Source organism: Pangasianodon hypophthalmus, chromosome 12, assembly GCF_027358585.1.
Source record: "Pangasianodon hypophthalmus isolate fPanHyp1 chromosome 12, fPanHyp1.pri, whole genome shotgun sequence".
Lineage (NCBI taxonomy): Eukaryota > Metazoa > Chordata > Actinopteri > Siluriformes > Pangasiidae > Pangasianodon > Pangasianodon hypophthalmus.
The window spans coordinates 4,668,341-4,812,519 of NC_069721.1; the positions used below are offsets into that span (position 1 = coordinate 4,668,341).

Consider the following 144,179-nt stretch of genomic DNA (forward strand, 5'->3'; position numbering starts at 1 on the left):
AAGGAGGCCATCATTAGGCTGAAAAAACAACATAAGTCTATAAGAGAGATAGCAAAAACCTTAGGTGTGGCCAAATCAACAGCTGGGTACATTCTTAAAAAGAAAGAAAGCACTGGTGAGCTCAACAACATCGAAAGGCCTGGAAGACCACGGAAGACAACTAAAGTGGATGATCGCAGAATCCTTTCCTTGGTGAAGAAAAACCCTTCACAACATCAACATAAGTCAAGAATACTCTGGAGAAGGTAGGCGTATCTTTGTCAAAATCTGCAAACCACTGGTAACATTCAAGAACAGGAAAGCCACAAAAACTCTGTCATTGTCCAAATACTTCCAGACCTGACTGTAATTTGCATAGATTACTGCACTTTTATATCTGGAATACACTGTCACGTTTAAATTGCTTATTTTTTTTATGTTTACAGCATTTAACAGATGCCCTTATACAGAGCGACTTATAGAAAATCTTTGGCATCTATCAAACACACATCTTCATGCTAGTTCACTAGGTCAGGGACTAAGAGTACTGTCAAGAACATTTTGTAACAATTAGTTGTTTTATATTACTGACATTAATTAAAGAATACATTTTAAAAACATAAAGCAAACCAACACAAACCCATAAATTAAGACAAATAAAACTAATCATTCAATTATGACAAAAGAAATGGTGATGTATAAACGGAGGATGGCCGGTCTGTCTGCACATAGCCGTAAACAAATGAGGATTTAGTGCTCACTTATAATTATTATTATTATTATTATTATATCATTATTATTATTATTATTAATGGCATAGAAGTGAATCAAGAATGATTTCCACCTCTGCCTTTCAGCCTTTACCCTGATCGTTCATTTCGTGCCCCCAGCTGTCTGTACACTTGAACTTATATGGACTTTTATGGGCGTCACTACATGCAAATGAGCTGTGTCGGGAATGTGGTTTGCAGGTAACCAACATACGCACATGAGTATGAAGAAACTCAGCATTTCTGAAACTTTTGTAAATGCGGCAGAAAATTTTGCATTCCAAGCAAGGAGGTTTCACTGTTTGTATCACTCCACTTGTCTGTTCACCACATAAAATTCCAATTCTAGCAAGAGTCCCACTGTAACGCTACTACGTAGTGTTATCATCACATATGGCAAATGATACATTTTTCATGAATATAACTTCTAACCTAAAATATAAAATCCCACCAGGTGAAGATAAAAAGAAGAAGAGAAGCCAATTTCACCGGATGCACCTTTAACAGGATTGTACAAATCAATGTGAGATAGCTAGCCAGCTAGCCAATGCGCTTTCAGGGAGTGTGGCTTCCTGGCAATCTACAGTACTTTAGTTAAAAAATAAACAAATTATTTGCCATATTGTGTCCAAAATGTCAGTTACTCAATATTAATTTTTTATTTATAAAACTGTTGTATAAAAGCAATATTGCACTCGCAATTACACGGCTATACTGAATATCAGCACAGCTGTGATTACCTGCAGCACTGCAGCCTTGTGGCTGAATCACAGCAGTGCTGATATTCAGTATAATTGCACTATTGCTTTCTGGATATTGCTTAACTGTATCATAACAATTGTAGGACATTTTGAATTTTCCATGATAGTAATATTCCCTGATTAAAAAAAAAATCTGGCTTGGTCTGACCAGCTGCCGTCTGTCAAAAGGAGACACGACAGGAAGTCACTAGAGCAGGGGATCAGGATAGTCCAGAAAACTGCGAGGGCTGATCTCACATCACTGCAGGTTATCCCCCAGAGGAGAGTCCGTAGACAGGCTAGTACAGCAGGCAGCACTGCTGTCTCACAGCTCCAGGCTCGGGTTACTGTCTGCGTGAAGTTTCTCCAGATTCCTCTCACATCACAAAAACAGGCAGGTCAATTGGTTACACTAAATTGCTCGTAGGTGTCAATGTGTGTGGGCTTTGTGGCCTGTGGTTTTCTGGCGTCCCATTCTCACCCTGCATCCAGTGTTCTCAGGACTCACCAGTGTTCTCCAGATAGACCCGACCCTGACCAAGATAAAGCAGTTACTGAAGATGAATGAATGGATGGATGGATGAATGAATGAATAGTTTTCTCCTTTTTAATTTCTATATCTACTTATATTTATCCATGAAAAGAATCAAATTAGAAATTTCACTGAACTACATGTGCATTTGACAATAAAGAATTCATAAATAGAAGTTTATGAATTACCACTATTAATATCAAATAACCAAGTAGTTTCACAAAAATAAAAATAAGTCAGAAAATCTCAAATATTTTATTAACCAATTAAATTAATTATTAAAGTTGCAAAATACTGGCAAGGTTTATAGCCTCAATGTCCGTGTTCAAATCGAGATCTATAATATATAATATATATAAAAAATAAAAAATATATTAAAAGCTAATGTAATCACACATAATTTAACCAACCAACTCTATCTCGGCCTAGTCAGGTTAAGCAATATTAAGTGAAGATGCTCTTGTCTGATCATCTTGACTTAGTATTCCTTAATTTTGTTTTGTAAAATTGTATATTCATGAGCATCACTCTATCAGTAAATGTTCTGTTCATGGTTAAAGATTTTTAAATATGAGTATGAGCATTTAAAGAACTTTAAATATGAGTATGATTAATGCAAGATTTGGATTAGTCCTGTTTGCTCTGAGAAAGCTATAGAAGACTGAATCTCCTACACTCTTGTAGATTCAATGTGATTTTAAATGATGAGGATACATTTGGGAGTATTGGTAAATCAAGCAAGCATCTGGGAAAGTTCACAAAAGAAAAGCAAAAACATCCCTCATGTCGCTGGAGAAATTGCTATTAACAACTATTAAATTCCATGGAACTATTAAAGAGTCATGGATATTAATAGAAACCTAGAGCAATTATTGTTCTAGAGCCAGCAGAAGTGGATATAAGCAATAAAACACAACAGGGCCTGCTGTTATAGGAAAATAATCAATAACAGGGTGGTGTGATGCGGCTGAACATGAAGCAGAGTTACTCTTACAACCCGAAAGCTGATTATTTTCCAATAACAGCACATCCCAAAGTGGTTGATTCCTCTTAAATGACAGCAATTTCCAACCGTCAGTTTATAGTTGCATTTAATGCTGTGGAATGTTCGCAAAACACGTTAGTTACTATTACCACTTATGTTAAAGTAGCTGTAAAGTCATTCCCTTACCACACTGCAAAAATGATTTCTTAGCAAGTAAAATATCTTGAATATGGGCAAATGTATCTAATATTTCTTAGTATGAGATTATTATAAAACAAAAATATGATTATTCAGCCTGTTCAGATGCTTTTACTCATTTCAAGTTTTCAGTTTTCTTATTCTACTGGCAAATAATTCTGCTTCTTTCTAGAAATAAATGCTAAAAAATGATCTGCCAATCTTATATTTGTATTAATGTTATATTAAGATTATAATAGGAAATAAAATGTGATAAATGTGACTATATTTAAGATAATTTCACTTCCTTTTTCTTGACGTTAATAAGACAAAAAAAAATGCAGCTTGCCACGTTACTGAGAAACTGGGAAACCGATCTGTCTGAACACTGAACACTCTGAACACTCTACCATGGCAGAAAACATACTGACTGTTACAAAGTGCTGAAACTGGAGTCTCCTTCCATAAATGTTAAATGAATATCTCGAGAGGCCTAGACTATGTTCAAGTTCAAGTGTTCAAGTGGAGTTTATTGTCATTTCACCCATATACAAGTACATAGTGAAACGAAACAACGTTTCCCCAGGACCAAGGTGCTACATAAGACAAACACAGAACAACATAGAACTACAAGGGACTACATAAATTATACAATAAAGTGCACAAGTGATGGTGCAATTCCCAAACCAGGCAGTGATGCAGCTGCACAAGATGCTCTCGACAGTCCCTCTGTAGAACATGGAGAGGATGGGGGGTGGGAGATGTGCTTTCCTCAGCCTTCGCAGAAAGTAGAGACGCTGCTGGGCTTTCTTCGTTATGGAGCTGGTGTTGAGCGACCAGGTGAGGTTCTCCGCCAGGTGAACACCAAGAAACTTGGTGCTCTTGACGATCTCCATGGAGGAGCTGCCGATGTTCAGCGGAGAGTGGTCTCTCTGTGCTCTTCTGAAGTCAACAACCATCTCTTTTGTTTTATCCAAGTTCAGAGACAAGTTGTTGGCTCTGCACCAGTCCGTTAGCCGCTGCACCTCATTTCTGTATGCTGACTTGTCGTTCTTGCTAATGAGACCCACCACGGTCGTGTCATCGGCGAACTTGATGATGTGATTTGAGCTGTGCATTGCTACACTTTTGTGAGTCAGCAGAGTGAACAGCAATGGACTGAGCACACAGCCCTGTGGGGCCCCGGTTCTCAGTGTGGTGGTGTTGGTCCCAGTCAGGAAGTCCAGGATCCAGTCACAGAGGGAGGTGTTCAGGCCCAGCAGGTTCAGCTTTCCAATCAGGTGCTGAGGAATGATTGTGTTGAATGCTGAGCTGAAGTCTATGAACAGCATTCGAACATAGGTGTCTTTATTGTCCAGGTGGGTGAGGGCCAGATGGAGGGTGGCGGTAATGGCGTCATCTGTTGAATGGTTGGGACGGTAAGCGAATTGCAGGGGGTCCAGTGAGGGGGGCAGCAGGGTCTTATTGTGCCTCATGACAAGCCTGTCGAAGCACTTCATGATGATGGGTGTAAGTGCAACGGGACGGTAGTCATTGAGGCAGGACACTGAAGACTTCTTTGGCACGGGGATGATGGTGGTGGCCTTGAAGCACGTCGAAACAACGGTGCTGCTCAGGGAGGTGTTGAAGATGTCAGTGAAAACATCTGCCAGCTTGGCTGCACATCCTCTGAGCACCCTGCCAGGAATGTTGTCAGGTCCAGCAGCCTTCCACGGATTGACTCCGTGTAGAGCCTTCCTCACATCGGCCATGGTTAGACACAGCACCTGGTCATTGGGAGGAGGGGTGGACTTCCTCGCCGTCACGCCATTCTGTGCCTCAAACCGAGCGTAGAAGTCGTTCAGTGCATCTGGGAGGGAGGCATCACTGTCACAGGCAGGTGATGTTGTCCTGTAGTTGGTGATGGCCTGGATGCCCTGCCACATGCGCCCCGTGTCTCTACTGGACTTGAAGTGGCTGTGGATTCTCTGAGCGTGTGTGCTCTTTGCCTCTCTGAAGGCCCGGGACAGTTTGGCCCTCGCTGTTCTTAGGGCCGCCTTGTCGAATGCTCACGATACAAGTACAAGCACAAGCACATGTTATAGAAAATGAATCAATAACTTCTGCCCAGCACTGTGATATAATGCAGACTAGTCCATGTAGGCACATCATTTCTATATATTATGTCTTCTTTATTAACTACTCAAGTGGAAATGTAATCTGTAAAATCAGTAAATTTTTTGGCACAAGTGAGGAACTTTCGATAGATTTTGAAGCACTGTATCTCATTTTGCTACCTTGAGGTTTGGCCTTTTTGTTTAGATGTTTTGTTTTTGCCTTTTGATAGAATCATAACCCTTTTAAGACAGGAAACCACCTTGGTCACAGTGAACTATGATAACGTAAATGCTGGAAACCAAGCGAGCTAATGTACCTAAATGACCAAATAAATAGATGTAATTAAGTGTGAAGTGCAGTGAAAATCACTGTTTGAAAGTCTTTTTTTTATATATGACTCAGATTAACTTTACCTTGCCCCACGATTCTACTGAAGAAAAATACGCTGAGTCAAGGAAGTCAGAAAATTTTTAGAAAATGTCGTCATCTCTTTTTTTCCTGTCTCTGACTGCTGAAAAAAGAAAGACATGGAAGCACTCCAACTCCAGGGTGAGAGCAAGATATGATCATGGATGACATTTTGGTTTTGCTTCTCCTCACCAAATACCATCACCTCCTCCACTTTCTTTGTAAATCACCAAACACAGCTGTAACATTTATAATAGAATTGAATTTTAAGTGACAAAGCTGGTATGTGGTTACAACATTACCAAAATAGAGACCTATTTCTGACAATAAGAACATAATTTGAAACTTCGAAGAAACTTCCCAAAATCTCCCTTATGTTTCAGATTACAGCCTTTTTGGTTCTTTCCTCATTTGCTGTGGTGGCACAAATAACCAGGGCTGTAAATTCCCCTATCCTTTGTTTATGCACTGCCCAAGACCATGTCCATGAGAAGTCGACAGTATTTCTTTCGTCTCTGTGAAAAACCCCAAGCCGTATGGAATGTGCTGATAGCTTTGGTTTTTCAGGCCGCTCTCACGTCTGAACTTCTCTGACCGAGTCATCTGTCCGCCATTCCCGCTTTCCCTTCTGTTTGGATGCCCTTGTCTCCAAGGTGACGTGCAAAAACACAGATGGTTCTCGAACATAGTCAAAGCATCGCGAGGACATGAAGAGCAGTGCTGATTTGAAGCTGCGGGGAGGGGGAGAGAGGCGTCTCACTATGCAGGATGCTTTGTCGTGTTAGTTGCGGTGCTTAGATTATTTTCCTTATGTTTGGGTGGCCCTCTGTGCAAGTAGGAAAATATTTTTACACACATCACTGCTCTGTCTGCACAAGAAAAACTTTAATGAAGATGTTGAACATTATCTATCTTATAAACCCTGTGAATGTTTGCAATCGAAACTTTTGCAATGTTTGCATAAAATCTATATCAGAAAAATTCCTTTTCCCTGATATGTAATATTTCAGTGTCAGGAAGCCTAAACCTGAATTCCAAGGATGTGACTGAAAAATTTCAGAGACTGAAAATTCTGCTGCATACTTGAGGGTGGAAAAATCTGGCCAGCGAGCAGGATAGTTCACTTACTTTTACTAAGTAAACGGGCCTTGCACTGAAGCAGACTTCTTTTCCTTAGCCGTGTGTGTGGGTGTGTGTGTGTGTGGGTGTGTGTAGGGCTGTTTGGCGGGTTGGGGGAATATTTCTTGAACCATACTTGCTTAGTGCTGTTGCAGTGCTCAAACAGATTTTTGCTCAGTCTTGATGCAAACGTGGCAACTGCCTCTTCCCCCCTCCTCTAACAACTCTTCCTCCTCCTTCCACCCCCAACCCTCCTTCCTCTCGTCTTCTCCCACTCCCTCTCTCATTCCCAGTGCCAGACCGCCTGGGCCTTGTGGGTAATATGTGTGGCAAAACTGGAAGAGAATACGCTGACAGGCGGGTTGTTGCATATGTTGAGCTTCTAGATGTGTCCTGCCCTGGTCTGCATTTAAGGTTGAGGTATTCTGCCCTTAATGTACTAGATCATGGAAAGTGCCAAGGGGAAATCTGATCTCAGATCAGCTGAGAGTTAAGGGGGATGGACTGTATAAATGAATTTATAGGGGTTAGAGTTACTGGAATCCTGGATGTGTTAATTAGACCTGTCAACAAAAGCTTGTGAAGATCTATAGCGTCTCTGCCTGGGCTGTGGTCAAGACTTTTCTTTATTTCTCTTTTCTGGGAGAAGGCAACTGCTGAAAGACTAAGATCTTAGAACAAGCTAGTTTTTTTTTTTTTTTTGGGTCATACTCCCTCCTGAGGCAGCTTATGGTGAGCTTCAACTGGTTAAAGTGCTGCTCATGTTGTCTCAAAAGATCAAGAGATAAAATGAAACTAAAATAAAATGTTAAACAAACAGTATGTAACACAACGATTCAGCAACTTCAATTCAAGTGGGCGGCGAGAGAATGTAGAGAAGGAACATGGAAATATTTCGTAATGTAGAACAGATGATGGTCATTGCATTAGAACCACAAAGGAAGTCTCAGTTGAATCCTACTGTGAGCCACACCTTGAAAACAAAGAGGTGTGGCTAAAAGAATGCTGCATTTAATACAAAACAAAGTAGACAACAGTTAAAAATAGTATGATGGTGTCTTTTTATAAAGCTAAAAAGAATCTGCATGTGAATTTGTATGCTCACTGTGATCTGGGATGATTAAAAAAACAGGCATTTTGTATACTTGTTGTCGGTAGAAATTCCACATTCTAACAAAAGCTCTGGCAATTTGTCGATCCACAATAATAATAAAAATAATAATAATAATAATTTTACACCATGTAAGGAAAGGATTGCAGTAATCAGATATCTCTGCTGAGGCTGCTCTGCATGAACCAGGGACATCCATTAGCAGATTAGTTCCTTTCATGTGTCGTTATCAGTAGCAAAGCCAAACAGCAGTGGGATCTTTTAAAGCTTCTGCTCAGCTTTGAAAGAAGCTTCTTATCGAAGGGAGGAGCATGAGATGGAGTGAGAAGGAGAGCAGACTTGGTCATCTTGAAACCAAGTTCAGATATTTTTCTCACTAAGCCAAAATATGTGCATCTAATGTACACTCTACACTGCACAAGCTGACCCATGTTTGGTAAAGATTGATCAGACAGAAAGTGTGTCACTGTGATCATACAAATCTACAAATTAAAGCCAATAAATTAGTGTGTTCATGCCAGGAAATTTCTTCATATCTCTTTAAACGAGGAAAGAAATCTTTCACACTTACCAGATTGTGTTATCTGAATTATCAGAATACATAAGAATAAAACACCATTTACTATAATACTACCCTGGACAGAATAGATAAGGCTTGCACTTGTAGAGTGCAGAAATTTTCAGCTTATGTTTGCAGAATGTTAATTGATGTTTACAACAGGCTCACACAAGCAGTTATCCAGTTCTGCTTGCCAAAGATTGCAGGGTGCATGAGTAAAAACATTTACAGACATTTGATGTTCTAAACAGCAACGGCATATACACAGGAAATGTCCATTTTACTCCATTTTAGAAAAACAAGTGTGTGTTTTCATGCAAATTTAGTGCAGATTTGATGCTGGTGCTTGATATTAGGTTGTGAAAGGTAGGTTATGAATGTTCATGTTCAGATGAGAGATCCTGGTCATAAGGACACAACAGAGGTGCTAAGAGGGTTTTTAACAAAAGCAGCTCATTTAACGTGTGAGGCTCAAGGCATAAAGCTTTCTGCTTTTCTTTCTCCCATGTTCTTACTCATCAACAGCTGTGACCTCAAAACCCATTTTTGTCCTTCTGCTTGGAACCGCCTGCTTTTACCGTAAATCCACTCAGACAAAAAGATCACTGCCACATGCAGTAATAGTGATGGGGGACCTGATGCATTTTTATAGGCTGGTGCTTCCTATCGAGCAAATGCATTCAGCACAGACGAAACAGACATGTTGGCTCACCAGCTCCAAGAAACGCAGAAGTTTGCAAGAGCAGGGGTGGAGAAGATGGTCAGAATTTCCAGAGAGGAAACTGAGCAATTCAGTCCGCGGGTGCAGAGGTTTTTATGAGCTGCCTTACTCCGCCACTGATTTGATCATCTTTGCTTACCATTCCAAACACATTTGTTATATATAACTGCTGATGTTTCATTCCCTAAACAATGTATCTACTACCAAGAAGCACAGATTACTATAATACATTGCACTGTGCCTCATTCATTTCCAGATATCTCATTTTTTCTCTCTTTCTCTTTCCATTGAGCTACTGTGCACAGGAAAGAGCACACTTAGCCCCTTGTTACAGTATATCAATAGATGCTTTTTACCTCCAGTTCCCAGACTGTTTGCTCAGAGCGTGGGAGCTGCATGAATTTGGCGCAGAGGCCAGCGAATGTGTTATTAAGGCTTATTTCACTTAGTGAACTTCTCACTTTTCTCTTTCTGACTTCTCAGTAGAGATATTCTCTTAGCCATCATCTTCTTCCTCACTTTTTGCCCTCTTCTGGCCCTGGCTGGACTGCCTAGTCAAGCAGATTCTAACCTCAGGCCTCCTTCCTCTTACCCAATGCTGAACCACACTGGCCCAAAAGCGAGCAAGTCTGCCATGTGAAGTGATGTTGGTTAAGTGATATTTAGTTTGGGACAGAACCATAACCTGCAATCACAGAGCACCAGGGTCCAGCACATTTTGGCATTTTCATACCTGATTCAATGACCAGGAGTGTAGTTACATAAAGTCTTATCTTACCACTAAGAGTTTTCCTAAGTAACAGTTTTTTCTTAAAACAGCTGAAAGGAACTTTTGCTCAGGGTCAGAGGAAGGGTGGGGTTGACCACTGTGGTATGGATGATGAAGTATTTAATAAATGAACTGGCTTTATACCATTCCTAAAATGTCATATTACAACAGCACAATGTTATATTATATTATATAAAAAATAAAAATGAATATGTGGCTCAGTTCATACATGAAAAAATCAAAATGCTAATATAAATAGGTCTGCGTACGTAATGCTGTGTGCTAATGAGAACATTTTAATTAAACTAGAGTATTGATTTATACAGCCCTCTTATCTAGCAGACTACAGCCTATGTGAACATGGCTTTGTGAACATTTAAAAATGTGTGTGGCCTAAGGAGGGTAATGATGTGTAATTTGAGTCCATATATGTAAGTCTTAAGAAGGAACTCACTGGCATTGATACATTCTGGTGTGTTTTCAAGAACACATGAACTGACCTATTACTGATTAGTGAGAGAGTTTTTCTTATATTGATAAATGTTCATTATACACAATGACAGCTGGTGGTGATATTAGATGGGAGGATATAATAACTGTCAATGGCTTGACAGTTCAACTAATAATTCAATTAAATTTTATTTGTATAGCAATTTTAACAATGGACATTGTCAAATATTTGCATACCGAATATAAATTAAGAGCAAGAGCAAGCCAAAGGCAGTGGTGGCAAGGAAGAACTCCCTGAGACGACATGGGGGGGAAACCTTGAGAGGAACCAGACTCCAGAGGAAACCCAGCCTCATCTGGGTGACACCGGATAGTGTGATTATAAATAATATTCTCTTCTATAAGCGTATACTATAGAGTCAAAAAGTGCAATTGTGTAAACAGGAACTTATGAGCTTATGAGTGTGGTACCTGACGCGCAGAATACCTACATGTACTTTACTGTCTGACTACGCCACCCCCTAAAATGGGCGGGGGAAACCCATTCTCTCTATAGTGTGGCTGATTCTAGACCCTGCCCGCAAAGAAACAGTTTACACAAGGCATGTACACAAGCTCAAATTTATTACAATTTTAAATAGGTACAATTGCTAATGTGAAAAAGAGACGAAGGGAAACTGGCTGGAGCTTCTCAAACTAATAAGGTCGGGTCGGCACGGCACCCACAGCTCCTCTCCTAGGAGGCCCTGGTGAGAGAGACAGACACAACAAACCCAACACCATACAAGCATGCAACATAGCAAACACTGCACACACAAGGTCAGTAATTACCACTACAAAATACCACACCATGTTGCATGTTACCAGTACACACCAAAATAGTGTCCCCTCAGTGCAGCCCCCAACTGAAAGGAGCAGTAGTGAGGTGCAGATCCGGCCTTGTACAGAGAACCTATACAGAGACAAAAAGAGGAGAACAGCCAGCTCCCAACACAATGACCACCGCGCTGGCTTGGTCAAGGCAGGGTTACACTAGGCCAAGGACCAAAAAAAAAGGACAAAGCCAAAGGCAAACAAAACAACCAACAAACAAACTAAAAAAAAAGACTTGTACACTGACAATAAAACAGTGGCTGGCCTGGTCCCTTTAAAAAGAAATAATGCACATTAATCCCCAATTTCATTCACCAGCACACATAAAACCAACATATACAAGAAGTATTGGCCTACTTTGCAAGAGTGTTCAATACTCCCCGCAGCACAATAACCCAGGAAGATAAAATGGGGCACTCCAGTGCTACAAATACAAGTACATAATCAACACATTTTAAATACCAATATAAAACAATTTAAAAAACTAAATCACATAAGACAAACTACCAGAGAGTCTGCAGCCCAGCAACTCAATAGGAGGCCACAAGTCCTTCAAATGCCACGCAGTCACCTGTGTCCTTCATGAAGAGTGGAACACATTGTTCTAGCAGTCACCCTGATAAAGTTAAAACAGAACATGAGAATTCAGTTCCTATATCAATTAAAACACAGTCTAGTCACTCCATTACCTGTATGACGGGAGTCTAGTTGCAATGGCAAATGGCAGCAGCAAGAGAGTGTGAACTCCACAAGCCAAACTTTATAATCTCCTAATGTGTCATGTGACATGCCTCATGTGACCCAAGACAAGCAGCCACACAATGCAGATCACATGATCCCCACACTGATTATCAGTGCAGGTAACCACCAACAAGAAAACACAGATCCCCACATGAGCATACTTATGAGTATGAGCATCAGTGTCATTTCTGAATTCATTATAGTTTTAACATAAAGTCAATTGTATCAACCTGAGGTTATTAACTGTTCAATGATGGAGACTTGAGTGCAAACGGTTCTTAGCCACTGCAGTCCTAAGGCTATCTAAGGAAGAACATCCACAGCCGTCCTTATAGTTTCTTTGTGGTACCATCCACAGTAAGCGAGTGATTTTCAGGTGCTGAGAAACCCTAGAGCAATGCATTATAACAGGAGGTCTCATGGGGCAAACTACCACACACACACACACACACACACACACACACACACACTGAAAGGCATATATAGGCAGCTGCATTAGTATTTTTTTTTTATTGTTTCACAATAAGTCCATCATGCTCTGTTGAGTTCATGGCATGTTTCTGATTAACTGAACATTTGTAACCATTTCATTCAAACAAAAAACTTACAGTCCGGTCATCTGTACATTTTTTTGTACTTTGTACTTTGATTGGACAATGTGTGGTTAGTCTATCTAGATATAGTTTCCAAAGTCATTTTTGGGGGAAATGGATTATAGAGTAAATTATCCACATTGTTTGCATCCATTACACCCACGACAGTATTTCACGATTTCACATGTGCCTTCTAAATCACCGCTGATATTACTGATGTGTCAGCAGTAAAAATATCAGCGCTAATGGAGCTCAAAATCTAGGGGCTGTTAGCCCTGCTAGCCCATATAAACCTGATACCTCTGATTACATACACTGCTAGCATCAGCCTCTAGGTAAGATGAGCTAACCTAACAGGATTTCTGAGAGAAATTTTAATATTATAATATATAAATGTTTATAATGTTCACCATGAATGCTAGCTATACATGGCTGACATAACCTAAATCTACAGGATATATCGAAAGACTGGACTGTAATCACAAAATTATGCCTAATTAGAAATATTTGAAGGATGTATGTTTGAATCATGCAACTATAGGGATTCTTAACTCCTTGGGACCCGCTGCTCTACAAAGTTATAAATGTATGTGAGGTGACTGTCTCCCTCACTAAGTCCACCATCGGTGCAATAACCTCACAGCTGAGACAGACTTTTTAGGTTGTTGCCATTAATTATTTCAAAAACATCAATTGTAACATTAATTCCCAGCAATAGCCATTTATATAGTGATGTAGGAATGTGCTGGAACATCTCAAGGTTTTCAGGTCACCTGATTTTCATGCTTAAAGGTGCAGTAGCTTATAAGTCTTTTTTTTTTTTTTTTTTAGGTCTTTAATGATTAGGTCGGTTCGAACAAATTAATTTGAATGATTACCGCCCATGTTCATGAAGCTCCGCTCCCAGGATCTTCAGTGGTCCATATAGTGTCTATAAAATGACTGACAGGAGGTGCATCCAAACACAAACAAGCATTCCAGACCAGAACTCCATTTTCCAAACGGGTTTTTCCCAATGACTTAATACACTTTTGCTAAGGCCACTACTTAATACATTGTTTGGGTTTTTTTTGATAATTTTCTACTTATCTTCCAGGTTATTTGTTCAGGGTATAAAAAAATCAACTATTGCAACAAATTGCTTTGTAAATTACTCTTGGACTGAAAAAAGGATAAATAGGCACATTTTTTGAGTAGGCCACTTTTTTTGTTTGTTTCTTATAATATGCCACTTAGGATCCACTTTTATTCTTAAGATTTTCCGTGAATACAACACCAGATATCATGTTTGTGTTAAGTGGGGGAAACAGGCTGTATTTGAGACCTACAAGGCTACATTTACTTTGTGTCCTTTTGCTGTTCCAAAAACAATCATTCTTTACCTTATTGGAGATGGCTTTGGACTGCGGTTCATATTGGCAGATGGACTGTGGTGGCTTCGGGGCTGCGGTTGCCGCGAGCAGTTCTGCACTCAAGTCTCCATCAGTGGACAGTGGATAGATTCAACAAAACAGACTTCAGGTGAAAACTGTAATAAATTTCCTGGTTACACTGTGTGCTACAACTGTAGTACACAGTTATAGAAGGGATTTATTTATAATCGCACTATCTGGTGTCACCCAGATGACGATGAGTTCCCTTTTGAGTCTGGTTCCTCTCAAGGTTTCTTCCTCACATAGTCTCAGGGAGTTTTTCCGTGCCTCTGGGTTGCTCATTAGGGATAAATTCATACATTTACATATATCCTGAATGTATTTATTCCTGTAAAGCTGCTTTGCAACATTGTTAAAAGTGCTATACAAATAAAATTGAACTGAACTGAAATGAATTATTGTCCATAGACATCTGGACTCACTGCAAGCAAAGTAATTTGATAGGAGTATTTTATAATCTACCTTTAAAAATAGGATTTAAAAAGCAGGAAATTACTTTCTCCAGGTGGGGCAATGAAGGTAGGATGATCATTTTAAAAAAATGTTATCTTACCACTAATAGTTTTCTTAAATGGCACTAGAAGTTCCAAACTAATTTAATTATTTTATTAGAACATACACTATATAGCCAATATATATATTTTTGTAGACACCTGACCATCACACCCATATGTGGTTCTTTCCCAAACTGTTGCCACAAAGTTGGAAGCACACAATTGTATAGAATGCCTTTGTTTGTTGTAGAATTACACTTTCCCTTCACTGGAACTAAGAGGCCCAGACCTGTTCCAGCATGACAATGCCCCTGTGCACAAGGCGAGCTCCATGAAGACATAGTTTGCCAGCGTCATTGTGGAAGAACTTGAGTGAGCCCTGATTTCAATTTCGACACCTTTGAGATGAATTGGAATGCCAGGCCTTGACATCAGTGCCTGATCTCACTAATGTTCTTGCGGCTGAATGAACACAAGTCCCCACAGCCATGCTCCAAAATCTAATGGAAAGCCTTCCCAGAAGAGTGGAGGTTATTATATGAGCAAAAGAGGAGTAAGTCTGGAATGGGATGTTCAAAAAGCATGCATATGGGTGTGATGGTCAGGTGTCCATAAACTTTTGGCCGTAGAATGTATTTATGAAACAGCTAAAAGGAACTTTTACTAAGGGATTCTTCGGCTCAGAGGAACGGTGGGGTTGACTCTGTTGCAGCAGTTGATAAATGAATAGGCTATATGCCAAATCTCTTAATGTCATTTTCACAATGTCATATTAGAATATCTCCCATGCAACCTGCTTTTACTGTTTAAATGCTTTGTAAATTGCTTTTAGATTTAAAAAAAAAAAATGAAGAAATGATAAATTGAGATAAATGTAGCCATTTTCTGAGCGTCTCATACTCTGCCAATTGGAAGCCCTTTTCAGTCTTAAGACTTTCCGTGATTAGAGCTCCAGGTTTCGTATGTGTTAAGCAGAAAATAATGTCAGTATTTGAGACTTACAGGGCTACATTTGCTTTAGAAAATAAATTCATTGGAGAACAGGAGTGCAGGAGTTATGGACTTGAACTCCTAATACAATTTACATCAACATGCTTTTACGTTTATTATAAAAATCCAGATCCAGCTGATCAAATTCCTTCATCAGAATGATGCATCACATCTTGCTGTTACAAGAACACAATAATTCCTTGCCTTATTGTCCATAGTCATCTGGACTTATTGCAAGCAAAGTAAATTGATAGGATTATTTCATAATCTACTTTTAAATATGGGATTTAAAATAAAAATGGCAGGAAATTACTTTCTCCACATGGGTCAAAGAACACAGCACAGTCATTTGGTAACCCAAGACAGCATATAAATTTGTATAATCTGGCTAAAAACAGTCATACAACAGTCATTGTATACAAAATGTGAATTTATATTAACAGTCCACAACTCTTCTGTGTCAATAACAAGGTATTAGACAATGACGTCAGGGAAACTTCCGCTGCACTTTTTTTGGCAACACTGCCACCTGGTGGTCTGTTGTGGATGGTCTTTGAATGAACATCCTGAGGGTCATCTGTAGACCTGGTTTGTGCTTACACTGCCATCTGGTGGTGATTTTTTGTTAAATTTGATTCTACTCATATCACCATCTGGTGGTTATTTTCAGATAGCTGATCTTTTTGCGTGAGAAAGAACTGAAGGCAGCTTTTTTGTTGCATTATGCTGGGAACATTTCTGAGGGGTGGACTGGTTTACCGTAAATCAGACCAAGAGCATTGCTTAATCGTGCGTTTAAAACGGAATTGTTTCTCAACACAAGATCGTTCCTTAGAAATGATATCTGCTTGTTTGTGTAAAACATTCCTCTGAAACAAGTCATGCAGATCTTCATTGTTAATTGTGTTTATCTTTGAGTAACCCTGATCTCAAGTCATGGATGCGATCCATGGTTTGTGGCTTAGGCTCTGTCTCTGTGTTTGGGAATGGGAGAGGTGTGGGGGAGGCGAGCTGGGACCATAACTCAGAGGCAGTGCATCAAAACCTGTTATTAACTCTGGGAGTTATAGGGTATAATAATTTATCATTCAAGTTCTGAGACAGGGAAGGGCTGAGTGGAGTGAGCTTGCAGGAAAAGTATGAACTTCACTGTCCTCCTGAATACCTCAGCTGAACTTGCTCTCTGAGCCCAACTTTTTTCTGGAGTTGAGAAGAGGAGCTGGAATTTGCAAAGAGAAAAAACTCTGTTCTGAACTCATAGCTTGGCACAGACTCGAGTGTCAAAAATCTGCATTTGGTTGAAATGTGTAGTCAAGCCAAGTGGGTTTTATTGTCGTTCTTCTGTATAACTCATACACTTACACTAAATGTATTGTGCAAGACATAACAAGGCAGTATCATGATACACAGGACTACACAAAATGCAAATACACAACAGTGTGGGACAAGTGCAAACGCATCAGGAGTACCTTTTTAATGGCTTTGGCAGATTTGTAATTTGTAATTTCCCTTCACTGGAACTAAGAGGCCCAAACCTCTTCCATCATGACAATGCCCCTGAGCTCCATGAAGACATGGTTTGACAAGGCTGGTGTGGAAGAACTCGAGCGTCCTGCACAGATCCTTGACCTCAACCCCACTGAACACATTTGGGATGAACTGGAAAGCAGACTGCATCTCAGTCCTTCTCACCAACATCAGCGCCTGACCACACTAATGTTCTTGTGGCTGAATGAACACAAATCCCCACAGCCGCGCTCCAACATCTAGTGGAAAGCCTTCCCAGAAGAGTGGAGGTTATTATAAGGGCAAAGGGAGGAATAACTCTGGAATGGAACGTTTAAAAACACACGTGTGTGATGGTCAGGTGTCCATTTTAAACCATGAGAACACTTTCGGTCTCAAATCAGTGTGCTTTCATCCTTTTGAACTTTAATCTGTTTGGTCTGAGGTGTGAACAGGTTTAAGTGTATATTTGCCTCTCGTCTGCTGTATGCAGAAGTACACAGGATCATTTCAAGAGCATTAACACCACGCTTCAATCTTATACCTGTATTTAAATGGGTCATTTCATGAGGTGCCATTTGTGTCCCACTGATATAACATTTCCAAAATGTAAAGGTAAAAGATATTTTAAATGTACATAAAGTGTGTTTCACAATAACATATGTACATGTTTCAGATAAGTAATTAAAACATCAAGAAAATATTTACAGCGCTTAAAGAGCATTTTTGCCTGTCCCAGCCCACTCTAACTACACTTTACCTTGAAATATACAGCTGGGGTCGTAGGTTTACACACACCTTGCTGTTCAAAAGTTTACATACCCCTGGCTCTTAATTTATTGTGTTGCCTTTGTGAGCATCAATGAATGTTTGCACCTTTTGTAATAGTTGTGTACGAGTCCCTCAGGAGTCACACATGCAGAAGATGCTGGAAAAGCAAGGAATGTGCCGGATCTGGAGGATTTTCTGAAGAACAGTGGGCAGTTTAACTTCTCAGAACTAACAAAGGTCTCATGACCAACTATCACAAAACATAAAAACAGTATTAAGAATAAAGCGTATGTAAAGTTTTGAACTGGTTCATTTGTGTAAATTCAGTTATTATTGTGTCTTGTGGACTATATGTAAACATCTGTTATGTAAAATAGCTTATTCAGGACAGTACTAAATAAAAAACAAAATGCAATTTTTATAAGCCCTTTTTTTTTTTTTTTACATTATTAACATTTTGCAAATTCTGCAAGGCGTATATAAACTTATGATCCCAACTGTAATCATTAAAATACTTCAAATCTTATTTTGCATTAATGTGTGAATTCATTTAACATCTCGTTCTTGGAGTCATCCATTATGGGTTATGAACAATGGGCTTATTAGTTGTGTCCCACATTATTCACTCAACCCTGTTAACTGAAAACATTCACTCCTATGAAATATTTGGGACACATGTTTAACAGGAAGTTACATCATTCCTGAAGATCATGGGATTTTCGTTTTGAGTTAAATTTTGGTACTGTGACAATGACTGACGAGGTTGCTTTGAAAATACAAGCTTGTTTGTATTTTCCAAATTCTACATATTAAATTATTACTAAAAAAAATAATAATTTGAAGTAAAATAGAATTTCCTTAATGTCCTCCTGCCATCAGCATGGATGCTAGTTAAGTTTAATTTCTTAGCAGTTACTAGGGCTAAATAGAATCACCCAAATTAGTTTAAAACTTTCTGAGTACTGGCATCAAGAATGTCAGAGAAAAATGTCTCCTGGTTCAACACAACACAATTCTCGCACTGCATCAGCAGCAGGCTGAAATGTAGACTGTAATTCTGTAGGGTGTTTCTGCTCGTTATCATATAAACATAATTTGTTAGTGTAATCATACATGCATTCATCAGATTGTGCGGCGTAAGCTCAAGCATTTCCAGCTTCCTCTCTTTTGCACTTATGATTCACTCCGCTGCTGTAACTGGTCCCACATGGATACTCTAAATAGACTTGCACTTCCCCAGAAACAGTTTTAGGTCTCACCCCTACTTCAGTGGATAATCTCACTTGGATACTGTAAACTGCTGTTGTAATCATAAAGACTATGATGCTCACACTGAACATAATTTCAACACACTTAGTACTGTTTGACTTTATAGTATACAGTTTTAGAAGAGTAATGATTTATAATCCCACTATCTGATGTCACTCAGAAAGGGAATGAGTTCCCTTTCGAATCTGGATCCTCTCAAGATTTCTTCCTTGTGTCATCTCAGGGAGTTTTCTGTCACTGTTACTTCTGGTGTGCTCAGAGATCTAAATCGACATCTACAGCCACACTTCTGTAAAGCTGCTTTGTGACAATGTCTACTGTTAAAAGCACTACAAATAAAACAGAACTTCTGTTAAATCTGAACATTTTTTGATCTGCATTAGCCTCCCTGAAAACCACAATTGCTCTCAGCTGCATGGTTTCTCAGATAACTCTAGATGGCAGTGAAATGTAACATGAGAAGAGGTAACTCAAGGTTTTGTCTCAAGGTCAAAGTTGAACTGGTATATAAGACTGCTTTCTTGCAGACCCAAAGCATGCCCAAGGAAAGACAGCAATAGCTCTTCTACCAATTAAAAAAATGACAAAATATATATTTTTCAGTGAATTTATTGATACTTAAAATATCTGTGAGGAAGAAAAGGCTTATGAATGATCACAAAGGGATGCTTACGTGTAAACATTCTATAGCACATACACGTTTAAATTCTCAATATACAGATATTTGTCTGAGATTTATAAAAGTCTTTAAAATTAACAGTTTCTCCCCTTCTCCTTCCCAAAACAACAGCAGGCTTCAGAAATGAATGATGGCTTATGGGTAGTTTTGGGTGCTTGTAAGGGGAAGGAGGCCTTCAAACTAGCTCTTCAGAAGCAGTCAGAAGAAAATGGAGAGGAGTATCCACGGCTTTATGAAGCAGCTCCTTCAGTTTTTCAGTCACAATGTGGAGCTTGTTCAACCTCGTACATGTTAGGAGATTTCAGAACAGTCTGAGAGCAGGAGAACAGATCCTCCCACAGGCCATACAATCATACGTCAACCACGAGCAGTATCTATGCAAGATGGAACATGTCCTTTTCTACTACAACATTCTTAAAAACAAAGTATGTGTGTGAGAAACCTCTAGCATAATGAACAGAATTCATTAAGGCTAAAAATATAATAAAAATACAGGTGTCCAACATACATCCTTCATGGACTGTTATAGACAGACATTCTCTGATTAGCTCACATCTTTCTACTGCATTTACACTTCATTTTTAACATGAACACCAACGTGGTACCACATATGATTATGAAACATTAATGTTAAACAATATCCAACCATCTTTTTCATGATCAGGTACTCTGAACCTTAGTAAAGACTAAAAGACGACACACACTGCTCAACAATGTACAACGCTGACTAGTTTAAAAAAGAAAAAAAGAAAAAAACAGAAGCTTTTAGGTCTGTTGTCATAACATGAGGGTTTTGGATTCTGTTTGCTGTGAGGAACCCATCAGACCTGTTTTAACAGCAAGCCAGAGGTCACAGTCAACACAGCGGTCTCAGGCAGCCAGATTCTCTGCTCCTTAAAGCTTAAAAAAAACACTGAGCATGAATAAGGACTAATGATGGCAGGTCAAGGATGAGGTGGTGATTCAGTAGGATAGGGCAGTGCCTTACTCATTAGGCAGTAACTGTACTGTCATAGTACAGTAGAGTTGTATTGCACATTCTGAGGTTATGTGTGGGGGGAAGTAAAGTTTTAAAAAAAAAAAAAAAAAACACCCTAACAATAAGAGAGTCCTGGCTTTATCCTGACATATTAGTCCTATCCAACTAATTATCTAGTGTAATCCTAATAAAAATCATCTAAAAGAGCACAGTTTTAGAGATGAAGACAAGTACAAAGTGTAATGGATAAGGTCTTTCCATGTGGAGGATCATATGGAGGCAGTGAGCTCCTAACATTGAGTCTTGCAAAGAGCTTAACAGGGTTTTAACACTAAATAAGATGCTCCAAAATCAGCCAAAAAACAAGCATATGCGTCATTTACATCATTTACAAAATTATGGCTTATTGTACTGTTTTTTTCTAAAGTTTAAAACTTACCCTAGACCAACGGCCTACTGGGGTAACTAGTCTGATAAGTAAAAAAGTTTCATTTTGTTTCATTTTGCCCTCAGATTCATCTGCAGGATGCTTCCACACCTAGGTGTTTCACTTTTGGCCAAATACTGGTGCTTTGTTTCTCCTAACCACCAGCACCTCTCTCATTTCTGCTCATTTACATTAGTATCTAATGACAACATCTATTAGAGATAAGGCCAAACCAGAGCTTCCCAAATGCACTCATTTTATTTTATCCTCCTGGCTGTACCAGTAAACAGATATGTCACATCAATGTATGTGCAGCTCAACAGTGCACATTTTTAAAAAGTAATAAATTTTAGTATGTTAGTAAAGCCTTTACTGTTCTTTTTTTCACAAAGCATACAATAAAATAGATCTATGTGGCAAGTAGAGACATACACACAGACTACAGAGATGGGCAACCTAGTGAACTGAAATAGTTATCTTTGTAGCTTTTACAAACAGAAATTGCATAGTACAATTGTGCCTTCGCTCCGAATTTCGAATGGGATACAAGTTTGAAATCACATTTGTGGGGCCAGCCACTATTTTAAAAAAAACAAAACAAAAAAAAAAACAAATTTTATATTGAAGATGTTGGCCTTAAAGCCAACACACACAGGCACACCTCAAGAACAATCAGCATTATAAGAATATTTTTTTCTCCTTTAAAAGGCGCACAATACACATAGACGCTTATACGTATAAGCACGTGTGCAAATGAAGCTCAAGTTTCTGTATTCTTAAAAAAAAAAAAAAAAAACAAGTATACCGAAAGAAGAAACAAAAGCCTTGAGATATCATCTGGAGCAGAAGCACTGAGGTATGGTTCAACACAATCCTCTGAATATTAGGCCTTTCCAGAATCACAGTCAAGAGATTATGTGCTTTATTTTTTAAAGCCCCACTTATATTGGCACTTTGCTCAAGCAAGCATAGACATTACTCTGTCAAATCAATACCCACTTTTCACTTTCTTTCAACAAGAACGTTTCACCAGGTGAGTTTCAAAGAGGCTCTCAAGTGGAGGTCACACACAAAGAAAAATTCACTTTTACTTTCACTGGGTTTCACTGTCAGAAAGTCTGTCCAAATGAAACAGAACCAGCGTATGGCTCCAGCAAGGTACAGTGATGGTCAGACTCTATACAATGACATTTTGTAGTAGAAGATTAAAGCAGCACATGATGGCCATCTTTCTTCTTTCTTTTTCGTCTTTCTTCTTAACTACCATTTTTGTGAGTAAAAACAAAAAGACAAAATAGGCAGAGAAAATATGCTTTTATGTTGTGGAGTGCACAGGAAGCATCACATGCTGGCTGTCTCTTTCTTCTTATTGTTGTGTTTCAGTGATTTTCTTTTCCTGAAAAAGAAAGCACGAAGACAGCCATCCACGCTTCCCGTGTTCTCTGCGCTATTCGGTCCTCTCTGGCTTTAATAATCGGCCTGGTTCACAATGACCTGGACGACGAAGTCTTTCTGGATCTTGGTGTCCTGAAGGCGTGTCTTGTCTGTGAGCAATTTGCCAGAGAAGAACCAGCGCTGACGTGCCACTTCGATGCCCTCCTGGGCCTGCAGCTGCTTCTTCAGCAGGCCCACAGGATCAGCCATGCTGGCACTGAGACGTACGTCCTTGCCTGTCGAGAGGCGCACCTTGAGCTGGAACTCCTTTTTGGGGGCCGTTTGAGCGTCTGCGTTTTCTGGCACAGATTCCTCTTCGCTCCTCTCAGTGATTAGATTGACAGGTGGTGCCAAGCAGTAGACAGGTAGCTGGTAGCGATTGCCAAGCTCATCGTAGCACTCCGTCAGGGATCCTAGGGGCAAAAGATGGAAACTGAAATCTATATTGCACAAAAAATGCTCCCATTCTCACAGATCATGGATATGGTACAGGCTGAACTCAAACAACTTAACTGAAAAGGATAATATTTTAGCCTTGTAGTACAATTCAGTTGCTTATAAGTGCTCTTTCGTCAGACATGTGCTGGAAGATTGTAACGCTGCATTCGGGGTGAGGTTGCAACTTGTAATTCCCTGCTGCCAACTGGTAAAGCTACAGAAAACGCCTCCTCAACTTGAAATTTCAACCTCGTCAACTTGGAGTAGTCTTCGAAACGACCAGTTTCTTCACCATTTACAGAGGGACGTCAAATCAACATGGCTGCTCACACGGTGAACAGTGTAAAGTGCCCCTTCTATACTTTTAAATTAGTTTATAGCAGTATTGGCTTTAATCAGTTAATACACAGAGACAGTATTTGGTTAAATCTAATACACACACACAGTATTTGGTTAAATCTATATCACTGACCATACTAATCACTGTTTTGAAAAGGTAATCATCAAATTATCACTATAATGTTAGCCAGCTAGCATGAAAGTGTCGAAAGTGCCAAAGTAGGAAAACACTTCATTACAACCTGCAAATTACCACTTACAAGGTACCACGAATGCAGCATAATTCAGTTCTTCAGTTTAGCTAACTGAATTATGCATAATTATAAATTCACTTATGAATCAACTTTCATGGTACAAACTTTCACAAACCGCATAAAGGCAATGGAAAAAGCAGATAGTCGCTGTAACTGGCTGGATTCTCTCACCGTGTGGTAGTGTGACACTGGCTCCATCCAGTATAGCCTGAGCTAGCTCATGGTCATTGCATTCCAGGGCCACAGCAGCCGCTTTTAAGGCATCCCAAATTTCCTTGCGGCCCTCAAAAGCCGGTGCGGTGTCCCAGAACTCATCCCTCTTACTGCGCAGCTGGCCTTCTGTCATGGGGTAGTCGCTCTTCCACCTGGGCTTATCCTTCTTCAGAGGTTCGTTACGGGCTGTGTGGGACAACACATGTATTAGAATGATATATCTGATGAACGCCACCACACAGAAGTAAATAATATCAAAATGCAAACTGTTAAATAAACTAATTCTATAGTTTGTTGTGTGTGTGTGTATGTGTATGTATGTATATACATACACACACATTTGAGTACCTTGTACAGAAGTGCTTAAGCACCACAGACACACACACAGACACACACACAGACACACACACAGACACACACACAGACACACACACAGACACACACACACTACATTTATACTGTGACTGTCTACTTAGTATTAGATAGCTAGATAGCTAAAATATAAGCTATGGTTGAAGGGAAAGGCTTGCTATCATTACTCAGCTGAGTGATGAAGATAACCATAGGCAGCTAGTAGATAACTAGATAAATATAACTAGTTATGTGATAGCTGCCTGTGGTTACCTTCATCACTCAACTGAGTAATGATATAAATTCCACAATAAGAATAACTAAGATGATTATTTACTAACTTTCCACTTTAACTTTCCAAGTTAAAGACCCTGTTTAGTAAAAACACCTAAAACTCCATCACACCTGAATTCATCTTCCTTCCTGACTAGTTTGGACTCGCTCACGCTTCTACTCTCTCTCCTGATTGGCTGCTGGCTCCTGTATAGACTGACTTCTTTCGTGCCTGGACTTTGAACCTTGAGGCAAATGTGCTCCTGTTCTTGGCTGACAGGGAGAGGAACCCTTTGTGGTCCTCTGCTGTTGTAGCCCATCTGCCTCAAGGTTCGATGTGTTGTACATTACGAGATGCTTTTCTGCTCACCACGTTTGCAAAGAGTGGTTATCTGAGTTACCATACATTCCTATCAGCTCAAACCAGGCTGGCGTTTCTCCTCTGACCTCTCTCAATGTTTCTGCCCACAGAACGGCCACTCAATGGATGTTTTTTTTTTGTTTGTTTGTTTTTTTGCACCATTCTGTGTAAACTCTAGAGATTGTGAAAATCCCAGGAGATCAGCAGTTCCTGAAAATCTCAATCTAGTCTATCTGGCACCAACAAAAATACCACAGTCAAAGTCACTGAGATCACATTTGTGTTTGTTTGATATGAAGATTAACTGCAGCTCTTGTCCTGTATGTGCATGATTATGTATTGTGCTGCTGCCACATGATTTTGTGATTTTATAAGTGCAAGAATATGCACATGTTCCTAAAAAGTGGATGGTGAGTGTCAAATTTCCAGTCAATTCCGATCCAACACCCCTAACACAACAATGACTGTGAGTATGTATGTGTGTGTGTGTATATATATGTGTATATATATATATATATATATATATATATATATATATATATATATATATATATATATATATATATATATATATATATATATATATATACACACACACACATACACACACATACACATATTAAATGTGCATCCAAGTGATCACAGTTGTAAATAACTTATCTTAACTTACATTAGAATTAAGATTATATGATTACATGCAAATACATTATTGTACTGCCTGGCCCTGCATGCAGATTCCCATATTACTATACACAACATTACAGTTATTACTAACGTTAGCCGACTAGCTTCTTGCTAACACTACTTGCTATTGTATGCTGGCTAGCTTGTCACTAGGCTACTATATACTGCTGCTGCTGCTGTACCGCAATTTCAGTCCAAAATGTTGCATGAATGCTTAAAGTTCACTATAGTTGAACGGTACCAATAGCCACTCAGGCCTGTTACTGTAAAAGTGCGGGTAAAGTAGCTTTTTAGGAGCTTCATGTGTCTGACAAAGCAAACAAAACACGCGCTTTCATGGAGGCATCCATGTTCTTTCCCCCACTTTGCATGCTGAATGTGCTGAGATGTGGGAAATGACATTATTACTCTCCCTATAAGGTTAGAAACGTTTTCCAAGAATTCAACAGACTGAATACAGAAAAATGCACTTAGACATTCAGTATAAACATAATCCCTATGACTATTTTAAAGATAGTGTTTTTTCCAGTTGCAGTGCAGGGTACAGTAATATTAAGCTTACACTGTGAGCTGAATTGACAAACAGGGTGAAGAGAGTAGGCTCGGAAAGCTTTAGGAGATCAAGTTACAACTTGAGAGACAAACTGTGAGGTAAAAAATCAAAGACTCAAGTCTCTATTAAAGAACCAAGAATACTGAACCTCCTAGACTATGAAATGTTTTGTCATGCACAAAGGATCCAAGGTGTCAATATCTCATTTAAATATTTTTGTATATGCAATATAACAAAGGGTTGAATGAAAACTGAAGAAGCACTAGATCTCCATCTGATCAGTCCACAGCACATAAAGATAATAACGCATTAGTGAATGGCATGAGTTCCAGTTGTTTATCTGAGCAAGTTATGGACCTCCCACTTTAACTGCACATTTAGGGTAAACACTGCCTGCAAAAGCCGTTACGCTCACAATAATGCATACACACAATAAGGCCGACATTCACAGCCAGCCACAAGAGAACCCCTATTTTGAGTGAACAATGGCACCATAACACACGTTAACTCCATCACAATAGTGAGTAAGATAATATAATCACTGAAAATCAGTCGCCTAGACAAAAACAGTCTTGCTTATGAGACATATGATCTGCTTACCCACAGAACGAGCTTTGCTTTTATAAACTAGGGGAAGCTGAGGGCAGTCAGGCACGTCAGAAAGACACTTTCCTAAAGTAAAAGAAAGATCATAGTTCTGCCTCAACTGTTAAATAAAACACCTCAAAGAGAAAGTGGAATGTGTATGCTGGGAAGGGGAATAAATGAGAACCTTTATCCTGGAGTTAGGCTGATTTATGGTTCTGACACTCATGAGTTCACATGAACAACATTTTCAATTAATGTCCTAGACATATAAACCCACACTGGTCTGATCTCCCTTCTCTGTAATTGTTTCTTGAGCAGTTTAAAAGCATAAACTTGTACTCAGCTGGTAGAACATGGGGCTCTCGATCTCAGGATTGTGGGTTCGAGCCCCACGCTGGGCGCCAACCTCAGCCATTAGGGGTGCTAGTGCGCTCTCAGCGCCGGTCCCAAGCCCAGATAAACAGGGAGGGTTGCGTCAGGAAGGGCATCCGGCGTGAAACCTGTCAAATCAATACGTGGACAATGGAAGGTGATCCGCTGTGGCGACCCCTAACGGGAGCAGCCGAAAGAACAAACTTTAGAACGTAAAACATGGTATTTTTTTGGGGGGAAAAATGGCTATCTACTGGGAATGGCTGATAAGCTATTCCCAAGAGTTTGGACAGTGACAGCTCCATGGAACAGAGCCTTATGGGAATTAAATCTATAAAAGATGACTGGACTTAAATATTACAGAAGAGTCTTACAAACATAGAGAGAATCAAAACTTCATATCGCTGGTCATACGGTTCTTGAATGTCAGTTTGAAGCAATCTGTAAATAATGTTTCACCACCAAACTTTTCAGTTTGTGAGTGCATCACTATGAATAAGCAGGCAGGGAGAAAAATAAAATAAATAAATTTTACCTATAATACTATGCCATGTTCCAACAGTTCCACCCTCCAACCCCATCGTCATCACATGAACAAGCCAGTTTCACTCTGATATAACACGATGCCCAATTTACGCTTCACAAACCTGCACTGGTGTCTGTCTGTGTGTGTGTGTGTGTGTGTAAAATTATGTTGTGCGAGCAGACGCACTGAAACCACAGTTTCCGACTGGCATGTTATTTTTGTGCACAGACTGTAACTGCTTTCTGTTCATGAAGCCCACACCATGTTGCTGTTTTGCTGCGGCAAATATACGATATTTGCTCAACCCCTGTGGAAAAAGTATTTGAAAACATCTATCAGTTCAACGCCCACCACTAGCCTCCACCATATTTCACCTGGTTCTCGTTAACAAAAACTCTTCTCCATATGCAGGGCAGCTGATAAGCAGCAGCACATCAAACCAGAACAACAAAAAGACCAAAGAAACTGCATCGATTTCAAGGAATAAAATATAAGAAAAAAAACACCTCTCTGTGTGCACGCGCGTGTGTGTGTGTGTGTGTGTATGGATGGATGGAGAGTTTCTGAAAAGATGCTATGATGCTTGGTGGCCAAAGAAGGAACAACCGGCTGTAAGAAACGGTTTTAAAAGGTCACCTTTCATCCAAACAAATTATTTATAGTGTGGGCGGCTTAGGTGCAGCCACGTAATCAGGATTTGCCCCGCTGCCTTGTTTCGCACTACTGCACAACAGGAGGTGAAAGACATTGTTAGCATGGAAGTGCCAAAACCACTAAGACCTCCAAAAGGAAACAAAGCTCAATGCAGGTCCCAGTGATATAGTATTAACCTTCCTCCAGTTGCTCAATATGGAATGACTCATTAATCATGAGAGAGGAAGAAAAGGTAGACAAGTGACCACATTACCATACACAGATCAGTGCAGGGGGTTGGTTAAACAAGGGAGGACAAAGAACTCTAAAGTGTCCTAAAAGACTCTCATAAGTGTAACATGATCATGAGCAGTGTTTAAATTTAACAGACCAGGTCCAATACTAAAAATGACCTTTCCTGAAAATTAATGTGCTCAGCTCAGCTCCTGTCATGAACGTGAACTTTACAAACACTATATTAGAGATTACAGTGGGATGGCAGGAGGGGGCATTTACAAGTTGCATGTATGTTCATAGATCCTGGTAGTTTTTAAGAAGAGTAAATATATAGAGGTGTTCCTGGCCCATTTGAATCGTTTTCAAAACATCACGCATTTTAACGATTTACAGTTAAATTCAACGTTGTGGAGCATCTAAAAGATAGGTTAGTTCCTGTTCTCACTTAAATTATAGCTGTATCATTCCCTCCCCAGTCTCTCTTGCTCTCTCTTTCTCTCAAAAATGAGCAGCTTGTCGATTTACCGAGAAACCGGAAAGCGTAATCTCCTCTTTCCTGAGCGGGGACTGTTACAAAGTGTTTACAACAGAGACTCGTTCCATAAATGTTAATTAAATATCTCAAAAAAAAAAATAGGTCACTTCAACAATTATACATTTTACTTTGCAAAGCACAATGCTTTTTTTTTTTACTATCCATTTATTATTAGTCTTAGATTATGTGGAGTCCCTGTATTTGAGCTGTTACTATAGAAACAATAAATTATTAGAATGAGTGCATTAATATGAACTTTCATGTAAAAATCATTCATGTTACAGCCGGAACTACCTGTGCTGTTATATGAAAATAATGCACACTTTCTGACCATATAAAAATATACTTCAAACTGCAAGAAAGCTATTGAAGGAAGACTGAATACATTTGACGTTGCTGTGACCTTGACCCTGTTTGGATCAATTCCAAAATCTAATCAGTACATCTGCTGGTTACAATCATAATTCAATAAAAAAATAAAATCCTACAAACATTCAACCACTCGTTCTTGAAATATCACGCTAACAAGAAACTCAGGAAAACACACGGACAACCCGAAAACATAATGTCTCCCCCACACAAGTCCTCCACTGCGCATAAAAAACCCAGCGCAGAAGTCAGAGCCGGAGAGCTTTATTTCTGAATTTCAAAGAGTGGTGATGAAGGAAGCAGAACAGTAATTTTCTATAATCATGGATCTTGGTCATAATAATCTGATATGGAGAGCATGTTATCACACAGTCCATTATAGAATTCATCTTATTGGTCATCTCAAACAGTCTGCTGAAATCGCGCAGTCTAAAACCGGCTTTAGAAGATTATGTCCACTGATTAAAAACCTTCAACATAATTGAGTCTGGTTTATTGAGAAGAAATCAATAAATTGTCAAGAAATCAAAAAGACGCCAAAAAAAAAAAAAAAAAAAAAAAAAGGCACGACAGGCTGGCTAAATGCTTGCAAATATCTGAACTGATCTCAGGTGACTCTTCCTGTAAAGCGTACTTCCATTTAACCTGCTCATTTAACCACCGTGCTACCAAACCATACACAGATCCTTCTTCTCAACTACACGCCATAGCACTTCTCCAGACTTCACGTCAGTCAAGGAGGGGAAGGAAGTAAGCATTATGAAGCTAGGTCATATCATCCCATTGTAATAGTCACATGACAAGTCTTTCAACATCGATTATCTTATCTTGTGTCCAAAACAGCACACACACACCATGCTGTAACTAAAGATAACCCACTGGGGGTTGGCTGTTAGCGGCTCGTGTATCACTACGTCCATGAGCATGTGTCGTGCCTGGGTGCACTGCTGAGGGTATATAGGATCATTCTATGGACTTACCGTCATTTGCTAATAGGCAGCACTAAATCTTCATTAGCTAGCTACGTATCCTAGTGTACCCAAGATACGTGCTGTATATATTCAGTAACTATTTAAATAGACAGATGTGTTTTCATGTTGCTTTGGCAGTGCTATCAATAACAACTGAAGGAGACCCAAAATTACAAACTGCTCCTTGAAAGGATCACCTACATTCTTTGTTGAACAGCACTCCAAACCTGCAATCAAGTTTTTAAATCCTTTACATGTACCATCATGTCATAAAATTTTGGCCTAATCCACGCAGGTAAATATGAAAAACACATCCTTTATCTGGTGTGCCTTTCCATCCACGCCAAATCAACCATCAAAAATGCATCTGTTTGAATCCACGCTCCACTTAATCCGATTTATTTTGTAATAAATCTGAAAACGTCATCTTCACGTTTTAATGTGGATGACGGAAAACGCACAAATCGCTCCCTACTTACTATACAGACCAGGGCTCGTCAGCTGGTGGACTGAGGCTCGGGAGTGGGACTGAACAGAGCACTAGACAGAATACTATACCTGAGCAGATCACCGAATGAAACCTGCCCAGAGATCAGAAACTCCAGATTTTTAAACAAGAACCAGTGCAGCTTCTGTAGCAGATACTCTGTTACCACCAATCACACACAAAGTTTCAAGTTTCAAGTTTAATTTATTTATATAGCACCATTTATAACAGCAGCAGCTGACCAATGTGCTTTACAGCATCAAATAAAATAAGGAGTAAATAAAACATCAAGTAAATAAATAAAATCAATAAAATCACAGCTAAAAACCAAAATACATCAACGACTCTAGTTTAAAATATAACAAAATATAAGAGATAGAACCAGGATTGCCATCAAGGCAAAAACAGAGATGAAACATCAAGTGACATTGAAAGCGATGGAGAAGTAATGCGTTTTGAGTAGAGATTTAAAAACCTGTAAAGTAGGAGCAGATCTAACACGAACTGGTAAGCTATTCGAGAGTTTAGGGCCTACAACAGCGAAGGCACGTTGTCCCCTTTTCTTTAGTTTAACTCTAGGAACAGTGAGCAATCACAAAAGGTATAAATAATTAAGCTCGTCCAGAAAGGAGAGAGTTTGTGTTCAGAATTTCATCGATTTTTTTTTAATCATTTACACTCTCTGGCCTCATTAGTGAAGTGACGATATTTCGCACTATAATATATATTTTTAATTTCAGGCTCAGGTTCAATGCAGATCATCTGTCTCTGGCGCGAGTCACACGTGATAACGTGACACCAGTGCAAAACAATCACTTCAGATTGTCTTATTTATAGCCATAAACCTATCAGACATGGTTAAGCATTAACAGGTAGGCTAACTGTTGTCACCATTCAGTCATGGTAGTTGTTTATGCCTCTGATGTAACTGGACATTCACAAGTTTTACTTGAATAACCTGCTATAGACTTTTACAGCGTATCACCATGACTCAACATTCGATAAACAATTCAAACATTACAAATGACCAAGCAACCAAAACCACAAAACAACTTAAAGCGATTTTCTGTATCAAATACACCACAACACATATACTTCACAGTATATTATTATATACATTATATACATCCTGATAAGTAAATTCCTATACATGTGGCATTGCAGAAGTCCTGTACATCAGTTGTACACTGATTTTACGGTGCAGTAACAATAACATAGTACACTATTCAGGGAGTATAATTTTGTCCACTGAGATGCCTGACACTTCAAAATGGCTGCAACCCGAAATAGTGCACTACATGGTGAATAAAGAACAAATTCAAGTATAGCTTTCTGAAAACACGAACATATGATTGTCATGTGATCTCCACAATTCTAAGATGGCAGAACTTTTCAGCATTAAGCATTTTAATTAGTGTTTGACTGCATGGTATTAATATACAAGGAACGCTGAGGCTTGCAAGAACGAGTGTTTTGTGTTCATGTGGTCCAAACAAACAAAACTGGCACACCAGCGTTAAAGCTGACACCCAGTGCACATGTCCAGGATGCCACATATCATTTTCACATTTCAGTCGGGACGGAAATGTTTTGGGAAAAAACCCTTGTTCCTGCAGACTACATCTTTAGCTCTACAAAGCACAATTCTCTACATAAATTTGTACCACAATCATTCATTCAACTTCCTGTACCAGGAACTGTTGCAATATATTTCCCCATACATCATGCAACACCCACATGCGTAAGAATAAGGCAAGTATTATTTAAAAAACAAACAGGAATGTTACATGTAATAAAATTAAGATGATGTCCTCTTTACACGGTGTTTATTAAATCAATGAAATCCTAACTCACTTTAATGTGGACTTGTTAACTAAAGCAGTCTCTGAATGTGAGTATGATGCCATCTTGGTACATACCAATAATACAAAATTCACCTTATTAAAGCTAATATATAAATATCCATGGCCACACATGTCTGGAGAAGAGAACTAACATCACTGAGCTACAAATAAGCATTAGCATGGACAAGACAATTTTACAGTAGAGCCGCAGTAACCTGGAGGTGAGCTGTGTGTCATTTGAAACCCAAAATAATTCTGCTGACATAGACGCAAATGAATGAACAGTCCCTTCCCTTCAGAAAAAAAAAAGGGGGGGGGGGGGGGGGGGGGGGGGTTATGACAATGTAAACGCAACACAAATTCTTCCAGTGTAATTGCGGCCTGAAATGATAAACAGCTTAAAGTGTTTTCTTCTCGTCTCATTTTCCAGGCTGCTGAGTGATCCTAAGTGAGATTGGATATCAAACACAGCTCTGGGATCTTACATGCCAGGAGCATACCATGGATATGAACAGTGGCATGTCTCTACGACTCCACATATCGCAACACTTCAGGAGAGATCACACAGTACGAGTGAATATTAATGACACTATTGTTTCAAAGACACTAAAACACTACAGCTCTGTCCAAGCAGACACGCTTCAGCAAAAGACAGAGTCTTTAGAGAAATGAGGCAGAAAGTAACGCTAATTCAGACCTAGCGAATGACTCAGTGGCTCATGGTAAAGGGGAATATCAGGTTCAGTATTATATAAACAGCATCGGTGGTATTTCTGTGTGTGAATTCAACTCCATATCAATAATATCTGCATTGCACTTTAAGTGGAACGCTGCAGTCCTGTTACTGACTCCCACACACTCTTGTTTTTATTATCAGGTCTATTGCTCTTAATGCTGGCTGAACTTAGGTTATTCTTCCAGTCTGGACCCGTGAAATTTGCATTCAGAACACAGCAGGATTTCACAAACTGACTTTTTACACTCAGTCCTGTGTGTGTATGCAAACACTGACATTATAAACAGGTAGTGAGTTAGAGCAGCATTTCCCATAGCTGCTGCTGGAGTAGAAATACACTTCACATGTCATCGACGTGTTTCTGTGCTTCAACAGATCCACTTTAACTTCATTTAGGGCTTTTTGATGAGACGAGGCGTGCTAGAGCAGAGAAACTCCATGAGACTCCACGTTAAATGCGGCTGGAAGGGTGTGGGTTCAAACCCCTGGCATGTCAGAGAGCTACTGCTAGGCTCCTGAACTATGCTCTTGATTTAAAAAACAAAACAAAAAAACAAAAAGAAAAAAAAAACACCACCCTGAACGAATCGCACATTCATTCAGTCATCATCTTCAGTAAGCACTAAATCCTGGTCAGGGTTGATGTGGATCTGAAGTCCATCCCAGGAAACTGCATATTAAATCTTTATGATTAACTTGAGCTCCCCAGTGACGTCCAAGATTTATACTGCAACGAAATCCTGAGGTAACTGTTTTTAGTTTTAAAGTTCTTTCATCACCATGTCGGTCTATTTTCACTTTAGTTAACAGTTACCTACATTGAATGAAAGCCTTTACTGTCATTGTACATCTCTGTATACAGCGAAATTAGGAGCACTGCTTCTGACTGGTGTTTTAAAAACAAACATACAACAGTAGACAATAAACAGACTATAAAGTGAGTACATCGTGTGGTATAAAACTATGTACAGCATGTATACAGTATAAAGTACATACAGCAAGTCATAATATTGCACATTGAACGGAATTACCCACAATGCTGTCTGACTACCAGCTGATAATAGTGCAGCGTGATTCAGCTTCATTCATCTCTACGTGAAAAGAGCGACACAGCTGCGCTTTAGTCCTTTAGTCTGTCCAACTCTCACTTTCATGCTAAATAAAAGTACTTCTCACCTCCATCACTAACTAGCTTAGCTGAGCCTTTCCTGTAATTTGGCAACTGCGTCATATAAACGCACTGCATTCTGGGACTTCGAGTCCAATGTTTACTGTCTCCTCTATTTCCCTCTTAGATTTCTCATTAGTACGATGATGAACGTCGCTGGAAAACAAGACACTCCCACTCTTTTGCTTTATGAGCGAACAGTGAAACCTGGCTGTTATCACTTATGTTTGAGATCGGTGATTTTTTTCCCTCCTGTTAAACAGCATTGTAACTGAAACAGCAATAACAACGTCCCCCGTGTGACATCAGAGCGGCACGCGACCTCTAACTTCTCAGGGGAATCACACAAATACAGCACCAACCAACAAATTAGCACCACAATCACTAAACACATCACAGATCGAATTCACTATGAACATATTTAATGTGTGTATTCTTTAACTGCTCAGTTACATGTCGCAATTATGTAAAATAATGTAACCATAAACTGTGTACTGACATTAAGATCGTTTCCTCTTTTGTAGCGCCAGATATTAGCTAGCTAATTTACCACGATAAACAGCTCTGAAAGGTGGCAGATCTCCTGTATTGTGCTTTAGCAGAGGTCTTAAAGGTGCAATAGGTAAGATTAGTCTCTTCCCCCTCCCCCAAGATTAGGTCTCTAAAGTTTAGATGGGTTCAACAGTTTGATTTGAATGATCCCCGCCCATTTTCACGAAGCCACGCCCTTAAGATCTTCGGCGCACGTAGAGTATAGTGTCTATAAAATATGATTGACAGAAAGTGCAGCCAAACACAAACAAGTATTCCGGGCCGGAAGCACATTTTCCAAATGAGTTTTCTCAGCGACTTAATACACTTTTTCTAAGGCCATGACTTAATCCATTGTTTTTTAAAATCATGTTCTGTTAGTCTTCCAGGTTATTTGTAAAAGTAAGGAATAAAAAAAATCGTCTATCGCACCTTTAAGTGAGCAGAAGTCTTACCTCCACGCTTCCTCTGGCCCCTTCCTCGGCCAGACGAGCCTCGGGACTCCGGCCGCTCTCTCCCCACACATCCTCCCATGGTGCTCAGTTGATCAGCAGCCACATTGCTCTCTGCTCACAGCTTAAAACTGCTAGAGATCTTCGTGTCGAGCTTCCTTTGTGTCTGCTGCATGTAGTGCAGTCGGTCAGGTGTCGGTGTCAGAAAGCAGCAGTGTTAATGGAGGACTTTCTCACCTATTAGAAAGCATCAGAGCGGTCAGTGGCTTCTCCTGCTGTTTACTCGTTCAGAGATCAACTTTAAAGAGCTGATTCCCTGCTAGCAGCCAGCCAGGCTTTTTAACACGAGCTTCTCAGAGAAGTAAAGTTACACGCCTGGCTCTTGCTCGCTTGCTTTGAGGAAATGAGTCGCGTTAAAATGATTTGTTATTGTTTCACAGATTCAGCTGTAAAACTCCGAGCTCCAGAGTCTCGCGCGCGGTTTCCGTTGGAGCAGCACACAGTAAAACCAGCACCAGCGCCTCTGGGCGCCTCGGTAACAGTCACTAAACAATATTCCGGTATAAAGTTACTGAAATTGGTTGGCCTACCTTGGACGGGGACTATTTTCGTCGAAGTTGGTTTCAATTTCTCAAGTTGTTTCGCGCGACACAGCTTGTTTCCTTAGCCGAGTAGTTAGTTAGCTACATAAACTACTCCAGTGAGGGGAATTATAAGTTCTGTAACTTAACAACGCTTCCTGACGAAATGAGAGAGTAAAAGACGACTACAGTTTATATCTCCGGGTAAAGACAGCGGGGTAGAAGGGGCAGAAGGGGTAGAAGGGGTAGTTCACCGACTCGCCGCTTCACTTGTGTGCGCGAGAACAGAGGCGAGTTATTTCTGGCTGAAAAACAAGCTCGCTTTAGCTAAACCTGCCCGTTTATAAGCTCTCAGCTGCCGTCTACACGCAAACTTACAGTTAACAGCGATATCACACTCCGAATTCACTTCTTAATTCGCCAAAAGGCCCAACATGGGCCAGTAAATCCGCGAATTCTGGCTCTGCTCCGACTCCCCTGCGCTCAGTCTCTATCCGTAATCGCGCTTTGGCCAGGTTCAGCTGCTCTTCACCAGCCTTGTGCGCATGCGCGTAGTCCGACCGCAGCCTCCTACGTCACACGGAAACCTTCAGCGATTGGACAAACTCCGTATCCCGTTCTAGGTAAGTTTTTATATTTTTAATAAATTACGCGAAATCGATACAAAAAAAACGTGACAAATAATATGTAAAATACTAAGAACTTACAGTGTAAGTTTTTTTTTTGTTTTTTTTTAAATAATCGTCTATAGTTATCAGGTAACTTACTTGCGCGAAACACCGTCTGCGCATGCGCAGGGGAGATGCGTGAATTTGTTCGCGATGGCTGCCGACAGTGCTCAACTGTTAGGGCTGGTGGAGGAATTTGTATCGGGACAAGCTGACAGTTCAGCTGCAGATATCGCGACAGGTTAGTAATCCGTCTCTGAGTCATGAATACTGTTGTTTTGAGCGAGTAGTTATTCCACATGTGCGCGTGATGCTGTGTGTGCAGCCTGTAACTTCCTACTAAACGAACACTGTTTATTCCACACGTATTCCGGATAATCCCGCCTCCTCTGCTGTGATTGGCTAATAATTCAACCTCAAGAATTCTTGCTGTTTAATTGGTGGGCTGCTTCTTTGTGAGAGCAACTGGCCAATCACAGCAGAGGAGGTGGGATTGTAGGAATACGGGTGAGGAAAAAAAAAAATCAACGTCTCTGTAGCGTGACCAGAATGTTGCTAGCTGTCTCACCACATCCTGTGTGCATTAGGAGCAGAAACTGCTTTCTCTGAGCAAAGCGAGAGTTGTCATAAAGCTGACAGAAAGTGGCCTGTGGAAGCCAGCAGTTTGGTGATGTGTGCTGGCTGATCAGCAGGCTTTTAAGTGAATCCTAAATGACTTCTTCCTTTGTGAATGAGTGTCCGAGTAAACAACCTGTTTACTGACTTCTACATCAGGCATGCATGTCCAGGGGTTCCAGTCGACCCTAGAGAACCAAAGTTATCCAGGACAAGAGGTCCAGCATTCATCCTGATGCCTCTGTCCTACACTCTACTGCATATAGTCAACTGGATGTTCAGAAAGATGCAATTTAGGATTCTGTTTACTTACCTAAACTTCATATTCATCTTTTTCTGAAGGAGTCAAGACTGGACAGTTCTCCATACTTCAGCTGGTTGAGGCACTAGGGTAAAGTATCACACTAAATCACACACACACAGTTTTAGCAGCACCTCAGATGAAAGTGTGTAGCTGTGCACCGTGGGTTCACCATCAGCAGAGTTTACACTGTACCACTTTCTGCCCGGTTTTAACAAAAATTGCACATCGTTAAAGAATCCTTTGATCATGAGTTGAGATTTGTGGTCTTAGAATGAAATGTAACATGCTCACCAACAGCCAAGAAAGTCAGACTGGCAAGATTTTATTACAATCTCGTGTGACTGCTGCTACAACACTCACCTAAAACCCACCAATAGGACGGCAGCGTAGTGGAAATGGTGAAACATAAACGAAACATAGGATTAAACGAAGAGTGGATTGTTGAATTGCAGAGCATATCTCCAGTGTCTCATCAGAGCTCTGTAATGACTGGGATTGCACCGAGACCTTGCACATACCCAGATCTCTCTGATTGATGATGGAAGCAGAATGTAGTCATTTCCCTTCCTCACAGGTCTATTGTTAGAAGATCATCATCATATAATCTGATATGGAGGACACGTCTCAGTCTCAGCTCAGTCTCTTATTAAATTCAGCCATCATCTTATTCGGATCATCTCATAGGGTACGACGAGTAATAATCTTAAAAGATGCTGATATACATGTGGATGTAGTGGGATGAAATATCAAGCCTTACAGTGGGTATAAAAAGTCTACACACCCCTGTGAGAATTGCAGGTTTTTGTGAGGTTAAAAAAAGGAACCAAGGTAAATCATGTCAGATCTTTTTCCACCTTTAGTGTAATATAGCAAGCAACAAAAATCCAAGTGAAAAACAAATAGAAACATTTTAGGGGGAAAAAATATACAATAACCTGGTTGCATAAGTGTGCACACCCCTTAACTAATACTTTTTTAAAGCAACTTTTGCTTATAATACGGCACTCAGTCTTTTTGGGTAAGACTCTACTCACTTCTAGCACATCTTGATTTGACAATTTTAATCCAGTCTTCCTGAAAATATTGCTCCAGGTCTGTAAGTTGTGAGGCGATGATCAATGCACAGTCTTCTTCAAGTCATTCCACAGGTTTTCGATAGGATTTAGACTTGGGCTCTGACTGAGCCATTGTGAAATATTAACATTCTTCTTCTGAAGCTGTTCTTTTGTCCAAGTGAGTTTGTGCTTTGGGTCGTTATTGTGCTGGAAGGTGAAATATTTCTTCATCTTCAGATGTCTAACAGAGGCCTGCAAGTTTTGTGCCAAAATAGAGTGGTATCCATGATTTCCTCTATCTTAACTAGAGCCCATAGCACAGTGCTGCCACCACCCTGCTTCACCCTGGGTATGGTGTTCTTTGGGTGATAAGCTGTCTTGTTTTTGTGCGGAAAACATATCTTTTAGTTTACACCCAGAAAGTTCTATCTTGGTCTCATTAGACCACACCCCATAGCCCAGACATGTGAAGAATACGAGAGAAAGTTGTTGCTTTCGTGGAGAGAACAGTACTTGCCAGATATTCTTGCAGCTCCTTAATGTTGCCGTTGGTCTCTTGGCAGCCTCCCTGATAAGATTTCTTTTTGTCCTTTTGTCAATTTTGGACGGACGTCCTGTTCTTGGTAATGTTACTGTGGTGTCCATTTTCTCCACTTGTTGTTCACAGTGTTCCATAGGACATCTAATATTTTGGAAATTCTTTTGTTCCCCTCTCCTGATGATATCTTTTGACAGTACATGCTTTTTAAGCTCTTTGTAGACCATGGCTTCAGCAGTTGGATGAATCCAAGAAAATCCTACAGAAACAGCTGATCTTTATTTGGGGTTAATCATAATCACTTCATTGATGACCGCTGTATTATAATTACTTTTGAACATGAGATTGATTGTGATTGGTTCATTCTGAGCACATGACCCATTACGCTTGTGCAACCAGGTTATTGTCATTTTTTCCTTTTTTTTCCCACATGCATTTTGTTGGTGGGAAAATATCTGATACATGATTTATCTTGGTTTCATTTTTACATCACCATAACTTTGGGGTGTGTAGACATTTTATGTCCACTGTATATTGTTTAAAGGATTATGGTACAACATAAAATGCAGTGTAGAATCTATAAACATGACTACAGGAGGTGCAAGTAGAATAAATAAGGAATCAGGTCACAGTGCAGCCCTTCAGTTTCGGTAAAACAAGTAACATGCAAATGATAAATGAATCCGACAATATGGTTAACCAAACAGGAGACACTTCTCTGTACACAAACCCTAGAGCAGCTTCAGACTAAACCACACAGTGTTATTCTTTAAAACCTGAGCAAACTGAATGACCATGTAAAATTGGCCTAATATTGTAACAGAAGAGACATTTTCTGCATCTAATCAAAGGCACGTAGCTTGACTGGCTGTTTTCTCGCTGCTTAGGTTAAGTTTAACAAGCTCTGAGACTCAGACACGTGGCCGAGGGGTGCAGCTCCTCTCTCAGGTTCTGCAGGAATGCTACAGCGGCCTTTCAGAGAGCGAAGGTAAGCCTTTGTCACACACTCTACACCCTGCTCCCGCTTGTAGAGCTTCAGCAATACTGCCGAGCCGAACTTGAAAAAAAGTGTTGTGAGCGAGTATCCATTCCCAGTGTGTTCTGAGGTTTAAATGTAACTTTAAATGGGTAAAAAAAAAAAAAAGTATAATGTGTCAATCTTTATGTTATGGTCAAATTGCTGTGCTATAGCAGCAATTGTGTTTTGTGTTTATTCCTTATATAATATATTTCATAATAACATAATAAGACACAATCACAATTACAAAATAATCAGAGTATAGCAGTAGAATATTGCTCATATCCATGTACATATATGTTTATATCTAATTTGGAGCTCGTCACAATATAAATTTTAGGTTTGATTTTTAAAGATCGGAATACACAGTACATAATGAACCTTGAGACAGATACAATCAATTATTAATTGTATACTCTGTCTTGTGCAGAAGCGGTGAGCGTTGTGATTAATTTCTGAACTCTCTCTGCAGTGAAGGTCCTGGTAACGTTCTACGAGAACAGGCTAAAGGATCACTATGCAATGACGCCACATGTTCTCCGCGGACTCACAGCTCTGGTAAGGACGAGCACGCACACCGGCACCAGAGTGAATCTGTTTTATGTTAACTAATTGATTCATTTAGAGACAGTAATTATCAGATTAGTGAGGAGATGCAGGGTAGAGTTTGGCTCAATAATGAGTCATGTGATTTAAAGGTAGTGGTTGTGTAATGATTAAAGTTCTGAACTAGTGACAGGAATGTTAAAAGTTCAAATGTCTGTCAGAGAGCTACATTTAGGTCTTCTTTATCCCTCAGCTGCTCTGCAATGTGCTTGGATTGTGATTAGCCTCATTTGTAAATGTATAAGTGTAAATGATATCAATCTTACAGGCGAAGTGCACAGTGCTGCCTCCTGGTTCAGCAGTATCTATTCTGAAAGCCCTCTTCCAGGATGTGCATGTACAGGTGAATTAACTCACAACACTGACATGGTTGAAATTCTCTCTGTGTTAAAGTGCTTTAGTTCTATTAATTCTCAGAAAGCACCACCAAATGCACACAGAGTTATACGTGAAGCATTAACAGCCTCATCTGCTAACTTTTTCAATGGTGTTTGTTGTTCATTTCGACAGTCCCTGATGTTGTCAGAACGGTCGTGTGTCTACAACATACTCATCAGCCTCATGAACTCAAGAGAAAAGGGTAAGGATTATTCACCGAGGTTGAGTTAGTGCTGATATGACCTGGCAATGCTGTTATTAACACCACTGACATAATGTCATCAGGGTGATGTGATATTAAACTACGTGAAATGTATCTATTTGAATACATATATTCTACATTTCTAGAGTTTATTTACAACACAACACTAAACTGAGGTGTTGAGGATCTTGACTATAAAGATAGCCGGAGGTCAAGTGGGCATTGAAAGATTTTGATTTGGTGACTACTAATGTTTGGGCTAAATTAATGTTTTCTCAGGTTGTTATTCAGGAATATTGAATATAACTTCGATCCATCCTGCTCTGACGAGCGCTCTCACATGCTTTGGCTCATGACTTTCACACCTGTTTTATAATTTTGTCAATTACCTTCCTACTTCTGCAGAGCTGAAGGGTTTGGGTCCAGACTTTGTGTTTGGATTTGTGCAGGCTGTAGACGGAGAAAGAGATCCTCGCAACCTACTGCTGGCCTTCCAGATAGCCAGAAACATCATCTACAGGGGTTATGACCTCAGTGAGTACAGATTTGGAGACACACACTTAGTCATGCCTAGTCTAATAGTCTCCAATTGTAATACAAATGTTTAGTCTGGAATCTCGGTCAGATAAGATGAAGGAATGCCTCATGAAGACTTTGTCTTTCGCTAGTTAGCATCAGTAGCTAAGCAGATGTCTCTGACTCATTCTTTCTTCCTTAGATCTGTTTACAGAGGAGCTCTTTGAAGTCACGTCCTGCTACTTCCCAATAGACTTCACGCCTGTACGTAGAATTCCAGCTTCTCCTTCAAGCACAGTAACAAATAATCTTGTAGGAATTTTTATGGCTTTGGACAGTCTGTTAATCTGCAGTCACTAACGTTTATAAAGTGTGATGTGATCTTATTGAATTAACCATTTTCAGTAATGTTAAGTGCAAAATGGTGATGCAGTTCTATAGACAGTTTTATACAGATGATATTTTGGATGCCTTGTGATAGACTATGATATAAATGACTCTGGTCATACAGATGTTACCTCCAGTTATTATTTTCCTTCAGGAGTGCTTATAAAAAAAATATGTAAAGTATTACTACATAATCCCGAATTGTATGCTAGTTAATTACTAGTCATTTTCTCCTGCTCTCCATGTTATGTTTAGCCACCCAATGACCCTCACGGCATCACGCAGGAGGACCTGATCCTGGCTCTACGGGCCGTTCTAACAGGCACGCCACGATTCGCAGAGGTTTGCCACAAAACTCTCATCTCATCAATCATTACACAAAAATTCTGAAATTGTACTCAGAGCAGAGAGAGACAAATGATAAATTCTTTAGCTAGCACATCCACAAAGTAAAAGCTCCAGTGTGCTGCTCAGCCCCATATTTTAGTTCCCCAGAAACCAAACTGACGAGGCTAAAAAGTGCTAGCTAAAGTAATGTAATAACGTTGCTGCTGCTGAGGATGGTGCCGTACGGATAGCCTAAATATCACCATGGGATTGCTGTGGATGCTACCACACGGACTTCCTAAAGATGGCTGTGGATGTTCTTACTTGGAAAGCCTAAAGAATGCAATTGTTAAGAGCAGTTTACACTCAAGTCTCCATCAGTGAACGGTTGATAACTTCAGTTTGATATGATAGACTTAAGTAAAACTCGAATGATGTTCATACTCATGTTCCTTTTAACAGATTTAGTACACAGTTATAGAAGAGAGATGATTTATAATAACACTATCCGGTGTCACCCAGAACAGGATTGGTTCCCTTTTGAGTCTGGTTCCTCTCAAGGTTTCTTCCTCTTGTCATCTCAGGGAGTTTTTCATTAGGGATAAATTTAAAAATATAAATTTAATTTAAGTTTTATATCCGGATTTCTGTGAAGCTGCTTTGTGACAATGTGACATTTTTAAAAGCGCTATATAAATAAAATATAATTATATCTAGTTAGATAGTTAAATGTATTGATACACACTAAGGGAAACAAACACATATATAAAAATAAATGTGTATGTAATATATATATAAAATGTGTGTGTGTTTGTGTGCGTGTAATGTATATAATTATCTTCGTCTTACAATGTTTCTGAGGTTGCACATTGTGTTTGGACCCTCAGCAAAAAGTCAGCAAGTTGTTGACCAACATAAAGCCTTGAAACGTAGTGCTCTAAAATTACCCATAAAATGATTTTATTCGAGTTTGGACAGCATCTTTATTTTCTCTCGATGTGTTTAACTGCCTGCAGTAAGTAGGAAAGTTATATCACAGCTTTCTTCTGCATTTTATTTGCTCGGTTTTCTTCGATGTTTCCACATACCTGTTTGTTCTGGATCTAAAAAATAGCTACTGATTTGTCCACTGCTGCAGCAGTTATTCTTCGTGCTTCAGATCCAATCAGGACACAGTACTGACATTCCCATGTTCAAGGATGATAACCTTGTTCCTTGTGATCTGTCTCATGTATTGAGGGAATGTCTTCAGGTATCATGACGTGATACTTCTGTCACATTTATATTACCCATTTATAATTTATAATGTTGAAAAAAAGGAGAGAAGGATGAACCCGGATATAAAACTATGGTACCTAAACAAGCTAAGTGCAATTAAAGCATGTAGAAATAAAACAGTGTTTATTTAGCTGGCTATGAATATGAGCTACTAAGGCATATACTGTACATTTACTTTACATTCTGTTTGTCGTCCTATTATGCAACCACAAAATCAGGATGATGGTATATATAGTCAAAACTAAAGCTGCTGGCAAAGTAAGTCAGCACAGATGAATGCCATCTTCAGATTTTAGATTTTCTTGTTGTAATTTGTTACACTGAACCTTTACTAAACTGGGCTTTAGAACGTTTACACCCAATGCATGTATTAAATTGTCCTAATTCGCTATGTGCAGGTATGCAAAAAGGAAGTAGCGCTCTTCCAAGTCCTTCTCTTTTACATTTTTTGGATACTGTACCAGTGACATCTCAGTTCCCTATTCAAATTAATTTAAGAATACAGTTGTTGGTTTGTTTTATTGATTTGCATTCTTCACACCAACAGTTCCTGGTACCGTTACTTATCGAGAAGCTCGACTCAGATGTCCAGAATGCCAAGGTGGACTCGCTGCTGACTCTGGTAAAACATCATTCGGACACAATTCCAGCATGACTGTGTTTTGAGTGGTAGGACAGACATGGGTTTTCATGCAAACCCTGTGAAGGTAACTAATGACTAGTTCCTTTTTGCTCTAGGCTGCTTGTGCACCTGTATATGGACACAAAGAGCTGGCTGAGTTCCTCCCAGGCCTCTGGTCCTCCATACGCAGAGAGGTGACATTTTATTGCAGCTTGTTTATATTGTTGCCAAATATTAAAATAGCTTTGCTCATAATATAATTTCCTGTTACTATTCAAATGGTTTAAGTCATGCTTGTCTTACCAGCATTTCAACCTTTAAGTTCCTCCCTGTAATTCTAATGTCAGTAAACTGACCTCAGGCCATAATATAAGTAAGGAATAAAACACAATGGTACGTTATAGAAAGTTAAATAATGTTAAATAATGACCAAGTGATCTATAACAGTTCTTCCCTGTTTCTCTGAGGAGATGTTTATTTAGCATTTTTGGAAGGAGGGTTAGAGCTTCAGAGGTAAACCTGCTCCTTTAAGTTTTCAGGATGGAGAGCTTTGTGTTTTTTTTTTATTATTATTATTATTTTAAAAAAGAGGGTGGTGAGGGAACAACTGTTTATAGCTGTAATAACTAAGTTATTTCGCAGACTTTCCACAACACTAAATGTAACTATAAATGGGTTTAAAAAGTATGATATGTCTTCGTTTAATAAATAAATAAATAAATAAATAAGTGTTAGTGTTGGCAAATTGCTATGTTGCAAGAGGAATAAAACAATTTGGAACATGCTGATATTGGAATAAGATCAACTTTGGGGTTGGAAACGGTAACTCTGATTCACATCATGCCACATCACACCTTTGCAATGTTGATTATATTCCTATAACAACATGCCGTGAAGTGTTTTAATCCTTACATAACAATATTTCTTAGGACACTGATTTTTGAGAATTATATCACTCCTTATTGTATTGAATCGAATACAATTTTTCAGAATTTACATTTGAATCGAAATGAAAACCAATGAATCATGAATCAAATTGATTCACTATCCGATTCACACACCTACTACGAACTGTTCAGGCACATCATCTATATATTGTAATTCCATAATATTTTGCTATGTAGCCTCCTGGTGCCTTAGGCCAACTTCTAAAACTAAGCTTGTGGACTCATGTTCGGTTTGCAGGTATTTCAGACGGCGAGTGAGAGAGTTGAGTCAGCAGGTCTCTCTGCTCTTACTGCTATCACATCCTGCCTGTCTCGCACTGTCCTTACGTCAGACTCGGGAGATGCTCTGCAAACATTCCTGGAGCTCGTCCTCAAAGGTACAGTGTATGGCAAGAGGTAATAATTCTCTCTCAATCCCAATGTGGTGCAAATTAGCTGCAAGATTGCAGATGATTGCCTAAAAACAAGTGTACTTTTCTTTCAGTGGTGTTAATTAGATTTACATTAAAGATAAGCATCCTTTTTAAAAATAATTTTTTTTTGAGCCTTTCCTAACCTCTAACCCATTGTTTTGCTATGCCAACTACCAAGCTTATAATTATTGCACACTTTCACCCTAAATTGTACTCTTCATACTCAGTATGAACTTTGGTTTGATCCAGAGAGCCATCTAAATGTTTAAAATGAAATTTGCCATCTGGTCAGTAAAAAACATCATTGCTTGTCACTCAAGTACGTTGCAATACACAGAGGTTTTACAAACCAGTTGACCAGTTTACCCACTCCATAATTTCACTCACTCTATCTCTCTCTCTCTCTCTCTCTCTCTCTTCGTTTCAGACTGTCAGCACCATCTGTGTGAGCCGGATCTGAAGCTGGTGTGGCCTAGTGCTAAGCTGCTGCAGGCTGCAAGTGGCGCCTCCTACAGGGCAAGCCTCATAGTGACAGCGGTGGTGCTGCCTGCACTGTTTGAGCAGTACAACTCCAGAGCTCAGGTCAGTGTCACATCCACTGAAAGATTACGCACTTGAACACGTATACATGAACTAATGCAGCTGTATCAGTATTTTTTTAGGTATTTTGTATATGATGGCAGCACAGTGTTCAAACCACTAGCTTCAAACTTCTTTTGCACTTTCTTAATACCATGTTAACGTTAATTTTATTCTAAAATAATGTGCAGGCTGTTTCAAAACGTGGAGCACTTGTCTGACCTTTACGTATAGTCCCTCAAGTAAGCATAAAAAAGTCAGAGTAATTGGCACTGTGTAATGTATTATTTTTAATTGTCATGGTGTGTGTGTGTGTGTGTGTAGTGCGCTCATCGACGCACTCTGTTGGAGGTCTTGCAGGGCTTCATCCAGCCCACTGTGAGCAGCCAGCCTGCAGAACGAGGTGTGTGTTAATTAAACATGCTTTGACTTCTCCTGCTTCTCCTGATCGCACCCTGAGGCTATTCAGAACGAACCAGTCTTTGCATATATACACATAAATGTGATTTATTTATTTTCAAGAAGCACTTTAATGATGCTGTGATCTTTTGCATGTTGGGCATGGCATTACTGAATGGAGTTCTTTATACTGCATATTCGTAGAGTATTTTGATCATTTTTACTGCACTTTAGTAGTGTTGGGTAAGGGATAAAACACTTGGGGTAATGCCATTATAGGAAAATAATCAACCATAGGGTGGTGAGATACAATGTGAAAGCAGGTTGCTATTTTCCTGTAACTACACAGCAAGAGTTTTATTACTGATATTCCACAACGATTTACCAACTGTAACATTTTTTTATTTATTCAAGAACGAAATGTTGTACATTTGATCTATTTATACTTACACTTAATCTTGTGAAATATCCAAAAATTCACTAAGAATTAGTTCCTTTTATCATTTACATTACATCTGTAAACTATAAACAGTCGTTCTTTCACCAGCCTCTCTTTTTTTTCCTCTCACTTAAAGCTAATTAATAATAAAGTTACAGATTTACCTTTGAAAGTTTCAAAGAGCTGACACTGGAGACTCCTTCCATAAATGCTAGAGTGTCCACTATGCAAGACCTGTAACTTGCCTTGTAAACAGCACTGTTGTCAGAGCTGCTGTTATAGAAAATGAATCAAAACCTTCTGACCAGTTAGATTTGAAAATTCAACAATGCGGAGGTATAAATCATTTGTTGTTTCTCCCCCTTTCTCTTTGAACCTAATTCAGAGGAGAATGTGCTGCTCCCCTTCCAAAAGTCTCTCTGCAGCGTGGTGTTTTCTGCTCTGGCTGAGTCAAATGCATCTCTTCAAGTCACAGCTACAAAAGTTCTTGCCACACTGGGCCAGCAGTCTGGTGGGTGTATATACACACACACACACACACACACACACACACACACACATGTGCGCAAACCATTAATTATGAAAACCTTTTACTATTTAAGTTAAAATGGAAAAAGCATATTTTGCTACACCTCAATGGCTAAATTATTTAAATATAGTCATCAAACTAATTTATAAAATTATTTAAGTGACAGGGGTTCATTTTCCCAAATAATGATTTAATTGATAAATAAGGTCCTGTCGTTTATTGAAAAAAAATCATGTGTAGCATAAAGACATAGAGCTATAAGTTGAGTCAAAATTGGTATATATAATAGTTTGAAGTCCACCTACTTCTGAAGCCCTTCATGAGTCACTGATATTAAAAACTACTGCACTGCCCCATTAAATTCTCCAAACATGTACATATCACTAAGAAGGATCTGGCTAAACAAATCAAGCCTCTTTTTCCCCCATCAAGGCCTATTATTGGAGACAGATGTGGAAATAGCAGTGGACCACCTGACGAGGCTTGTTGTAGAAGAGGACGATGCACAAGTCAGGTAGATACAGCATCAGAGTGCAAAATGAGTCATATTTACTGAAGCTTGATTGGATGAAATGATAGACTTGTTCCGTCACGTCTCAGTTTGGCAGTAATGGACTGCGCAGGATCTCTGGCTCGTCTCCATCCGGCTGTCTTCACTTCCCGAATGGTTCCAAGACTGAAGGATGAAATATTCACAGGTAGCTGCAAAGCTTAAATTGTACAGTATGTGACATGATATACTAGCTTGGAAGAATTCCTGTGGAGAGATGGCTATGGCTTTTCGCTTGATTAATAAAGGCATCTTTCCACAGAACCCATGGCTGAAGGAGACACCTCCACTCTCCCTCAGAGTCGAAGCAAAGCCGCAGCACGAGAGCGCAGTGTGAAGGCTCTCGCCTTCATCTCGTCTCAGCTCAGTTTGGTGCAGGAGAGCGCACCTGTACTACTGCAGGTCTTAGCTGCTGCACACAAAGGTACACAGCACTGCCTGTTCTCTGATAGACAGGAGAGATGAGCAATGGATGAAATGGATAAACTCTTAAATAGCACATAGTGTTGTGAGATGTTCCTGATCTTCCACTTTTTCAGGATAGCATTAGTTGTTTGTAAATAGCTAGGCAGCTAGCAGAGAACGTAAGGACTAGGCACCATGTAATTGTAATAGTTGGACACAAATTCTATGTTTGATGTAGGTCAGTTATGAAGAGTGTTATTGAAAAATGCTATAGTAGTCAAGTAGTAGTGAACAGTTGCAATATACAGTGCGTCTAAGCACCCAAGTACTGAGATACTCTGATGACGACACCCTCCTCCCATCCTTTACCTGCTAAACAAAGCTGTTACCTTTTAACAGCTGAATAAAACATTTATTCAGTGGTGAGGAGGTGCAAACTGTGAAGAATGAGCTTATACTGATCAGAATGAGTCAAGCTGAAGGAGCCATGCGTAGCAGTCCAGCAATCCTCATGCAGCAAATGCGCGAACCCTGCTGGACTCTGTCTCGTTTCACAGCACTGGGTCTTTAGTGCCGCGATGGCAGAGATGCACCTGGGAGGATTGTTTGTTTGAGGTTGTTTTCCATCTGCTTTTAGTGCTTGTGTTTGCTTTTGAATTGATTTGTAAAAGTGACCTTGAGTGTGAGACAGGTCTGTTATTAACCTGTTATTTTTAGTATTTAGCATTAGTCAGTGACTGAAAAGTGAAACATGGCTTCAGCAACCCACACAGCAGCCCAGTTCTCCCAATATCCTTCCCAGCCCCTCCTCCACACCATCAGTCTCAAGTGTTTCCAGAAACCCGGGGACGTATTTACTCTGTGAAGTCAGGTCAGAGACTGAATTAGGAATAGGACAAGTTCAGTTAAAATACTACTGAAGTGGAGAGTTTAAGATCTAAGGTTATTCTTCAGTGAAAATCTGTCTTAAGTTCCAGTGCTGATTATTTTCCTGATGAAGTTTCTGTGCTGAACTTTTATCCCGACTTACTGTGTGCAGGTAGCAGCAGTTTCTCAACAGAGGAGGTGATTTCAGTGTGTCGCAGTCTGCAGAGGATAGCTGAGCATGCCCAGCACACAGTGGAAATTGGTGACTTTTTCCACAACGTTGTCATTCCACGATTACTGGGTCTGTCCCTGCAGGCAGCTCTGCATAGTAAGTATTTCAACTGCTTATGCATACATTCCCCAGTGTTGCCTAGATATCTTCAAGACCTCCCCAACACTGTGAATTTTAGTTCGGGTCAGTCAATGATTAACACACCTAGACTAATGGTCAGTGACACTTGTTGCTTGCTTGATGGACTCATGTGCAACTTAAAATGTAATAAATAAAATATAAAAATAATAAATAGGATTGTTTACAGTGGAAAACCAGTAACCACGTATACTTATGCTATCATAAGAATCATCTACATCAGTCTTTCTAGTCTTGTCTTTCAATCTGGGCATTTGATGAATAGGAGCATCATTGTCACTCTGCACTCAGGTGTTCACTCTTATATCAGTGCTAAAGCAATAGCTGATTAATTGAGTGAGGTTTGTTGTGATGACTGAATTTCCCATATGTCAAATTACATTAAAATTCCAACTCTGTCTGCTGCTATGTCTACAGTGTCAGTAACGACATCGTAGCTAATTTGAAAGACACAGATGGCAGATGACATGGCACAACAACTTGAACATATAATGATTTTCACTGAGTTGTTTTGGTGACATTTATTTTCATTTACTTAAAGTAAAGGTTGTCAAAGTACATTAGTCAGAAAAGAAAAACAATTTTGGCTGTTGGCCACAATTCAACCACATTGACATCTGATGGGTCTTTCCAGACCACAATGCACATAACATATGCGGACAGATGCATGATAATACACAAGGAAAGGCAAAAATAAAATGCACAAAGAATGTATATTGAACGTTTTTTTGCTTTTTGCTTATTGCAGGTCAGAGGTGCTCTGGTCACACTAGTCCCCTCACAGAAGAGGATGTGCTTTCTGCTATAGTTCCTGTCATAAGCACTGCTTGTGCAGCGCTACAGTCAGTGTAAGTCACTGAGATAACAGGAAAACCACACACACTCTCAAGTACTGCTATAGGCAAATCAGCCAGACATGCATGTGAAAAGGCAGAAACCATTCCGTAAATGGTTGTGTGTTTAAAGTCATCTCACAAAGATAGCTTAAAGAGTGTGAAATGATCTAAAAGTTATTATAAATGTACAATTTAATATCATAGTTATCATCAGGGTATCATACGAGGTTGTTTGTGCCGTATCTTAGGGAAATGAACTGATTCTTTAGAAGGTTCTAAAGTGATGCATCTACAGTTTGTGGTACTTCAAGCAGGAAGGAAGTTATTGAATAAAAACTATTTCAGACATTTGACACTGCTGTGGCCTTGGCCCCTCTCGGATCAGTGTTGATTATTTGGGTTATTTGGCTTATTATTTAATCAATTAATAGTTTTAATTTATCAATGGTACTTATGGTGTATTAATGCTGAGGTTCATGTTTTGTGTATGTTATCTAATGCATTAAATAATGTCAGGGATGGGAAATGTAATATAAAGTGTTAGTATTAACGTTTATATACGACATCTTCTAAAATTAATATTACAACTTCAGCTTTTCATATAGTTATATACAGTACTGTCATACCTCTAATAGTTTGTAACTCAAGAATAGTGTAGAGTCCAAGATGGGTAAAATGTGCCATTCTGAATTACCCAAAACCTCTGATCTTCCTAGACCTGCTACTCAAATGGCTGCCCAGGCCGTTTCCCTTTTCTTAGATGGAGATGTGTCCTTCCTGCCAGAAAACGCCTACCCATCCCAGATTCAGCTGCTCAAGGTGATTCACCCAGCTCCGTTCCACTCATATCCTTGTCTCTCTCTCTCTCTCTCTCTCTCTCTCTCACACACACTCACACACACACACACACACACACACACACACCACCTTCTTAAAGGGCATTTCCTGATTTATACAGTACTATGTAAGTCAGTATATTTTTTAGTACAGATTTTGTTGTAGATGTTTATTTTATGAAGTCTGCATTATTGAGTCAGTACAAAATCACTTTAATATTTTCATACATTACCTTTCCAACAAAAAAAACACCTGAATGTTACAGAAAAATATTTGTATGTCAGTAAAGTAAGCTGTAAAACTATAAAACTGCACAAAAAGAGACTACTATTTTTTTTAAAGCAATGGCATTTCACAACAGATATTGACTTTGTTTAGTTTATTACTGTTTACTGGTGTTTATAGTATTTTTTATGTTGAAACATTTCATTTCATTATTTTTGAAGGTTTACAGAAGCAGCTTTACAGAAATAAATACATTCAAATTAAATTAAACCAAAATAAACTGTAAATATGTGAATTTATCCCTAATGAGAATGCCAGAGGTGACGGTGGCAAGGAAAAACTCCCTGAGACTTCATGAGGAAGAAATCTTGAGAGGAACCAGACTCAAAAGGGAACCATCCTCATATATATGATAATATTAACCATTAAATGAATCTGTTTGGGTATTAAGCATGAACCCAAGGTGATGGATAAATCCAGCCTTCTCGTATCTCTGTTGTGTTGTTTTCTCCAGAGCTAATTTAGAAAAAAGTAATCCTTGCTTTTTTTCAATTCTTTGTACAGTATTCTCTGCAACTCCTCATAACCTCCTCATGTCTTTACTCATAAACATTTACAGAAAATAGTCATGGTTTAAAATCTGTATAGTAAGAGCAGTGAGTTTAAGAATGGGATTGTGTTCTGTTTCCCCTGCAGAGTCAGTCAGATTGCTGGTCCCAGTCACAGCTCGTGTGTTTGCTCATGGCCTCTGTGTGTTCCCTTTCACAGCAGGTATGTTTATACAAAAAAACTCTTCATTCATTTTCATTAACGCAATCAAATCCAAATTCCTATATACAGTCAATTACTGTGTCCTCAGCTGAATGGCTTTTTCCACAGTTTTATTTTTACCAATCTGTATATTCCTGTGGTAGGTGGAGATTCCTGACATTGACAGGCTTCTAGTCCAGTTGGAGGAGCTGATTTTCACGTGTACACACCCGTTCTCCTACACATCTGCAGCTAAGTGTTTTGCCGGCCTGATCAACAAGAGAGCAGCAGGTATGTAAAAAGCCTACAATCACTGCCCCTGTGTTATTTTTTGGATCTTTTTGCATCTATCTGTGTCATATAAAATATTTAAACTGGAGAGTTTATTTAATTGGTCTGTACAGTGATTTGGAACAAAGTGTAGCTTGATGGGTTTTGTGTGTTTAGGCCAAGCCCTGGATGCTGTTCTGGAGAAGACCTTGAAAAGAATAAGTGCAACGTTGGACTGTGAATCCTCGGCACAGAGAGTTCAAGCCTTCACTTTACTGATCTGGGTAAAAATAAAATATAGCACTCTAAGCATATTCATTAGAATCTTCCTTTCTGTATTCAGTAATTTCTGTTGCACCACAGTGCTGCTGAAATCTCAAATCTGATTGGTCAGAAGGTGTTGAAAGGTCAGACAGGAGTTCTGGCTGCAAGGCAAATCACAGGCTTTTATTAATGCACTTGACCTAATACGCTATAATTTCAGTAGTAACTGCTAATTCATGGGGATTTATACGGTGAATGCTCTACTAAGCCTAATCTAAGCCTAATAATACAAAATAAACATGTTGTTATTTAACAAAGAAAAAGTATAATCTTTGACATGGTGAAGTTTTCTGTAAGATGTTCATTTAATATTTATGGAAGGAGTCTCCAGTGTTAGTACTTTGTAACATTCAGAGGTAAAGATGTTCCATGAAATTTTCTGTCATGGGAAAGTCTAAGAACAGAGGACCTTGTGGTTTCTCTAGAACAAGCTGATTTATTTGTCTTATTAACTTCAAGAGAGAGTGAGAGAATTACTTCATAGCTGCTATAAAGTGACAACAGGAAATAACTTGTTTCGTGGAAGTTCCACATGATTAAATGTAACTATAAATGGATGACTTGTCTTTCTGTAATAAATAAGAAATTGATACTGCTGAAATTGCTGTGATACAAGAGGAATAAAACACTTCAGGACATGCTGTTACAGGACAATAATCATCTTTGGGGTGGTAATAGTAACTCTGCTTTACATCACCCCATCATGTTTTATTCTTTACAAATACCATGCTTTCTCATGACATGAGTTTGGAACTGGTGCAGTTACTTCAGATAATATGCTACAATGCTAAAGAGCAGTGAAACACAGTGTACACTATACTGATTGTCACTAATGGAGCTGATACTGGCCTGAAGCTGGATCAGTATCAGACATGATACTGATACTTACAGTCCAAACTGCTGATGTATTTTAGGCCATGATATTGACTGATATAACACAGGTCATGTTCATGAGCAGAGAACAAATGTTTTCTTTTGTTTTTTTCTGTGATGTTTTGTACAACTTGGCAAATGAGAGTTAGCCATAGATGTGCATCCTTAGTGAATGTGAAGTAACACTATTTAATTCTTCATTTTTTGTAGGTAATGAAGGCTTTGCTTCTGCGCTACCATCCTCTGTCTGTGAACTTAACTGACAAGGTAGGTCATTTTTCTTCTTGAATTCATGAATAGAATCGCATCCTTTGTCCCTCAGTATGTGTAATAAATTGATCAGCAATGTGTCCCCCTCCTGTCATCCTATAGCACTGTGTCTATCTGGGGGATTTTTGGTAGTTAGTAGGGGTGTACGATACTGGCTTCACGATTTCGATTCGATTCTCAGTCCAAACTGCTTTGAATGAAGAAAAATTGTGACTGAAAAGACGCCTTTTTTATTACAGAATCATAAATAATGCAAAACAATGTGCATTTTTAAAAGTAAATAATTCAAAAATTGCTACGAATAGAGGTTTAATATTATAAATAAAATGTATTACAGGGTCACCATATCTTAAATATAAATAAATAAATTTATAAATTATCCCCAAAATTTTGATTGAATAAACAAAGTTTCTGACCTGGGGACTTAGAAGATGATCAACTGAAGCATAATGACCTGTATATCAGAAGCAGAGCTCCAGGTCGGCTAAAATGCCCAATTTGCGCAGCCTTTGGCGTTGTTTGAAAGCTACTGAAATGTAGCTTTAGTCTTTTTAACCGTTATAACGTGGTTAGGTAACCGTATGTATAATGCACGTTGGTCGTTGCAATCCGGAGCTATCGGGCCATCAGAGTTCACAAGTGCAGATCTCACAGGCTCTCCAGGAAAGAACGCGATCATGTGACCATTGTGCTCTCTATATATTTTAACTCTATGGCAGGGATCTTCATTTTTATGTAGAAAGGGCTGGTGTGGCTATAGGCTTTCATTGAAGCCAAGCAGGAGCCATACCTGATTTCACTTGGTCACTTGGCTGTAACGAATGCCACACCAGCTCTTTCTGGACAAGACTGAAGACTTCTGCTCTTTGGGATGTGCAGATTGAGACCTCTGTCTTCAAACAGTGCAAATGCATTACATGCATAATTAATACAGTGCTGATTTCCACAACTTGAATCGCACAATTCTACGATGTGTCCTTACACCCGAGTAATTAGAGGTCCAGGCACTGCAACTGATAGAAGCTTTTTGTTTTAGTTTTTCTGCCCTAAATGTGATGGACAGCATTATTGAAACACCAGCTTAGGTGGAAAGGTGCGGTGTCTACCTCCACTACTCGTTTAACTTTCTGAGCAGAACATAATGTATATTTGGCAAAATAACTTGTTTTGTATTTTGTTGAAGGTTTTTATTTTGTGTTTATGACTTTCATACTGAATGCCACTTTCTCTCTTTCAGCTCTTTTGCCTTCTGAGTGATAATCAGTTAGGTTCTCAGGCAGCAGACAGTTTCTCGCTGCTTATGAGCGATTCTCCAGATGTGCTGAACCGCAGCTGCCATGCCAATGTGCGCATTATGTACCGCCAGCGATTCTTTACAGAGAACTCAGTTAAACTTGTACAGGGCTTCAACAGTGCAGAGCAAGGTATTTACAGATGTGGTATCACGTAATTACAGTCAACCTTGATCATTGGTCTGTCCTAATATCCTATCTAACAATATTTTTATCTCTTTGTATATTTTAGAGAAGAGGTCTGTGTACCTGAAGGCCTTGTCACACATCGTCAATAATCTCCCCAGACAAGTGCAACTCTCAGAGCTTCCTGCTGTGAGTCCATCAGTCCACTGTGACAGTAGCTTCATAACTTACATGGATGGAGTAACATTGTTAAATTGCTCATAATCACAGTCTTGATGCTAATAACATACTGTATCTACTACAGATTTTTTTTTTACAGCTATAAAATATAGATAAATTTTAGCTTTTAAAACTTTAGTCTTGGGTTTAATTAACCCCCAAAAGCTTTTGCCTGTTGGCGCACACACACACACACACACACACACACACACACACACACACACACACACACACACACACATATTAACCACAGTAACCAAAAGGAAATATTTGGCTGTAAAAAAATATTTGGTTCTCATGAAGGACTAAATATGTACACACACACACACACACACACACACACACACACACACACACACACACACACACACACACACTAGTGAGTTGCCGTGTGAACCACAGTGTGAGACATTAGGAAAATTCTGAAGTGTGTCAGAATTTTAAATAAGTTTCAGGTAACACTACCATCTTATAAGAATTTTTGAAATGACGCTGCCCTTCTTTTCTCTCATTCTTAATATAGGTGATGCTATAACTAATGCAGAGCCCTATGTCAAAGAGACGTTAGTGTCAAATTAACCCACACTGAGCTGAAGACATTACAAACACGATTTTGAATGTTATCTAGTAGCTGGATTACCAGTTATAGAGAGTCAGTTTAATAATCACAGCATTAGCCCCAGTTAGAAACATCACCTCAGGGGATGGAAGTTTTGAAAGTATGTGTGTGTGTGTGTGTGTGTGTGTGTGTGTGTGTGTGTGTGTGTGTGTGTGTGTGTGTGTATAAGGTCCATTGCAACCCTGTGACAGCTTCCCGATCCAGCCATGAGAATGATTTCAATACATATATATAAAATTATATAAAATACTGTACATCAAAAAACAACTAAGCTGGCTTTCCCTTTTGTTTAGTCAACCTGTGGCTTTGTTTGTCCATCTAAAAAGAAGGAAAAAATCTTAAAGAGAATTTTAAACATAATAAACAAAAATATTTTATTCCAGTTAATTAACATTTTTAGCTGCTTATTGTCCCTGACTTACACTTTAATTGACAGTTAAAAACAAAAATAACTGGTCTAAATCCAGCTAGCCACAGTGTTCTCTTCAAAGCAGAATCATGATTTAGAATGAAAGTGTGTATATAAAGTAAATTTAAATAAAAAGATAATGATAATGTCTTCAAAATGATTCACTTTGACTTGCTCCTATTAGAAAATTGACCAGGAAAACTGAAAACCTTGTATTGTTGTTGCTGCTCAGTTGCTGCCCCTGCTTTTAGAAGCACTGTCATGTCCTGATGAGGCGGTGCAGCTCTCCACTCTCTCCTGCCTTCAGCCACTGCTCATGGAACCTCCACCTGCTCTCACCACACAGCTGGAGGCTCTTTTCACCCGCCTGCTCGCGCTAACCACCAGCCCTACTATGGTACGCCATTCACACTTTTATTTCAGTGATGCCATTCAGCATATTGGCACTATTTCAATCTGACTGATTGAGTTGTCGTTGTTGTGATCTGGAACTAATGCTGTTAAAAACCCTTTCTCCCTCCTCACACCCAAACAGAAAGTGAGGATTACTGCACTGCGCTGCATCCACGCCCTCTCCCGCCTGCCTACTCACATGGTAAGAGTCGAATTCATGGTGAGCAATGATCAATAAATCATGTACACACTATGCAAGTAATGGAGCCCGGGTGATCCATAAACAATTGCTGACATTTTGAGTGCCGACCTTTGTGCATATGCACAACTTTAGAACTGCTTTGACCTTTGCACGTGTTTGAATTGTGCTGCTGCAGGTGTTGCCTTTCCGTGCCAGGGTGCTGCGCGCTCTTGCTAAGCCACTAGATGACAAGAAGAGACTGGTGAGGAAGGAGGCGGTGGCAGCCCGGAGCGAATGGTGCGTCTGTGTGACAATAATAATAGTATTTACTAGCCCTGCTCTGTAATAAAGATATTTGTTTCATTTGATTTGCCACGAAGCATTACTTAGCCTAGCCCTCTTAGAGAAGTAATATTTTTTGCAGAATGTGAAATAAGCATGCTTGTGTGTTGCAGGTTTTTGTTAGGGAGTCCTGGAGGAAGGTGAAGTAGGGAGCACTGCTGTCCATCAAAGTTCACCCACAGTCTCTTCCACACAGTTCTACTCATTCTGTCGTACTGCATCGCTCTAACTACGCACAACGGGAATGACGTCAGCCTGTCCCATCTAGGCATCAGGAATACTGGAAGAGGAACGTATTAAAATAATGCACTGAGGTAGAGCTCACTCCTGCCACATTTTCTTCCTGAACCTGAGTGGGTGATGCAGGAAGTCTGAGACGATTTCTGGTGCTTAACCTTAAACATGGGTTACAGAATGTTTTTATTGTTCTCCACAGTTTCCCTTGTATGAACTAGTAGTCTTGTAGGCTGCTTTTTCTGCTTTCTCACACAACACATGTCCCAGTCAGTCTTGCAATGAATCAGAGGGATGCAATCTACGTTCATAATGTGTGAACATGGTGGTTGATTCGACATTTTACTAACATTGTTTATTTGGCCATCAAAAATGTGTTTTTTAATAGATTCCATATATGATAAGGAATAGAGAATTGAAGCAAATTATTTAAAATATTCAAAGGAAATGTTATTAGGCTGCTTTCACACTAGGCATGTTTTTATTCCCAATAAACAAAAGTGACTTTTTGTGCTGAAGGGTTCTGGGTTTGATCCTGGTCTCAGGTTTACTGTCTGGGTAGAATTTGACATGCTCTTGCTATTTCCATGTGGGTTTCCTCTTGGTTCTCAGGTTTTCTCCGGAGGTTAAGAAGAAAAAAAAGTCATACTGGTAGGTGATTAGATATGCTAAATTGCCACTAGGTATGAATTGACATACACGATGCACCTTGCTGGATTGGCGTCCATTTACAGGGTGTATTCCCACCTCATGCGCAGTTTTCCTGCGATATATTCCACATCCACCGAGATCATGACCAGGATAAAGCTCTTTCTGAAGATGAATGAGATATTGAATGACGTAAATTTCCTTAGGTTTGTTTACTAAGAAGAATGGCACGTTGTCCTCCATGTTGGGTTGTCGCACCTGCCCCCCAATTTGCCTGACTGGTTAAAAAAAAAAAAAAAAAAACACATGGTTGGCATCATTTGACACTTTTCTGAAAACTTTAACCGACCTTAAAAAAAAAAAAACCGTGGATGGCAGCACCTTTTAAAAGTATTGCATTCCACCCACTTTCCACAGGGTTGCATGTAAAATATGTACTGGTGATGGAGGGACAAAAAAACACCAAGTGTGAAAGCAGCCTAAATGACTATCAGTGTTTTCCATGTTTCAAGATGTTCTCAAAGCCACAGGGTTGATTTGTTGTTCATTTCATTTCATTTCACTGGAAAGACTAACGCTGAAGCCTCATAAGACAACATGCCAAGGATATAGTGGACAATATTTAAACATCAATAAATCTCTTTGTAAATGTGTAAAATGGAATTAAACCCCATTATTATACTGTCATACGTGTGTTTCTTTATTAAAGTGTTGTGTCTTGCATTAAGTTGATTAAAAAGCTGCTGGAATCCATATGAAAATGTAACTGCTGGTTTCATCTCAGATGGAAGAGAAGACAATGAAATCTACTCAAAACATGATTTATTATAAAAAGGAAATGTACAAAACTGCTCAGCTGTATGGAGCACAGCTCCGATATCATTTTTATTCACAATGATCATCTTGCTGTTTAGTGAAATGCTGTTGTATTTCAGTCTCATTAATGGCTGATCCTCATCAGCTTATTAGCAGCCAAAACATCTTAATGAATCATTAAAAAAAGAACATAAGATCAGTTTGATGATTGAACGGTGTACCTAATACATGATAAAATTACATCTTTCCAAATATACTTAAAGACACACTGTAAAATTATTTTCAAGATGTTATCATAAAACAAGCAAATTACACATAATTGGACCAACTCCTCAGTAATTACACTTCTTCCAAACTATTTTTCACCATTAATGTCCTTTTAATGAAATGCACAGCCCAAATTAGAAATGTTTCACCCATTAAAATACCTCAAAAGGATGTGTGATGTTTCTCACAAATAACACAAAATACTAAACACACATCCAGGAAAGATCATTTCGCAGTAAGTCTTTGGCACATCCAGTCACTTTTACATTTAAGACACTGCAATACACCACCATAAAAAGGCATAAAATCAGCTTCTCCTTGTCAGGAGACTGAGCAGGGCCTGCACTTCACACCACCGTGATGCTTTGCTAACACAAAAGTGCTGATCGTTGTACTAAGTGGACTGAAATCTGCTGGTTTGAAATGTGGGTTTGTATTTTTTTAAACTTTTATATGGTGTCCATGGCGTCCTGTCTGTGTGGAGGACAGTCCCATGTTAGCCCATCACCACGAGGAGGATGACTGGAGGGTAGCAGTACCCGCGTTATCCACTGACTGGTGAAGAGAATAAGTTTAAAAATATAGTTTTAAGCTAGCTATTTGCAAACCTATTCAGCTTTGCATTAAAGCTAAAATTACATACAAATAAATAAATTAATTTCATGCACATTTTTGTTTTCATCATTACACAGCTCCATAAGTTATCAAAAGTCTAAAAAAGATGCACTTGTACCTCGTTTTCTCCACACCAAACAAGATTTTCCAGTTATTTATTCTTCCATGATGATACGGATTCCTGAAAACCTACACACAGAGGTGTTATTCAGTTATTGTTGAGTCATAAAGAAATAAAATACAAGAGATCAAGGTCTTGTGCATGGTGCCCTGCAGGGTGAATTCCTGGGATAGGCTTTGGATCCGCAGCAACCCTGACCATGATACGTGGTTACTGAAAGTGAGTGAAATGGATTATTTGGGTTTTTATGTGCTCGTAGTGATGTTTAAATCGTTCTGCTTGGTCAGAAGGTGTCGATTAATTTTCTATAACCGACAGTAGTTCCAGCTGCAAGGCGAACCACAGGTATATATTAACACACTCATTCCAATATGTTAAGACATAATATTGTGTCTATAGTAACAGCTAATTCACAGGGAACTGTATGACAGACACTCCATTATTCACACTCAAGTGCCATTATTTAAAAAAAAAAAAACAATGTGTAGCCGCCATAACATAAGCGATACCATGAACTTGTTTCATGGACATTCCACAACTGTAAATGCAATTAGAAGCTGATAAAGTATGATTGTCATTCTTTAATAATTACACTTATACTTCTGTGATGTAAGAGGAAAAAAAAAAAAACTTCAGGACATTATGGAAAACAATCCACTTTGAGGTCATTGTTCTAATTTTCCCATGACATCACGTTCTGAAGTTTATTCTTTAATTATATATAATTAGCTAAGTAATGATAGCAGTAAGTAACCACAGCAACAGATTTTATATAACTACTGACCCTGATGTTCATGCTGAATTATTACAGCAACATCATATAGCATGTTTAGTTACAGTTGTCGACTGCATATTAGCAGAATATAATGAAGTTAACACCTTCAAATTCATCCATATAAATTAGATTAAAAAAAACACCATAAACACCATAATAAAAACATCCGATAATTAAAACAAGTTGTTGCCTATCAATTGATCAAATTACTTTATGTGCCAACTCACCATCTACACATCTGTTTCCAAAATTATGATGTTATCATGACTCATTACAGAGTATAGAGTAATACTGAAAAGTTTTCAAGTTCATTGTGAATGCTTGTCTGCTGTTAACAGAAATTACACTTAGCCTGAAGTTGTAAAACTCACAGTAAATGTTTGATCATTTGTGTATAAAGTTCATTCTGAGCTCCTGCCAGAGAAGGTGTAGTGAAGTAAATGAGAATGTTTAGAATTCTAGGCTATGAATGTAATGACTATCTCAAAAGAAAACCAGGCATATTACCCGTTAATTAGTAGAAAGCAGAAAGCCCACCTTGCCTATCTGCTTCAGACGTTTTTTCTCTTTGCGGTTAATGTGTCTCTCCACACTTGTCTCTCCTCTGGTGATAAGTACAGCATGCCAGATGGTTAGGCCTCCCAAGGCTACTGCCACCGAGCTAAACCCATAAAAGGAAGTGTGTTTTTAAACACTAAGTGTATAAACTGTAAATCTTATGTAACAGATGTAAGGTTGTCACGTCTTACCTGGTTAGCACCCACAGGTAAAGAAGGCTCTTATGAAAAAGCTTCTCCTCATAAGTGAAATGGGGTGGAGGAGTCTGATAATAGCTCTTATGAAGAAACATAAAAAAAAGAACATTAGATGGCAATTTTACAAGTAATCAGATGTCTACTTTAGAAAAACTACCATGTTTCACATCAAGGACTATTTTCTCAATCTAAATCACTTACAGTGATTACTACAGCGATTTAGTAAGCATTTTTTTTATTATAATGTGTTCTAGGTCTGTGGATGATGACAAGCTTGTCTTCTTTCAACATTATACACTTTTCAGACTAGGATGACTTTTGTGTCTACTTTATAATCCTCTTGGTCTGACTGCTTAGTGAGATCACTTCATATCACTGAGACAAAGTAACTCCATGAAGACAAGTGTGTCACTATTCAGTCAGCTGAGTGATGTCATGAAGCCTCTCTGTACAACCTGTCTAAAGGATACTGAAGGCTCATGGGGCTAAACAGATCCCTGTGGCAGTCATGGATCTTCCTGCATGCACACCTTCAAAAAGAGAATGTGCCTTTTCTAATGACCAACTTCAGTGATCAACTCCAAACTCTCCAGGTTGAAAGACCTCATTCAAAAATGAATGACATAAACCAAGGAAAAGGAGCACTTGAGGAACTTGCTTGTTCCTTTCTACCAGTTACTTTGCGATTGTGACTTACCATGTCTAGCATATTTCATGATGAATTTACATCAGATTATTTAATTTAATCATTAACTGTCCCAGTACTGTGGAACAAAATAATAATTTCAGATTTTCTAATCATGGTATATGATACTTGTACACTATCACACTCCTAACTCTTCACAGACCTGAGTCAACTCATCAAGTCCCTTATGAGTCAGGTTTGTTAGAACAGAGAAGACAAATCTCAGCTCTTAATCTAAGATTTAATGCACAAACCTCTTTGCAACCTCTGCCTTTGCAAGACATCTAAAACAGTTCAGTTTGCCTACCTCAATGGCATAGTAAGCGTCTAAGAACATGTCTTTGGCGCTGATGCTGCAGTAGATGCAGCCCATGGTCATATAAAGGCAAAAGGAAAAGAAGTAGCGGTGGTTGAAATGGCCCACACAGTTATTTAACCAGGCTGTAAGACACACAGGTTAAGGAGAAAACCAACAGAATGGCAAATAGGGCTTTAGTTTTCATACAGTTTGGTAGAGAAAAAATAAAAAATAAAGGAAAAAAAAAAAGGATACGACAGTGATGGTCCATTTTTAAAACACACCTGTGAGAAAACAGTTAATTGGAATTCTCAGTATTTAACAGCTGACACATTAAGTATCATTATTGTACTAACAATAAAAATTACAGTAATTATCACAGCAGTTAGATAACACATGCCAACTGTAAACAACATTATATTAATAGCTTTAAAAGGGACAGGTATTTATGTTACATATAATTAAATAGAATAATTATGCTTTAAAGCCAAACTCCTACGTGTTGCAGATACTGCAGTGGTGCGTCCTAGCCGGTTTGGGAACAATACACTTCTTACAAATCGTCACTGTTGGAATATCAGACTTTTCCTGAAATTTAAGTGGATCAAGCACAAACAGCGTTACAGTTCACTGAATTCTCTTAAGTCAATATAACAAATTGTGATGCAAACTGAAAATATTCAAATGTTTGGCTCAAAGCCCTCATGACTGGATGACTGATTTAGTCCATGAGTAATAATGTAGTAGGGAAAAAACTTAGGTTAAGAGGCAATGAATGACGTACCTGTGGAGAATATCCAGGCGATGTTGTGATGGCCTTGTAGTAATGAAACACAATATTTACAAGATTCCAGTGGCCATAGCAGATGTGCCAGATGATCCAGTGTGTCGGGTAAGTGTGTATGATCAGTGGCAGGACGCAGAGGTAGACAATCAGTACTACAGAACTGGTGAGAGCAATCACCAGACACACAAACACCTTCATAAAAAAGGAGAAGAAAGTATTAGACACCAGGAGCTTTAATAAATGTTTTTAAAATTTTGTACTTTTTTGTCCTATTTTGTAATTTTAGTGTGCTTTCACATATGCAGCATTTAGTCCATTTGAATTAAACCCCTTGGTGTGAATTTTTTTGGGCAGGTGAGACGCAACAATCACACTCATGTATGGAGCAAAACAACTGGTCCAAGAGCATCTAAGTGAAGTGGACTCAGTTCAGTTCAAAGCGTTTTTTGTGACTCTGAATTGGCTTAACTGCAGGAAGTAAACTGAACACATTGGGTACTTTGTTATACACGATTTTACTGTACTTTGTACAGTATATTCTCCTAGATGTGAGCTGCGAAACTGAGCCGCAAGCTGCGAAAGGGCAGAGCTGTAGCACCGCAGAAATGCCATTTGGATGGCGTACATAAAATTTTATTTATATAGTTATGTAACCGTTTATTTAGTGCAGGCTCTGGGTTCTCAGTGCTTTTCGTAATTTTTTTTACACAAGCTTTCATACTACAGGAAATTACGTGTGATTAAGTCTTTAGGCAACACTTCTACATTTCTGTGGCCTCTCGGCTCCAGTGTACAGACATCAATACTTTAACCACCAGTGAGTAAACCAAGCGTGACAGTGGCTGTGTATCAGTGTTGACAGTGTCACTTTACTGAGTATGTTATGAGAGTGTAAAAAACTGTTCATTGACCCCCTTTTGATCACAGAACACAGATTCATTTTAGTAAGAGTATAGTCCAACTGTTCAAATATAAGGCAGTTTAGACAAATAGATACAATCAGATTTATTTACTAGAGCTGTGAAATTTTTATTCCTGTCTGTTTCACTACAGAGCCCAAACCAATACAACAGGAGACATTTTGTAATTTTCCTAGATTAATTAAAATTGCAGTCAGACTCAAGATGACATTATTCTATGATTATTTAGGTTAATAACATTCTATAAGAAAACACATCACTGTGAGTGGCATAATTTTAAACACATCTAATTGCTTGTAAGAAAAACAAAGTTAGTCCATTGACAACTAACAAAGCACAAAGGGAAACAGAGACTAATTTTACAATTAGTACAATACATGCAAGAAAAAAATTAAGCACCTGGATGGAGCACAAAATATAATACTGATATTTTGAGGTATTCCACAATACCCATAGAGTATGTGAGTAAATATATAACATATAATTGATTATTGACTAATCAAAACTAAAAATCATTTCAGTCAACTCACCACCCCAAACCAGCGGGTCAGGTTGTCCACCAACCAGTAAACAGGTTCAAAGATTGAGTCAAGCACCGTATCCCAGTTGGTGAGGATGTTGAAGTAGAGAGAGTTGAAAATGACTTTTCCATAGCTCCATAACTGCCGGAGTGGGCCAGGCCGCTTGCCTTGGCTCTGCTGGGGACACAGGCGGACCCAGCGCACTGAGAGACGCATGAGCCTTGAGAAATAACACCTCCAGCTATGCATCCCTCTTCCTGAAACACACAAATGCACAAGCACATGAGATGCACAACTGCCTCGCTCCATCAGACCATAGTCATTCACATAAAAGTAAAATCTGCAAGTAGCCACGTGTAAGTTGCAACCAGGGGAGCTATATACAATATAGTCATATACCATGCAATCTTAGAAAGTAAACATGGACTCAAAAAAACGGAGCTGTCTGAAACAGCAAAAAGCATGGTAGACATAAAATGATTAAATTGGAAATCAGCAATCGGGAATGTCCAAAAGTGCCAAATACCCCCTCAATGTGAGATCTGCCTTAATCATATTTCATCAAAAATACTAATACATGTCACTCTAAAAAGTGAATTAGAATTAGTCTTACCTGGCCTTTATTTCTTTTCTTCCATTAAAAGGAAACTTAAGGTGTCTGAATCATTTAAAAAAAAAAAAAGTCATCAGATCATCTAAATGCAAGCAAGAAAACATCTTCCATCTTCAGCGATCAGAGACTGCAACATTCCAGTACCAGCGATGATGTCCTGATCCTTTACAAAGAAGCAAAAGCATCAGTTTCATTAAAGTTGAGAGCTCATTCTAATCTCTGCAAAACAAACACTGTTAGAAACTAGGGCAAGGTGATCGAATAGGTCCCAAAAAAAAAAAAAAAAAAAAAAAAAAAAAAACCTCTCTAAATATTTTAGCAATTTCTTACCTATACACTTTCCGTTACGAACGCCACAAGATACAAGACCACTGTAACTCAGCACTGAATTAATTTCCTCAAGGGAAAATGTCCTCAAGTCATCTGATACAGTATCAGTTCCAAAGAATAGACCCGACTTGGGTCTTGCAAGGTGCAGCTCATGAATTGTTAAAGGGATTTCAAAAGTCACCACAACACACCATGGAGCCTTGCTAATTTGGGAACAGGAGAAGGTGAACGGAGAAGGAGAAGTCACAACTGCCTTAAGCAAACTTGAGAAAGTCATTTGATTAAGTGGAGCCATTTCACCTGCACCAATTTTAGATCAAATGTCAATGAATATCCTTAAAAAAATAGGAAAGTATGCTCTGTCCTCTGAAATCAGAATAGGAAAAGAAACAAGATCAGCTATTAAATGTGGCCATGCATGGTAAGTGAGCAAGTTAGATATGTACAATGGACATAAAAAGTACACAAACCCCTGGTAAAATGGTAGGTTTTTCGTGAAGTAAAAAAATGAAACTAAGATAAATCATCAGAACTTTTCCCACCTTTAATGTGAAATTGCAAAGTATACAAAGTGAAAAATGATCAGAAACATTTTTAGAGAGAAAAAAAAAAAAGAAAAAACATACAATAACCTAATCGCATAAGTGTGCAGACACCTAAACTTTGTTGAAACACCTTTTGATTTTATTAAACCACTCAGTCTTTTTAGGTAAGAGTCTATCAGAGTGGCACATCTTGACCTTTTTCCCCACTTTCTTCCAAAGACATGCTAGAGCCGTCAAATTGTGAAGGCAGGTCACCCCACAGATTTTTAGTTGGATTCAGGCCTGTGTCCTGTGATGTGTTGGCACCCTGTCCCCTGGGATAGGTTTATCCTATGTAGGATGAGTGGTCCAGAAAATAAATGGAGTGATCTTTTGGTTAAGCCATTCCTTTGTTGATTTGGATGTATGATTTGGCTCACCGTTGTGCTGAAATGTGAAATTCCTTTTCATCTTCAGCTTACTAGCAGATGCCTGAATGTTTTGCACTAAAATCAACTGGTATTTGTAGCTATTAATGATTCCCTCCACCTTGATAAAAGCCCCAGGTCCAGCTGAAAAAAAGCAGCTCTAAAGCATGATGCTGCCACCACCATGCTTCACCATGGTATGGTGTACTTTTGGTGATGGGCTTTTTTTCACCAAACATATCTTTTGGAATTATGGAATTATTATACCTCTTGGAATTGGTCTCATCAGACCATAACACATTTTGCCACATGGGTTGTGGTGATTTAATTGGGCTTGGATGTTTTTTGTGAGAAAAGGCTTCCATCGAGCCTCCCTACTCCATAGCCCAGTCATGTGAAGAATAAGAGATTGTTGTCACATGCAGAGAGTAATCAGTACTTGTCAGCTATTCCTGCAGTTCTTTTAATGTTCTTTTTAATGTCTCTTGGCAGCCTCCCTGGTATGTTTTTGTCTTCTCCTTTTGAAATTTTGGAGGGACGTCCTGTTCTTGTTGATGTCACTGTGGTGCTCTATTTTGTCCACTTGTTGATGATGGCCTTCACGGTGTTCCATGGTACAACTAATGTTTTGGAAATGTTTTTGTACCTCTCTCTTGATCGATATCTTTCAACAGTGGGACCCTGGACAGGTTTCTTAAGCTCCTTGAGGACCATATCTTCAGCAGTCAGATAAAACCAAGAAGACATCAAGAAAATCCTACAGAAACAGCTGGTGTTTATTTGGGGTTAATCGGAATAATTTCATTGAAGACAGCTGTACAATAATTACTTTTGAACATGAGATTAAATGTGAGTGGTTCATTCTGAACACAGCCACATCCCCAATTATAAAAGAATGTGCACACTTATGCAGCAAGTTTATTGTAACTTTTTTTTGTTTTTCCTATTTTTCCCTAAAAGGTTTCTGATTGTTTTTCATTAATTTTATACAATGTAATTTCACACTGAGGGTGGATAAAGTTGGTTTCATCTTGACCTTGGTTTCATTGGTTTCATTTTTTTAATTCACAATAACCTGTCATTTTAACTGGGGTGTGTAGACTTTTTACATCCACTGTAAATACATTTTTGGCACAGTTTTAGGTTCACATGCCACCTGTCTGCACTTGAAGGGCATGGAAACCCAAACCTGCCCTTGGTTCTACTGCCATGATTATGACTGACTGATTGTAACCCTGCACCAGGCCTAGTCCCTGATATCCTTCTCCACTTTCACTAGATCCAGTGTAAATAGTAAACTCCTTTTCCATTGTTCCAGCGCGATCAGTGACAGGTCACTCAAACACATACAGAGTAAATGAATGAATTATTTGTTTGACAGGATATTAATTCCTATCACATGTCTGAAAGCCCATTCGTAACTATTACAAGCCTGATAACTACCACTAAACACATACAGCTTTTTAAAACTGACAAATATTGCATAAAATAATGAAGGTGAAGATTAACCATAGTTTGATATTACTCTTAGCCCCGCTGTATTTCACATTGCTCTCTTTATACATACAGTGGATATAAAAAGTTTACACACCCCTGTTAAAATGGCAGGTTGAAATGCAGTTAAACCACGTCAGCACCTTTTCACCTTCATTGTGAAATTGCAACATATAAAATAAATCAAGTGACAAACAACCACAAATGTTTTAGGGGAAAAAAAACAACAGAAAACTTGTAAACTCCAGCTTGCATGAGATGAGTTACAGACATGAGCTACTTTCCCCTGAAAAGACTTAGCAACACTGGTTGACTAATATCAGAAGAAACATATGTTATATTTTAACATTGGGTTTTTTTATATTATTATTATTATAATTTGGGTTTAAATTGCAGTGTTTATGTTACTGTCTAGAGTTAAATATCGCGGTGTAAGACAGTTGTGTAACACTGGTGACCTTTTGAGCTAAATGCTTTAGCTTTCCTGTGAGGATGGTGACTAGCTGTACTGTAGCTAGCACACAGGAGGAAAGGCTTTAACCACACAGTCATGTCAATGCTAGCTGCTCCACATCATGATTTACTGTGGATGTTGCAGTGAAACAGTGAAGAACTGGTCATTGTGTTAACACACTAACTCAGCTCAGCTACTCACCACTTCCTGGTACCGTGAAATTACAGGACCGGTCCGGTTCACAGCGCTGATATTCATTGCATTTTAATAAAAATTTATTTAACACTGTAGAATTCTGATAGCTTGAAAAACAAAAAAAAAGAAAAAAAGAAAATCTTGTTCTTCTTTAGTGTTTTCTGGCGAATGGTGAAGCGCCATTTGGCTCATTATCGCCACCAGCTGGGCTGGAGTGTGGAGACAGTCTACTATCCATCCATCCATCCATCTTCTGTACTGCTTATCCTACACAGGGTCACAGGGAGCCTGGAGCCTATCCCAGGGGACTCAGGGCACAAGGCAGGGGACACCCTGGACAGGGTACCAGTCCATCGCAGGGCACAATCACACACTCACTATTAGAGAAGCCACTCAGACAGCAAGCCGTATCTTTGGACTGGGAGAGGAAACCAGAGTACCCAGTGAACACCCCTTAAGCATGGGGAGAACATGCAAAGTCCACACACACACACACACAGAGAGAGAGAGAGAGAGAGAGAGAGAGAGAGAGAGAAGACGGGAATCAAACCCTCAACCCCGGAGATGCGAGGCAAACATGCTGATTACTAAGCCACCATGCCCCCCCAGGCTTATACTTAATTGATACTTAATACTTAATTGCAATACTTAATTGTCTTCTTTATCTTTCCCCAATGCTTTCAATTCATTCTTAAGTTGATCTCTTTCTCTGTTATATACATACTGCAAGAGTACTACTACACTATATGGGCAAAGGTTTGTAGATACCTAACCATCACACCCATATGTGGGCTTTCTCCAAACTGTTGCCACAAAGTTGGCCACACACAACTGTCTACAATGCCTGTGTATGCTGAAGCATTACAATTTCCATTCACTGGAACTAAAAGGCTGAAACTTTTTCCAGCTTGACAATGCCCCTGAGCACAAAGTGAGGTCTATAAGGACATGCCATGCATGTGAAATCGTGTACTGTGACAGTACCTACTGCATTCGATTCAGTACCTACTGCTAGGGCATTGATACAGTACATACTGATCTGTATATGTGTGTAGTATGAATACAATCCAGACATACTACATCCACCATTTTGGCATTGTCATGTGACCTACGAGATCATAATAACCGCAAAAACTTAAAAGAGCCCACCAGATTAGAGCACCTGCACTGCAACTGTTTTTTTTTTTTTTCTTGTTTAAACCTTCAACACGATAACAATTTACTCAGGTGTTGTTAAACAAGTACAGTTTAACCACAAGGAACAATGTTTAATACCTACAGCACTTACACTTAAAAAGAGCCAACATGCTGCCTTCCACCATTTTTGATTCTGGCAGCTCTTCCGCGCCGTAGGGTAGAAGGAATATTCAGACGTGGCTATGGTTTACCAAGTTTGGAGTGAAAGAATGTGGCCTGCACAGAGCCCTGACCTCAACCCCACTAAACACCTCTGGGATGAACTGGAACACTGACCTCCAGAACCCCCGGCCTCCTCAACCAACATCAGCGCCTGACCTCAATAATGCTCTTGTAGCTGAATGAACAAATCCACAAATCCACACACAGTGTATGTTGGCTATGTAGAGCATGTACATTCTGGTTTTTGTTTATTTTTCACTTGTTTGTACCTTCAGCAAGAGATGAACTATGGAGAGTATGAGGCAGGGGTGGCTCAGTGGTTAAGGCTCAGGGTTGCTGATCAGAAGGTTTAACAAGCTGAGATGTGTGAATGGGTGAGTTTTACTGTACTGCACTTGTATAGGTGACAATACTGACTGTCTGCCTATCTAATATGGTATAGAAGCAACATATAATTGTGCTTAGAGGTTAAATATCATTACATGAAGCTATTAAATACTAAATACAACTTAACAAATTTCATGCACCAAGCTTGACTGCTTTTGTTATAATATGCAGGGTGCAATAAGGGCTCATGGCCACTATGGGGCCTCCAAGAGTTACTCTGTCCGCACACACTCTCAGAAAAAAGGTGGGCTTACCTTGTCGCTGAGGTGTACCCTTAACTTTTGTAGTTTTAACATGTATCTTTCACCTAGAAATGTGGATATCATGTACAAAAAGTTACATAATTGGACTGTACTTTAGAGTAAAGCTTTAAAGATACAGTATATAGGGACTTTCTAGGTCAGGGGGGTCCAATCTTATCCTCAAAGGGCCGGTAAGAGCAGAAGCCACATCTGATTCCACCTGTTAAATCAGTCCACATGGGCTTTCAATAGACTCATGTGTGGCTTTGGCTCGGTTGGAACGAAAACTTGCACCCACACCGGCCCTTTGCGGGTAAGATCGGACACCTCTGCACTAAAGGTACAAAAGGATACCAACTCAGCCGCAAGGAATGTTACAGTTTAGTACCCTTTTTTCTGTGAGAGTAGAAAAAATATAAAGGGTAATAGATCCTATGTATATCAACTAAAAAAAAATTAAAAGAGAAGAGGTCAATTTAAAGTTCATTATTAGTATTTATTCATAATTATACCACCAGCAGCTGAACTGTTGAATTCAGGTCTGTGTTGACTTTCCCTCACCATTTTCCCTGTCATCTTAATGGATGATCAATTAATGTATTAGCTGTATTATATGTGAAGTTTGTTAGATGACTCTTTGGAAGAGTGAGGGAATTAATCTATAGGTGTAGACTTCCAGAGCAGAACTTCAGATAAATCATTGTGATCTGACAGTTTGATTTATGGCTTTGGGAAAAAATGGTAGACAAAACTGTTATGTAAGCCTGACCAATAAAATAATAAAATACTTTGAAAGAATTGACACTTTAAAAAACTACTCCATCTGTTTTACATCGCTGTCCATGTAACTTTGTTTACTCTAGTTAGAAGGCTTATGTATGGGTAACAAATGTTTTTTCATCTATCTTATGGTATCATTTTATTTTTTATTTAAGGTCAGTTGAAGGCACAGAAATATAAAGTAGCTCACCATTCAATGTAAATGTAGTGTGCAAATTACCAAGGAAATCACTTCATTCACGTTCATGCTTAATAATGTGGGTAAGCATGTTGCTATTTTAAATTCTGCTCCTTGTCAGCTTTTCCTGCATGTTCCAACTTGTTCGGCAAGTGGCCACTTGTGTGACATATAGTGGGGTCCAAAGGTCTGAGACCACACTGAAAAACTGGGATTTATTTATTTATTTTGCATTTAAATTGAAATTGAAATAAACCAAACTAAACAGAAGTTTACAGAATTTTGATCTATTTAAATCAAAAAAGTAAATGTTCAATATCTTGAATATGTAATATTGAAGATTCTGCACTATTTCTAGGTCCCTATTTAAATGTAAGTGTTTTTTAATTTAAATGTAAGTGAATTTGTGATATTTACCACGTTATCTGCTTTGTACAAAAGGTCAGATTTTCATCATGTCTAATCTCTTCTATTGAAGCATGTGTTCAGATGACATTCTGATGGATTTGATTGAAAATCAATTATAAGGATTTGCACAAACTTGTGGAATCCGTGCCAGCTCGAGTGCACACTGTCATTAAAGCAAAAAGGGGACGAACCAAATACTAACTCTGAAATTCATGTAAATATTTCAAAGGTTATGATTTTCATTCAAGTTGTTGTCAGTAATATAATTTGTAATTGTTGTATTAAATTATAGAATGCCAAAATAGAAGCATTTTCACTACAGGTCTCAGATTTTGGACCCCACTGTAGGTGTTGCCATGCACTTCCAAGTTGTAAAGTGAAGTGGATGAAGGCATGGTAGAAAGAGTATTGAAATAGGGGGTTACTCTTCCAATTTCAAGTGAAGTGAGGTAGGACTGGACTGTTAAGAGGCAAAAGGTGAAATCTGCTGCCACAGCCAGTCACAGTGCATAATAACAGAGTGAGTCACCATTTAAAGACTTTGGAAAGAGGCTTTCCGCACCATAGCCAAACCATAAGCAAGGAACACTCATCGCAAAAGCCTGACTGGCAGAAGTGGAATTCAAAACCATTCCACAGAGACTAGAGCCTAACTCCAGCCACTTGGCCACACTACCTCATGTTCTAAGAAGAATTTCATCCACAGCCATGGGAGTGGTGACTAGGGCTGCCAAGAACACGAGAATGGGAATCAAACCCATGTGTTTTGGGAAGATTGTATACTGGAAAGTTGAAACCATAGCTGGGTATGGTGCTGTTGATTTCTAAAAATGCTGCTCCTCTAGTCTGATCTGGCATTCACTTGGTGAGTAGGTTACAAGAGGTTACAGGAGCTTTAGTAAAATCAGCAACTGCAGTCAAGTAGGCCTGTAATCACACTGCTAGTTTGTATGTTTTTCATGCTTCTTATTTTCTCAGCTCATCTTCTTAACTGAGTATGCAGGGAGTATGCATGGAGACCTGTCCCTTCCCTTTTACATAAAGTTAGCATTTTGCATCCATGAGTGTCAGCATCAGTATGAGAGAACTTACAAGTAGCTAATGATAATGTAGCTAATATAAATTAGCTAACAAAAGGAAATACTACTGGTCAAGTAGTGCAGTGAAACCATAAGAAATCACAAGAAGTTGAGAAAAAAAAAAGGTAGTTCACCAATATGTACATCTTTCTTGTACCATGTAAAAAAGGAAAGGGGGAAAAAAAGCATGTGGTCTATGCAAAACATCCAGATGCTAACAAATGACAAGAAGTGTGTAACCTTCTGATTCTCAGTGCTAGTCATTTGTCTGAGCCATTCCTCTCGATGTATAACTATCATATGCAGAATGAAATACTTTCTTTAAACATATACATTAAGGGTATGTTTAGAGTCATATTGGGTAGGAATATAGTAAAGCAGTATTGGGTTATTTGTAATAAATACCATATACTAACATAATATAACCAAGGACAAGAAGCAATGTCTATGTTCATTTCTAAAGCTAAAATCTCAATTATAATAAATGGTTAATTATCTAAAGCTTTTGTATGTCTAAAGTAGCATTACTGAGTCAGAGAAAACAATTTTCTCCAATGTTGGTGATCTATATATATATATATATATATATATATATATATATATATATATAGTAGTTTTCCTCATCAATATTTGTTCGACAATCTACACCCCAGAGGAGTATTTTAAAAAAATACGCTGAAACAAATAAATTATCCTTGCCAAAAAAATTATTTTTTTATCATGGTTACATTTGACCCTGTCCTGTTTCCCGGGTGTACAAATATGAGGTTGCACACATGTAAAACAGTTTCAAACTTCTTCAACTATCAGATTTCTCAAATTACCTGTTTGAATGCATTTCAAGCAAGAAACTCCTCCTGAGAGCATTACAGATCATTGTCATTGTGTGTTGTGCTTATATCAAGACCAGCTTTATATAAGACCAAAACGTTTTGGCCATGAACAGTATGTTTGGCAAATATATGGAGGTGGGTCATTGATGCCCTCATGCCTGTCACAGACAATTCACTGCCAAGCCACCAGGGGGCACTCTCCACTGAGATTTGAACTTTTTCCTTGGTTGTCATTCCTATTTCCTGTTTCCTGGACAACGTATATAAAGCACAAGGACAATTAATGTAATTGTGAAGCCTTACTATTGGCCTGTTCAGTAGTGTGAGTTCTGAGCTGTTGAGTTATCTTGCTTGTTGTATTGTGTATGACCTCTTTGAATTGCCCTCTGGATTTGTCTGCCTATCTGATCACCTGTGTATTGACTCTTCCTGTGTTTCTGACTTTGCCTTTTGGAAATTGTTTTGGGCCTGACTGAATCTGTGATTATTCTGTATTTGACCCAGACTGGTATTTTTCACACTGATTACTGGTAGTGTGTCATTAAACCTCTTGCGTTCGGATCCTCCTGTTGTCTGAGTCATCAGATGTTTTGTGGCTGGTGGAGCAGAGGCTCTTACAAAAAATTTGGTGACACATCAAATGTACCACACCATTTCATGCACCCACAGAATGAAGCAACAATACACTATATCCCTGTTAAGAGACACGCAAGAAGAACTCATTTGCACCAGATGCAACATTGTGGTCTGTTTATATGGAGGTGATATTAATTTATGACAAAAGTTCATAAAAGTTAAAGTTAATAAAACGCAATATTGCAGCATGCAACAGGTCCCTATAAGAACAGAACAGCTGTTGGTGTGAAAACACATTGATTATAAATAGGCTTTGATTTGCTGATTTGAACTAAAACACAAAAGTGTTTTGCAAGTGGTGTGTTTGTAGCAGCCTGGGTGAAAAGGTGACACTTAACTACAGCGCCAGCGGTCCCTGCGATAAGTTATGACATGATGAATTCTGCCAAATAACCGGATATTTCAGCCAAAAACTCGGTTGCCCCTGCCAGGAGGTTAAATCTTGCCCATAGATAGTCTAGAGAGAAAACTTTTTTTTATCACAAAACATGACTAAAACTACCACACACTACTGTATTTCTTTTTGTTTTATTTGTCTCCAATGTTATTTGTTTATGAACCATAGTTTTTAATAGTTCCTATTTTCATACCATATTGTTATTTTGTTCCAATATTGTACTTGTTCCAATAATTGTTATTGCCTGGTTTTCTGTTTCCTGCTTTCATCTATTTTTGCATATTTGTGACACTTAATTGTTTTAGAGCTTCAAACCAAATGTAATATAAGACAAAAACAACCTGAGTAAACACAAAATACAGTTTTTAAATGATCAGTTCATTTATTGATGAAAAAAAAAATTTCAACACCAACTTACCTTGTGTGAAAAAAGTGATTGCCCTTTAGTTACTCAGTCAAACCATTAACCAAATTTAATTGAAAACAGTGTTGAAGTAGACTCGTCACTGAAAGAGAACCTGTGCAATGTGGCGCAGGCTAAAAGGTCTCTACGAGCAGCACACTAGGCTGCGATCAAAAGAAATTCTGAAAGAGACGAAAGAGAAATTTATGGAAATATTTCTGTCTGGGAAGAGTTATAAATCCATTTCTAAGGTCATGGGACTCCAGTGAACCACAGTTAGAGCCATTATCTCAAAATGGAGAAGATTTGGAACAGTGGTGGATCTTCCCATAAGCGGCCGGCCTACCAAAATTCCTCCAAGAGCACACTGACGACTCATCCAGGAAGTCACAAAGAACTCAGGCGAACATCCAAAGAGCTGCAGGCCTCGCTGTGAAACACTGATCTCTAGTTATCAGAGTCATTGGGTTGCAGTTGTTGCTCCTAAAGTGGCGCAACCAGTTATTAAGTTTAAGGGTACCAATTACTTTTTCACCATTTTTTTAAAACCCCTTTTTCTTTGATAAATTAAAAGATCATTTAAAAACTGTGTTTGTTTTTGTTTCCTCATGTTCTCCTTGTCTCATAATACATTTTTTATGAGGATCTGAAACTTTTCATGTGACCGTTCATATATAAATATATAGTCTATATAATGTTAAATATGACCATAAATGTCATTATTTTATTTATTATTTATCTTTTATATGAAATCTATACTGCACAAACTAAGAATTTCATTGGATCCAATTTCATTGGATGAAAAATCTACCAAAATTAAGAACATATTTGTTTATCAATATATAGGATAAAAATGAGAAGATATTTATAAAAAAAAAAAAAAAGGTGCAACGTTCACTTTAAGGTTGCCAATGGTTACGGCTTCCGTGTCAAAGAGGCGAATTGACGTCAATGGCAGTTTTGGATTGGTTTTGGCCGCTTCCGGTGGAGCAGAGAAACCGTTCGACAGTTGAAGAGAAAATAATAACAAGCTAAAATCCCAGGTAAGAGGAATTTAGTTGGAGTTGAGAGGATTGCTAAGGTTGGATGTTGTCTTTGAGTTGTTACGTTTTTAGCGTAGCACAATGTGACAGTAAACTGGGGTTTAAGGAGCCTCTGCTCTTGTAGCTGAATGGCTAACTGCTAAGCGGCTAAGCTGCTCGCTGCTTCCCAAATCGCTGCTCACTTCTCAGGCAAATGCACTAAGGCAGAGTGTGAAATCACAATATTATTAATAATAATCTGTGCAACCTGCGCAGTGGACTTCTGTCCAATCCGGAGCCGTTTGGGATTCGGCCAGTGTTTTTGTTTATGACACAAATAAGAAGATGGCGTCGCTTGCGTGGGCCTAATGCTGTATTTAAATCCTGCTGTTTTATTAGATGCTGTTTTATTAAATGCTGTTTTATTAAATGCTGTATTGTAGATTTTCTGCTTCCTCCAAGAACAGAGTGTTGAAGCTCATGCAGCATGTTCAGGTTTCTTTCTGTGATGTGTTCAATGTGAAACTGTGATGCATTCCTAAAAAAAAAAACAGGATGACTTGATCAGTCATGCTTGTGTATTATTTATTTCTAGCTTGAACCTAGTAATTAAATTTCACCTTTTGTATAAATAAAACAACACATTCTTGTTGATCATGACTGTAATGCTAATATTAATATAATCATTTGAATATAATAAGGTGATTTAGCCTTGTAATCAGACTGTAATGAGTAATTGTGGATAAATATATACCTGCTGGCTTTGTGTACTGTAAATAAGATCATATTTACGTTACATAATTACATGATCTACTATGAAAAAAGTCATAGAGTAAGCTCTTTCAGTGATAGAACAAGGTTCTATCCATCCAGCCATACCATAACATAACAGTACTGTAATGATCTCTTGTTGGCATCTTGAATTTCTGACCTACCAGGTTTGCATCGGGGTGTGATGGTATAGCGTGATCAGGAAATCTCCGATACTTTTACAGTTTACATTATGCTTAATGCGTTACGTCTGCGGACACCTGATCTTCACACCCAAGTGTGTTCCTTCCTTAAACTGTTGCCACAAAGTTGGAAGCACACAACTGTATAGGACGTCTTTGCATTTCAATTTCCCTTTCCTGGAACTAAAGGGAACAAAATATGATCCAGCTTAACAAAGCGAGCTCCATGAAGACATGGTGTGTGAAGGTTGGTGTAGAAGAACTCGAGTGTCCTGCACAGAGCCCTGACCTCAACCCCACTGAACACCTTTGGGATGAACTGGAACACCGACTGAACCCCAGACCTCCTCACCAACATCAGCGCCTGACCTCACTAATGCTCTTGTAGCTGAATAAACACAAATCCCCACAGCCACGCTCCAACATCTAACGGAAAGCTTCCCAGAAGAGTGGAGGTTATTATAAATAATTTGGAATGGGATGTTCAAAGAGCACATATGGGTGTGATGGTCAGGTGTCCACAAACTTTTGGCCATGTAGTGTATTTTCATTCCATTTTTTTCCCCGTTTATAGTGTTCTCAACTATAATGGCATGGCGTAGTTTAGCAGGACTCAGTTTTGTTTCTATACCTCTATAGGATGTTCAGGTTTTCCCGCACTGCAGCAGAAAAAATGATTGTTAAATGGTAGAACGTTGAACACGCTCTGTTCCTGTATAGATGGTCTTTGATTCGCTTTTTGAGAAGCTGTGTCTAATTCTGTGATAGCTATCACACTACTAGGGCTGCAACTACTGGGTATATTAATATTAATATATAATTTAGTGTAAATTAATCTGTGGAAAGTTTTCTTCAAATATTGTGTGACCATTAAAAAGAAACATTTAATTTTTTTGAAAATGAAAGAAAATAGTAGAACCAGTTACATCAAATCTTTAGGACATTTAATCCAAATTAAGAGTTTGAAATGTTTGTAACTTGATGTTTTAGAAATAGGTTTAGAAAGATTATCACAAATCCTTCAAGCCTTTTCCCAAATCATGCTAAAATGTACAAACAAATGAACACATTGAACCTTGTAAAATTTGCTGCTCTGTACAGCTTGCTAGGTAGCATGCTGTCATTTCTGTGTTCTCAGTAATATATGCAGCTGGAGCGTGAGAGGAAGCCTGGAGCAGTACAAAACTTTTCAGATTCAATAATACCTCTAAAACAAATAACAGCTGAACATTAATTAATATTTAAGGAAGTCTCGAATTTGCGATGTTTTCGTGCAGCCTAGTCGACCAGGTTCAGTAAGGTGGATGTAGCCAGCTGAGTGTGACCAGTAGACAAAACCGTCTGGATGTTAAAAGGAAAATATTTCACTGGCAGCACACTGTGTTAGAAAGTAAAACACAGTCTGGCGACGAGGCGATACCATATTACGTCCATAAAAATTACAGATGTTTCATTCAAGTGGTGAAAGTATCTTGTTTACAAAATATTTACTGCAACGCTAAACACTCCCACAGGTTACTTTACAGTGATACATGGTCTGTAAGATGTACGCGACCGTCGGTGAGCTCTTTATTAGCTGAAGCAGGCATTACGTATGTAACTCTATCTCAGTGTAAGCTGACATTTTGTAAGGCTTTTACATGCTTTATTTTCACAGCATTAACATTTTAAAATCTCTTTTCACTTTAGTATGTTCTTGCTGTATTTTCTTTCATTTGCACTACCCAGTGTTAACTGGCCTCCTTTTTGCCTCTGTATCGGAAGGTCTGAAGCGAGACAGGTCAGCATGGCATCAAGCAGTGAAGAGGAGAGGAGCCTTCGCGAGTGCGAGCTCTATGTGCAGAAGCACAACATCCAGCAGCTGCTGAAAGACTGCATCGTGCAGCTGTGCACGGCGCGGCCTGAGAGACCCATGGCTTTCCTCCGAGAGTACTTTGAGAGACTTGAAAAGGTCTGTCTGCTGGCATTTTTTTTCTTTTACATTTACAGCATTTGGCAAATGCCCAGACAAAAAAACATGCAGACAGAACGTTCACACAGGCAAGCACAGACTGGAACATACTCGCCCTGAAATACAGATTTCTAAAATCGACTAGTCGATGATGTGAAGCGATTGACTAGACAAGTGATCGGTTTTAAGGAAGTGTCGCTTCATTTTTTTTTTTTCTTTTTTTCTTCTAAAAAATTTAACCGATTTATATGTAGGTCAAACATTGCAACCTTTCATGCAGATTCAACAGATTCACAGTGAACATTTTGTTATAGCAAATAATACAATTCAGTTAAATAAAGTTATATATGCTCATACATAACAGGCCTATAAAATCTTATAGATGCTTATAAATTTAATCTTAAGAATGAACGTGCAAACAACCCTCAATCGGTTTTAAGTTTATTGCCAGTGATGGAGTTTCTGTCAAAAGCAGTGTTCAAACTTTTTTAATGGGCATGCTGTTTAAAACTCTAGTTAACTGATTAGCTACAATTTAATCTATAAAACTGCCTTTAATCACTGTTTCCATGCTCCATTGACTCAGAAGAGAACAGTGGCTTTATTTTATTGACCTGAACATTCTGTTTTATTTATTTTTTTAATTTTTTATACTCACCATATACAAGATAATTGAAGGAACAATGCTTCCACTCCAGTTTCTTCCCAACATTTATTCACACATTGCTACTGGACAATTGTGTGCTTGTTTTCTAGCCTTTATCATGTGGACTGTTATGCTGCATTCGTGGTAATTTGCAGGTTTAATTATAATGTCATTTTCCACTACAGGATGTTTGACGTGTGAAGTGGGGGGAATAAAAAAACATGGACGCCTCTATGAAAGCATGTCTATTGTCTGCTCTGTCAGAGCACGTAAAGCTCATAGGAAGCTACTTTAACGGCACTTTTACAGTTACAGGCCTGAGTGGCTATTGGTCCTGTTCTACTGTAGTGCGCTTCAAATGTTCATGCAACAGTTTAGCAGTCAACAGCGAGTAGCATTAGCAACAAGCTAGCCGGCTAACTTTAGTGATAACACTAACGTTGATTACCTTTTCAAAACAGGGATTAGTATGGCCAGTGTTATAGATTTACACTGTGTCTGTATGTTAATTGATTTAAAGCCAAGACTACTATAAGCTAATTTAAAAGTAGAAAAGGGATGCTTTAGACTGTCGACAGTGTGCACGGCCGTGTTGGTTTGACGTCATTCCGTAAACAGGGAAGGAACTGGTTGTTGAAAAGACTTCTCAAGCTGATGAGTTGAAATTGCAAGCTGAGGGGTGTTTTCTGTGACAGGGAATTACAGGTTGCGACTTCATCTCGAACGCAGCATTACTCCTGCTTGTTTTAGAAATAAAACATTCTAATACCTTGATTACATTTTACTATCCCTGGCAACTAATTTATTGCTTCAAAAAAAAAAAAAAACGAGTGAATAAAAGGGCATGCAAAAAAAAAAAGAAAAAAGCTAGTAACGCTACAATGAGTGAATTAACCTTCTACCAGCGTAGCCCTACGTTCCAATCTCCTCATCTCATAAATGCAAATGTTCCATTAAATCTGAAACACGATATTCAATATTGTTGCTACAGGATGCTAGTGCTAACATTTGCTAGCCACCTTGTTTCATAAAACAGTTAATTTATAATAAACACTGCACAGGCTAACCTACTAGTGCTGCTGTTATGCAGTTCTTTATGTTGTTACATAGAAAAACAAAGACTGTTTTTCTTGGCCAAATCTCGTAAATGGTAATAAAATAATTTCAAACGAGTATTTTGTGTCTAACGTTTTATGGCATTCCATGGTATTCCAAACTGGACAATCATGGAATGAATGTCATGTTTTGACAACAGCTACATCATCATCATCATCATCATCAGTCACCATTTTGAATATCTACTGGTTTCACCTCCTACAGCCTCAGAAACTTTGCTTGTACAGCAAGGCTTTTGTCCAAAACGTCCTGTTTCTGTATATTAAATAATATTTCTGTATACAAATGTATAGTCATTACTGATCGTTTGGTGGTTCTTACTACATGATCTTTGCAGGAGGAGGCTAAGCAGTTGATTAACCAACAGAAGGCAAGCTCACGTTCAGACTCGCGTGAGGATGAGGTTTCTCCTCCCATGAACCCGGTGGTAAAGGGTCGTAGGAGAAGAGGGGCCATCAGTGCTGAGGTCTACACTGAGGAGGATGCTGCCTCTTATGTCAGAAAGGTCAGCAGCCCGAATGATCATTACTAGTGTCCTGGAGTGTCTATAATCATCAAAAGCATCCTTAAAAACAAGTGACGAGACATCTTATTTTCCAATTTTTCACTGCTGAATTTCTGCTTTTAAAGGTTATTCCTAAAGACTACAAAACTATGGCAGCCCTTGCCAAAGCTATTGAAAAGAATGTGCTTTTCTCACACTTGGATGACAATGAAAGAAGGTAGGAATTAATTTATTTTTTATTAGAATTTTTGGAAGCAATATTTAGAATTTCAGGTCGTAACCCATTAACTGTTTCTCTTTTTTCCTCACACAGTGATATTTTTGATGCCATGTTCCCAGTCACTTACATTGCTGGAGAGACTGTTATTCAGCAGGGTTTGACATTTACAGTATTAAATCAAATTTAAAAAAAAAAGTATTCAGTTGTTTTTGTGTTTGACCCTGAATGCAATTTTTAAATCTCACTTCTGTAGGTGATGAAGGTGACAACTTCTACGTAATCGACCAGGGCGAAATGGACGTAAGCATCTCTTCGGGTCATGTGACCTAAATATTATTGAATGTTGTAGTGTGCATATGCAGTTGGAAAATAATTAACAATGGCCCACAAAGTAGTGTTACAGTTGCCACCCCATAATAACGTTGATTATATTCCAATAACAGCATGTGCCATATTGTATCTAATAAACTGTGATATAAGGTTAGACATGGCTGTTGTGCTATAAACGTTTAATTTGGGTTGATGCCTAGTATGTAGTAAATGTTCTTTTGGTATGGTTTGTGGATTGGAACAGGTTTATGTGAACAATGAGTGGGCAACCAGCATTGGCGAAGGTGGCAGTTTCGGTGAGTTGGCACTGATCTATGGTACTCCACGCGCGGCCACTGTCCGAGCTAAGACCAATGTCAAACTGTGGGGCATCGACAGAGACAGCTACAGGAGAATACTGATGGTAATGAAGTACATGCAGGCTGTAACTGATTAAGTGATTTTCAATTCAGTGCTCATTTTATAAATTGCAAATTAACACCCATGTGTATTTTGTAGGGAAGCACTCTGCGAAAGAGGAAGATGTATGAAGAGTTCCTTAGTAAAGTATCCATTCTCGGTAAGTGTTGCCTAGCTTTTGACAGGGAGGAAACATTGCTAATAGCAGAGAGCTTTGTTTGGTTTAAAACTGCATTTATGTTTATGAAATACATTTGTATATGTGTTTCATATCATCACTGTTTGTTCGTTAATGCCCATCTTTCACTGTGGAGTGCCTTCTGATAAAATTTTACAATGCTTGTAGGTTCTGGTTTTACTGGTCAGAATGTAGAGCTTGTATCTTTAATTTGAGCTTGTTCCTTCCTTACCTTACCTTGCCCTGAGAACATCATCCCTACAGTAAAACATGGTGGTGGTAGCATGTCGAGTGTTACCCTTGGTCTCTTCATTGCTTATGCATAAAACAGATAGGATTATGCCAGTTAAATGTACTGACTTTATAATTTTGTCATAATGTATTGCTAGTCTCATTTTTACAGAGGTCCAGAAGCCAAAAGTCAGTCCAGGGTTTTTAAAATTTAAAGATAGCGGTGGGTTCTGGCCAGCTGCACTCTTTTTAAAAAAAAAAAAAAAAAAAAAACATGCTGCATGTGTAAATGTTATGCATTTGCCAATATTTGCTTATGTGGATATTTTGGATGTTTAAAAATATTGTAAACACTCCTGCATTGTTTTTTGAGAGGATAAATACAAATTATTTTGTGCCCCTGTGATAAAGTATGTCCCATTTTAAAAAAAAAAAAAAGCCATATTTGAAGGCATCATTATATGGATGCTTCTCAGAAAAGGATTCCATACTTCTGCTGAGCATTGAGAATTACTTTTTGGTTAAAATGCTGCCTGATGAGACCGATTACGTAGTTATCGCCATCTGAATCTTAACTGCAGCTTTAACACGTTCGATTGCTGTTGGTTCTCAGAGTCACTGGATAAATGGGAGCGCCTGACGGTGGCTGACGCTCTGGAGCCGGTGCAATTTGAGGATAGCCAGAAGATTGTAGTACAGGGAGAACCAGGGGATGAGTTCTTCATCATACTGGAGGTGCCTGGATGTTTCCTTTCCTAATCTTGCAGTGATTTCCACTACCTCTGTTTGCATGTTACATCTCTAAAGCTTGTATATGTTTTGCCAGGGATGTGCAGCTGTACTGCAGAGACGATCTGAGAATGAGGAGTTTGTAGAAGTGGGTCGCTTGGGACCTTCAGACTACTTCGGTGAGTACTTTTTAAATCCTTTGCAAGATAAATTATAATACCTCTTTGGAGGTATTATGTTTCTCTGTAATTATAGCTTGAGTTCTTGATAGTAAGGCTCAGCTGTTTAAAAGTATTATGGTTTCTCAGAAATTACAGTTCATCGTCATTTATTAAATTACAGTTTTGCCAAAGCTCCATACTAGCGATGACAGTTATCAGAGCCAGACGTTTATCAACTCTGGGAATCTGTAATTATCTCCTGATGGCAGTTTAAGCAATATCTCGTCCAGAGATATACTATACACAGTGGACCATATTTAATTTTTGTCTTTTTTACATTTTAATTTTAACCAAATTTATTGTGTTCTAGCCAAAATGATCATCTGTTTGATACTAACTGTAATCATGTGCTCACTCACTTCCCTGTTTGTATTCTAGGTGAGATTGCATTGTTAATGAATCGACCACGTGCCGCCACTGTAGTGGCCCGGGGCCCTCTGAAGTGCGTCAAGCTGGACCGGCCACGTTTTGAACGAGTGCTGGGTCCCTGCTCAGACATCCTTAAACGCAACATCCAGCAGTACAACAGCTTTGTGTCACTGTCTGTCTGAACACATACTTGTACTCTTCAATAGCAGGGTTCCACTCATGCAGGTGGCTTTTATTTCCTTTTTACTCTTCTTTTATTGCTCACCAATGTAAGCATATTTCATCTGCACTCGAACATTGCACTTGCTAAAAACAGCAAAATGGCATCTGTTCTATCTCAGCATTGACATACCAGTGAGCAGACAATCAAAACTTACTATGAATTCACAGCCTTTACTGGGCATCATTTTTACATTTAACTATTTAAAACAAATGGAGGGGTGAGATTATATTTTTAAAAAGTCTATTCAAAAGACACGTTTTCGTTTTAGCTTGCTTTACTTTAGTTGAATTAGTTTTCTAAGAATAGTTTTGTAAGATACTAACTGAATTAGAAGGTATATGAAAATCGTGAGAACTTTCCCTATCACAGTTATACACAGAAACTGTAAGCATGCTTTATAAAGCTGTAATGTGTCTTGCCCCCACCGAAGTAACTGTTTCTTGAATATACACACATCAATAAGATGTCCTTTGAATGTAGCATCCCCTGACGTGAAGGAATTATAAATATATATGTATACACTCATCATCCACTTTAATAGGAACACCTATACACCTTCTAATTTATGTAGTTACAGTTCATGTGGCAGCAGCACAATGCATAAAATCATGCAGATACAGGTAAAGAGCATCAGATAATGTTCAAATCAAACAGCAGAATGGGGGAAAAGTGTGATCTCTGTGATTTTAACCATGGCACATGGTTGTTTGTGCCAGATGGGCTGGTTTGAGCATTTCAGAGACTGCTGATTTTCTGGGGTTTTCACACACAACAGTCTCTAGTGTTTACACAGAATGGTGCAAAAAACATCCTGTGAGCAGAGGGTCTGCAGCGTGAAATACCTTGCTGATGAGAGAGCTTGAAGGAGAATGACCAGACTGGTCTGAGCTGACAGGAAGTCTATAGTAACTCAAATAAGCTCTCTTTACATTCGTGGTGAGCAGAAAAGCATCTCAGAATGCATAACATAACAAACCTTGAGAAGACCGGACAGTTGACCAAAAAGACCAGCTGATCTTTTGGGTAAGGCTGTGCCCATGATAGCTTCAGATTTCTGCTGGCTGACAGGAGTGGAACCTGATGTGGTCTTCTGCTGTTGTAGCTCCTCCACCTCATGGTTCAATGTTTGGTTCATGCTAAGATGCTTTTCTGCTCACCGTGTTTGTAAAGTGTGATTATATGAGTTACTATATCCTTCCTGGCAGCTCGAACCAATCTGGCCATTTTCTGCTGATCTCTCTTATCAACAAGGTGTTTCCACACACAGAACTGCTGCTCACTCAATGTAAACTCTACAGACTGTTGTGTGTAAAAAGCCCAGGAGATCAGCAGTTTCCAAAATCACACTTTTACCACATTCTGATGTTTGATGTGAACATTAACTGAAGCTCCTGATCTGTATCAAGGGGTACAGGGGTGTGTGTGTGTGTGTGTGTGTGTGTGTGTGTATACACACACACTCTCACTGTACACTTTAATAGGAACACCTGCACACCCATTACAGAATTTCTAACCATTATTTCATTGATCTTGTGTTCATCTTGCTAGGAATGATCTCTCTTTCACTTGCACCAAGGCTTTATTTGAATGGAAGTGATAGTTTCACCGGGGTTCAAAGCCAGTGCCAAAATGCAAGTCACAACAAGAAGTCTTATTCAAATTATTACAGTCCTAATACCAGCCAAGAATATTTCCAGTTATCACATTAGCAATTAAGCAAAATAGCAAGATTTAACAGACTGTAAATCTCCAGTATTAGCAATGCCAGTTTCAGTAAGTTGTTCCATACTGTCGTTTTTAATTTCAATAAGTTTACTTTAGGAGCTTTGTGCCATATTAATTAATGTATGCGTGCTTTTTCTGAACTTCATGCAACAACACATTGTTTTGTGCAAAATATGTTTTTGTGGTTTTGTGTTTGTAATGTAGAATAAATAGCACAATTTCAATGCATAAAGGCTGTAAAAATATATGATGGTGAGTCAAATGAAAACCTTAAAATTGCGACAAATTAGAATTAAAGCAAATTTGTTTCTAAAAGAATCCAGGCACTCATTACACACTGGAACACTTGTATTGAACTAAATGTAGGTTATATAGAAAAATGAAAAAACACCTATTTGCAATAACCAAAAAAAATAAATAAATTTAAAGAAGTTAATGTTTTCATTTGACTTGCCCTTTTATTTACAGGATACCTGTTTTTAAAGTGTATAAGCCATAGAGAATGCCCAGTGCCCTCTCTCATCATTGTTACACTTTATTCCTTCACATTATATATTTATTAAATAGTATTTTATGCCCTAAGGTACCCAGAGTTTCTCACTCACAGTCTATATGATCATCTATCTTTCTATGTATAAAAACATATATTAATCTAGCTTTGCTTGGCTTTTGTTACTAAAGACTCTATACTCTTGCTAGCCCAAACCTTGAGCTGGTTTCTTGACACTTGCAGTCATTAGAACTGCAGGTACCATAAACAGTGGACCATATGTTCTTTTTCTTTTTTAAATTTGATTTCAGTTTTGCGTTGATTTCCAGTGTGTCATCAACAAAATGATTTTTTGGTATAGCTTGTCGTAATGGCAGTTTAAGCAATAAAAAGTTGCCGAGATGTTTGTATTCATTTTTTCTACTGAATGCTTAATCATGAAGTGTTTAATCCTGTGTAGGGCAAATGGATGTATCATTAAAATGAAGTCATAATGTATGCCAACCACAAGGGGGCAGTTTTTGGTTTTGGTTCAGTTATTAGCTTAATGTTTGTTAAATCTGGAAAAATAGTGGCTTGTTTCGTATCCATGATTGACACTGGTTTATAGTGCTGAAACTGGCTAAGTTTTAAAGTGGAAAGTAAACTTGGATAAACCTGGCCCCCACTGAAACTGCACTGGCTTGCCCTGAACTGCTTTGTGGAATAAAGGAAAGCTTGCTAATAAGTAGAAATTCCATGTAAGCATTCCAAAAGCACAAGAAAATCTTGGCTAACCACATTTTCTGTATCTTACAATGAAGCAGTATAGTTTTTCTTAAGCAGGAAATATAATGGGTAGAATGCTCAGTAATTTCAACTGGGACTTCATTAAAACTAGAGATTAAGAACTGATTCAACTTTTTTCGCTTAATTTTCACTAATCGTTTCATGTCTCAAACATTTGCTTGCTTTTTTAAAATCCGTTTTACAGATTTGAAAAAAGAGGCATTTTTAGTTGTCACTAGAAACAAGCAGACCAGCTCTAATGACAGACATGCTGCAGCTTGTTCCAAAAACTACTTTCTACCTTCTACCTTTGACATTTGTGTTGCAATAAACTGCATACCACAAGTTGGAACAAAGTTTTGGCAAAGGAAGAGTTGCCTGTAAATAGTTCAGATGATTTTTTTCTGGCAGGTTTGAGATTCCACTTGAAAGCCTACAAACTGTGAAACGAAGAGACAGCCAAGGATTATATGCTTGCTCGCCGTCTGGACCGAAAGCCACAAATCCAAATGTTTTAGACATTTTAATGGCATATACTTTTCTCTGAAGAAATCAACCTCTTCACTGCTCTCTGCCCTGTCTGTCCCTATCTCCCTAATGAGTATTTGTTTAAAATGTTGCAGAAAAAAGCAGATAATCAGGGGAATGTTTGAAAGTTCCACACAAACATGTGTTTGCCTGAAAAGTACACCGCAAATCCCACAGCCGCTTCTCAGGAACATGACGTCGTCTGTCAGTTTTACGATTCTGAAAACAACTTCCCCCACAGTGAAGTATCCATCGTGCAACAATTTGGTACAATATGTGCACATCTACAAATAGTGCTTGTTCACTTACACATTTTTTAATCCATAGGCAATTGTTAGGAAATGAAATAGAAAAGGTCCTTCTATTCCAGGCCAGAATCATGAGGTACATCCATGAGTCAGTGTTCCAGTGTTTTTCTATCAATCCTTGGCTTGAACGCTCTGTTCTTTATCACACGTCTGCATCCATTTGCCCTGGATTCCCTGTTTACAACTACTGGAGGCCTCCACAAAGTCTATGACCACTTTCTTTACATTTTTCCTTTGTTTTTTTCTCTTGTCGGCATCTGTCACCTGCTTTTTTTGTGGTTTCTCTCTGTAGCTGCACCGGAGGTCTCCATGAAGTCGGTGACCACCACCTTGGCTTCCCCAAACTTCTTCACACATCTACTCACAGACCTGACCACACGCTCCAGTCTCCGATCCAGAGCCTGCAGATGGGGCTCAGTCAAAATGGGTCTGAGTGGATCTCGAGACAAAGACTCTCTCATCACATCACTGAGTAGATACTCTGGTTGCAACAACAGCTGCAGCCTCAGCAACGTAGAGCGCTTGATCCTGAGGAGGAATAGGTACCACAAGAATAATCAGACCATAACCTAAAGCAGTTAATAACATGACGGCTATTATGCTCATTCACTGAAATGTTTTCATGTGTTGCTAGCCTTCATTAATTTTAGTTCTGTACGAACAACATTTTTGTTCAGGTCAAAACATTGGACACAAAAAATGGTACAAACCTAAAATTATGTTTTATTGTGTATGACGTTTGTCTATTGTTTATGAAAAATTCTTTAACAACATAATTTATCTTGGTTGGTGAAATGTGATAAACATGAAATCAGTGAAAAAAAGACCATTTGAAAACATGAAACAAGAAGATGATTATAGTCACTGTCATATTGTTACTCACACCTCCGTACCTGGCATAAAGAAGCTCCTCAAATATGCTTTTGTGCCCATTAACATAACTATTTAGATTGCTAGTAACTGAGAAAATAAGGGAATAAGGGATTAATAACCCCATTTACTGAGATAATCTTCATTATGCAGGGTACAGAATGAGTGATTTTATTCCACATTTCTTATACAAATTCTTGCACAATCCTTGCACACTTCAATGGCTGTCAAACTATCATGTGATAGTCTAACAGTTGCAAGATAGACATTATATTTGACAAAGCCATATTTTAACTTGCTCATGTGTGTGGTGCCCTGGGAAAACCCAGACGTTCCTTGACTGAAGTATGTTTCTCTTTTGCATGTATCTCAAGCACATGTTAAGTTCTGGCATGTTACATTCCGGTTACCCCCAAAGGTGAAAAAGAAGAAAATTGCATTTAAAGATTTCTTTCTGACTGCAGTGCAGGAGCATCACAGACATTTTGACAGCCAGTATCTGATTGCAAACTGAGTTGCTGTGTCTTATGTCCATTTTGCTGTGGCATGTACCTATCCAACCTAGCTATCCAATCAAAGCTTGAAATTCACTGTGTCAGGAAATCACACTTAGCTAGAAAGGTTTTAGACCTCTTTAGGCAGACTTTTTTTATTGCTGTGTTTGTTAAACTGACACAGTACCCATGATCTTAGAAGGAAGATAGCCTTGGCAAGATTGAAAAAATAAAGAAAAATATTTCCATAATGGTCCACACTGAAAATCTGGGATCTTTTTTTTCCACTTAACATTGTAAATAAATAGAAAGTTTTTAACATTTTGAGCTATTTAAAACAAAGAAAGTAAATATATCTTGAATATTTACTATTCAGGATTCTGCACTGTTTCCAAGTCCCTATTTAAATGCAAGCAAATTTGTGATATTTACCACGTTAACTGCTTTGAAGAAAAGGTCAGATTTTCCTCATGCCTAATCTCTTCTATTGTTCAGATGACACTCTGATGGATTTCATCTAAAATGGATCATAAGGTTTTACATAAACTTGTGGAGTCCATGCTAGCTCAAGTGCACACTGTCATTAAAGCAAAAATGTCTCAAAGATTCTGCTTTTCACTCAAGTTGTTGTCAAAATATTCGTAATGAAAATTGTTGTATTCAATTAGAAAAGAATGCATTTTCTGCAATACAAGCATTTTCACTCTCAGACTTTTGGACCCCATTGTATATTTATGTTTAAAGTTGAAGAGGTTTAAAGTTGAAGTGTCAAAAAATATTTTGGCCAAAACCCAATTATTTATCTTTTTTGAAAGAATTCAGCCATAGAGACCTCCAATGGGTTTTTCTTCACTCCCTTTTTTCCAGTAACTTATTTATGAAGGTGAACCGTATATACTGTAACGGGAACTACGTACATGCAGCACTGCGTCAGTGGTGCCAGAATTGACATTTCGTCATAGGAGTGCCTTCCAAACCTGTGACACACATGCAAATATGAGTGATTGGATTAAAAAAAATGTACCTATAAATTTACTCTGAATAAAAGCATACCCTCTTGCATTGTCAAGGTGAAGCAGAAAACCTTCGTCACCAAACTTGGTAAAAATTTCATAGTGGTGCCGGTCCATATTTCCTAAAATAAAAAAGAAATATAGAAAATATGTCCTACACATGCTGCACAGACTGTTATTCGCACACTATTCCTTTAAAAAGTTGGACAACCCAACATACTGTATATTGTTGTGAATGGCTTGTAGTAGTAATAGCTGATGATAAGACATTAGGTACAGAGCAGTCGACTACTAGTTGTGGTTAGTCATGCATGTAAATCTTGAGTAGCACTGAAAAAGTTACAGGTGTTGTGTTCACATACCTGTAAGGAAGTCAAATATGGCCATGTCAATGATATTCAGTAGTCTATTTCCAGAGCTGTAGGGGTATAGTCTTTTGATGGTGTCACAGTATGATGGATTTACTTCCCATCTAACATAATAAAAGAGAGTTGTCAAAATCTGTGGCAACAGTTTGGGGAAGACACACATATGATTGTGATGGTCAGATGTTCACAAACAAATTTAGAATCTCCTCTCCCCAAATTGATCATTTGCCAATTCCCACCAACCAACCGGGGAGGGTAAATGCTAACGTGTTTCATCTGAGATGTGATGCCAGGCATTGCATCTTTTTGAACTTCTGCTTATGCAACATCACAGCGCAGCGTAACACACTCAAAAGAAAATGCTATCTGCCCTCATCTGCATACAGGGGCTCACAGATGCCCAAGAGTGGCTAGTGTCATACTGATTGACAGGAGAAAGAGAGTATGCCATCCTTCACACCCAGAGAGCAGGACCAATTTTGCTGTCTTCACCTTTGGCCACCAATAGCTGTGACATTGGTAGGATTTGAACTTTCAATCTACTGACAATAAGGCAAACTCTTATATTTTACCACTCGGAATTTACTCTTTTTACCACGTTTTTATTTCCTCCACTGATTCTTATGTTAGCAGTTCTTGAATCATTCCCAAAGTCTTCAACTTAATTACTTAGGGTTCAACTCATCGAAACCATAAACTATTAGGCCACATATCACTCTCAAATATGTCACACCCCAATTTACATCCACTGATTCCTGCGTTAGCAGTCCTTGAATTATTTTTTTATTAATTGTAAGGATTAAGCGTACTCCTCTTTTCCAGTAAAGGTATAAGAGCGGATCCAGGGGCTGGGGATGGAAATGCGGGGTGCTACACTCAGTCCAGGCAGATAGGCCGACATGGATCCTTCCAGAAGGTCTGGATGTCCACACACCGCATATTCCGTCTTACACACGTACAGACACTTGGCAAAGAAGCATGTGTTGTTAGCTGACAAGGAAAGAAAGAAGCTAATTGTAAATTAAGCTAAAAGAGAATATACATTTGTAAAGTGTTTATTATGGAACAGTTATAGCTACAACTTTAGAGTAAAATTAAGATTCTTTTCAACAATATGGTTGCTGTCTTATTGGGTTGTCTTAATAGATTACTGAGATGTTTCACAGATTAGGTATCTTTGGCTACAAGAGAAATATTGTGTTATTGCCCTTCATCATTGTAACTGGACAGTGTAGCAAATGCTAATTTAACATTTCTGTGTGAATGCAAGCGCTTGCCTGGCGAGGTGAAGAAGACACTACGGAGCTCCTCGTTGTATGTGGTGTACAATACCTCGCCAGTGACATTAATGAGTCTCCCAACCACAGGCGGAACTCTCCGGAAATCAAGGACTCTGAGCAAGACAGATTACACAACACTATTTCAGTGGATGAAAAAAGACAAATAATATTTTAGCTGCATTTTTTAAAAGCAATCTAATGTGTAATGTAACATGTATGCTTCATCTTCATATTTTCCCTTCACTCTGAAACTCTGGTGCAATAGATTTGTCAAAAATTGGCTTTAGATCTGTGAATTCTTTGCCTAAACATGCTTAAGGTATTCTGCAAATTTTGTTTTTAAAGCTCGGACATGTGAGAAAATTTACTTATTTACATGCAGCTTTAAGAAACACTCCCTCCCTCTTTGGTAATTTTAAGTGTGTGTGGGTGATATGGCAATTATGTAGCTTTAGTATTTAAGACTGACACACCTTTAGGAGGATCTGAGGTATAGATTACACAGTGAGACAGATAAACATTCATTATAGTTGAGACTCTTTTCAATAAACACTTATTTTAGAGTCTTATGGACTTTGCCAGCAAGTGCAAAGCTGTAATTACATTGTGTAAATTAGTCTTTTTTTTATTATTAAGTTTGGAGAGGATAGATTAGTACAGTTGCATTTATGTATAGAGTCAACTGTTATGCTTGATTGTTAATTTGAAATATCTTTCAAAGCAACAACAGAAAACAAGTTGAAAATGAATATCAAACCTGTCCAGGTGGAAGGAGGCAATTTCTGCATTGTGTCTCTGGAAGTCAACAAAATAAAAGAAGTCTTCAGGTGTCTCTTCATGTCGTTCCTGTCTGAAAACCAATCATTTACATTTTCTTACATTATAAAATCACACATCAAGGATACATTATTTGATCTTTTTACTTTTAGGCTTACCTCATAGGTTTGAACATAGCTTTCCCAAAGTCTTGCAACTTCAGTGCAAGTTTCAGGTGATGGCCACTTGGCTTAACTACTGTTGGGATAAGTAAAGGAGATCATTATTTTTTGTCACACATTTATTAATATTAAGGTCGCTTGTTGTTATCCAATATAAGGTATTTTTGTTCTTTGCAAAGTGTCCTATCTAAACACATTCACATAGCGAGTCACATATATCTTATTTTTTCTTTCTGCATGTAGCTGTCTGCATTGGCATAATGCATAACAGAAGAAATTTTAGAGGTTTAAATTTCTCTTTATGGACTGGGAGTGATAGTTTAATTACATAGGGCTGGGTTTTATTTAAAGTGGTGGTTGGTATGCCCTGGTCTTTGCTTTTGTCTGAGGTTGTAGCATTGGCTCCAAATGAAACTTTACTGTGTTTTTAACCTCCTTTTAGCCTATCATATCATATCATATCATATCATATATTATCATATCATATCAAATCAACAGTTTACAACCACTGCCATGCTTCAAACCAAGAAACTCAGGAACTGAAGAAAATCAGGAGTTCAAATTCAAGTGCAACAACAAATTTAGAATCCCAAGAAAATAGTATAAAGGCAAAGAATGCCCGACATTTTTAGTTGTTATTAGTCATGTTAGCTCATTTGGGTAAAGGATTCCTTCATGTTTGGAGGGACATACCTTGGAGAGATTAAAAAAAAAAAAAAAAAGGATGGAAAAAAATAGACATTTAAATTTTATCCCGCTGTGTGTATGTGTGATTTTGATTTGGAAGAATGTGTTTGTGAAACTACACTCTCTAAGATTCCAGAGCTGAATAAATCCTTTCTCGAGAGCAATTGGTTTTCACAGATGGCAATTGTTTATAGCTTTTAGGTTACTGCACCCCAGCCAGTAGCTGCTATAAAAGGGCACAGTGCCATAATCTCATTCTTTCGAAACCCAGCAGCTATTTGCTCTACACCACCACCTTTAAAGGATTTTTTTCTTTTTCTTTTTTTTGCCTCTGGGTTGCCTCTGAGTTATAGCTTCGTATTTTTAGGCTTCATATTTTTAGAATTTCTTTTTGTGAGATGAGCTGCTTGTCGGTTATAACATTAGAGATTCTTAAGGCAAAATCGAGAAGACAATACTGACAGTAAGATTAGGTTAGCTAATTTTTGCTGCCAAATATTATTGAAGTCTCCCTGTCAGGTTAGAGCTGAAGAGAAAGAGATAAAGACTTACCTTGTGAGCAGTCACATGCTCCCTTTAAGGCTTTTTCATCTTGAGTGTAATCTATAATATTTGAAGACATCAATCAGACTGTTGCTTTTCAGGTAGCCAATACCTAATTCTCATCATTTTTGTACTTCTGTCATTGTCTGCTTAAGCCTCAGATCAAACTGAACAAAAACTCATGGGTACATTTAAACATTGAGCCAAACACAAATTTGCTTTTTTTTTTTTCATTTTAAGTCTTAAAAATTTCAGATATCATACAGAAATTAAGTGCACTGGAGTCTTGTCTGAAATAGGTTTTCAGAAACCCATTGTGTTATTTTAAGGACATTCAGGTACAACATATCTATAATTTATTTAATTTTTGCTCATGGTCCTACATTATTTCACGGTAATTAGTAATTATATTGCCACTACCATTCAGAATTTCAGAATTGCCACAAAAGTTTGGAATCAAAGTTAATATGAACTGATTGTAATATGATTCCAGTACTACGGTACTTAGGTTTCACATCATTTGTAGAAAGCTGTAAAACATTATGTACATAAATATGTCAATATAAAAATTACTCTTCTTTTTTTTGGATGGCAGTAATCAAATCGAGGACAAATCATATGGACAAATTGCTATATGTATTTAAAAAGAAATATATACTAAACAAAAGCACTAAAATACCTTTTGGTGTCTGGTTTATGTTATATCTACATATTTATATATGCATTCTACTAGATTGTACAAGATTAGTGAATAGAATAATGACTTGTCATGACATACGACAGGTGAACATTTGAATGATAGCATACACAAGCGTTTTCGTAACATGTCCATTATGGACTACCAATCGTCAATATTCTAGCAATGGACAAATAACCACCTGCTCCAATGATAGTGGCACTCTGCATATCTTGCAGTAGCTCATCAATGCTTTGGTCATCTCTGGAGTACAGTGCATATCGGTTGATTCCCAAATGGAATTTCAGCCAGCTAGCATCAGGATCAAAGTTTACAGGTTGCTCAGGCAATGAGATGTTCGATGCTGCTGCGGCCTCAATGTAGAACTTCTGCTGTCTGTGGAGAAGATATTGTAGCTTTTATATGCTAACTTTTAAAACCGTCAATGTGTATACTTTTTGCAAAGTTTGTGTTGGTGTAAATCTCATAATAACCCCATATTTGAAAGATACAGGAAGTGTATTATTACTACAGGAATTGATTTTAACCCACAATTTTTCCAAGACAATATTGGAAATTGTCAGGAGAGTATTGGAGATTATCTGATGCAAATAATTTTTATTATAAGGTTTTATTAAGGATTTTTTAAGGATTGTTTTTAGGGACATTCTGGATGGTATGCTCATAAAAAGTAATTTTTTTCAGCTATTTGTTTTACACACATTTGGATGTCCATGGCCATGTTAATGTCTTGGTTCTTTGGTGATTTTCTACATGGAGTGTATATAATAAACAACCTGTTTTCTGGCAGACCTTGCACCATGGCCTCAAAGTATTGATCCATTTGGCTACAAATATTTGTTAACTGACCCAAAAATATGTCAACATGACATCTCTGAATACATTACCTCTTTTGCTACACACAAGCTGAGAGTCATAAGTGTGCATGCATCAAACCACCTTAAACAGTCATGATCATCAGTTATCAAGCGTTCTTTAACACCTTTACAAGCCAGGTATTTATTCACAATGAGTTAAAACTCTGTTCTTTTTCCAGATGAGACCTGGATATGGTTAGGTAATTGGCTTTAGCTACAATGTTGACTTTCTCACCACACAATGGGCACAACAATTTGCAAATAATTCTCTGATTGGCCATGAGCTCCCAACAGGGTGCTTCTTTGGTGCTTCGGGGAACTCTTGCAATCAGTAAAGCTGACCTCAATCCACAAATCACAGGCTATAGTTTGCACAAAACAATCTAAATTAGTCTTACATTGGTTGGCAAAACTAAACAACCAAAAACATGAGAAAACTTTTCATAGCTCCCATATTATGAACGGCCATAAAATATAATTTAAATGAATTTCCCATTGTGAGACTCTGTTGGATTTCCTTCACTTCTGAAATAAAATCTGCAAATAAGCTCCTATGGGCTTTTTTGATTTATAAACACATTTAAAATAACAACATATAAAAATTGCCATTTTAAGTGAAATATTTTGAGTATTAAATATTTCAATATGTAAATATTTCAATATTTAAACATATATTTTAATTGCATTTTAAAATATCCCACATAAATTTTGTAATATATCCACAGTATCCTGAAAGATGTTCCTTTATGTTAAGATGTAGCTGAATGTTATACACATTTTAGCATTTTTAAAAGGCATTATGCATTAAGTGTTAGCCTTTTGAGGATCACGTTCCAGGCACTATGGTGTGTTTATTTAGATTGCAGCCAGAGTTGTTGGTTTAGCAGTCACCTTACTTTGCTTTGTAAATTTCATCCCCCACCCCTACCGCCAATTATATTCTTTTACTCAGAGAACAGACAAAAGCATAACATCATTATACAAGTCAAATGAAGCATAAATAAATTAGATATTGTCTATTATATAATATGTGTATGGGTGCTGTGGCAGCTGCTGTCTGAATGAATCCAAGCAACATATGCTTATATTTGCAATATGCATTATGTCTCTATTAATACTCCTTATAAATAATATTTAATAATATATGGTCTTCATAGATTATCATAACATTGTAGGGCCAAAAACGATGCAGCATTTTTGGGGCCAAAAAAAGAAAAAAAAATCACATTTCACTTTGTTAACACTGGGTCAATACAAAATTTGCACTCACCTCTCCCAGCGGGTCAATTTCCTCCTGTAATATTCCATGAGCTCCTCTTCTTCCAGCAATCTCTCAACTGAAGTTAGTTCTGGAAGATGAATATTGTACAGTGGATGGCCAAAAAGCCTCTTCAGCTTGGATTCTTTTTGAGAGACAAGGTTAGAACTCAAGGTTTTTTTGTGAGGAACCTGTTCAGTATAGCCAACACTGCCATTAACCCCATTGCAGTTACAGCCACCCCTGGATAAGTCATACCAGGCTCTCAGCCTGGGAAGCAGAACAAAGTAGACATCAACTGTAAGAATGATGATGAAGGTGACAGCCAACAGGAACCGGTCCCTCTTCATTCTTGCCATTAGTGGGGGAAAAAGAGCTCAGAACAGGCTCACTTAATTGAGATGGTCACACTTGTTGAGAAGGTCTTGCAGTTCTCCAGCATGCTGGGTTATATGGATTTATAGGACTTCTAATTCTTCCAGTCTTTCAGATACATCTGTTGCTTTGTCCTTTAATGCGGCCCCTCCAGCGTACATACACAGAATTGTTCCCTCTGTGGTTTTGGGCTCAGGACGACGGAGATAGAGCCAACACGTGTGTGTGTGTTTGTGTGTGTGTCCCTCTGTTTAGTGGCTGACTGAGACCATGCCCTTCTGCTCTCTTCTGACTGGAGCACGGAAGCAGCATGCTACTCTTGCTTCTTGGCAAAGCTCCAGCTGCACCTTCCCATTTCCCACGTAGACGGAGTCTCTGGTCAAAGACACACATTCACGGACTGTGCGCAAATGACAGACACAGAGAAAGAGGAAGGATTCAAACATGCTTAAGAAGCAGCAGAAAAAAGCAGATGTGTGTGTTCCTCATGTTTTTACTTGTGAAATGACGAGGATAATGCTCCCTTTTCCCTCTGGTTTAAGCACTGGCTGGAGAGGAAGAGCTTAATGTGGCATTTAAACAGAACTCTGGAGAACTGGGTGGGAAATACAGAAAGCATTTCGCAGCCTGCATCTGTGCTGCTCCTTCCATGATATTTTTGAACATATTTTGTGTGTGTGTGTGTGTGTGTGTTTATGTGGGTAAGAGAGAAGGGTGCTGCAATGAAATTACTTCCTGAGGTCCTGTGTCATTTAAAAGAATAGTTTCTGTTTCTGAGAGAAAAACACCAAGGCACATAGGGCTAAAGACAGGAAAGACTAACTTAACTACTATATATTTAACCACTGAAAAATACAGTTTGTTTCAGTGTTTCTTGTCTCAGCTTTAACTTTAGGTTTTAAATAAAATAGCAATGTCTTCTTATTAAAAAAATGCATCATGGCCACTGTAGCTGTTTATGTTGTTGATGTTTCCAGATGTTAAGTGGAGAATTGTGTGTTTGGGTAACACCCTCTGTTACTACTATGGTGTGAACTCATTCCTGACAGATTGCCAAGGATTAAAAATGAGTCGGAGTAATATGGGGAGAGAGATTTCTGTGGGTGGAGTGTCTTGGGACACGTCTGAGAGATGGTTTCTACTCAGCACTTGATGTGTTTATGATTTTGGTCCACACACAAGATCATAATATTGCTGAGAAGTATATTTGACAGTTCTAAACTCACTCTCAGATTCACTCTCCAGTCTTTTTCTTTCTTTCTTCTTGTTTTAGGAAAGCAAGTTTCCAAGTTTTCAATTCAGTCCATGTTTATTTATATAATGCTTTTACCATTTTGGAAAATGTGGCTGTTATTCTGTGTGGAGCATTCTCCTGTCATAATTTGGGTCCACTTGTCTCATTTGTAGACTCACTACAAATTAATACAAGGTTATTCTGACTGATAACCTTTGTCCTGTGGTGAAACATTTCTATTCTGATGGGCGTGGTCTCTTCCAGCATGACAGTGTCCCCTTCTATGGGGCACAAGTGCTCACTGAATTGTTTGATGAGAATGAAAATAATGCAAATCATATGCAGTGGGCTTCACAGGCATTTTCAGATGCATTAATACCAAGGTACATTGAAGCTGTTTCCGTGGTGGTCCAAAACCACACTAGTGAGACACTTTATGTTGTTTTTTTCCCCATTCATTTATTTCATCTAAAGATTCCAAATGAGCAAGCCATAAGCAATAGTGCCAAGGAATAACATGAAAACAAAACAAATAACATGAAAACAAACTCAAAAGGGAACACATCCTCTTCTGGGTTATAGCGTATAATGGGACTATAAATCATTACAGTATACAGGGCTAGAAAAGTGAAGGCAAACAGTACTAACATTGTTGAAGGATATGAGGTATTGGTTATAAACATTTTGTGAATAAGAGTCCTAAGATGAGCATTGGATAGCCTTTATTATTACAATGGTAATGCTTTACATTGATTAACTTTTTACCTTAATTTACCTTTATTTATCATAAGTAATGTTAACATGTACCAAAGTTAAGTAATGTTAAAAAAGTACTAAAATAAGTTAGCACATGTACTAATGTATGATCATCACACCCGTATGTGCTTTTTGAACATCCCATTCCAGATTATTATAATAACCTCCACTCTTCTGGGAAGGCTTTTCACTAGATTTTGGAGCGTGGCTGTGGGGATATGCCCATTCAGCCGCAAGAGCATTAGTGAGGTCAGGCACTGAAGCTGGGCAGGGAGGACTCGGGTGCAGTAGGCATTCCAGTTCATCCCAAAGGTGTTCAGCAGGGGTTGTGGTCAGGGCGCTGTGCAGGCCTCTTGATTTCTTCCACTCCAGCCTTGACAAACCATGTCTTCATGGACCTCACTTTGTGCACAGGGGCATTGTTGAGCTGGAACAGGTTTGGGCCTCTTAGTTCCAGTGAAGAGAAATTGTAACACTACAGCACACAAAGACATCCTGTACAATTGTGTGCTTCTAACTTTGTGGAAACAGTTTGGGGAAGGCCCAGATGTGCGTGTGATGGTCAGGTGTAAACACTTTGGCCATATAGTACTGTACTGTACTAATACTATACACCTGTCCTGACTAATATTTATTTAATCCATGACTAAAAATAAGTCTCCATAACTTTGAAAAATTTAATTACAGTATGTTCTTAGATGTTGAAAACTTACTGAACTCTGGTCTCCAGGTGCATATATTACAACTTGCACCTATTCTCATGTATTAACAACTGCAGACATGCTAATTAGAGTAACAGTTCTCAGAAGCCTACAATATCTAAGTGTGATCAACCACTGAAACATTAAGGTAAGTCTTAGGCATGAATAGATTTGGGGAACTGTCAATCTTTAAGATAAAACTTTGTCAGAGCTTGTGACATTTACCTTGAGCGAGGTCCAGTAAAACGCAGAAGTGTGTTGAATGCTTAAGAGTCAAAGACTATGTGAGGTGTAAATCCACTGAATCAGATGTGTTTTAAACAGCCATGTACATGTTTTTATTTACAAGAAGCTGGTTCAACTTTTTGCTACACAAATCAGATAAAGAAATGCTGTGTAGCTTTGTGATTGTCTGCATGAAGGTTGCATAAAATCTGGTCTATGAGGGTTTTCACATTCCTGGACCTATTCCTCTTGTGACCTTCCAGCTCTATGTCATTGGACAGGTGGAACAATTGATAAATCAAATTTCTCATGTTCAGATTAAATGCAGTGGTATGTCTGAACAAGAGTCTGCCAAGGGACAAGCCGTAGACAGGGCTGCTTGGTGCTGTAGTGTGTGATGGCTATAAAACTGTTCACTCTGCATAGATATATGGGAGGGAACACATAATATTTATTCATAGTCTCATGAAAACCCTAATTTAGTAACCTCTCAGCTCATCCACATCCAAGAAGGAGAATGTGTGAATCTTCAGCAGCATGCAAAGCTGAGAATCATCTTTGATCTCCTGTAAGACCAGCATAAAAAAGTTTTAACCATTTGAGGCAGCTGGTTCTGCATATTCTGAATAGCCAATATATTGTTCGCATCAACACAAACAGTGAACAAAAATTGTGAACAAAATTATGCTATGTTTTATCATCAGCCTAGAACATTTTTCTGGAAATCTTAACTGACATGTGTGGTCACCAAAGGCCTCAGTCCACATACAAACACATGGTCACTGCCCTTGTTTTCTGGTAAAACATATAGCAAATAATATTTGTCCCAGCTAGAGGAAGGGTATGTGGTAAATAGGTCAAAAAGTTAATTAGGGTCCTTATGGAATTGATATTTATTTAATCAATTTTCATTTATATAGTGCTTTTAACAATGGACATTGTTACAGAAATCTGGATATGGATTTAGATTTAGATCCCTAATGAGCAAGCCAGAGGCGATGGTGGCAAAGAAAAACTCCCTGAGGTGACACAAGGAAGAAATCTTGAGAGTAACTGGACTCAAAAGGGAACCCGTCCTCTTCTGAGTGACAATGCATAGTGCGATTGTGAGTAATTTTCAGAGTTTTTTAAATTTCATTAGAGTTTTTAGCTTTAAGTCTATAGTATCCAAGTGAAGTTATGCACTGAATAATGAATGAGACTTGAATGTAAATTATTTTTAGCAAGTAAAATCATGAATCCTCCAGATCTCTGCCTAAGAAAGAAGCTATTAACAAAAGGCTTGACTAAACAAATATGTTTTCAGACTATACTTTGATTTGATTTAGATTGAGACTGTGTCTGTGGCCCTAGCACTAACTGGAAGGCTGTTCCATAATTGTGGGGCTTTATAAGAAAAAGCTCTGTCCCCCTGTTGTAGTCTGCATTATTTTAACAAATTATTCTACCAATAAAGAGCCTGCACCTTTTGATCGAAGCAAGCTTGGTGGATCATAAAAGACCAAAAATTTGCAAGACCATTCAGTGCCTTATAGATCATTAATAGTATCTTATAATCATTGCAAAATATGGTAAAATATTCTGGTTCTAGTAAGGACTCCTTCTGCCACATTCTGGACTGCCTGGAGCACCTAATGGAACATAGACAGCAAGTAACAAAAGTCTAACCTAGAGGTAACAAAAGCATGAACTAGTCTTGTAGTTACATTATGTTTATTTATCTTGGAAATATTTGAGCTGGGATGGGATAGAAAAAAGGCTATCCTAGTAAGAATGTAAGATCAAATGAACAGATTGGAGTCAATAATCAGACCAAAGTTTTTCATTGCTGCTATTCCCATAGCAGAAGGTGCACCAGTTACTTATTTAATGTCAGAGGAATACTGTGATTTTAATTCAATTTCTTTTGTCATTAAAGTACATTAATATTCAATAATATGATTGATCTCAGTAGTTGTACTTCTTGAATTCATAATTTCACTAGCTCCTGGTTGGTGTAGCCTGGAATCACTCTATTGTCTGGAAATCACATCAAGTCCCAGAATGTCAAATCCATTCGTGGTTGGTAGTCCAAGACTGCATGATTGGCCTTGCTATTTGGGTGGGAGGAATGGCCTTGTTTCCCTCTCCCTATTAGTCTATTATTTCGATGCTAGCAAATTACAGGTTTCATGTTTGTACACCAAACAATATAGCAGTTAGTGCTCTTCTCTGAAGCGCGTTCATCTACCCTATAATGTTGTGAGAGCAGAAGTTTAGAAAGATGTGGTGGCTGTCTTCATTTGTCTCAGAGAAAGCACTGTCACTCTTCTGAATTGGTAAATGTTGTGTGATCTATGTAATCGGTAAGAAACAATTTCAGGATACAGATGTTACCTTAAGCGTGTGTATTACTGTGGCAGGCAGGGTGTGGTTTTAATGAAGGCTGTAACGGGGAAGGGAGTTTGGGGATAAGCGTGAGGGTAATTGCACCTGGGTATAATTATTCTGATCTCTATATAATCCATGCGCGCGCGCACTGTTATGCTGGTGCCGAACCCGGTCACTTGGAGAACGATGAAATGATGCTATGGATCAAAGTCCGCTAGTGCAGATTCTTGGCCACCCCTGCAGCAGCAGCAACACCAGGCTCTCCTCAGCATACAGTAAAATCAACAGACACTATTGCCTTCAAACCGGTGAATCCATAACCTCCTGAACCTCTCTTCCAGGTGGCTCATTATAAGTCCATGGCAGAGCAATTGGGTAGATAAAACACTACATCGGCTCATGGTTAGAGGTGGTAAAAGAATTCTGGAAGGATAGTCTCATCCCCATTAAAAACAACATATACCATATCCTGGACCTGAGAGCAAACCTGCACATGCTGTGTCACTGGTCTAGGGAAAATCTGCTCCAGGCCCAGCAACAGCAGCAACCGCTATACAGTAGGCATTCCCAACTCAGGCAATTTCTAATGAATGACAGACAACATTCTTTGCCCACACAATGCATATACCTACATAGATGACATTATTATTTCTAGTAATGACTGAGGACAACATATGCAACATGTGCAGGCTGTCCTGAAGTCCTCGAGGTAGGCTAGTCTCACAGCAAGCCTGGCAAAATGTGCAATTGGGTGGGTGGAGGTACTGTATCTGGGCTTGCATCTCCAAATTCATACGAAATATTTCAGAATTTGTCAGCCCACTAAAAAGGGAGCAGCACACTGGGTCAAGTGGATGAAGCAGTGTCAACAGGATTTTGCGAAAGTGAAGGCAGCTGTAACAAATGTCAAAAACAGACAAGGAGCAGGCAGGAACCAAGTGAACTTAAACACAATGTTTAATCATATTCAACATAAACATGATGTCAAACACAAACACAAAACATGCGTGCATCTCTCTCTCCTGGCATCTCCAGCCGCTCCTTTATCCCTCTCTTGCACTGATTAGCCAACTCAGTGCCAGGTGTGCATTCTATACACCTGGCCCCTCCCTCCTCCTCATTACAGCAGCTCTCTGCAAGGGGCCCATACTTCACTCCCCTAACTTTTCTCTTCATTTTATGTTGCAGACCGACACATCGGACAAATGGCTGGGGGCCATTTTGTCTCAGATAGGAGAGGGAGAGGATTGTCCTGTGCTGCACATTAGCCAAAAACTTTCAGTAAGGGAGGCACCACTGAAAAGGAGGAAGTGAAAATGTATGTGTATTTGTGAAACGGAGTATTAATGTATGTGTATTTTTGAGCATTATAGTATAGCATAGTATAGCATAGTAAAGGGGAAAAAAAATTGCACATAGCTTAAAAACAGCAATTTAACATTTGTGTCACAGAATTTTATTGGGAAATTGTAGCAGATGGATTCATCCCTGCCTCTTTAAGCAATAGAATACTAAATTGATCTTTCTTAATATATTCATGGGCCCTTAGGGAGATGCCGTCCATGCTGCTGTGGTGCCTTGCTGCTGTCTAGCAGACCCTGAAGCAAAGTTGTCATGTTCGGACTGCACTAAGCAGCTAGCTCCATATGGCATACATGTGGTCTGACATTTGTAAGAGCTGAGAAGAAAAAAAGGAAAAGATGATTGTATTATAGCCCTATTCATTGCAAATACTGCATCATATATCACTTTGTGAATTTGTTGGAAGGTCTCGGCATGCAAGAAGGTATCCAGGTGAATCTCACTACCCTTCGTAGTTACATGAAAGTAAAATGATATGAATGTGCATTATGTTAATGTACATGTGGTACATGTGGAGGAATAGTATAATTTTGCCTTTATTGATGGAAATAGGATTTTGCCAATTTAATACCTGCCCATCAATAATATTAATTTGTGCATGCAAATTCTGTTCTTCGATTCACTTTCTGTAAACAACACTGCAGGTGCTGAAATATTTTGAACTGACTGCTTTGTATTTTCCACCTCTAGTTAGAAATGCCTCAATTTACATTACTATTAAGTCAAACCTGCAAAATTTCAAACATTCAAAACGCTATCTTCTTCACAATAAATGCACAATGATCCATAAACTTTGTTAGTCAGCTTGCACATTTTCTGCAAGTATTTCAAGCTTGCATGTGTTTTATAACAGTCAAACACTGAGTAAATCAGGGCTAGAGTTTCCTCTTTCCAGCAATGTAAAATACTGAAAATGTGGACAAAGCAACCTAAAATGATGGAGCTAGTCACATATTATTATGGATCTGAAGCTAAGGTGTGGAGTTGCTGCATAAAATGGTGTTTTTCTCAATTGTAATTATGGTGTTGGACTGAATGAAGCTAACTCTCACTCATTACGCTGTCTAGTATTTGTGTGCTTGTGTGTACACTGTGGTTATGAGCTAGCTGATGTTTCAGCAGCAGATATATCTGGCCTGAGAACTGAGCAGCAGAGCTGTTGTCTCCACTGTCTTTTCTCAGCTCACTTCTGCTGAGACAACAATCTGTCAATGGAGGACAGACAAATCACATTTAAGTGTGATATCACACTTAGACCTATAGAAACTTATAGAAAACCAACTCAACGTAAATTGTGTAACATTTTTCCCATTTTCATGCCAATTTTGTCACCTGCTAGTTCCCTCCCACCAGCCAGATGACCCCTATCACACTATCATACTGGGGAGGGTGAAAGCATTATTCGCCTTCTTCCACATACATGAGCTCACAGATGCCCAAGATTGGCCAGTGTCCAATTTTGCTGTCTTGGACTCCTTGCCCTCCTCATCCTCTTCTGGGTGATAGGGTGAATGCTTTTCTGTTGTGCCACTCAAGAGCTCCATAAAATCTGTATCTGATCAAGGTTTTCTGCTTTCCATGTTTCGATGTACAACATGTTATCACTGATATCATAACAGGCCTAAAACCTCAGGCTTTGGCTTTTGTGTGACAGGCCACTGTATGTCCAGCATCCATCTGACAATCATAGTAGTTTGTGGCCAGCAGCTATAGATGATGACAGTGATCCACAGCCAGGATATCACAGTGCAGCAGGACACTCTAGCATAAACACAAAACCAAAACAAATATGAAGAGCTATGAAAGATCTCACCTAAAATGTGGAGCCAATATTTGCCATATTGGCTAAGACTGATGTTCCCTCTTATTGTACAGCTGTACAGAGGATATGTATAATTGTTAGCCAATACTCATATCTGAAAAAGCACTTATGTTTGAATCACCAATATCATAAGGAGCAACTACCTGACCATGGCCAGAAACTGATTATGATACAGAAGACACATCAGATTTATGGAAAGAATGACCTTCATCTTATTCCAAACCTGATGTGTTCACATCTGGATAATTAAGTTGCTGAGTGATAATTAAATTGCAGTTGTACACAAATGTAGAAATGCTGAAACAGAGTCTGTGGTGCAGGTAGTCCCCCAGATAACACTGCACACCCACAAACATAACTAATGCTGCTTTGAGTGCTTGTCTGCTACAGTAGATTTTGCACTTGACTGTACGGTTGTGTTGATTGTGCAAGTCAATAAAGAAACATTTGTAAAACAGAATCAACTTTACTGAACTCTTCTCAACATCTCAATACCTTGTGCCCATGCACTCTCTTTCAAAGACCTGTGTACTTGTACCCATTTCTGAAAGTGCTAGTGCAATATAAGCAGAACATAACATTTACTTAAAAACATTTCCCAAAAATTTTTATTTTCCTTCTCTGTACTACACAGACAGTTCAAAACCTTTCAGATGTTACCTTGTCCATAAAATTCTGTAATATTTTATTCAAGGACAAAGTGAACCTAATTCTAGAACCATACATTGACTTTACGAAAAAAGTGTTTAAGTCCAGTTCTGGGGAATTCCCTCCCCTAAACAGTATGAAGTTCTGTATTCCCATCACACCTGATTCAAATGGCCAGTTGATCTTTAATTCCTTCATGTTCGGCAGGGTCTCTGCATGACTGGTGTTCAGATCTACTGTTGTAGGACATTTAATAGAGTGAGTTATTGTAATATAGAAACAAAAATGAAACTTGTTTGAGTTAATGGGTGTGCAGTCTGCAGGATAACAGCATGAGTCTCTCATTGTTGGAGGCTATATGTTGCAGCTGCAGCAGGAGTCTTCATCCAATGCCGAGACATGATGTCTCATGTTTTCTACACCAGCAGGAGGAGGCCAAAGAACATTAAATGTTACAAAGTAAACCTGCAAACCAAGAATAAGACTTCATTTCTGATAAGTAGTAGATAAGTAATAAGTAGAGCATAATGGTTCATTCTTATCAGGAAATGGTGTAGCAAGCAAATGTGCCTGATTATTTTACAAACACACAGAGACAATTATTTTGTTCATGACAAATAAGGAATAAATTAAGAATGGTTATAGAGTAATACTGTTACGTACAGCTGCAAGGGCCCAGAACTTTTTGTCGTGAAATGAGGTTAGTTAGTTGCATGATTTATTATAGATCCAGTGAAATATTTTCATATACTGAAATACACTATATGGCCAAAAGTATGCAGACACCTGGCCACCACACCCATATATGTGGGCTTTCCCCAAACTGTTGACACAAAGTTGGAAGCACACAATTGTAAAGGATGTTTTTGTATACTGTAGCATTAAGATTTCCCTTCTCTGGAACTAAGGGGCCCAAACCTGTTTCAGCATGACAATGCCCCTGTGCACAAAGCCAAGTCAATAATGATGTGGTTTGCCAAGGTTGGTGTGGAAAAACTCAAGCGACCTACACAGAGCCCTGACCCGAACACCTATGGGATAAATTTGAATGCCGACCGTGTGCCAGGCCTTCTTGCCTGACATCAGTACCCAACCTTCCTAATGCTCTTGTGGCTGAATGGGCACAGCCACACTCCAGAATCTAGTGGAAAGCATAGCCAGAAGAGTGGAGGCTGTTATAGCAGCAGCTGGGGATGACTCTATATTAATGCACATGTTTTTGGAATGGGAAGTTCAAGTCTCCACATACTTTTGGCTATATAGTGTACATTTTCTCACCTTACTAGTTTGTTTTCACAGCAACAAATATTAAGTTTGAGCTCACAGTCCTTTTAGTAGCTGAAGATCAAGTCCATCATTGTGATCTTATGCCCCAGTAGCACAGACACAAGCCAAGGGCTAACATAACCTTAACACAGTGTTCCCACATCCTGAGAGCAGCAGTCAAAGCTGGACCCCTTAACAAGAATAGGAACATAAGCATAATGCATGATCTCTGTGAACTTTACTGTATTAAGTAAATAAAGTAAGCAATATAATTACATGATGTTAGCAGGGACATCACTTTTTATGTAATGATCATAATATGGGCTTTTGGGAAACTTACTCCTGGTTGTGAATTGGTTAGGTATTGCAACTTCTTAAAATCCTTCAAGTACTGTGTTGTGGCTTTTTAGGCATAATTGCATAATGGTTAAGGCCACTGTTGTAAGTGTTTATGCAATATAAGGGCAATTGCATCCAGTTCCATTTTAGTAATGCAATTAGGCTGTCTAGCCACCACATTACAATACACCTACCATGGAAACAACTTAATTTGTTACTTTATTACAAAATTAAGGAACTTGTTGTCCTCCATTTCAAAGTTTTCCATTTAAAACTTAACTGATGAATTTTATTAGAAACCAAACACACCCTTTGGAAAACCACAACAATAAAATGAAAACATCCCCACCCTTCTGAATCATGTGTGTGTTTATCCTGAAAAACAGCATCAAAAAGATTTTCCACAGGAAAAAGACATGGCCAACTTTAATTCAGCAGTGAAGTAATGTATGCAGAGACAAAAAATGCAACAGGATTAAACCAGGATATTTATTTGAGAGCTGGGCAGAATCTTTGATAGCAGAGAGAGCACTGACCTGATGTACTTATTTGACTTCAGCTTGTGATGAACTTGTTTGTAGTATGAGATACAAATTACAAAAATATAGATACACTATGTAAAAATTATCCACCTTGTCAATTTTTCAAATTTAATTTGTCTCTTGTTCACATGTAAAGAGCTAATAGCATTGGCTGATTGTGTGGTATGCATGGGGCTCATAAATTATTCTACAGATTAGTTCATCATAGATTTGTGGAGTATACAATGAAAGCAATGACTGAAGATTTACAAAAAATTAAGAGTTTATTTTATTTTATTTAATATTTATGTACGAAACATCAGCTCTCAGGGATAAAGCATTGAATTGAAAAACACTTACATTAATTAAAACATTAGGCCTATATTTAAAGGTTCTTTTACTTCTGTTTTAAAATGGTGACTTTCTTGTTTAGTTTTGACATGCTATGCATATAGTTATTGAATTATATTGTATCTCACGTTGGTACTCCCACACTACCCCATTGCTACGCTGCTTCCACTGCCTTCGTGTAGCTGCCTGCATTATATTTAAAACACTGATGCTTGTGTACAAAGCCAAAAATGGACCAGCACCCACTTACCTCAAAGCATTTATCACATCCCGCACTGCACCACGCTCCCTCCAATCCCCTAGCACTACTCGACTGGTCCCACCATCTCTTAGGGTACAAGGAAGGCATTCATCAATGCTCTTCTCTGTTCTGGCACTTAGGTGGTGGAACGAACTTCCCCTAGATGTCAGAACAGCGGAGTCACTGGCAGTCTTCAAACAATGTCTAAAGACCTACCTCTTCCTAAAGTACTTAAATTAGCACTTTAAAAAACTTTATGTTGTCTTTGTGCTTTTTACTATGTTACCTCCCCAAGACTAGACTGAGGGTATTCTTAGTCTGTGACCTAGCAAATGTTTTTATTGATAGTGGCTTCAAAGCACTTCTGTTAATCATTCTGGATAAGGGCATCTGCCAAATGCCATAAATGTAAATGTAAATTGTATTGCAAACTTGGCCATGGGTGACTGACATGCATACCTGTAATAACTCATGCTAAAGTCCACATTGTTCTGAAAAGTGCATCTCAAACAAGACTGACAGCTCTTTTATTCCCTGAACATCAGCACACACATCTCTTCTCAATCTCAGGCAAAGGCTGGGCAGCAATAATATTTAAGTGCCCAGAGCAAAATATCATCTCATGTTGACTGAGTAAGTATAAGGGGTGCCACAAACTGCTGCGGGGCGTTTATGAGCATTACATAACATCTCATTTGTTCACTGACTAGCATGTTACCCTGATCATGTACTAGTAACTGTGGCAGCAGGGACATGGTCGTGCATCAGCCATGGAAGGACAGGAGGCGGGTCAAAAAGGCAGGTAAAGCGTGATGACTTTCACCTGGGTCTTATTACTGCCAGTCTACTCATGTGTGTTTCTTTGTGCTTTTAGTGACTCCTGAAACCACCTAGAGAGAGAGGGTGAGATATAGCTGGCGGTGCTTGTGAGACACATACACATGCACACGCCATGGAGCGTGACCTTGAACTTGACAGAGCGAAAGTCGCGAGGCTGGGAGAGACCCTCTTCTGTTGAGTTTGTTTTGGTTTTGTTGAGTTTTTGAAATTGCGCTGAAAAGCATGGACTGACTAAACACGAGCCTGGAGCTCAACTAAAATTCCGCCTGTCTCAAGAGTCTTCCGCCACACCCTCAGACAGATTCTACAGCCGTGCTGAAATCCGGGATTTGAGGAAGACTCTGATGCTGCCATGGAAGCCTCCCCCTCAGCAAGATCGTCAAGGCCCTCGTCATCCTTCACCAAACCCAACACCAAGCGTTCCTTGACCTGAACAATGAGCAGCAGCTGTGCTTCGAAGCCCTCACGCAGGAACAGGCCGAGAGCCAGCGGCCACTCCAGAAGCTGCTGCAGTGAAGGTGAGGGTGTTCACAAGTATCCACAGGTGCCAGTCATTACTGAATTCCAGGGGCAAAAGCATAAAGTGGAAACGGCAGTTAGACTTCACCTCACCTATCCACTAAATCTCGGGACAAGTTGGCCAGGGTTTATTGCCTAGGGAGTAAGGGAAATTTTAGTGGATGGGTCCTGCAGTAATGAGGCACGGTGTGGAATGTGGGCAGCGCTGGCTGGGGAGGCTGTCAATGTCAGCTCAAATTCAGGGGGACATGGAGGGTGGGGAGGGCTCTGCCCCTTCACCCTTTGTGGGAATTCCCCTTGGGGATTTCCCCTTGGAGCAGTCACATGATGAGACCTGAGGCACACCTTTGACCAAGTGAGAATAACTGATGGTCATCAAATCCAGCCTAATGTTGCGCTATCCCACCCATAAGGTTATATTGAGTGACGCAGGACACTCAAACAAAGGAAGCGATGACCCAGTCGTTGGTACCAAAGAGCCGTAGGGAACTTCTGTTCCGTGCAACTCATCATAATCCCATGGCTGGGCAGTTGGGCCAGGATAAAACACTAAACCATCTCATGGCCTGTTTCTATTGGCTGGGCATTCACGGTGATGTTCGCAGGTGGTGTGCCTCATGTCGTGAATGTCAGCTGGTGAATTTGCTGGCCACCCCAAAAGTGCCATGGCGCCCATTACCCTTAAAGATGTCCCCTTCCAAAAATTTGGAATGGACCTCGTTGGGCCATTAGAAAGTTATCGGATATCACTTTGCTTTAGTCCTGGTGGATTATGCAATGCGATATTCAGAAGCAGGGCCTCTGTGCAACATCTCAGCATGCGGTGTTGTGGAGGATCTCTTCCATGTTATCCCAAAAGAGATCCTGATGGACTGGGGCACTACGTTTGTGTCATGGACACTATGCGAGCTTAACGAATTATTGGGCATTAAAATGATTTGCGCCAGTGTTTACCATCCACAAACAGATGGCCTCATGGAGCAGTTTAATCAGATGCTAAAAACATGATTCGTAAGTGGCTTGAGCCCCTGTTATTTGCAGTACAAGAGGTCCCACAAGCCTCCATGGGGTTTTCCCCGTTCAAATGATTGTACGGGCACAAGCCTTGTGGCCTCTTAGACATCACAAAAGAAAATTAGGAGGAGGGACCTTCTAACAGCAAAAACGAAACCCAGTACATTCTGGACCTAAGAGCAAAACTCCACAGCTTAGGTCACCTAATACAGGAAAATTTGCATCAGGCCCAGGAACGACAGTCCAGACTGTACGAGAGGGGTACTCAACAGGAATTTGCACCGGGAGATAATGTACTCATTTTATTACCCATGTTGAGCTCTAAATTACTCACAAAGTCTAAGTACAGTATCTGGGCCTCCATTTGGGCCATGGGCAGGTGCATCCCCCAATTGATAAGACAGCCTGCCCAAGACCCAAGACCAAAAAGGGGGTGAGGCAGTTCCTGGGGCTGGCTGGCAATTATCGGAGGTTTGTTTCTAATTATTTCGGATGTCACCAGACTTACCTCACTAAAAAGGGAGCGCCAGATCCGGTCAAGTGGACAGAGCCATATGAGTGGGCTATCTGCCAGGTAAAAGCGGTTTTGTGTGGGGGCCTGCTGTTGCATTCTCCTGAGTTTTTCTCCCTTTTTTGCAGACAGACACGTCGGACAGAGGGCTGGGGACCATTTTGTCCCAGGTGGTGGTGGGAGAGGAGTGCCCCATGCCGTACATCAGCTGGAAACTCTCGGTAAGGGAGACCAAATACAGCACAATCGAGAAGGAGTGTTTGGCCTTCAAGTTGGTGGTCCTCACCCTCTGATACTACCTACTGGGGCACCCTTTTCCCTTTCCCGCCAGGGGGTCAGCCTGTGTCAACAAAACTGAGTGAACGTTTGAGAGTGGAGAATGACAGCATCCAAACATCCCAGTTTACTAGAGCACTCTATGCCCATAAGCCCTCAAGACCTATGTCTTTAACTAAGACAAAAGCTATTAACAAAAGTCTTGACTGAGCAAATAGGTTTTCAGCCTAGACTAAAAGATTGAAACTGTGTTTTGAGATTGTGCCTGAGTCCCAAACACTAATTGGAAGGGTGTTCCATAACTGTGGGTCTTTGTAAGAGAAAGCTCTACCCCTGCTATAACCTTCATTATTCTATTTGCCAACAAAGAAGCAATTAGACATCTTTTGATCAAAGCAGGAAAAATGTTAGCTCAAGTACTCTGGAGTGAGACCATTCAGTGCTTTATAGGTCAGTAGTACTATTTTATAATCAATGTGATATTTTAGTTTGTTTTAGTAATGTAATTAATATAAAATAAGATCATACTGAATGCACAGCCAGCACCTTTTATCTGAAGCTATGACTGTTCAATATTAGATCTCTTACATCAAAAATGCTTGTTGTTAATGAAACTATTAATGATCAGGAGTTCAATGGACAGTGTTTAACAGAAATGTGGATTAAACCAAATGAGTATGTAGCATTAAATGAAGCTAGTCCTCACAGATACAGTTATATACATCAGTCTCCTGTAACTGGCAGAGAAAGTGTTGCAGTTATTTATAATGGTAATCTAGGAGTCACACAAAAACCTAGACATAAATTCAATGCCTTTGAAGTTCTTTATACTAACATATGTAGCCACAAAAAAAGTCTACACAGTCGATTCCACTAATTATGATTTACAGACCCCCAGGGCAATATTCTGAATTCCTTTGTGAATTTGCAGATTTCATCTCAAACCTGGTTATTCCTTTAGACAAAGGATTAATTGTTGGAGACATTCATATTCATTTTGATAACCTGGAAGACCCTCTGAGAACAGCGGTTGTGTCCATTCTAGATTCAGTAGGGGTTAATCAGAACGTAACAGGACCCACTCATAATGGTGGTCACATATATATAGAAAATATAGAAAATATAGTCACATTTCCACAGTCTGAAGCTATCTCAGATCATTATCTCATCTCATTTAAAATGTGTCTTAGTCATAATATATGCACCTTGGCACACTACTGTGTCAACTGCATATTCACATTAACTGTATCACATAGTTTTATCTACAATCTCCCAGTGTTATCAACTTTGTCAACGTTCTGCTATATTCTAGATAAAGTAGGTCCACTTCAAAGAAAAATAAGGCCAATAAGACAGTAGTGTTTTGTCTCCAGTTTTTGCAGAAACTCCTCACCGCCCCAGAGAACCTGTCATGGACAGCAGTAGCCCATTGAATATTGCACACAGTGGGAGGCAGAGGTCTGAACAAGTCACCGTTTTTAATGAACACTAAGCAACTGAACCTAGCTGGACTACCTATTTTTTTTAACCAAGGACTTTTCAAAGATTTGAACTACTTCAAAGTGCAGAGGGATGGCTGTGCTTCGCTGGCTCCTTGAGGAACCCCTAATCTACAGTACTCGGCTGGACATGATGAGCAGAATCACCCCTGCATTGACAAGAACTCTGGTTTCTTCAAGGATTATGACACTGAGGGAGCTGGTGGAACTGACAGGACCAGACTTCACTCACCCGGAAAACATAGCAGCATGGATAGGGATGAGATCTGTTTGTATTGTTGCACTGCTTTTACAGCATTGGAGGTCTGCACTTGCATCAGACTCAGCTCAGGGACTACTGCGCTGGGGTGGTTAGCCATGAGGAAGGTGAGCCCAATCCACACAAGAAGTCTTAGGTCCCCTTCTAGGAGACAAGAAAAAATGGCAATACAGCTCAACATAGGCTCTGGTAAGATCCTTTATAAATCATGTGTAACTGTACTTAACAAGAAAAGTTTAAGTACGAGGGTACACTCACCCTGGTGTAGTGTCCTTGGGCTGAACAACAATGTAAACCCAGAGTGGCAAGCATTGTACAAACCTCTGTTAACAGAAAAAAAGCAGGTGACCTGCAGTAGAGAATATTACATGGCATTGTCTCAGTAAATGCTTTTATCTGTATTTTAAATCCAGAGGTTACATGGGTGTCCTTTTTGTTTACGGAGGGAGACAGTGTTCATGCACACTATGAACTGCTATTTTTACCCCACAGGTTTTTAATCCTTGGTTTTAAATACATGAGAAAAGAAAGGTTCAAGTGTCAGTTGATCAGTTTTATCCTGGGAGATATTTTATCCATGGGAGCCATATATGTCAGCAGGAAAAACAAAGTGACACAAAGTACACAATATGATGTAACAAGGACCTTTCAGACACTAGTGAAAGCAAGGATCTTTGTTGAGTTTAACTTTTATAAAGGCATGAAGGACCTAGAAAAATTCAAGCTAACTTGGTGCTACAGTGAAGCAATGCATTCCGTTTTAAATTATGAACTGTTTTTTGCATTGGAGTTTGAATGAAAAGTTTTTAAAGAAAAGGTTTTAATTGGATTTTTTTAGACCAGGTTATTATTGTTTTTATTCAGTATGTTTGTGTGTTTACCTACCTACTTACCTACCTACCTACTTACTTACGTACTTACTTACTTACTTATTTATTTTAAAAAAAACTGCTGCTTATTTGAAAACGCTATGATGGACACATAATGAAATTTTAAAATAAAGGACTGTCAAAAGTTAAAAAAAAAAAAAAGATTATTTCTCACTCTGTCGAGTTAAACATGCTACTCCTGAGATACCAGTGATCCTGACCCATTCTGCTCTCCAGACCTGCCTGATCCATCCTGATGCCCTACCTCTGGTTGGAGTTCTCATCACCTGAAAACCTCTTGCTGCTGCTGCCACCACATGGACACCCTAAAGATCAATGATATTACTGTGGATGGTACCATAAAGATGGATTAAGACTGTAATTGCTTTGAACGGTTTTGCTACAATGGCTTAGAACTGCAATTGCTATGATAACCCTAACCCTAACCCTAACCCTAGGATAGCAGTTAACAGTTTTGCATTCAAGTCTCCATCACTGAACAAAATAGACTTCATGTTAAAATTATAATGAATTCAGAAATAACTCTGATGCTCATATTCATATGTTGCTCATAATCACATAAGTTCTTGGTTACACAATTGCACCTTTTGACTATATAGTATAGAGTTATAGAAGAGAAATTATTTACAATCGCACTATCCAGTGTCACCCAGATGAGTCTGGTTCCTCTCAAGCTATCTTCCACATATCGTCTCAGAGAGTTTTTCCTTGACACTGTCTGGCATGTTCATTAGGGATAAATTTATAAATTTAAAATTTATATCCAGAATTTATGTATTTCTGTAAAGCTGCTTTCTGACAATGTCCATTGTTAAAAGCACTATAAAAATAAAAGAGAGAGAGAGTATGATGTGTGTGTGTGTGTGTGCGTGCAGTGGTGCTAGTGGTGTTCTGGGAGGCAACACAGTCATACATGAAGACAATGTAGAGCATAGGACTTAATACACAGCCCTGGGGGGATCCCTATGCTTATAGTCCACATGCTGGAGGTGTGGTTGCCGATTTTGACTGACTGAGGTCTGCCTGTTAGAAAGTCTAGGACCTAGTGATGAGGTTGGGCGTCAATCCCAAAGTGTTGATGTCTTCTCTGGACCAGTTTTGGTGATAAGCAAACTGGAGAGGATCTAAAGTGTCTGGTGTGTTCCTATCAATATGGGTGATGACTAGCCTTTCAAAATGCTTCATCACACTTGGAGTCAGTGCGACTGGTCAATAGTCACTGTGCTCTTCTTTGGAAGGAGCACAATGGTGGCTGTCTTGAGGCTGGTGGGTACTGAAGCTTGTGCTAGGGACAGGTTGAATATGTCTGCAAAGACATCAGCCAGCTCTGATGAGCAGGCTTTTAGCACACACCCAGGGATGTTGTCCAGGCCAGCCACTTTCTGTGGCTTTATTCTTCTCAGAATCATGCCCACATCCACCGATGAGATTGAGATTGGAGGGTTCTGTGTGCTCCAAATTTCCAAAACTTTACTTTACTATGCATAGAGACGTCACCATTTACATCTACTCACTGATAAACAGTTAGACAAATAAGACTCGAGCCAATCAAGAGCCGTTCCCTTGACTCCAACAACATTTTCTAGTCTATATTATGATCAGTTGTATCAAATGCTTCACTAAGGTCAACCAACACAAGTAAGGAGACAACCCTGATCAGAGGCTAGTAGTAGGTAATTTATCACTTTAACCAGTGCAGTCTCAGTACTGTGATGAGGCCTAAATCTTGACTGAGAGATTTAATGTATGTTATTCCTATGCAAGTATGAGCCTTAATTTTCTAGGATCTTGGAGATAAAGGAGAGGTTTGATATTGGCCTATAGTTAGACAGCTGACAAGGGTTGAGGTCAGGTTTTTTTAATCAGGGGTCTGATAACTGCTGTAAGTTATTGCTACTACATAGTGTTGGTGTTTGTACTTCTATGGTGGTATTGTTGCTAGTTAACTTTGCTACTGTATTAAATATCTATAAGAATCTTTATAGATATTTATAGATTATTTTTGTTTTTTGTGGAGAAAATATGCTGACCTAGAAGCACTAAGAGCCTTTCTATAGCTAGGAAGGCTATAGAATGGAATGCTACCAATTTGACACCATTTATGTTCTATATTTCGAGTGGTTGTGCGTTTGGTGTACTGATGTGACGCGATTGTATGCTTGACATGGTAGCATGGCAAAGTGCATATATTATGACTAAGGCACATTTTTAATGAAATGAGGTAATGACCTGTTATAGCTTCTCACCGGGGTAGTGCAATGTGTTTCCTATATTTAATCCATATGTCAGTATAAAATCAAGAATGTGTGCACCGTAATGAGTGGGTCATGTTCAAATGATTCAACTTATTTTTGTGGCTATGTATTTTATGTTTGTATAAAGAACTTCAAATGAGTTGAATTCATGTCTAGGTTTTTGTGTGACACATAGAATATCATTGTAAATAGTTGCAATGCCTCCTCCTCTGCCAGGTGGCAGTGTATATAGCTGTATTCAGGGGTGCTAGCTTCTTTTAATGCTACATACTCACTTGATCTAAACCAAGTTTCTATTAAGTGAAGTACATTAAATCACTGATCAGTAGTAGTTTCATTTACAATAAGCACTTTAGATGTAAAAGATCTAATATTTAGCAATCCTAGCTTCCGATCAAAGGTGTTGGCTAGTTATTCAGTATGATCTTATTTTATGTTAATTAGGTTACTAAAACAAAATGAGTGGTTCTATATTTTTTGTTTAGCTTAGTGAACAGACCTAGTCTCAATATTTTGGAAGCTCAGTGATGTCTCCAGGCAGCCAGCAGATGGTCAGTTTAGCCTCTTTGTCTGCTCGCTGGCTCGGCTCTAGACTGTCATAGTCTCAGAAGATAGGCCTGTTCTGAGACTATAAGCTATGCTGCAAGAAATGAGAGCATCACCTTCCCAAGTCTTGCCCTCAAAAGTACTCCAATTATCTAAAGCCCACATTGTTTGTGGAGCACCACCTAAACATCCAGGGGTTCACCATAACCTGCTCTAAGCTACATTGCCATGTTGCATTAGGATGGGGCCAGAGCATACTACGGCATTGTGCATCACCTCCATTAATTTACACATCTCTACAATGTTACTCTTAGTAACATCAGACTTAGAAAGGTGTATATTATTAGCTTGACCAAAATGTGTGATTTTGGTCTAATCGGACCACAATGCCTGGTATAGTTTTAATTACACTTGGTGAAGTTCAGGCACTGCATTTTATGAGATGCTCTCAGAAAGGGCTTCTTTTGTTTAACTAAAACAATACAATGTCTCTGTATGTATGAGCTCAGAATATCATTTATTGCTGTGTGTACATATTGCTGTAGGTACTGTATCAACATTTTCTCCTTTTCTAATAACTTAATATTATATTAAACTAAATTCAACAACATTTCCTGTGTTCACTTGATCTGAATTTACATTTTTCATGAACTCAGATTGCTGATTCTCTCCATTGCTTTTCATAACTTTATAACTTTAAAGATAAACTTTAAGAAAAACTTTAAGATAAAGGTAAACTGGAAAACTGGATGAATGCAGTATTTGAATTGTGAACCTATCATGCTTACAGCAAGATTCATACCTCTAGACCAACAAGCCAACTATGCGTTACAGTGGGCTACTTGCATAAACTCTTATACATTATAACCAGAATGGCACTTCTACTTCTGGCTCATACACTATAGTGGCAATAGCACTATTTTTGTATCTCCTGAAAATGAATGTCAGCAACCTTCATCATATATGTAAGAACACTTTCGAAGCTCCTTCTAGTAAGCTGGAGAAAGGCATCAGACTATATGTTTCATCATACATAAACTACTATGACAGTGCTACCGGAGATGTGAGATTTGTGCTTTTTCAAAACGGATGTATATCACAGCCCTGAGAGCAAGTAGCCCAGTCTGTAGCTTGGGCTCCATCTAACGGTAGCTATAGAGCTGAGATGTGAACAACACTGATGGGTAGACCCACTGAATGATGAGGTCATTTTGGTTAGAGGGGTTTTTGATACTCAAAGCATTGGCCTGATTTTTCCTTGATTTGTGTAGCCTTGTAAGAAATAAAAATTTTCAAATTGCATACTCATTTTATTGTTACTCTTCCTAGTTTATGAATACTTTTTAATTTATTAAAAAGTTTTTAATCTTTTGTTAATGTCTACTAGATAAATGTGAGACTATATTTTAGTCAATTATTGACTTAGATGGTGCATGGTTGTTCGAAAACCAACCAGATGAATCATAATATGCATAGAATAAACATTTTAAAAAATCTTTGGTTTTAACCATGACTTTGTGTTTGTTAACTATTTTATTTGCCCTTTAGTCTAGGTATATTTGTCATTATACTAAAAGCATGGTTCAGGCAGCTTTTTTGTCAATGCTTACTGCTGAAAATGTGCTCAAATAGATCAACATCCAGTAGGCCAGCATTTACCTTACAAATTCTTGCTACCCTTCAGATTCTAAGACTTTTGTTCACTGCTAGGCTATTTTGGCCTTTTACTCATGTTTTTATTTTGGCTTGGATTTCCTTTGCCAGATCAGTCTCAATTGTTGACTTTTTGGCTGTTCATGTTATGTATAAGTATGTTATGGATTTGCCATTTGCCATTGGACCCTGAAGCAGTGAGGTGGCAAAACTACCTGCTGCAACACCGTGCCACCAATTAACCTTTCAGGGCTGCTAAATTTTTTTGACAATACTCCTGCATATGCATATTCTCGACAATGCTCTAACAGTTATGCATAATGAGTTATGCTAAACATCTATCAGAATTTTATCAAATTTATTTTACTTAAACAGCTACAAGACCTTAAAACAAACAACCAGAGCATTTTATATTTTTGCGATTTGTTAATTGAATTCAATTTAATTTTATTCATTTTAGCACATGGACATAGACATTGTCACAAAGCAGCTTTACAGTAATCCATATATAGATTTAGATCGCTAATGAGCAAGCCAGAGCTGACAGTGGAAAGGAAAAACTCCCTGAGATGACATGCGAGAAAAACCATGAGAGGAACCAGACACAAAAGAGAACCCATCTCATTCTGGGTGACAACAGATAGTGCAATTGTAAGTTATTAGTTATGTAAATCAATGACTTTGTTTCTGAAGGCTTGGTTCGGAATAGTTTGGCTTCTTGCAATATCAAAGTAATAACCACAACAAGGGATAAGATGTTCAATAATAGCATTTATAGAAAGAGAGAGAGAGCTTGTGTGTCCATGTGCGCGTTCACGCTGAGCTTATAAAAATTAATAAGCACAAACTACGTGAGAACCACAGGTTATCTGAAACAAGGAGAACAATAGAGAATAGAAATATGGTGGGGAAAAGACTTGCACGTGGTGGATGCAAGGTAGTGTAACTATAAAAATAATTCCAACGAAGAAGCCTTTATCTCACACATACGTTACTGCAGAGTGAAATTCTTTTCTTCACATATCCCAGCTTCTTAGGAAGTTGGGGTCAGATTGCAGGGTCAGCCATGATACGGCGCCCTGGAGTAGAGAGAACCTTGCTCAAGGGCCCAACAGTGGTAGCTTGGCAGGGCTGGAGCTTGAACCCCCAACCTTCAGATTAGTAACCCAGAGCTTTAACCATTGAGCCACAAGTACCCAATGACAAAATATGTTCCAAAGCACAGTAACAATAACACTATGGAATTTGGAACTTATTTTTTCTAGAGATAACATTTTTTCTCGACTGACTGAGTGCACATTTTAGTAACAACAGAGTGAGATCACACGCAAAGATAAGAGAGAGATCAAAGAGAGAAGAAAGGAGATTCACGGTAGTGCATGCAAGTTTAACAGTTTCAAATTATTCAAAGCAGCTTCAAATTATTCAACATATTAAAACTTAGAAAGAAACAATAATGAACATTGTATATTTGGCCAGGAAAAGATAGTCTTACTTGGAGTTTGTCGCGAGCACATGAGGAATGCCACTCGAGCCTTCAAAGCGTCTAAGTGCTCTATGAATGAGCGCCGATGCAGACTTTGAAGGAGTTGTCCTCGTGTCATTGCAGTTTGTTCGGTGCTAATGAATGGTAATGCATGATATTTTAGTTTGTCTTCTCATAGAGTTTGCAGGTTGATCTGTGGATTCACTTCCCGATGAAGTTCAGTAAGCTTCCTAACTAGTAGAGATCTAGTCATCCAATAAAGTTGAAAGCTGTAAAAGTAAACTTTTACAGAAAAAAAGAAAGACAAAAATGTGTGATGCTACTGGGCAGCATTGATTTATATTATGCTTTTGGGAGAGGTCAGCATTTCTAACATTACTATCTCAGATGAGAGAAAAGTAGGCCTCCCCTTTTCAGCCAGATCACACATGATGATCAGCCTAAGAGAAAGCTTCTCTCTTTTATGGTCCATCCCGGATGCCTGTAGGACAGAGAAAGAGTGAACAAGCTCTGGTAAATACTCATCTTACATATTTCCAGTTGCTTTACCTGAAGAAGTACTTTAATAAAAGTGTGCCCCCTATCTGTGGATGTGTGGTACCTACAATGGCTGCAGCAGTCAGGCAAAACCAAGATGATGTCAAGAAATCCTACAGAAACGGCTTACCTTTATTTGGGGTTTATCAGAATCATTTCACTGATGACGGGTACTTTTGATTGATTATATAATAATTATATGATAACTATATAATAATATACACATTTAATTTCTTGAAGCTTAAAGCCCTGAGGCCTGAATAGCTTGCAATGCTTCACTGAGCCTACAGTCATATTCTTCCTGGGTGCAGCCAAAGATTAGAATGTCATCCATGAAACAGCATGCTCCCTCAACACCACTAAGTAGCTCAGTCATTCTTTTCTGGAAGATTTCTGGTACACTGGTAATGCCAAAAGGCAAGCAACGGAAACAGTATCACTGAAAGGGAGTTATGAATGTGGTTAAAATCTTGCTGGCATCATCCAATTGCATTTGCTAGAATCCGCTGGCAGCATCCAAACTGGAAAAGACGGTGGCCCCCTCCAACTTAGAGACAATGTCCTCCAGCGTTGGCAGCATATACTTTTCAGGTATGACGCTTCATTAAGTTGTTTTAGGTCCACACATATCCTGATGACTCCATTCTTTTTAGTGACTGGCACAAATGAGGCACACCAAGGGGTTGGCTCTGAGACCTCTTCAATCACACCATACTGCACCATTCTATCCAGTTCCTGCTTGACCTTGGGTAGCAATGGAATAGGCACCCTCCGAGCTGGATGGATGCTGTATGGCTCTGCATTGATTTTGAGCAAAATCTTAACTGATTCACACATCATAAGTCCCAAAGAACCAAACACATTTTCTCTGACAACTTCTATTCTTTTGATCAGCCCCATTTGTATGGCTGTGCTGCATCCCAGTAGATAATCTACCAATGTTCCTCTAACCACATAGACTGTCCATCATGCCTTTTTGTTCATGTGTAGTTTTGTATTCAGTTGGCCCATGCATTGCAATACACCTCATGGACTGTTCTGTATGCCATTTGCTTTGCCTAGTTATACTTTGTTTTTCAAGCTTTTGTAACTTTCTCCAGATATCACTGTAGCATCTGCACGGAGTCAATTTTAAAATTAACCACTCTGCCTTCCATGAGAACATTAACTCTCCATGGTGGAACAGGTGCACACTGGCTGTGGACTGCACTTAAATTCAATTCAATTCAATTTTATTTGTATAGCACTTTTAACAATGGACAATGTCACAAAGCAGCTTTACATAAATAAATAAATACATTCAGCATATAAATGTATGAATTTATCCCTAATGAGCAAGTCAGAGGCGATGGTGACAAGGAAAAACTCCCTGAGATGATATGAGGAAGAAAACTTGAGAGGAACCAGACTCAAAAGGGAATCCATCCTCATCTGGGTGACAATGGATAGTGCAATTATAAATAAATCGCTCCTATAATGGTGTACTACATGGTCAAATAGTGCAATTGTGTAACCAGGAAATTCATTACAGTTTTCACATGAAGTCTGTTTTGTTGAACTTAACCACTGTTCACTGCTGGAGACTTGAGTGCAAAACTGTTCATGGCAATTGCAGTCCTAAAGCTATCATAGCAATTGAAGTCCTAAGTCCTATGATCCATCATATCATAACTGTTCATAAGAATTGTGGTCCAAAGCCATCGTCATTTTTAAGTTGTACTATCCTCAATAATCTCAATGATCTTCAGGCTGTCCATGTGCAAGTGATTTCCAATCTAAAAACATCATGGATCCAGCATCCTGAGTATCTTCCTTAGATGTTACCTCTTGTACTGATTTTGTGTGGCACACTACTGCAAAATGATACAATTGATAGAAATAAATTATGGTAGCATGCTAAAATAACAATACTCAATAATTACCTGACTATGCCACCTGGAGATTGTCACACCAGGAAATAGTAAGAATGTGAAAGGTTCAATTGTAGAGAAATATGCCAGAGATACAGCTGAGGTCAAAAGTTTACATCCCCCTTTCAGAATCTGCAAAATGTTCATTATTTTACCAAAATAAGAGGGATCATACAAAATGCACATTATTGTTTATTTAGTGCTGACCTGAATAAGGTATTTCACATAAAAGATGTTTATATATAGTCCACAAGAGAAAATAATAGTTGAATTTATAAAAATGACCCCGTTCAAAAGTTTACATCCCCTTGATTCTTAATACTGTGTTGTTACCTGAATGATCCACAGCTGTGTTTTTTTGTTTAATGATAGTTGTTCAAGTTGTTCTGGAGCATCAGTGAGCGTTTGAACCCTCTGTAATAGTTGCATATGAGTCCCTCAGTTGTCCTCAGTGTGAAAAGATGGATCTCAAAATCATAAAGTCATTGTTGGAAAGCGTTCAAATACACAAAAATGCTGGAAAACCAAAGAATTTGTGGGACCTGAAGGATTTTTCTGAAGAACAGCAGACAGTTTAACTGTTCAGGACAAACAAGGGACTCTTCAATTCAACTATTATTTTCTCTTGTGGACTATATGTAAACATCTTTTATGTGAAATATCTTATTCAGGTCAGCACTAAATAAACAATAACATGCATTTTGTATGATCCCTCTTATTTTGGTAAAATAATGAAAATTTTGCAGATTCTGAAAGGGGGATGTAAACTTTTGACCTCAACTGTATGTATCCGAGTTGGATGGGCAAATTTAATGTTCAACTAGAAGCATGCACTGTCACATTAAAAAGTCCAAGATTACTTTAAAAGATTAAAAGAAAGATTTTATACAAAATACATGGCAGTCAAGAGCACACTCACAAACAGAACTATTGCATTGTAGGTATTTTGGTTGTTAAAGAATTCCAAATGAGGAAATTGTAATAAAATTGACATAATGGAAAAGGAGGAAGGAATAACCCCCACTGGATGATTACCCTTTCCTGGAAGGAGGGGGTCGCTCACCTTGTACATGCCTTTTTCTAACTATAAAAATGCAATCACACACACACACACACACACACACACACACACACACACACACACAAAACTGGTGACAGAGAAAGAGTGCATGTGATTTTGGCACATACTGCAAAATTTGCCAGAACAACTGAGGTGCAGGAAGGTGAATGAGGAGAGAGAGAGACACAAGGTTGTAACCAGCCTGTGGTGGGCACACGGCACACTCTGATGAACTCTATATACTGTAGCAACACGAGACCATAGAAAGGCTGAACACAGACACCAGGAGGCGGCGGTGAGGGAAAAGTGCTCTTTATTTTTAAGTGGCAGTGAAGGGGAAAAGCTGGTGTGAAGGTGATGGTGTTGGTGAAGAGGGGTGAGATTGCGGTTGTACCTGAGCAGAGCGTGGCGTGCAGGCAGCAGCAGTGTGGTGGCAGGAAGCAGGGGGCATAGCGATCGCTCTCAGGGAGGGAGGGAGGGAGGGAGGGAGGGAGGGAGGGAGAGAGGGAGAGAGAGAGAGAGAGAGAGAGATAGAGAGATAGATAGATAGATAGATAGATAGATAGATAGACTAGTGCTGTGCTTTACCATACCCGTCTGTCTTTGAGAGCAGCCGCTGGTCCCTTTCATACCCTCCAGGCTTCTGCTGGAGGGTAGATACCTGTTGCTGTAATCATTGGCCTCCAGCCGAGTTGAGGTTCCCTGCCCCGCCTTGCAGCCATGCGCTCTCTAGCTGTCCAAAACAATGTTGGTGCTGAACCGGCGCTGTCCGTTCAGCACCATGGCGGCAGCTGTGTGGTTTTTGTGCATGTAGACCCCAATACCAAGTGTCCACCCAAATAAGCAAATACAGAAAGAACACAGAATAGGCAGATAATAAACTTCAGTTAACTAGTAGCTGAGCACCAAAAATGCAAACTAAACTGACATATAATCATCAAAACAAAAAACAAGCCAAACTCAGAGAGGAGAATAGCTACACTAATAGGCAAAACATGCTAATAGCCAAAACAGCAGTAGCTGTGAAGCTCTGAAAAACAAACAAAATCATAATTACACATATCATGCAATGTACTAATTTCCACCATATTAAGTCCTACGTGCTTGTAAATCTGACTAAATTCACTTCACTAATTTTACCAGCATGTTTGCATTGTCTCAGATGCCATTTTGACGTTCAATTATTACTTCCATACTGGAACCTAGTAACAATACAGCGTTAGCCACATGTAATTCAAAATACATGCATACATTCAAAGAAACCCAGTTAATCGCATAACATAGCTTTATATCTTTCTTCTGCTATCTTCTGATACCAATACCTAATACAAACACTAATAGCAGAAAACATATTAGCAAACACCTGTGTACAGATGTGTCTGCTGGTAACATACCCTGGTGCATGTAAAGCACTAACAAAAAAATAAAATTCAATTCAAGTCAATTTTATTTATATAGCACTTTTAACATCGGCACTGTCACAAAGCAGCTTTACAGAAATCCAGATAGAGATTTAAATTTGTCCCTAATGAGCAAGCCAGAGACAATGGTGGCAAGGAAAAATGCTGACATGATATGAGGAAGAAACATTGAGAGGAACCAGACTGAAAAGGAAACCCATCCTCTTCTGGGTAACACTGAATAGTGCGATTATGAGTCATTATTGGGGACTGGCTAATTAGTGACAACTGTTCACCTTCACTAGAGAAGAGATGTCTGGATCAATACCAGATCAGGATGGCTCACATGCTAGTTTTAGTGTCAGAAGACAGAACTATCATGTCATCCAGATACAGTAACAGTGACTGGCAGTTTTGATCACCAAAACATCCTCCCATAAGCCTTTGAAATATACTAGGTGCATTACATAACACAAAGGGCATCTGGAATGCCCTTTGGGTTATGTAATGCACCTAGTATATTTACGAATACGAATAGACCAAAGGGTGTGAAAAAGGCTGTCTTAGGACGATCACAGACAGTAACAGGGATCTGATTGCACTCATTAGCTAAGTCCATGGTTTTGAACCATGGGACACCTGACAGGGCATCTAAGGACACCTCAATATGGCAGAGGGAGAATGCATCCTTCCTGGTTTGCTGTTAAATTGGCTGTAATCAATGCACATATGAAGGCTGCCATCTTTCTTTTTCACCAGGACAATGGGAGATCACTAGGGGCTACAGTTTCCCCAGTGACCTGGCTATCAAGCAACTCAAGTATATGGGACTTCATAGCATCATAGTCAGACTGGGGGGATACACTTGAACCACTGTCTCACTGGCTTATATCGTGTATTATAGAGGGATTCAATCAATACTGCCGCAGTGGGTTTTCAGAACTGACTGGAACATGTAGCTGCAACAATCATGACAGTTCCTGCTTGTATGTCAATAGATCTGCACCCCCTCAACTTAGGCAACACTCTTGCTACTGTAGGGGGCCTACATTGGGCCTTGTGGCAGTAGTGTAAGGCTTGCTACAGTGGGTTAGGCATGTACTACTGCCTGAAGATCAAACAATGAGGGATGATGCTGGCAAAAGGGCTTTTGATAACACTCATTGATTATTTTCATGCCTAGCACACCAGGAACCACTGGTGGGGTGGGTGAGCCCATGGGATCCTTGACTACCAGCTAGCCACTTCCTGGGATTACTTTACCAAGTACCTCAGCTGTTAGCTCAACATAACCCACATAAGATGTCTTTATCTGGGTGACACTGAATAGTGTGATTACAAATAATATCCCTTCTATAACTGTACTATTTAGTCAAAAAGTACAATTGCATAACCAGGAACTTATGAGCTTTTGAACAACTTATTACTATGAGCATCAGAGTCATTTCTGAATTCATTATAGTTTTAATTTTAAGCCTATTTTGTTGAAGTTATCAACTGCTCAATCATGGAGCCTGAGTGCAAAACTGTTCATAGCAATTGCAGTTCTAAAACCTTTCCAAAGAAGAACATCCACAGTCATCTTTATGGTTTAAATGTAGTAACATCCACAGTAATCTCATTGATCTTTAGGCTGTCCATGTGGGGCCATCCTCAGCAGCAGCAAGTGATTTTCAGGTGATGAGAACACCAACCAGAAGTATGGCATCATGATGGATCAGAAAGGTCCAGAGAGCAGAAGGGTTCAGGATCACTGGTATCTCAGGAGTAGTAGGCGTAGCTTGACAGAGAGAGAGAGAGAGAGAGAGAGACGGGGGGGGGGGGGGGGTTGGTTGGGGGGGGGGGGGGGGAGACGACAGATTATTAGGTATGCTCATTATGGTGAAATACAATGTACAATACTAAAATACAGAGCCAGAAGGTAACACAGATATGAGGGCGCCCTGATACATGAAGCAGCCAGCAACTCCACCGTCAACAAACCTGAGTGAACACATGAGTGGCGAGGCAACAGCATCCAGACATCCCGGTTCACCAAAACACTATTAGCAGAAAAAAAGAAAAAACTATTAGCAAAAGGCCTGACTAAAGAAATATGTTTTCAGCCTAGACTTAAACACTGAGACTGTGTCTGAGTCCCGAACACTAATTGGAAGGCTGTTCCATAACTGCTTTGTAAGAGAAAGCTCTGCCACCTTCACTATTCGAGGTACCAACAAAGATCGAAGTAGGCGTGGGGGATCATAAAACACCAGAAGTTTGCTCAGGAAGCTAATACCATGTTTATGAATAACTTTACCCAGAGCTAGCATATGTAGAGGAAAAAGCAGTGGGCCTAAAACAGAACCTTAGAGCACACCAAATTTTACCTTAGTATGCATAGAGAAGTCACTATTTACATCTACAAACTGATAATGATCAGTCAAATAAGACTTGAGGCAGGAGAGGGCTGTTCCCTTAATGCCTACTACATTTTCTAGTCTATCAAGGAGAACAGTATGAGCAATGGTGTCAAATGCTGAATTAAGGTCAAGCAACACAAGCAACCCTGATCAGAGGCCAGTAGTAGGTCATTTACCACTTTAACCAGCACTGTCTCTGTGCTATGATGAGGCCTAAATCCTGACTGATAGATTTCATGAATGTTATTCTTATGTAGGTATGACTATAACTGCTGTGCTACAACCTTTTCTAGAATCTTGGAGATAAAGGGGAAGTTTGATAGTGGCCTAAGTTGGATAGATGACAGGGGTCAAGGTCAGGCTTTTTTAATCAGGGTTTGATAATTGCTAGTTTAAAGGATTTAGGTACATAGCCAGTACTAAGGGAAGAAATGACTATTTTTAGATGAGGCTCAATTGCTTCTGTATCTGTTTGAAGAAATGTGTAGGTAAGGACATAAGTTGATGATTTTGATGAGGAAATCGGCTAAATTAGTCCTCTCAATGGGGAGTAAAACATTCTAATCGCTGATCTGATATGATTATATCGTTATCTACATGGTTAGTTATCAAATTGCCTGGTTTTAAATTAATAGTCTGAATATTTTGCCTGATATTTTCAATTTTGTCATCGCTACTACATATTGATGGTGTGCATGCTTCTGTGGTGGTCTTATTCCTAGTTAATTTTGCTACAGTATTAAATAATAATCTAGGATTATTTTTGTTATCTTCTATTTCGGTGGAGAGATACGTTGAGCTAACAGCGCTAAGAGTTTTTCTATAGCTCAGGAGGCTCTCCTGGAGTTTGATAACATTTATGTTCTAATTTTTAGTGGTCTGTTTCAAGGTGTGTGTGTGTATGATCATTATACCAGGGTGCTAGTTTTTTCTCACTAATTATTTTTCTTTTAAGTGGAGCTACATTATCTAGAGTATAGCGGAATGCTGACTCTAAGCATTCAGTCATCTGATTAAGTTCCGTGAGGTCAGATGGTGATCCAGTCAAAGTTGATAACTCTGGGAGATTATTGATAAAACTATGTGCAGTAGCTGACCTGAATGTAATTTTGATGGGGTAGCATTGCAAGGTGCATATATTGTGACCAAGACACATTTTAAATAAGACGAGATAATGATCTAAGATAGCTTCAGACTATGGAAATATGACTTTATTTTCTATAATTAATCCAAATGTTAGTATTAGATCAAGAGTGTGACCACCATTATGAGTGGGTCCTATTACATTCTGATTAACTCATACTGAATCTAGAATGGACACAACCACTGTGTCTTCTGGCTTATGGCAAAATGCAAAATGAATATTAAAGTATCCAACAATTAATGCTTTGTCTAAAGTATGAGTGTGAGATGAAATTAGCAAATTCATGAAGAAATTCAGAATATGGCCCTGGGGGTGTGTAAATAATAATTAGTGGAATCGACTAGGTAGACTTATTTTTTGTGGCTACATATGTTTGTATAAAGAACTTGAAACGTGTTGAATTTATGCCCAGGTTTTTGTGAGATGCCTAGATTATCATTCATAAATAACTGTGACACCTTCTCCTCTGCCAGTTATATGAGGCTGATGTATGCAGTCAGGCCCATAAGCATTAGTAATTTTGCCTCTGTACACCATCGAAATGGATTTATATCCAAATGAAGCATTCAAGATGTGATTGAAGTGTAGACTTTCAGCTTTAATGCAAGGGTTTTTTTAAGGAAATAAAAGGTCTGGAGTTTATTCCAAGCTTTGAATTTACATGTGGTAGCTGTTCATAGGAACTCTTGACTTTTCTTAAAAAAAAAAAACTCTTAAAAAAAATAAATAAATAAAAAAGCTTGACCAGTGCTGATGCAAGAGTAATTTGTACCAGAATGATGGAAAGAGAATGTAGAATGGAGAAGGAAGCAGAGGACTCATGATCCAAAGCATACCACATCATCTGTCAAACATGTGGAGGAAGTGTTATGGCATGGGCATCTATGGCTGGCAATTGAACTGGGTCACTGCTTACAGAAGTAGCAGGATGAATTCTGATGTGTATAGTGCTATACTTTCTACTCAGATTCAGTCAAATGCTGCAAAACTGATAGGATGGCGCTTCACCGTACAGATGGATAATGACCCAAAATGTACTGTGAAAACAACCCAAGAGCTTCTTAAAGCAAAGAAATGAAATGTTCTTAAATGTCTGATGATCTCAACTGAATTGAGCTGCTTTTCACTTACTGAAGACAAATCGGAAGGTAGAAAGACCCACAAACCAGCAGCAACTGAAGGCCACTGCAGTAAAGGCCTGGCAAAGCATCTCAAGGGAGGAAACTCAGCATTTGGTGATGTCCATGGGTTCCAGACTTCAGGCAGTCATTGACTGCAAAGGATTTGCATCCAAGTATTAAAAATAATCCTAATATTTATGATTATGTTAGTTTGTCCAATTACTTTTGAGGCTAGCAAAACAGAGAGACTCTGCAAAAATGGCTATAATTCCTAAATGGTTAATGTAATTTTTTTTTAACCTCTTGAATTAAAGCTGAACATCTACACTTCAATCACATCTTGATTGCTTCATTTCAAATCCATTGTGGTGGTGGACCTGACTGTATATTTACACACATCTACAATGTTACTCTTAGTAACCTCTGACTGACAAAGGCGTATATCATTTGCTCCGATGTGAAAAACTACCTTTCAAAACCTATGTTTGCCTAAGACCATAAGATTACCACTAGCTTTGGCTTTGCGATTCTGCTGCAGAGTCTTCACCCATTCGCCCTGCTGTTAGGGCTTTACTGCCAGAGTTGGGTGGTTATTAACTCCACCTAAAGCAATGGTTCCCTAACTTTTTATACCCCCTAGGGATACCCCCCAGGCATTTACCATCCTTCTGCATACTCCCTCTTTCACACTTATACTACAGTTACACAAAGTATTTTGAAAACGTGAACATGTGACACATTTAACTTGTAAAATATCTCCCTTTTACCAAACATATCATTTGTATACAACCAATCATATGTATTTTAAATAAATGCCTCACAGAATACCTATATTTGTTCTTGACAAAAGTTCATGTGAAATTGCAAAGCTATCTAAGACTTTAAAAATCTCCTCACCAGTTGCTCTGCCTTCCAGACCCTTCCTAATAAGGTTTTCTGATGCTGTTATAAGGTCCCTACTACTCCTGAGTTGTCTTAATTGTCTTTTGAAACTCTCTTGATGTTTATTTTTCAAAGTAGCATGCTTTGTTTCTAAATGCCTGTGCAAACATTTTGGTTTCATGCAGTTATGGGAGAGTACTTGTGCACATATAATACACTGCCAATGTATGTAAGCCCAAAGAAATATATTTCTCATAATATTTATTTACATTCTCTTTGATGGTCTTTCTGCGAATTGCTGGTGAAGGTGAGGTGGCATTTTAACTTCGAACGCATTGCTGTCAGTATCGGTATGAACCAGGCTAGTACCAGTGGGTGAACTCATGCCTGCTACTGCACTGTTAGAGGGACCTGGAGTACTGCTGTCATAAGATTGTGGATCAGTTGAGCTGGAGGGAGTAGACCTTCTCTCTGTGGCTGCAATCTGAGTTCTTTGTAGCCACTTATCCATTTTAATCTTACTAGCTATTACTTTGCTTCATTACCTAGCCATGTGCTGGTGATAAATGATGTGGTAAGATGTGCACTTATGCATGATGCTTGAGCGGAAGCATTTTTCACTGCAAAAGATGGGGTAATTTGATTGGATGTCATGTATTTGACTTTTTATGGCACAACCATTTTGCTGTTTGTACACGAGTGGGGGCACAAGTACATATTTTGCCTATGAGAATTACATGCTCAGTTTGAATGTTATTTTAGAGTGGGATAGAATTCAATGTACGGTAAATCTCAGCATTTTGTTCACGTACCCCCTCTGTAACCCAAGTTTGGGAACCACCGGCCTAAGGTATCCAGACTTTCCCCTACAGAAACTATGCTGCTCTCACTCTTGGTAACATTCTCTAGAGTCTGGATGCGCACCTCCAATGCCGCAATCTTCTCCATCAGAGAGCTAACTAATATACACATCACAAATAAAGCAACTACTAATCAAAGAGGAAGAATGACTAAAAATCCTGCACTTAACACACTGAACAAGCTGAATGATTGCCATGTTGAATGTTAAATTTTCCTTAGTCCAAGATCTGTTGAGTTTATTTTAGGCAGATCTGACGTGGATGGCCTCTGCTTGCTGTCTTTAGCATGTCTCAGCATGGAGAGCCCTGGCATCAGGCGAAACAAACATTTCAATTCTCTGCAGAGAGCAGAATCAATAATGTTCTACAAACTGACCATACATCAGAATTAGACACTGCAATACATTTACATTACATTTATGGCATTTGGCAGACACCCTTAACCAGACCGACAAAAATACATTCTGATACTGGCTCGCTAGGTCACAAACTAGGAATACCATCAGTCCAAAAACTCTGGTGGGGAGGTAATAGACAAGCGCTCAGACAATAAAAATTTTTTAAGTGCTACTTTAAGTACTTTAGGAACACACTGCTTAATCTTTGTCATAAGGACAAGAAGGGCATGGGAGTACTCTTGCAGAGATTCTCTTTCCAACTGGTTTCAACCAAAAAAAAATTCAAGGCAATGCAAGATGTGAAATCCCCATACAGCTCCTTAAGAACAGACAGAATCTTTTGTGGGTCTTCCCTCTCTGTCCTAGGCCTATAACTTATTTCACCTCCCCTTCTAGATGGTCAAGCATGAAATTGGCTTGATCAAGGTACCCTAAATGTCAGACATGAATGCTGGCCTGTACTTCCTCAATCCACTCATCAATGCTGACACCACTACTGCCTCTAAACACTGGGCATTTTAGGAGAACCTCTCAGCAGGGGCAGCATTGGAAACAGCTTTATGCAATTTAACTGTTAAAAAATGAAAAAAAAAAAAAATTAACAAATAAAACATTGTAACCATTATGGAGCATTGATCAGAATGCATGAGAGTATTGAGTCACGTGTATATTTATTTCCTGAGCAGTAATTTGCCATCAGGTATAAGGGTGTGTGATTCTGCAACTAAACAAGAACAACTGACAGTCATATTAAGACACAATCAGAAACAGATTTCATACTTTACAGTAGCCATAGTACATGAAGGCTAAACCTAGCTATTATCACACTAGCTGAGAGCTAATTATCAAGAAAATAGGCTACTATATTCTTAGAACACTTACTACAGTCTGACCTACATCTTACTTGTAATATGTATGATAAGAGTTACGATGGGTTGCGCTAATTTTATAATACTTAAACAACAACCATATGTGTATCAGTGTAACACTCAATTTAGCAAACTAGACAACTGGTTACAAACATAACAGATCAGCCAGCGATTACAACTAATAATGTCAGATAAACTAGCCATGAGAAGTCTCTGTTTACCTCTTTGATGCACGCATGTATGTTTTCATTGTCTCAGATCCGTATTGAAGTACAGGGATAACATTCCATAGCAGAGCCTAGTCACAACACAGCATTAGCCACATGTAATTTAAAATACATTTGCTGCAGCAGGGGGAATGATCAAGCATCAGTTGCCAACGGAGAGGAGGCGGGTTGAATGTGTGATGATTCTCACCTGTGTCTTATTACTGCCAGCTTACCTGTGTGTGTTTATTTGGGCTTTCAGGGACTGCTGTGAGCCAGAGGGATAGAATGGCATAGCTGGCTAAGCTTGCAACACACACACGCCTGTGTGAACCTGGAACAAAATGAGAGAGCTAGTGATGGCCTCTTTTTGATTGCATTTCTGTTGGTTTGTTTTTTTGTGTTGAGTTTTTGAAAGTGCACTGGAAAAGCTGCTGAAAATAAAAGTGAGCCCAGAGCTCTGCTGAAATTCCAAGTTCCCCCTACGTTTTCCTCTGCACCCATACACACCGGGTTTTAAAACATGCTGTGACAGCGGGCATGCAGCCCTCGCACAAAAACAACACACTCCTCGGACAGCTGCTGCCAAGATGCTGCAAGGCGGGGTGGCTAAATCACACACAGCTGGCAAGAAATAATTGCAGCGGCAGCTCTCTACCCTCTTGCAGAAATGCCAAGCGTATAAAAGGGCAATACAGAGGCAGCCAGGTGACCTATTTCTACCCCTCTGTCTGGTCCCTCTCTCTCTCTCTTACGCAGACGAAGAAGACAGCTCACACGACGATTCTCTCCGGCTGCACACTGCCATGTGCCCTCTACGGGACGTCCATAAGTGCCCGCGCGCTGCACAGCCTGCCACAAGATACTGGACCTTATCAGCACGCTTTTCCCCCTGCCCCTTTTTGTAAATAAAAGAGCACTTTTCTCATGTATTCCTCTGCATGTCTGTGTTCAGCCCGTTGCAGCCTTGAGTCACAATGCATGCACTCAAAGAAATCCACTGAATCGCCAGTACCCGATACTACACGCCCATACGTCTGCATTCATTCATCTTCTGTAACCACTCTGTCAGGGATGTGGTACATCCAGAGCCTATCCAAGGAAAACTGGGCGTGAAGCAGGAATACACTCTGCATAACAAACTGACACATTCACACATTCATTCACACCAGCGGGCAATTTTAGCACAACCAATTCACATGCTGGCCTGTTTGTCGGAGGTACAAGATGCAGTGGGTTGCATTGCTGCCTCACAACTCCAGGGTTCTATATGGAGCTTGGGTTACTGTCTGTGCAGTTTTGCATGGTGTTTCACTCTTTCAATGGAAAGTGATAGACAAAGAAGTCATGCCTCCTTAGGCAGATATTTATGGAAAAATAAAATTATGTAACTGAACATTTAGAACAGAATTATTCATCAGTTGTGAAATAAGAAAGTCAGGTCATGAGTAGTCTACCTGAAGTCTTCTTCATTAATGTTTGGAGTTTATATGATTTAATGTGATTTTACATTCACATTACATTTACTATGAAGTAATTTTCATAATGTTATGGATAGGCAATTTTATTACTTTTAATTTTTTTTTAGTCTCTGCACATTTTTGTTAATAAAACATTTTGTACAATGGGTATAAATATGTCTTAAAACCTTTTTATTGTTAGACTATTTTTTGGTAGTATGTGTTTAATGAAGCTGTGTTTAAGGTTGAGCAAATCATCTATCATAAACTATAATGCACATTCATTAAATTGTTGTCTAGTTTTAATTACCATCAACATTATTTGTAAAGTGTTCAATCTTTCACTTTGTTGCAGGCCTATTTAACTGTATTAGCAAATATTTACATTTTTTTATATATTTACTTTTTCTTTTTCATACGCTGTTTTTTCATCCCTAATAAATATAATTAACTGATATTTTACACTTATTTAATGATAGTTAAGTTGCACACACTTTGATAGATTTTATTTCCCAGTCACAGTGAACTAAAAAAAATCTTCATTTACTATGACAGAAAGAGAGAGTGCCATATCTGGGCACATTTCAAGCAGAGAGCTCAAAACACCTGCACAACTGTCAATTCTGCATTCCAGATTCACGCCATTTGTCTCATCTGCCGTTTTTATTAGGGGAAAAAGACTGTTCATTTGACATATTTTGTATTCAGCAAAAAAATGTGAAGATCCTACATAACATGTGTAAAGGTTGGCAGGTCTAAAACAGACATTTAAATATTTATTTTTGGGTGCTATTTTAGATCTCAGAGCCCACAGTTTGAATACCTTTGCCCTCCCTTGACAAATAGGACAGATATACCCAGAAGCCACACCTCCTGCAATAGAGATTGATAGATGCAGAAAACATATCTCCTTCAATTATATTTGATAAACAAATCAATCAAGCCTCCCCCAATAAGACTGACAGACAGTGAAGCCCAACCACCATAAATAGGACTGAAAAACATAGAAGCCATGTCTTCTAAAATAGAAACTGATAGACAAAGAATTCACATCTCCTCCAAAAGGACTGAAATACAGAGAAGCCATGCTTCTACAGACAGAACTGATAGACACAGAAGGAATGTCTTCTCCATTAAGACTGAAGGAAACAGAAACCATGCCTCCGTCAGTTAAATGTGAGAGACAAAGAAGTCATGCCTCCTTCAATAAGACTGATAGTCATTGAAGCCCTACCTCCACAAACAGGACTGATATACACAGAAGCCAACCCTTCTCCAATAGAGATTGATAGACACAGAAGGAATGCTTCCTCATTTAAGACTGCTGGACACAGAAGTCATGCCTATTTTAAGAGAAAGTGACAAAGGCTGATAGAAACAGAAGCCACTCCTTCTCCAATAGGACTGACTGACACAGAAGATATGCCACCACAAATCAGACTGAGACAAATACAATCTTGCCTCCTCTAAAAGAGGCTGATGGACATAGAAGCCACACTTTCTCCAAAAGGACTGTCCTATAATAGGACTGATACACAGAAGCCATGCCTCAGCAAATAGGTCTTAGGCACACAGAAGCCATGCCTTCTGTCATAGAGACTGATAAATACAGAAGTCAGGTCACCTCCAATAAAGACTGATGCACACAATAGCTATGCCTACTTCAACAGAAAGTGAGAGACGCAAGGCTTACTTCAATAAATTAATAGATATTGAAGCGCTGCCTGCACAAACAAGACTGACATGCACACAATCCAGACACTGAACAATAGAGACTGATAAACACAGAAACCAAACCTCCTTGAACAGGACTGATATACAAAGAAGTAATGCAAAAAGAAGAATTATACACACAGAAGACATGCATCCTCCAATAGAGACTGACAGACTTAAAATCATGCCACCTCCAAGGAGGCTGCTAGATATAAAAAATGCTCTTTTAATAGAAACTGAAAGATAAAAAAAAGCCATGCCTTCTTCAACACTGATAGACACTGAAGCCATGACACAAAAAATAGGATTGATACACAGAGAAGCCACGATTATTTGCTTATCGACTAACTGTGTCATGAAGCTTGGCTGGTGACATAGAGAGTATACTGGTTCTCATCACCGAAGTTGGTACTCCAAGGCACTAAAGCAACATTAGAATAAACCTGTAAGTGTGGATTCCTTGAAAAGGGGCTTTTGTGATAAACAGACTAGCATCAACACGCTCCTTAATCAGAGCAGGAGTGTTGACATCACAAGATGGCATTCGACTAACAATGACGGAAAGCTTGGTCGTGCTGACTGGTGTCTGAGCAAAACAGCCCACCATTACAAAAAAAGAAGCTGAGAGGAAAGCAATCTCTCATCTGGGATTTAAACCTTTTCGGATCTCTCGAGAATCAAGCAGCCAAGCAAGAACCAAGTAGGCAGTGGACCAAGGTTCTGTTAGTTTTTTTCCACCCAGAGGTAGACTACACAACGTAAAACCTGGGCTCGTCCGGGATTTGAACTCAGCCAAGTGAGAACCAAGTAGCTAGCTCTTTGTATTCAACTGAATATCTTGTGAAGCTTGGTTAAGGGGGCAAGCAAAATCTCCCTTGATTACAGAAGGATGAGTTAACAGGAAAGAAAGGGCTTACCTGGGATTTGAATCCAGAACCTTTCGCACCCAAAGCGAGAATCCTACCCCTAGACCTATCTGTTATTATAACTAGCAAGAATGATTTATTACTGCTGCAATAATTCCATCAACTGCATTCTCTTGGAAAAGAGACATCCACAAACAGGGTTGTTGACTGATTTAGTCTAAATTAAGTTTTTTTTTCTACCCTGTACGAGCCCACCAATGCAAAGGAAGCCAATATTAAGCAGCAGAAATTCTGACTTTATGGTGGCCATTAAAACCGGGTGGGTGTATGTTGGTCCTGTTGCTTCGCCTTTAGTTGTTGTCTGTGTTCTGAGCTTGAGCGATTTCAGATAAGGAATGGGGTAGGTCTGTTTGGTGGTGGTGATGGATGACATTTAAGCAAGGTGCAAAGCCCACAGAAAGAGGTTCAAAGGCCCTCGACAAGACATCTGGTTCAGTGTTTAGACGGCCCTTTCTGTAGCACACTTGGAAGTTAAACTGTTGTACCCAGAGGGTACATCTTGTCAGTCAAGAGGAGGTCTTTGGGTAGTTGAACACCCAGGCGAGCACAGCATGGTCAGTAAAAACCTCAAACTCCACTCCTTCTAAGAAGTGCCTCCATTCCCAAACACTCCACCAAAACCTGGAATAAACTTATAGTACCAGCCTGTTAAACCCAAGAAGCACTAAAGAGTCTTCATATCAAGGCATTAATTGTTGGAGACTTTAATATTCATTTTGATAATCCAGATGACCCTCTGAGAACAGCAGTTGTGTCCATTCTAGATTCTGTAGGGGTTAATCAGAATGTAATAGGACCTACCCATAGTGGTGGTCACACTCTTGATTTAATACTAACATTCGGATTAAATATAGAAAATATAGTCTCATGTCCACAGTCTGAAGCTATCTCAGATCATTACCTCATCTCATTTAAAATGTGTAATAATCAGTACATTAATTAGTATATGCACCTTGCCACGTCACCATGTCAAACGTATGTTCACGTCAACAACTGCACAGAGTTTTATCAGTAATCTCCTAGATTTATCAACCATGATTGGATCACTGTCTGATCCCAAAGAACTTGACCAGGCAACTGAATGTTTAGAATCAACGTTCTGCAACTCGCTAGATAAGGTAGCTCCACTTAAAAGAAAAATAATTAGGGAGAAAAAGCTAGCACCCTGGTATAGCAATCACACACGAACTTTAAAACAGACCACTCGAAAACTAGAACGTAAATGGCGTCAAACTAAATTGGTAGTATTTCAAATAGCATGGAAGGAGAGCCTTTTGAGCTATAAGAAAGCTCTTAGTGCTGCTAGATCAGTGTATCTCTCCACCCTAATTGAAGATAACAGAAATAATCCTAGATTCTTATTTAATACTGTAGCAAAATTAACTAGGAATAAGATCACAATAGAAACACGCACACAATCATTATATAGCAGCGATGACTTCATGAATTTTTTCAATGGTAAAATTGAAAATATCAGACTAGAAATTCAGACTATTAATTTAAAACCGGGCAGTTCTATAACTAACCCTGTAGATGATAATATGGTAATATTAGATAAACAACTACAACGCTTTACTCCCCTTGAAGAGACTGAACTAATTTCACTAATTTCATCAAAATCATCAACCTGTATGCTAGATCCTTTACCTACTTGTTTCCTCAAACAGATAATTCCTGAAACAGTCAAACCTCTTCTAAAGATAATCAATTCTTCCCTTAGCATTGGCTATGTACCTAAATCTTTTAAATTAGCAGTTATCAAGCCCTTGATTAAAAAACCTGACCTTGACCCCTGTCAGCTGTCTACCAATATCAAACCTCCCCTTTATCTCCACGGTCCTAGAAAAGGTTGTAGCACAGCAGCTATGCTCATACTTACATAGGAATAACATTCATGAAGTGTATCAGTCAGGATTTAGGCCTCATCATAGCACAGAGACAGCACTGGTAAAAGTTGTAAATGACTACTGGCCTCTGATCAGGGTTGTGTCTCCTTGCTTGTGTTGCTTGACCTTAGTGCAGCTTTTGATACCATTGATCATGCTATTCTCCTCGATAGACTAGAAAATGTAGTAGGCATTAAGGGAACAGCCCTTTCCTGGCTCAGGTCTTATTTGACTGATCGTTATCAGTTTGTAAACGTAAATGGCGACTTCTCTTCTCATACTAAGGTAAAGTTTGGTGTCCCGCAAGGCTCTGTTTTAGGCCCACTGCTCTTTTCTCTATATATGCTACCTCTGGGCAAAATTATCCGTAAGCACGGTATTAGCTTCCACTGTTACGCTGATGACACACAGTTGTATGTTTCAGCAAAGCCAGATGACAGACACCAGCTTAATAAAGTTGAGAAATGTGTAAAAGACATTAGAAACTGGATGCTTATTAACTTTCTCTTACTTAATTCTGACAAGACAGAAGTACTTGTACTAGGACCACATGCAGCTAGAAGTAAGCTTTCTGATTACATAATAACTCTAGATGACCTTTCTGTTTCATCATGTGCAGCAGTAAAAGACCTTGGTGTGATTATCGACTCTAGTTTTTCTTTTGAAGCCCATGTAGATAATATAACTAGGATTGCTTTCTTTCATCTCAGAAATATTGCTAAAATAAGAAATATATTGTCACTACACGATGCAGAAAAATTAGTTCATGCTTTTGTTACCTCTAGGTTGGATTATTGTAATGCCTTACTGTCTGGATGTTCCAGTAGATGCATAAACAAGCTCCAGTTAGTCCAGAATGCAGCAGCGAGAGTCCTTACTAGAACCAGAAGATATGACCACATCACCCCTATCTTATCCACACTGCATTGGCTCCCAATCAAATTTCGTATTGATTTTAAAATACTACTATTGACCTATAAAGCACTAAATGGTCTCGCGCCACAGTACCTGAGTGAACTTTTGGTCTTTTATGATCCGCCAAGCCTACTCAGATCAAAAGGTGCAGGCTATTTGTTGGTACCTCAAATAATGCAGGCTACAGCTGGGGTTAGAGCTTTCTCTTACAAAGCCCCACAATTATGGAATAGCCTTCCACTTAGTGTTCGGGGCTCAGACACAGTCTCAGTGTTTAAGTCTAGGCCGAAAACATATTTGTTTAGTCAAGCCTTTAGTGAATAGTTTTCTTAGGTACAGGGGCAGGTCTGGAGGGTTTCACAGGCATAGAGTGTTGTGGTGAACTGGGATGTTTGGATGCTGTCGCCCCCCCACTCTCACATGTTCACTCAGGTTTGTCGACGGTGGAGTGGCTGGCTGCCCTATGTCCCAGGGTGCCCTCATGTCTGTGTTAGCTTCTGGCTCTCCCTTTTAGTTATGCTGTCATAGCTAGTCTTGCCGGAGTCCCTGCCTGCACTCTGCACACAAAGTACATTGTCCTTAACCATTAGAGGACAAAAGCTTACCTAACAATCTCTTCCTCTCTCCATCTCTCTCTCTCCCTCACTCTCTGTCGAGCTACACATGCTACTTCTGAGATGCCAGTGATGTCAGTGATCCTGACCCCTTCTGCTCCTCCTCGCTGCCTGACCCATCCTGATGCCCTACTTCTGGTTGGAGTTCTCATCGGTTGAGTTTGCTCGCTGCTGCTGGGGGTGGCCCCATATGGACCGCCTGAAGAACTGTTTGGATTGCTGGGGATGGTGCCACCTGGGGGATGTGGAGATGGCATGGGGATCACATATGGGGAGCTGTACTGTAATGGCTTGGGACTGCGATTGCTGTAGTGGCTTTGGGGCTGCAGTTGCCACGAGCAGCTTCGTACTCAGGACTCCATCAGTGGACAGTGGATAGATTTTAACCAGCCGGACTTCTTGTAAAAACTGTGATGAATTTATTGGTTGCACAATTGAACTATTTGTCCATATAGTACACAATAATAGAAGGGATTTATTTATAATCACACTATCCGTTGCACCCAGATAAGGATGAGTTCCCTTGTGAGCCTGGTTCCTCTCAAGGTTTCTTCCTCATATCATCTTGGGGAGTTTTTCCTTGTCACCATCGCCACTGGCTTGCTCATTAGGAATAAATTCACAGTGATAAATTCAAATATTTACAATATATTTTTGTGAATCCATTTATTTCTGTAAAGCTGCTTTGTGACAATGTACATTGTTAAAAGCGCTATACAAATAAAATTGAATTGAATTGAATATCAGTTGATACTGGGTAGTCTGCTACCACTTGGGTTTTTTCAGCGTTAGTTTCCACCCCTCGTCCCAAGACAATATGGCCTAAAATCTTCAGCTGTTGTTTAAAGAAGTGGCATTTTTTCATGTTGAGGGTGAGATTAGCTTGGGTGAGTTTCTGTAATACAGCACTGATGTCTTTAGTGTGCTGTTCACAGGTCTGGGAGTATATGATGATATCATCGATGTACACAAAGCAGATTCTTCCTCTCAGCCCGCTCAACACTGTATGCCCGACTTTTCACTGGTGCAGGGTGGAAAATATGGTGTTTCACCATGGTGGACTGGCTCAGTATACTGGTGGTGATGAAAGGCCATGAATGAATGGCAATCATATCTTTGTCCTGAAGGCAGCCCGTACCGGTTGTTAGCCACATCAAGAACTGCAACAGTCTTTATGATAAAGTCTAACCCCAGGTTAACGGCACAGGTCAAGTGGGTGTCATCCATGATGTATGTGTCTAATGTCCAGGTGATACTGTGCCACTCATATGGGATCGGATTCTTGGGTCTGGAGACATGCACTTTCTGCCATGATGAATTTTTGCTGGTGGTGTGGGTCAGTGTGGACTACATCCTCTTTCAGTTTTCTCCATATCTTCTGCTGCATCAGGGTATACATGCTGCCTGTGTCAATAATCGCTCTTATTTCTTTCCCAGCAACCTTTAGTGGTACCTGGACTATGGAGGGTGTGACAAGCCTGAAGTCATGAGGCTGTGTAATTGACATCCCAGCAAGCTTTTTAGAACCTTGGCTTCCAGGCAGTTTCTTGAAACCTTTTTCCTTGGTATCAACATTCCCACCTTTTGCCAATAGTCCTTCACACCCATGTCCCTCTTTGGCAGCCTGCAACCCTGGGATTGTTTGATGTTATTCAGGATGCAGCTTACCAACTCCTCCTCCATGATGTCTGCTTTCCATTTCAAACAGAGTGCAAGGTAATCATAGGCAAAATCTCTA

The 144,179-nt window shown here is 39.0% G+C and overlaps 5 protein-coding genes and 1 long non-coding RNA gene across 11 annotated transcripts; 2 read left to right on the forward strand and 4 right to left on the reverse strand.

The window, feature by feature from the left end:
* Positions 1-11,022: 11,022 nt before the first annotated feature.
* On the reverse strand, positions 11,023-12,449 carry LOC117597441 (uncharacterized). Of its 2 annotated transcripts, XR_008303031.1 has the most exons (3): positions 11,980-12,432; positions 11,798-11,906; positions 11,023-11,714 (listed from the first exon to the last, which is right to left on the reverse strand). It is a non-coding gene; the product is annotated as an uncharacterized LOC117597441 (long non-coding RNA). The 2 variants fall into 2 exon arrangements; XR_008303029.1 differs by having other exon boundaries at positions 11,023-11,906; positions 11,980-12,449.
* A 7,231-nt stretch (positions 12,450-19,680) lies between these two features.
* Positions 19,681-36,651, reverse strand: ubtd1b (ubiquitin domain containing 1b). 3 transcript variants are annotated; one of them, XM_026915203.3, is made up of 4 exons: positions 36,481-36,651; positions 35,525-35,758; positions 23,809-24,036; positions 19,681-23,019 (listed from the first exon to the last, which is right to left on the reverse strand). In XM_026915203.3, exons 2-4 carry the CDS (start codon positions 35,601-35,603, stop codon positions 22,640-22,642), a joined length of 687 nt encoding a protein of 228 aa, XP_026771004.1. In that variant the 5' UTR covers positions 35,604-35,758; positions 36,481-36,651; the 3' UTR covers positions 19,681-22,639. The 3 variants fall into 3 exon arrangements, with proteins under 3 accessions (XP_026771004.1, XP_026771003.1, XP_034165075.1); XM_026915202.3 differs by having other exon boundaries at positions 36,112-36,651; XM_034309184.2 differs by having other exon boundaries at positions 35,525-36,651.
* A 205-nt stretch (positions 36,652-36,856) lies between these two features.
* mms19 (MMS19 homolog, cytosolic iron-sulfur assembly component) lies at positions 36,857-59,649 on the forward strand. Its single transcript, XM_053238641.1, has 31 exons — positions 36,857-37,011; positions 37,728-37,776; positions 40,170-40,270; positions 40,773-40,858; positions 41,175-41,249; positions 41,417-41,486; positions 41,892-42,020; positions 42,205-42,266; positions 42,645-42,731; positions 44,542-44,616; positions 44,733-44,810; positions 45,802-45,940; positions 46,404-46,558; positions 46,880-46,958; positions 47,779-47,904; positions 48,355-48,436; positions 48,523-48,620; positions 48,735-48,896; positions 49,917-50,072; positions 50,863-50,962; positions 51,667-51,769; positions 52,709-52,783; positions 52,927-53,053; positions 53,210-53,316; positions 54,440-54,496; positions 55,737-55,923; positions 56,024-56,106; positions 57,397-57,561; positions 57,700-57,759; positions 57,935-58,035; positions 58,194-59,649. The coding sequence occupies exons 1-31, from the start codon at positions 36,924-36,926 to the stop codon at positions 58,222-58,224; spliced, it is 3,093 nt and encodes a 1,030-aa protein (XP_053094616.1). The 5' UTR covers positions 36,857-36,923; the 3' UTR covers positions 58,225-59,649.
* Positions 59,650-59,767: 118 nt separating this feature from the next.
* zdhhc16b (zinc finger DHHC-type palmitoyltransferase 16b) lies at positions 59,768-76,379 on the reverse strand. 3 transcript variants are annotated; one of them, XM_053238642.1, is made up of 12 exons: positions 69,567-69,726; positions 66,466-66,668; positions 66,136-66,298; positions 65,532-65,779; positions 64,079-64,273; positions 63,794-63,882; positions 63,550-63,578; positions 63,304-63,437; positions 62,306-62,391; positions 62,094-62,217; positions 60,779-60,849; positions 59,768-60,600 (listed from the first exon to the last, which is right to left on the reverse strand). In XM_053238642.1, exons 4-12 carry the CDS (start codon positions 65,769-65,771, stop codon positions 60,495-60,497), a joined length of 1,074 nt encoding a protein of 357 aa, XP_053094617.1. In that variant the 5' UTR covers positions 65,772-65,779; positions 66,136-66,298; positions 66,466-66,668; positions 69,567-69,726; the 3' UTR covers positions 59,768-60,494. The 3 variants fall into 3 exon arrangements, with proteins under 3 accessions (XP_053094617.1, XP_034165519.1, XP_026771639.1); XM_034309628.2 differs by lacking the exons at positions 66,466-66,668; positions 69,567-69,726 and adding an exon at positions 76,278-76,379; XM_026915838.3 differs by lacking the exon at positions 66,466-66,668.
* An 800-nt stretch (positions 76,380-77,179) lies between these two features.
* On the forward strand, positions 77,180-87,972 carry prkar1ab (protein kinase, cAMP-dependent, regulatory, type I, alpha (tissue specific extinguisher 1) b). The gene is made up of 11 exons (XM_026915918.3): positions 77,180-77,305; positions 80,002-80,188; positions 82,288-82,455; positions 82,581-82,672; positions 82,769-82,830; positions 82,929-82,975; positions 83,250-83,408; positions 83,504-83,564; positions 84,427-84,548; positions 84,640-84,721; positions 85,142-87,972. Exons 2-11 carry the CDS (start codon positions 80,024-80,026, stop codon positions 85,312-85,314), a joined length of 1,131 nt encoding a protein of 376 aa, XP_026771719.1. The 5' UTR covers positions 77,180-77,305; positions 80,002-80,023; the 3' UTR covers positions 85,315-87,972.
* Positions 86,916-99,093, reverse strand: fam20a (FAM20A golgi associated secretory pathway pseudokinase). Its single transcript, XM_026915586.3, has 11 exons — positions 98,192-99,093; positions 96,246-96,439; positions 95,377-95,427; positions 94,135-94,213; positions 93,957-94,049; positions 93,197-93,312; positions 92,729-92,909; positions 91,914-92,023; positions 91,592-91,673; positions 91,456-91,515; positions 86,916-89,702 (listed from the first exon to the last, which is right to left on the reverse strand). The coding sequence occupies exons 1-11, from the start codon at positions 98,536-98,538 to the stop codon at positions 89,435-89,437; spliced, it is 1,581 nt and encodes a 526-aa protein (XP_026771387.3). The 5' UTR covers positions 98,539-99,093; the 3' UTR covers positions 86,916-89,434.
* Positions 99,094-144,179: the final 45,086 nt, after the last annotated feature.

Coding starts and splice junctions, on each gene's coding strand:
- ubtd1b (XM_026915203.3), bottom strand. CDS start 35,603: ATGGGAGGATGTGTGGGGAGAGAGCGGCCGGAGTCCCGAGGCTCGTCT. Junction 24,037..35,524: donor GGGCCAGAGGAAGCGTGGAG/GTAAGACTTCTG, acceptor TGTCCCACACAG/CCCGTAACGAACCTCTGAAG. Junction 23,020..23,808: donor CAGTGTCACACTACCACACG/GTGAGAGAATCC, acceptor TTTTGCCCCTAG/GATCCCTGACGGAGTGCTAC.
- mms19 (XM_053238641.1), top strand. CDS start 36,924: ATGGCTGCCGACAGTGCTCAACTGTTAGGGCTGGTGGAGGAATTTGTA. Junction 42,732..44,541: donor GCACGCCACGATTCGCAGAG/GTTTGCCACAAA, acceptor TCACACCAACAG/TTCCTGGTACCGTTACTTAT. Junction 53,054..53,209: donor GATCAACAAGAGAGCAGCAG/GTATGTAAAAAG, acceptor TTGTGTGTTTAG/GCCAAGCCCTGGATGCTGTT.
- zdhhc16b (XM_034309628.2), bottom strand. CDS start 65,771: ATGCATAGCTGGAGGTGTTATTTCTCAAGGCTCATGCGTCTCTCAGTG. Junction 64,274..65,531: donor TGACCCGCTGGTTTGGGGTG/GTGAGTTGACTG, acceptor TTTTTTATGAAG/GTGTTTGTGTGTCTGGTGAT. Junction 63,883..64,078: donor CGCCTGGATATTCTCCACAG/GTACGTCATTCA, acceptor CTTAAATTTCAG/GAAAAGTCTGATATTCCAAC.
- prkar1ab (XM_026915918.3), top strand. CDS start 80,024: ATGGCATCAAGCAGTGAAGAGGAGAGGAGCCTTCGCGAGTGCGAGCTC. Junction 80,189..82,287: donor ACTTTGAGAGACTTGAAAAG/GTCTGTCTGCTG, acceptor TGATCTTTGCAG/GAGGAGGCTAAGCAGTTGAT. Junction 84,549..84,639: donor AGTTCTTCATCATACTGGAG/GTGCCTGGATGT, acceptor ATGTTTTGCCAG/GGATGTGCAGCTGTACTGCA.
- fam20a (XM_026915586.3), bottom strand. CDS start 98,538: ATGGCAAGAATGAAGAGGGACCGGTTCCTGTTGGCTGTCACCTTCATC. Junction 95,428..96,245: donor TGCCACTATCATTGGAGCAG/GTGGTTATTTGT, acceptor CAAATATTATAG/ATTACACTCAAGATGAAAAA. Junction 91,516..91,591: donor CACCTTGACAATGCAAGAGG/GTATGCTTTTAT, acceptor TGTGTGTCACAG/GTTTGGAAGGCACTCCTATG.